A 144,179-nucleotide genomic window follows, 5' to 3' on the forward strand; every position below is an offset into this window, starting at 1 on the left:
TTTCCTCTGGAAACATGCACTTATATCTTTCCTAAATTGTGGTGGAAGGAAGGAAGGAGGGAAGGAAGGAAGGAAGGAAGGAAGGAAGGAAGGAAGGAAGGAAGGAAGGAAGGAAGGAAGGAAGGAAGGAAGGAAGGAAGGAAGGAAGGGAGGAAGGAAGGAAGGGAGGGAGGAAGGGAAGGAGGGAGGGAGGGAGGGAGGGAGGAAGGGAGGGAGGGAGGGAGGGAGGGAGGGAGGAAGAAAAGAAGGTGAGATTCTGCCCGATCCATTTCTTTTACAGATCAGGAAGCAATCCCAAAGGAGGGGAAGGGCCTTGCCTCATATAACACAGTTAGTAAATAGAAGTCAGGACTCAGTTGTAGGTTCTCTGACCCCAGATTCAGTGCTCTTTGGTCAAGTTGGTGACATATAATTTGGATTAAGAAATACTGATGTTTCCAAAGGGGTGAAGGGGAGGAAGACTAAAATCATATTTCCTATAACAGGAAGTCTTAAAATTCCCACATTCTTCACTCCTTTGTTTTAAATCATTAAAGGCCCTAGTTAAAATGCAAATATTATGGGAAGGGGTGACACCTTAAGTCATTATCAACCATTAACACTAGCTCTCATTAGTTTCTCAGATTAAGGCCTGTCACCTAGACAGACCCTGAGGGAATGGTATTTATAACAAATAACTTCTGATGAGATCAAGTCAGAAAAGGGCCAAAATAACCAGAGGAGACGGTGAGGATGTAGTGCCTCAGTCAAGAATCCTACCTACCAAAATCATAAACACAAGGCACCAAAGTGAATCCAAAATGAAATGTGGGTTGAAGAGAGAAAAACTTTGCTTACTTCAAAATTCTGCCTCAGATTGTCCCAGAATAAGAACCAGGACACGTATTTATTCTGTGAAGCTCTCAGCAAACAGGGGTATTCCAGCTTTGTTCTGCAACAGCAGGGGTATATTAAATAATCAGGACCTCAATGCTATCGAACAAATTAGTGTCTTGTATAAGGGAATAGTATACAGCAAAAGCACCCTCTAGTGGGGAGAACAACTCATCTACTTCAAGCCAATTAAGAGAGACTGCTCTCCATTAACCATTGGTAAATAATCTGTGGATTAAGTACAGAGAACCATATATGCTCAGATCAGTCTCTTCTCTCCATCAACCAAGACACCCCTCAGCTGCTTTCCCCAAGCTGCCCCAAGTAAAGACATATTTGAGGAATAGCAAAACCCTGCCATTAGCCCAAGGCAAATGTAGCTAGAAAGAAAACTCTGAGCAAGAAAACCTGCTATGCTAGTGAAATCAAATACAAATAATAGAAATAATAGTTACCCTAATGACAGTTGGAATTTATAGAGATTTAGGTTTATGAAGTGTCTTATACACATTATCTTCTTGGATTCAGAGGTCATGGGTTTGAATCCTGACTCTATTACTTATATAACCTGTATGATCTTGGGTCCCCTCCTAGATTATTGCCTTGTCATAGCAAAGGGGCTTGCATAGCTCAATGAAACTGTGAGCTACACCATGCAGGGTTACCAAAGACAGACATGTCATAGTGGAGAGTTCTGATAAAAGGTGATCCACTGGAGAAGGAAATGGCAAACCATTCTGATATCTTTCCCAAGAAAGTCCCATGCACAGTATTAAAATGATAAAAGATATGACAATAGAAGATGAGCACTTCAGGTGGGAAGCTGTCCAACACACCACGAGGGAAGAGCAGAGGACAACGACAAGTAGCTCCAGTACTAATGAAACAACTGGACCAAAACCTAAAGGAAGCTCAGCTGCAGATGCATCTGGTGACAAATGGAAAGTCTGAATTCTGTAAAGACCAATATTGCCTAGGAACCCGGAAGGTAAGATCTATGAACCAAGATAAGATAAATGTGGTCAAACAGGAGATGGAAAGATTAAATATGAACATCTTGGGTGTCAGTGAACACAAAAGGATGGGAATGGGTGAATTTAATTCAGATGATCACTACATACACCACTGTGCGTTAAAACCCCTCAGAAGAAATGGAGAAGTCCTCATAGTCAATAAAAAGGTGAGAAACCAGTACTGGGCTATAGTCTCAAAAATGACAGAATTATATATATTTGAGTCCAAGGCAAATCATTCACTCACAGTAATACAAGTCTATGCTCCAATCACTGATATCAAAGAGGCCAAAATTGATAAAGTCCTACAATATTTTCTGGACATAACACCAAAAAGATGTCACATTCATCATAAGGGATTAAAATGCTAAAATGGGAAATCAAAAGATAACTGGAGTAACAAGCAAGTTTGGCCTTGGAGTACAAAAATGAAACAAGGCAGAGACTAATAGAGTTTTGTCAAGATAACTCACTCTTTTTCAACAACCTAAAAGGTGACTCTACAGATGGACATCACCAGATGGTCAATATCAAAATCAGATTGATTATATACTTTGCAGCCAGGTGGAGAAGCTCTATACAGTCAGTTGAAACAAGACCTGAAGCTTTCTGTAGCTCCAACCCTGAACTTTTTATTGAAAAATTCTGATTAAAATTGAAGAAAGTAAGGAAAACCATCAGACCATATAGGTAAAACCTAAATAACCTCCCTTATGAATATGAAGTGGAAATGATGAATAGATTTAAGGGATTAGATCTAGTAGATAGAGTGCCTGGAAAACTATGGACAGAGCTATGCAACATTGTACGGGAGGCATCAACAAAAAAGCATTCCAAAGAAAAAGAAGAGCAGGAAAATAAAATGGCTTTACAGATACCTGAGGAAAGAAGGAAAGTGAAAGATAAAGGAAAAAGAAAAAGATACACCCAAATGAATGTAGAATTCTAGAGATTAGGAAGGAAAGATAAGGTATTCTTCAATGAGCAATGCAAAGAAATAGAAGAAAACAATAGAATGGGAAAGAGGAGGGGTCTCTTCAAGAAAATTAGAGATATCAAAGGAATTTTTCATGCAAAAACAGTAGGGACTTAATAGAAGTAGAAAAGATTTAGAAGAGGTGGCAAGAATACACAGAAGGACTATACAAGAAGGATCTAAACATCACCAATAACGATGACAGTGTGGTTACTGATCTAAAGTCAGACATCCTGAAGAATGAGGTCAAATGGGCCTTAGGAAGCATTGCTAACAAACAGTAAGGCTAATGGAGGTGACAAAATGCCAGCTGAGCTATTGAAAACCCTAAAAGATGACGCTGTTAAAGTGTTGCATTCACTATGCCAGCAAATTTGGAAAACACAACAGTGGCCACTGGATTGGAAAAAAAAAAAAAAGCAGTTTATGTCTCAGTCCTAAAGAAGGGCCAAGCCAAGGAATATTCAAATCACTGAACAATTGCACTTATGTCGCATGCCAACAAGGTTATGCTTCAGATTCTGCAAGCTAGGCTTCAGCACTATGTGGGCTGAGAATTACCAGAATAACATGTTGGTTTTTGAAGAGGCAGAGGAGCTAGACACCAAATTGCCAACATTCCGTGGATTGTGGAGAAAGCTAGTGAGTTCCAGAAAAATGTCTACTTCTGCTTCATTGACTACACTGAAGCCTTTGATCGTCTTGGGTTTTGATGGCTCAGAGTGAGTGTAAATAATTATTTCTGTTCTGACCAGAAACTCTGAGGGTCTTCCCCTTCCAGATTGATTCTTTTATGATTCTTTTGCCTCAATTCTTACTAGTCATTAATTATTGAATGGGCAGTGCTTCAAACAAACTGAGGCCTGGAAGAGACCTTAAGTTTAAAAAGGACAAGGTCTCCCCCTGTATCCAGGGCCACTGCCGATGGCCCTGATCTCTGTCTTGCCACTGGACTCCACTGACTCTGGAAGAGAGTAAGGCTGATGACTTTGCACAGCTCTACCTCACTTAAATCCCTTAGGGTTGTTCTAAGGAAAGCATTTTGTAAACCCTTTGCAAGACTCTATGCAAATGCCAGGTCCCTTAGTCTATCTCAGTAAAAATGACCCAAAGACAAGGTCTTTAAGAGATTACCCAGAAAAGCCCCCCAATGTAGTGGACAGCAGTTGACACTGCCATCTGATGGGGATTCTACCCACATCCACTGTTTTTGGTGCCACAAGTGGTAACTTGTGGTTACCACTGATGTGAAACATCTGGACCTATGGCAAAGTCACTCTTAGGAAATGCTTATTCATAACTCCTCATCAACGACTTTCTATCCCACTATTTGAACTCCCCCCAAAGTCACATCTCTTCCAAGAAGTTTTCTTGTGTTCATTGGATGAGCCAGATGAGTTTCGTTGATTCCCTTCAGTACCTCCTCAAGTCCATCCTGTCTAAATCTGAACCCTTCCTCCTGAAGGATGCACTCACCAGGTGTTATTTGTTCTTTCATTTTTTAAAAGGACCGATGATATCATAGGTGATGTCCTAACTCATTGGGTGAATTGGATTTAAGTGAGACAGGGTTTCACAAAGTCATCAGTCTCACTCTCTTCCAAAAGTTATCCAAGTCCAGTGGCAGGACAAAAGTCAAGATGACTGGCGATGGCCCGGGATGCAGTGGATGACCTTGCGTCTTCAGTGTCTGACCAAGCTCTAAGTGCTCCACAGTGCCTGCTTCAGCTGCCTTCGTGGCCACTGGAAGAAATTGTTCTCATCTACTCATTCCACCAGAGAAAGTCTTCACATGCTTGGGGTAGACATCTTCCTAACTCACCAACAGGTTTAAGGCCTGTCAGTTACCCTCAACCTAGTTTAGCCTGTCTGCTGAGACAATTTTACCAAGGTATGGTCACTAAGTACACTACAGCTCCTCAGAACCACAGGCAAACACCAAAGATGGATGAGCAGCCCTGAAAAGGGCTTGGTAATCACTTCCACCAGAGGTACTAATCCTCCTGGAATACCCTATACATCCCACTCACCAATATGATGCTGACCTTGGAGTCAAGGGACCTGAAATCAAATCCCAGCTCTGCCTTTTACTACCTCAGTGCTATCTGAGCCTCTGTTCCCTCATCCATAGACTGAGGAAGATGTCTGATGGATTGGAGGATCTCCAAGGACCTTCCTATGTTAGATATATGATGCTACAACCCACAGGCCAAAAATGTTTTCAGCCCTTAAATGAATTTATTCTTAATTCTCTACTTAAATCTATTAGGTGTATCCATCTGACACTTTCACTTGCTTATATGCACGTCCCATATGTATCTTTCTATAGTATGGCATAGGGAAAAGCATGCTAGCTATAGCAATAAGAGAAGAAAAAAATTGAAGCAATTAGATGAGGCAATGGGGAAACAAAAGTATTACTCTCTGCAGATGATATGATGATATACTTGGAGAATTCTAGAGAATTAATTTAAAAACTAGTTGAATTTTTTTTTTAAGTATAAGGAAAAACCACTGGATTTATAGTCAAGAGATCCAGATTTACATTCTGGCTTTTACTATCTGGATATCCTCTGGCAGGTCATTTAGTAATTGTGATAACACATCACATTTTTATAAGGCTTTCAAGTTTATAAAGCACTTTTCTCACAGTAACCCTGTATAGCATAGGTTCCTCATTTTATAGATGTGGAAATGGAGTCTCAGAAAAGTTAAATGAATTACAGCAAAGTGTTAGATTCATCACTCCAACCTACATCTGCTCGCAAGTCTAGTATTCTCCATTACACCATGCTGCCTTGCAAACCGAAATACTAAGTAATAGTTTACATTTAAGAGAAATATCACACAGAGAATGACTTTGCTGTTTGGACTTCTGGGCTATGAGTCCGGTATCTTATACTATCTTGCTCTTCCCTCTCTCTATTATCTAATAGATAAGCTATTAATTGTAAACTCTACAAAGGTAGGGACCCTCATTCAAATAAGGTAACATTTGTAAAGCACTGAGTACAGTGCCTCACACATAGTGGGTGCTTAATAAATACTCGTTCTCAATCCTTTCCCCTTCCCCTCATTCATCTTTTTTTTTTCATTTTCCCTAATACCTAGTACAAGGTCATGCATGTAATAGTCATATTTTAATTGATTTGAAATTAAATTGAATTCTTACCCTTCCTACTGAGGTTCAACATCACCTTCTTGGTGAAGGCTTCTTACAGTATTTCTGTCTCAGAATAATCTTTCTCCTTACTTCAAATTTCCTTTGAACTTAAATGTACAATAAATGCTACAGTAGAATACATTTGCCAGTGCCTCCATTAGATTTCAGCAAAGTTGAAGATTCCAAGAGGCCAAGATGGATATAAAGACATGTAAAGGTGAAGTCCTTTCCAGTATAAAGGAAGCATTTCCACACCTTACAAGGCACTCTGAGGCTTCGAATAACTAAGTTCATATGAAGAGGCTAGCAGTCAGTGAACTTGTCCTCTGGTCACAAATTGTTTCACTGTCTTTTTACCCCAGCTACTCATTGGCATAAATCCAACTAAAATCTAAGAAACACGCTGACTTAGTCATCATAAGTTAGGGTAGGGTCCTTTGCTGAGTGAACCAAGTTCTGAACCAAGAATCATTGAACAGGAGACCCAAAACCATCTCCCTCTTCAGAGCCATAGCCCTAAGAGAGCAAAACTGGAGAGGCTTCTACCAATCCAAAAGATAACTAGGGGGGCACAGTGGATAGAGCACTGGGCTTCAGGTCAGGAAGACCAGAGTTCAAATTCAGCCTAAGGCACTTGCTAGCCGTGTGACCCTGGGCAAATCACTTAATCTCTATTTGTTTCTGTTTCCTTAGCTCTAAAATGGGATGATAACAGTACCTACCTCACAGAATTGCTATGAATATCAAATGAAATAATATTTGTAAAGCACTTAGTACAGGGACCGGTATGTAGCAGTTGTTATAAAAGTGCTTATTCCCTTTCCCTACCAATTCTAGGTTAAGGGTCTCTTGCCTTTCTGAAAGGGCAAAATAGCCCTCCAAATGAAAAGAACATTTTACAACCCATTCAGGCATAAGACTGAAGGTGGTGGAAACTACATACATAACCCATCAGAGAGCTATCCCAGTGGGCTGACCCATGCAGAATAGATACTACACCCAATAAGGAGCCACTCCATGACTGAGCAACCTGCCCAGCCCAGGTTAGCAGCCGGGCTCCGTAAAGAATCACCAAATAACCTGCCCAGCCCAATACCTCTACTAGGGAAACCATGCTCTGTGAGGAGCCAGCCGGACATCCAATTGATCTTCCTGGCCCAGCTAGTGGCAAACAAACGAATGAATGAATGAATGAATGAATGAATGAATGAATGAATGAATATGAGTCGGTCTCTTCAGCAGTATCATCATGACCTGGGAAGAGCAAGCCTGCAAGAGCAGCAGAGCGACTTATCATCACCAACAACAACACTCTTTCCTAGAATAAATGTCATGAGGACTCCCCAAAGATTGTAAGGACGTGGTTGCCCTTCATTTCCTGGAGCTGTGATTTGCCTTGGCCACTTATACCTACACACATGCCTCACTACAGTTGTCCTTTAAGTCTGCATCCACTCTCCCTATCCCCAGACTCCATGTCTTGTGTGTAGACTGTGTTTTTAAGGGAAACGCTATACAATCCCTCTTCTTGCCACGCCATTTGAGTGAACGGCTTTTCTGAGGTCTTACTGAGTTACCGGTGGGTTGTCAATGTGGGAAGCGCACTGACGGATGTTCATGAGATAGTGTCAGGAGTACTTATCGACAACGTTCCGCCTAGAACTGGGTGTGTCGGGTAACCCTGAGGGTACTGAGCCTAAGAGGGATACTGCACGTGTAATTATTGCATTCTCAACTAAACTAGACACTATAGACAAGGAATATAAAGTCACCTGGATTTGGAGTCTTTAGAGATCTGGATAAAAATTTGACTTTGAACACCTATTAGCTGTGTGGGCAAACCACTTTCTGAGCTTCAGGTTTTTCAGCTATTTAAAAAAAACAGGGCCAATTGTATCTGTCTCACTAAGTTGTTGAAAGAATCAAATGAAATAATATACAGGAAAGTACCTGGTAAAACTTGAAGCGTTATGTAAATATCAGGTGTCAAGAGAACAGCTATGTATTCAGGAGACTAGCAGGCAGGGTAAGTTACCTCAATACACACCCAAGGCAAATGGCCAGTTGAGTTCCTAGGCACTTACTTACTGATGTGGTATTCCATCAGAGGTGGAGAGGGTGGAAGCATTGCCAACCTCTCTGTCTACTGACAGGGGATTTGGTTAACATAGCTCACTCATACCACCCTGTCACATTGGCCACTGAGTTCTTAGGTCCTACCACACCCCAGCAGGAGCCTGCAAAGGAGACTGTCTGGTATACTGTTACATAAGGCAGACATGGGAGACAATCTCAACCTTGTAAAATGATTGGGTTAGAGGAACTTGGCCAAACTTAAGGAAGATAAAGGAATTGGTCAAAATGGTATAGAATCAAAGAATCACAGGATTTTAGAACTGGAAGGGACTTCAGAGATCTTCGACTTCAACTATCTTGTCATAAAGATGAGGGGCCTGAAACCCAGATGGGTCATAAAATTATAGATGTAGAGCTAGAAGAAATCTTTGAGGCCATTGACACTTTTGTTACCGGTCAGTCGTTTTCAATTGTGTCCAACTCTTTACAACCCATTTGGGATTCTCTTGACAAAGATACTAGAGTGGTTTGCTATTTCCTTCTCCAGCTCATTTTATAGATGTGGAAACTGAGGCAAATGTGGTTAAAGTAAGTTGCCCAGGGTCACACAGCTAGTAAGTGTCTGAGGCCAGATTTGAACTGGAAGATGAGTCTTCCTGATTCCAAGCCTGGTACTCTTATCTGCTGCACCACCTGGCCCCTTCATTTACAGATGAGAAAACTGAGGCTCAAAAATGTTAAGTGATTTGCCTAGAGTATCTCTGTTTCCTCATCTGTAAAATGGGGGTAACAATAGCACCTAACTCACAGGGTGGTTGTGAGGATCAAATGAGTTAATATTTTCAAAGTGCTTAGCACAGTACCTGATACATAGTAAGGGTTATGTACAGTATCCGAGATGCAACTTGAATCCAGATCATCCTCAATCCAAGTCCAGAACTATATGCATTATAGTATGACATACTCAGAGAGTTGAAACAGCTATAGATTTAGAATAAGAGGTCCTGGGTCCTCACTCTCATCTCTTAGAAACTCTCATTTCTTTCAAGGCTCAGCTCAGATTCCATCCTTGACTTGAATCTTTCCTGGTCCCCCAGCTGCTAATACTTTTCTCACCCAATCACCATGTTCCTATGTTGTATATACAAGTGGTTCTGCTATAACTCGACATGTGTTCCTAAAAATCACTGAGCTAAACAAAATAGCAATAAAATCCACAGGGCTTGTGGGAAAAATGAAATTACAGGGGCAAACTCAGTCCTAAGGTAAGCCACAACATGGGCAGCTCCCAACAAGGGATCCCAGCTGTGAGGGGGATTAGTGGGATTGCCTGGCGACTAGTAACAGGACATTTCTGGTGCATTCTGATCCCCTACGCAGGGTCCATTTCCACAGAGGCAGCTAAAGGTGAAGTTACAGGGGGCTGGCTCACCATAGGTCTATTATGGGGGGTGGGGAGGCACGTTGAGAATCTCTCCATGTTCCCTTCCATCCTATGTCTCCAGCCCCTCCACAATTCCCCATCCCACCCTCACAGTGTTATAACCCCACCTCTAAGTAGCACTTACCACAGCCTAGGTGGCAAAAAGTGACCACCATCACAGTCCTTTCCCCTAATTAGAGGCAAACGTCTTTTTTTCCCACAAGCCCCACCATAAGTTGGTGGTACCTCCCTTGGGCCACTCCCCTGATTTAAGCCTCTCCACTATGGTGCAGTTTTCCTAAATGACAAAATCCCATATAGGCAAATGTTAAATTCATGTTATAGTCAAGCTGTTCCCTAATGTATTAATTGCATTAGAACAAATTCACAATTTCAAAACAAGTGTTATAACAGAACTGCTTCTACCTAAATCTATATGTACATACATGTTTGTTGTTATTCAGTCATTTTTCAGTCCTGTCCAATTTATCATGACCCCATTTAGGGTTTTCTTGACAAAGATGCTGGAGTGGTTTTCCATTTCCTTCTCCAGCTCATTTTACAGATGATGAAACTCAGGCAAACAGGGCTAAGTGACTTTTCCAGGGCCACACAGCTAGTAAGTATCTATTGCCAGATCTGAACTCAGGAAGTTGAGTCTTCCTGACTCCAGGCCCAGCACTCTGTGCACTATGGCACCACTTAGTGGCCTCCTCCAAAACCCCCAGTTCACTGCAATATACTGACACTAGCCTCCTTGCCGTTCCTAAAACTAGACTCCGTCTCCTGACTCCAAGCATTTTCACTGGCTGTCCTCTCTGCCTGGAAATCTCTTCCTCCTCATCTCTACCTCCTGGCTTCCCCGGCTTCCTTCAAGTCTCAGCTAAAATCTCACTTCATGGAAGGAGCCTTTCCTGATTCTCCTTAATGCCAGTGTCGTCCTTCTGTTAGATATCCTCAATACAATACAATACATACATACATATACACATATCTACATACACATATATGTGTGTAAATAGATATAGATCTGAGTGTGTGTGTGTGTGTGTGTGTGTGTGTGTGTGTTTGTACATTGTCTCCCCAGATAGACTGTGAGTTCCTTAAGGGCAGGGACTGTCTTTTACCTAGACAGGCACTCAACAAATGCTCATTGACTGACTGACTGACCTTGGACAATTCATTTCCCTTATCTAAACCTCAGCTTCCTCCCCTATAAAATGAGGGGGTTGGACTAAGTAACTTAAGTTTTCAGGAAAGCAGGTTTTACTTTTGCTACTGCTTTAAAGGGGATACACATGGGAGAAAGGCAGTAGGTTGGTGTTCAAGGGATGGGTAAGATTTACCCACATAGGCCAAAAGGAGATTGCTAACTTTTGAGCCTCACTTCAGGGCCTCTCCACCAGGGGCCCACACACATTCACACTTTTGCTATTTTCAAAGACCCTGAAGTCGTGACTTCTGAACCTCTTCGAAATGAGTTTAGGAAGCTGATTCTCATGTGCCCAATCTGTATACTCCTACACCATTGATGAGGAAGATAGGAGTGTTTGAGACAGATGGAGCAAACAGGATGCAGGATGTGAGACATGAGGTAAAATGCAGGATGTGACCAGCCAAAGTACTCAAGAAGACTGACTGCATTGATGTACCCATCTCAGACTTAACTGTATGTATTTATAAAGCACCCCCAACTACCTGACATTCCAGAACAGCTCTTCTTCTCCACTTTCCTGTTCCCCTTGCTTATCTGTACGCATACAAAGACACTCCACATTATCTGATATTCCAGGCATTCTAGAGCTGAGTTTCCCCCACCTTTTCTCCTGCTCCCCCTCCCTTTCCCCTATCCTGTCAATCTGTATACAGACCAGATGCCTAACCTGGCTAAGTGCTCTGTCTCCCATGGGGAGCAGGGCCCAACTGGGATCTCTGGCTTCCTATAAGGAACAGAGTCCATTGTGTGTGTCACCAACAATAAACACCTTTATTTAACTTGGAGGTGGTCTAAGTAAATTCATTCAAGACACCATGACACATGCATCTATTCCTTGTCATTCTGCACTCCAACATTTTGGGGTGCCCCTGAACCTCAACACCATAGAAATCCTGAATATAAGTAAGGCCAGAGTTCCTGAGTGAGATATGAGGTTTAAGTTCAAGAGTGGTATTGAATAGTGTGGGTTTAAGAGAAGAGGAATGAGTGGAGAGACAGACAGACAGACAAAGAAGAGAGACACAGTCAGAGACATACACAGAGAGACAAAGACAGAGATATGCAGAGAGACACAGACAGAGAGATTGCTTAGGGGAGGGGGAGCTGAAAGGCAACGATTTGAGTTCCATGGAAGAGTTCTAATTCCTCTAGACCATCTGAAGGGTCCACATATCTGTATCCAGATGTGCCCCCTCTGTGTGACCTTTATGTTTCTACCGTTCTAATTCTTCTAGACCATCTGAAGGGTCCACACATCTGTATCCAGATGTGCCCCCTCTGTGTGACCTTTATGTTTCTACTGTTTGTAATTAATGACCAAGTTCATGTCTTGGAGTCAGTCTGTTTCCTTCAGTGGAGCAGCTCTTAATTTCTTTCAGATACATGGAAAACAATGAAATTGGTTTTAATAACTGGGGTAACTTTCTCATCCTCCAGGAGCCCTACAGCTTTTTCCAAGAAACAGAACAGTGAAAAGTTATTATACAAAAATTTTCAGTGCCCATGGAAGATGATCTGACAGGAACCAGGTGGGGAATATGAGTTCACCCAGGGCCCCAGACATTAGGACAACCCCAATCCCATCCCAAGGACTCAGGCAGGCCCCAGCTTTTCCAGCCTAGATGGTGACTCCCCTGGAGTAACCCAGGAGCAGGAACTTTCCACTGGGACAAGGCCTGACTCAACCTCTCCCAAGCAAACCAGACACCAGCAACCAAATTGCCAGCACAAGATTTTCCATAATGAGAAGCTTCCAGGAAAGCCCCATAAACCATTTACTGTAAATTTAATAAAAATGGGTTTTAAAACATGGTAGACAGGTTAGAGAATCCTGGAGTGAGAAGCACAGCCCATAGCCACTGCTAGATACATACACACACACACACACACACACACACACACACACACACACACACACACACACACACACCCAACACGCACATTCTCAAAACCAAGGCCTACACAGAGACCCATCTCTACTGTCCCCCAGAACAGGGGATCCCTAGGTATAAATCTTTTTATTGCCTGAGATCATCTGACATCCACACCAACCCATGACCTGCCTCTGAGGGTGAGTTTCAGGCCTCTGCCCATTCATGGAGACAGAAAGGAGTCAGACAAGCCCAGCTACCTGATCAGACTCATTCCTATACAATCTGTGATAAGCCAATAGCAATAGTTTATTGAGACATGCAGAGAGCAGAGGAGAGGGGGAGAATAATCTGTGATTCCTAGAACTCCCAAGAAGGAAATTCCCTCCACCAATACAGATCTGCAACTCTTCTGCATCTTTATAGCTTTAGAGACATGACCAAACCTGTGTTTTCACAAAACAAATCCCCTTAATAAAAGGATTTGTTCTGTAAAACTTGGACTCAATCAAAAGGTTGCACTCAAGAACCTAGAAGGCCACATGTGGCCTCAAGGCCACAGTTTCCCCCGCCTCTGGACTAGAAGAAAGAAAGAAATGATGGGTGGGGGGTGGAGTTAAGGGACTCTGAGATGAGGAGTTGTCAAATGGGGGCAAAGGGAGGGGTTTCTTAATAACAGCTTCATTTTTTTAATGAGGCAAGGACCTTAACTGAAAAGGCTGGGGAGGGGTTATTGCTGGAGGCTTGAAGAAAGAAGAAAAGATTTAGAACAGGCTCTATGGGGAGTGGGATAGAAAATTAGCCAGAAATAGAAGAATCATCTTGCTACAGTAAGGTCCCAATTGAGAGTTGATAATGTCAGTTTGTAGTGGACCCAATCAGCACAATTGCATGAATTTCTCCATCTCCATTCAGCAGCACTCAAACAGGATCGAAGAGGCAGATGGTCAAAGTCATTCAAAATTGGGATTTGGCAAGGCATTAACAACAGTTGGACAAAGGAGCAAGGGAATTGAGAGTAGAAGACAAAGCAAAGTTGAATTAATTCATGAAAGGGATGGTATCAGGAGGGGAAGAAAATGTAACCAGAGCAGAGGTGATGGTCTGGCAAAATACAGAGCTGAAGAGAAATCACTGGTCACTGTGGCCCTTACCCAGACATAAGCTATTAGACTGGGAGGGGAACCTAAAAGATCACCTCGTCCCATTCTTTAATTTTGTTGAAAACCAAAGTCCAGAGGGGAAAAAAAGTGATTTGCAGTATCTTGCAGACAGTAAGAAGGAGAGTCTAGGTCTTCCAACTCTAATACACCATTTCCACTATATCACACTGTCTCCTATCATACAGTTAATTCTCCTTCCCTCTCTCCCACAATCCTCTTACGCAGACCCTTTTTATTCTCAAAATACAACTTCCTATCTTCTAATTTTGCCACAGACCCTCCAATCCTACCCCACCCCACTCTAGACCAGAATTCTCCCTTTCTCTTCCCCTTTTCTCCCCATATAGAGCCCAGAGTTGGGCACTATGGGCACATATAGAGCAAGAATGGCAATCCTGTATACGATTGTAATAGAATACTATTAGATTGTAAGCTCCTTGAGGGCAAGGATTGTCTTTTGACTCTTTTTGTATCCCCAGTGTTTAGTACATATGCTGTAAGAAATGATGAGGATAAAACTCAGAAAAAACCTGGAAAGATTTGCATGAACTGATGCATAATAAAGTGAGCAGAACCAGGAGCACATTATACGCAGTAACAGCAATATTGTATGATGATCAACTGTGAATGACTTAGCTGTTCTTAGCAATGTAATGATCCAAGACAATCCCAAAGGACTTGTAATAAAAAATGTTTTCTGCCTCCACAAAAAGAACTGAGACCAAAACATACTATTTTTCACTTTCCTTCTTTCTTTACTCTTTTTTCTTTTGGTTCAAGTTTCCTTCCACTAAATGACTAATACGGAAATATGTTTTACATGATTGCACATACATAACCTAGATCAGACTGCTTACTGTCTCAGGGAGGGGGAGGGAGGAGGAGGGAGGGGAGGAGGAAGAGAATTTGGAACTCAAAAAATTTTTAAATAAATGCTAAAAAATTATTTTTACCAGTAATTGAGGGGGAAATAAAATATTATTTTTAATGTTAAAAAATGGCCACCTTCACTGCCCTCACTTTATAATGCTGGAGCTGACTCCATTAGATCTCAAAAGTCAATTGTTAAATTTTCAATGTGAGTGTTCACACCTCAGAAATCAGTAAATGCTATACCTCATGGCTTACTTCGTTGTTTTGTTGATTGTCTAGACTTAAGAAGGTGATAGAGAAAGTGCTGATGATACAGATTAAACTTAAAAGTGTGTTAAGTATACTTTTTTTTAAGAGAACCTAAAATTTTTTTAAAAGAGTCAAATATTTACCAGCACACCCTTCTATCTAGTCATAATTCTTGACTGGGAAAAAGTAATATATGCAGGCATGCAGAGAGAAATGAAAAGGGAAATGGAAACATTAGTCTTATTGTCTCAGTCTGCACTAGGGAAACCTAGTGAAATTAAAGGAGGAGGCTTACTTATTCATATGGATGTCATGTGGATGAGTGCTAGTTTTCAAATTTGTAGTTCTCAGCTAAGTGGTGCAATGGATAGAATGCCCAGCCTGCAGTCAGAAAAACTCATCTTCCTGAATTCAAATGTGGCCTCAGACACTTACTAGCTGTGTGACCCTGGGCAAGTCACTTAACCCTATTTGACTCAGTTCCACATCTCTAAAAATCAGCTAGAGAAGGAAATGGCAAACCACCCCAGTATCTTCACCAAGAAAATCCCAAATGGGGTCATGAAGAGTTGGACACAACTGAAAAATGACTGAACAACAAGAAGTTCTCAGAACGAGAACATGTTTGTAAAGCACTTACCACAGTGCCTGGCACAGAGTAGTGCTATATGAATGCTTATTTCCTTCCTTTCTCCTTCATAGTGCCTAACTTAAATAGAAAATGCTTGAAGTAAAATGAAGTGAAGTGAAGTAAAACAACTAATTGAGGTCAGACTAAGGCATCCAATATAATCTAGAATCATGGAACTTTGAAGTTGGAAAGCAGCATCTGGGTCAGCTCTCACATTTGATAGATAAGAAATCTGAAGCCTTGGGAGGTGAAGTGAGTTAACCAGGTAAATTCCAATCATTCATTCAGGGGAAGACCTAGTAGGTACTGGGTACTGATAAAGAAGACAGTTCCTACCTTCAATGAATATGCAGTATTATAAGGTAAAGGAGACATATATATAAATTACAAATAATACAAAACAATAATCGTGCAATCATACTAATACAAAATACCAGTAATTCAAATTGATTCCTTTTACTAGCACCTTAGGACATAAGGAATACAAATATTACTTCTGTTTTCTAGAGAAGGGATCTGAGTCTCAGAGAGGGGAAATGTCATAGATAACTAGTTTCATCAAACCTAGGGACACCAGTCTTCAGAGCTGTATCTTGGTATTTTTTTCCAACAGCTATATTGTCACTCTTGACTTCAAAAAGGTAAGTACCTAAAACGATCAAGCAATAAATATTTATTAAGTGCCTTCTGTGTGCCTAGTGTGGATAGCTAGGTGGCACAGTGGATAGAGGGCTGGACCTGAAATCAGGAAGACTTGTCTTCCTGAGTTCAAATTTGGCCTCAGACATTTGCTAGCTGTGTGACCCTGTGTCACCCTGTTTGCCTTGGTTCATTGTCCGTAAAATGGGCTGCAGAAGGAAACGGCAAACCACTCCAGCACCTTTGCCAAAAAAAAAAAAAAACCAAATAGGATCATGAAGAGTCAAACACAACTGAAATGACTGAATAGTAACAACTGCATGTGCCTGTCACTGTACTAAGCCTTGAGGATACAAAAAGAGTCAAAGACAATCATTGTCCTCAAGGATCTAATGAAGGAGTTTGTAACCTGATGGATAGACAGAAAGTTTTCAGAACTCAGAGGAAGGGGATCTTTCTTCTGAAGAGGACTATCAGGGAAGGGTTCCATGAATGAAATGACTCTTAGTCTGAACTTTGAAGAATACAGCAAGTTGTTCAACAGGTTTTTGTGTTGGGATGGGTGGTATGTTTCAAGCCCTGGGCAATGACAACAGATATTGGAAAGGATAGGTTACGTGGCTATCAGAATAGCTGAGCCTGGAAGCCAGATTTCCTGACTCCTAGGCCAGGGTTCTTTTCACTGTAGAATTTCTCAGAATCACACAGAAACTCAGAGCTGGAAGGAGCTTCAGAGGGCAGGTAGTCCAACTCATACCTGAACAATTAGCATTTATACAGTGTTTTAAGGTTTGAAAAGTATATTAAAAGTTTTATCATTTGAACAGGAATATATAACATATACAACAGTTCATTTGAAGACATACAGAAAAAGAGATCCTACTGCCTCCAGAGGCAGCCCATTCCACTTCAGAATAGGTTGTTTTTAGGGAGTGTTTCCTGACATCAAGCCTAGATCTGTCTCTCTGCAACTTCTGTCCTCTGTTCCTTGTTCTGCCCTTAAGAGATCAAACAGAAGAAATCTGATCCTTCTTCAATGTGATAATTCTTCAAATACCTGAGAACAGTTAGCATTACCCCCCACTCCCTACCAAGACTCTTTTCTCCAAGCTTAACATCCCCAGTTCCTTCCTCCTTTGGTATGTACATAGGGTTCTCTTCTATCATGGTTGCCCTGCTCTTAATACTCTCCAGTTTATCAATATCCTTCCCAAAATGTGACATCTAGGACTGACACAACATTCAGACCTGGGCAGAACATATCAGTATTACCACTTCCCTCATTCTGATCTCTATGCCCCTCAACGCAGGCTAGGGTCAAATTGACTTTTGGGGCTGCCACATCATACTGTTGACTCATAAGTGACCTTGCAATAGTCCAAAATCTCAGATCTTTCCCAGACCAGCTGTTGTCTATCTAGCCATACTTTCCCCGTCTTTGGCTTGTAAAAGTGGGTTTGGAACCATCATACTGCCTTCCATATGACAGATATGATGATGATGACGATGATGATGATGATGATGATGCTTGCTGCCATCATCATCATCGTCATCATCATCACCACCACCACCAATTATATGCAAACAGCATAACTATGTAATTAGAGACCTCTACGGGCATAGTAGATAGAGTGTGAGCTGTGGAGTCAGAAAGACAAGTTTCCTGAGTTCAAATCTGGCCCCAGATATTTACTAGCTATGTGACCCTGGGCAAATCACTTGCGTTTTGTTTTCCCCAGTTTCCTCATCTGTAAAATGGGGATAATAATAGCACCTACCTCACAGGGTCTTTGAGAGGATCAAATGAGGTAATAATTATAAAGCACTTAGCATAGTATCTGGTACATAGTAAGTGTTATATCAATATTAGCTATTATTAATGTAACTATTTTAATAGTGTAATGATGTATGTGGTGTTATTAATACAACTATATTAATGGTGTGACTATAAAAATAATACAGTTAATATATTAATGCTATAATGCTATAAAATAATTCACATTGATTTGTAACCCTTAAGACACTTTACATTATCTTATTTGATACTCAGAACTCTGTAAGGTAAGCACTTAACTTATTCTTAGCCATGTTTTATAGGTAAGAAAACTGAAGCCAAGAGAGGTTAAACTCAATTAATATTTTGTTGTTGTTGTTCAGTCATTTCAGTTGTATCTGACTCTTCATGACCCCATTTGGGGTTTTCTTGGCAGAAATATTGGAGTGATTTACTATTTCATTCTCCAGCTCATTCTACAGATAAGGAAATTGAGGCAAACAGGGTTAAGTGACCTGCCCAAGGTCACATAGCTAGTAAGTGTCTGTGGCCAGATTTGAACTCAGAAGGAGGAGTCTTCCTGATTCCAAGTCCAGTGCTCTATCTGCTGTGCCACCTGGGTACCCTTCAATTAATATACCTATATTAAATTAGAATTATGTAAAATAATTCCTATTCCTATCATACAAGGTCTATAATACTTTATCTCATTTGATATAGACAAAGGCACTGGTAGTAAATATCAAAGGCGGATTTTGAACTCGAGTCTTCTTGGCAAGAAATCCAGTACTATTTTTCCATTAAGGTTCCACTAGAGGGTCTGAGAAGCTGATTGCTTTGTGTAGCAGAGCCAAAGCCACATCATTTATCAGAGAAGTATCTCTTCCTAGGGGTAGGAGGCTAGGGTATCCACTCACTAACCTCATAGAAAAAGGACAAATCATTCAGATATCTGCCTAAAAAATCTAGTGGACAGACAGGAAGTCATGGACAAACCTTATATATACATAAATCATGTATGTGTATAATTATTTGCACGCTGTCTCACCTACACCCATGTGAGCTCCTTAACTGGAAGGACAGTTCTTGCACTTCCGATTATTAGCTGTGTGATTCTGGCCAAGTCACAGTCTCAGATTCTGTAGCTGTGAAACAAGGATAATAATAGCAACCTCCTTCCCAAGGTTGTCCTGAGGATCAAATGATGAAACATATGTAAACTTGGCAAACTTTTAAGTGTCATATAGATGTTGTTGTTGTTATCATTGTTGTTGTTGTTGTTTCTGCATAACACCTCTGTGGGCTTCACTTGTAAAATGAAAAGAGGGATTGAAGGTAGGCTAAGTGATCTGTAGTATCTCTTTTAGGACTAAAACTCCATCATTCGATGGATTCTACTAAGGGTCTTAGGGAGCTGGCTAAATACCCTGACTCACCCATTAGCTGAACCACTGGCATCTGAAACAGCCTCTTGGGAAACCAGGATTTTCCAGCATGTTACAGATCCCCAGGGCCTCCAAAACTGGGATGGAAAGTGAAAAAGCACATTACTCCACCAAGTGATTGAGTTTCACATTCCATGCTGGCTTTGTTGCAGGGCCTCAGAATCTGTGGCTGGAGGTCCATCTGAGAGAACGTCCCACCCCAACTCAGGGCAGATGCTTCGAAGTTATACTTTCTACCTTTTTTTTTTTATCCTTCTCTCTCATTGTCTTTTTAGAGACTGTTTTATTCTCATCCTGAATTACGTCAAACATTTCAGCTTCTATAAGGAGTGAATTCCCTGAGTCTGCCCCACTCCTCCAAGGAAGATTCAGACCCTTGCCTCCAAAGCTTTCAAGGCACCCATACTTTCTGTAATTTTCCAGGACAGAAAGAAATAGCATCTGCCTACTACCCTGGGAACCATGCCCACTGGCCTGGCATCCGGAGGATTTTCCCAGTCAGCTTTGAATAGGTCATTTCCAATCCAATCCAGCTGGGGGAGAGGAAGGGGGAGAATCTAGAGGAGATTTGACCATTACAGCAGCCTTGCTCAAAAAAAAGAAAAATACATACTCTAGGTTTCCCTAAACACAGATTCCTAAATTTGACGGAGCTGCTTTCTGGGACACAGCCATAATAATTTGTCCCAAGACTGTGGCAAAGTCTGGCTCTGAGTTCTCTTCTGGAATTTACATTCCACCTCTAGCCTCACTTAAACCTTCCTTTTCCAACAGGATCATGGAGTCAAGAAGAACCTCAGTGATCACATCCAACCCTTCCATTTTACAGATGAAGAAACTGAAACAAAGAAAGATTTTTTCAAAGGCTTCCCCCAAAGTTATGTGGATAGTAAATAACAAAACTGAAATTCAAACCTAAGTCCTCTAACTCCCAATCTAATATACTTTGAAACACACCCATTTTATACTTGAGAAAACTGAGTCCAGAAAGCAGAAATGATTTACTCAAGGACTTTCCCCCAATTAGTGCCACAGGTGGGACCTGGATCTTCTAAGTATTCTTTTCCCTAAAATATTCTAGACATCATCTATCTTCCTCTTCTTGCCCTATAGGCAGCTGTGTTATAGTGAGAAAGAAAAAAAAAAAACACTGGTCTTGGAGTTAGGAGACATGCCAAACTGATCTTTCTAAAGCCCAGGTCTACCCAAGTCATTTCTCTGTTCAATGAAGTCCAGGGTCTCCTTATTACTTCTAAGATTAAATATAGACTCCTCTGTTTGGTATTTAAAGCCCTTCACAACCTGGCTAGCACTCTAATGGCTTATATTAAATAATTCCTTGCTGATTGATTTATTGGTTGATTAGGTAGGTCATTTCACCTTGGTGGATCTCAGACAACTTAAGTCATAAAAAGTGTGAGATCTGCATTGGTGGAAGGAGTTTCCACATCACTTGTTATGGAATTTATTTTCAAAATAAATTTGCATTAATATTTTTTTTTATTTTTCACATCATCAGAATTTTCCCCAGTATCACTTTCCCATCCCTTAGCAGAGAGGCATCCTCTGTAACAAATAATATTTATAAAGGACAAAAGAGGAAGAAGGGGAAGATAAGCAAAACTAATAAATACATCAAAAATACATCAAAAAAGCCTGAAAATCCAAGCAGTGTTCCACACTCATGGGCCCCCCATCTCTGCCAAGAAGTGGGATGTGAGGGTCTTCTCCCAACTTCTTTGGGGTCACACTTGTTCTTGTTGATTTTATGACATTCACTTTTTAACTTTTTTTGATGGCTGTTCTTTCCACTTACATTGTGATCATCATTGGCGCACCAGGAATTTTTTAATACTGCCAAAATCATAGACACTTTGTTGATCATGGAAGCTTCTCCTGGACTTCTATTTAAGGAAAGTCCAGGCATGCTTCATTCATTTCCCTCCCTCTTCTCCAACCACTTTACTTCACAGCCTCCTCTCCCACTGCCTCTAATTACGGAAACTGAGAGCCATGGTCAAATCAACTCTGCCGCTTTTCCTGGATGGGATACATCAATCTGCTCCCTTATAGCCCATTCCTATAATTTTCCAGAGGAGAATGCCCTCGTCTGGCTTCCATTCCCCTTTGTTTGTATCTACTCACCCTTGAGGGCAGGGATTATCTGGTGATTTCGTATCTGAGAGCTTAACACAATGCTTGCCACATAGTAAATTAATAAATGCTTTTTCATTCATTCATTCATTCTTATTATTATCTGAGGGACCTCTTTCCTAAGAGAAAAAAAGTGAAGCAGCAATTGTAATTCAGCAAAGTACCAGTAGGTGACTACAGTGGAAACTCTTCGGAGAGTAGCTCAGAAGAAAAAGGAGAAGATATATAACAGGGGGATGAGATTCTTACTCTCGTTTCCTTATGCCACTATGAAAGAGAAGACTTGTGTATGCCTGTTTCTGTAGACTTTCATCCTTTTCTCCTGGACCTTTTTCCCTTGTGGAAAGGGGCAACTCGATAAACATTTGTTAAGTGTCTATTATGTGTAAAGTGGGGCAGCTAGGTGGTAACAGTGAATAGAGTACCAGCAAGAAGACCTGAGCTCAAATCTGGCCTCAGGCACTTACTAATTGTGTGACTGGGCAAGTCATTTAACACTGTTTCCTCATCTGTAAAATGAAGTGGAGAAGGAAATGGCAAACCACTCCAACATCTTTACCAAGAAAACCCCAAATGGGGTGATGAAGAGTCAGACACAACTAATCAACTACACAACAACAACATGTGTGAGGTGTGCTATGCACCGGGAGAGAGAGACAAACCAAACCAATTCTTGCCTTAAGGAGCTTATATTCTACTGGGGGTGGGGGTGGGTTATACAATACATACATAAGTTAGCAAATATAAACAAAATATTGAGTGAAAGACCTACTTCCCATTATGAAACCATTAGGCCATATCCTTGTAAATACTTTAGTATTTCAGGGAATCTAACATCTTAATCTGCAATATCACAACTCATCTATACCAGCTTATCCTGTGAGAAGCTTGTCCAAGTCTCTATGGAAACCCTCCTCTCTGAAGAACTTTGGAATGGATTGCCTGTCATGGGAGACACTGGCACAGGACCACCCAACATGGCATGCTCCCATTAAAAATGTCCCTGTGCTCAATGAGCAAAGCAGAATGGCAATAGTTCAAAAGAAATGTAAGATGCACACATTTAGAGACATTTCCACTACAAACGTTCTTGTGCACTATTTGTGCCTGACCTGTGGTAGAGCCCTCAAAGCTCATATTGGTCTGATCAGCCACAGTTGGACACATTGTGCCTTGACTCCAAACCAATCTACCAATCAAGATCAGCAAATTTCTGAAACACAGTCTTAAGAAAGTTTCCTGGAGCAGTGACTTACCCAGAATCATATATGTGTCATCAGTAGAACTTGAACTTGAGCCTTCTTGACTCCATGGCTAGTCTTCTACCCATTATACCCTGCACCTTTACTCTATAGCTAGTCTTCTATCTATTGCTCCACGCTCAAGTAGTAGACATTTTAAAAATTCTTAAGAAAATCATGAACTAATGAACATATTTGATAATATCTTCTGTGCAAATTCTCATATGTGAACAATATGCTATAGCCCACCTACATCCACTATGAACCTCTCCATTTCCCTTTGGATCTCCTGAAATATTTATAATTCTTCTAAAACTATTTTGTTCTTTGATTCACAACTATATAGAATCACTGAGAGAATTGTGGTAATAAAAAATGGGTTTTGGTAGCAACCAGCAGCTTAGAATCACTGAAAAGTGCTTTGATATTTCCCATGGTGTTGAAATAAATTAAAAAATCCTAATTGAAAATTCATCATTTCACTGACCACAGAAAGATCTCTGCAAGTATACTATTGTGCCCCAAAGCATCACTAAACCCCACTAAAAAAAAAAATAAAAGATAACTACCCCAGCCCCTAGGCTAAAGCTTCTCTCTCTTTCATTCAGCGTTCTCACCCCTATCCCCTCTGGCAGTGTAATGAGAGATATCCATTAATCATTCATTCCAAGCAGAGCTGTCAGAAGACAAGAGGTAGGGGGAGAAGTAGAAAGTACCCAGGGGGATTATGAGTTAGAAATAAAAACTGGCAGGACCATCCTTCCCCCCATCGGGGAGAATTTGAGCAAGTCCCAACAGAGGAGATGCAAAGGGACATTGGGGAGCTAAAATGCAGAATGAATAAAAATAATAATTACTGAGAGGCTTCAGAGGGAAGAACTGATCAAAGAGAATTAGCGAGGCTTCCCAGAGGAAGTGGAGATCCTGAAAAACAGTACACATACTCCTCAGCCCTACCTAGCTTGGAGTCAGAGTTGTCAGTGTTTCTTCTCATCATTGGAAAGAATTATAAGGAGCTTGGCGATCATAGGACGATACATCTAGACAGCTCTTTTTTTAAAAAAAAAAAAGCAATTGGGGTTAAGTGACTTGCCCAGGGTCACACAGCTAGTAAGTGTCAAGTGTTTGGTCTGAGGCCTGATTTGAACTCAGATACTCCTGACTTCAGGGCCAGTGCTCTCTCCACTGCATCACCTAGCTGCCCCGACACCTCTTCATAACAGGTGGGTTGACAACCAATATGGGGTTGCATAACTGAATGTGGAGGTCAATAAAAATTTGGCAGTAGTAAAAGGTTTCTGAATGCACAAGGACCAAAAATTAATTAAAAATCAAACACATAATGAATCCGAGGTTTCTGGCAGGGCATGAGCACCTTCTACTGCGCACGCTCTCAGGCCAGGCAACAGGAGCTAATGCTGCCCTGGAAAAAGTTTAAGAAGCCCTGATCTAGAATACAGATGCTTAACATTTCTGTGCCATAGATCCTTTTGGCAATATGGTGAAGTCCTTGGACCTCATCTCAGAATCATGGTTTGGGGATTTTTTTAATTATTATTCTTAATTGAAGAAAATGCTAAATTTCAGATAGAAGTGAGTGAAAATGAAGAGATGATTTTCTACCTCATCCAAGTTCACTTACCCTCATAATCTATCCATAGACCAAGAATGCTTGAGAAGGAGAAGAGACCTCAGGGACCATCTAATCCCACCCCTTCATTTAGATGGGAGCAAACTGAAGCCTAGAAAATCTGAAGAATTTGTCACTTTACTCAAATCAACTACAAAGGACCTAAGAAGGAAGATGCTACCCACATCCAGAGAAAGAACTCATAAATAGAAATATGTATAGTATGTTCTTACATATATATCATACGTTCTACATATACATATGCATTATATATATTATTACATATTACATTATATATTTTACATTATTACATGTGTGTGTATCTAAGGTGGCATGAGAAGGGAGGGAGGGAGGAAAAAAACAAAAAGTGCACAGCAGAGAACAAAAGAAAACGGAGAAGGAAGCACAGAAAAGCAGGGTAGCTTTGACAATGATACATAGCGTTTATCACATATGTTTTATTTTTAAATAAACCGAAATGGAAATTCATGGTTTTATATTGAATCCTATTTTTATGTTGTGCTGTGTACATGGAAATGTTCTTTTTTTTTTGTCTTATCATATTTAAGTTCAAATTGAATTTTAAAAATTTTTTTAAAAAAGAATTTGCATGGTCACACAAGGAGTAAGCCCAAGGGTAGGTTGCAATTATAGAGCCAGTACTCTGTCCATTGTACTGCACTGTCTCCATCCCACTGCCTCCTGGTCAAAGGAATATCCTTCTTTCAGAAGACTGAAACCAAAGGCCCGGATCTGCCCTGGTTCCTTCAACTGAGTGATCCAGGAGAGAAAAGACTAGGGGGCATAAGAGGTGGTGTTTTTAGCCCTGGGTTATAGAGGCAGAGCTGAGAGCATGACACTGTCACTCTCTGCTAACTGAAGCTTCCTGAGGTCTTCACCAGTTTTACAAGCCTAAGAGAAACTTCATTTTTTTTCCTTTATGAGGAAGAAGGGAAATTTCAAAACCTAAACACCAAAAGAAGCAGGCCATCCATCTTCAGGAGGATTAGCAGGGTGTCTCCGGTACCCTGCAGGGTATCTCAGTCGCCCAACATCCCTCAGACTTAATGGTTCACTAACTTATTTGAAGTGCTTAGACTTTGCCTCCAGTGAATATTTGGCTTTGACACTTCTGTCAGGTCTGGTAAAGACAGAAGCAATAATCAGTCACAGCCACGCTGAGCTTTAGCAAGCTTTAGCAAACCTTCTCCATCCCTATGCCCCTCCCCTTTAAATATTTTCATATTCCAAAACAAGCCAGGAAAATCTTCAGGCTGCCAGGCCACTAGGTAAAGCATTCAGGATCTAAGGCCACTATTGTTTCTCTCTCTCTCTCTCTCTCTCTGTCTCTCTCTCTCTCCCATTAAACTTTGATATCAGGGCTATGTTCTATCTAAACTCTTTAGCTCAGCCAAAGGTTAGCGCGGGGCTCTGTATCCAGTGGCCACTTGACAAATAAAATCTAGTGGCAAGAAGGGGGAATAAAAAGAAGGAAGAGAGGTGGGGAGGAAAGAAGAGATAACTAAGTATCTCACCCAGAGCCAAGCACAGTGCTTTTTCATATGATACATTTCAAGCAATAAGCATTTAATATATGCATGTTGCTTGAATTGATGAATTAATGAATGAACTAGATAACTCACACAGAGCTTGACATAGTAAGTACTTTATAGATATTTGTTGCTTATTTTATGCGAGAAATATCTCCTCTCTGAGTTCATGTGGAAAGTAAGGGGTGTCAATATATTTGCCACAATATAAAAATTATAGAGTTAAAAACCTAAGTTTTTTTTTATCATTATGTTCAAACATATTTTGGGGCCTCAGAGAAAACCTGAACCCCTATTAAGAATCTCACAAGCCCTCTTATAAGCAAAATTATGTCAAAGTGACAGAAAAATAACTCATTTATGTATTACAAAGAGAAGATAGATCCATAATCCCAAGATTCCTTCAATGTCATCAAATTTGAACAAACTTAATTAAACAGAGTCATAATCTCATACATCCCCTAAGGAAACAAAGCTGGCCAAACAAACTATAGGTAAACTATGTCAGGTTACAAATTAAACACTTTCCGAGAATTGACAAATAGGCTGATTGAGGAGGAGGATTTACATGTCACCCAAGAGTCAGGGAAAGTTGAGATTCTTCCTCTGGCTGCTTATCTAAGGAATGTTTAAGGCTGTAAGTAACTTTTCACATCCCATGGGCCAGGTTTTAGTCAGGTGAAGTCAATATTAACCAAAAGTTGCAGGTATAATTAAAGAAATTCGAAATTCAAAAATTCCCATTACATTTGAATTGAATTGAATTCACACACACACACACACACACACACACACACACACACACACACACACACACTGGCGATCCCACTTTGTTATCTGAATGTGTTTGACTGAATTACTGCACAGTTTTCCCTAATGTGCTCGTTCACAAAACTGTTTTCCTTTCGTTTTGGCTACTACCTTATTTGATCACCACCCTTGCAGAGCTGCTTCTGCTAGATGAGATCCTCTTGGGCTCTTGAGGAAGCCAGGCTTGACCCAAGTCCAATGGGAAAAACAATCTGAGCCCAAGGAACTCAGGTCTCATGATAGGACATAGAAGTGAGACACAAATCTAAGAAGACTTATGTGGCAATAGAGTAGGAAACACAGATGTGCCAAATGGGAAGGAAGGAAGGAGGGAAGGAAGAAGGAAGAAAAGGAAGGAAGAAGGAAGAAAAGGAAGGAAGGAAAAGAAGGAGGGAAGAAGAAGGGAGGAAAGAAAGGAAGGAAGGAGGGAAAGAAGGAAAAAAAGAAGGAAGGCTTTATTAAGTACCTATTATGTGCCAAGCATTGTGCTAAGTTCTTTATAACATTATCTTATGTGATCTTCACAGCAACCCATGGGAGGTAGGTACTATTATTATCCCCATTTTACATTTGAGGAAACTGAGATAGAGGGAGGTTAAGTCACTTGCCCAAAGGACACAGCTAGTAAATGTCTTGGAGATGGATTTGAACTGGTCTTCCTAACAGGCCCTGTGCTCTATCCACTGTGCCACCTAGCTGCCAGAGCAAGGTAGTGACTCTCCCTCCAAAATCTCCTTGTATTTTGTATTTACTTCTTTGTGTATATATTGTCTTCAGGCAGAACGTAAGCTTCTGGGTGACTTGTTTTTCAATCCCCAGCACCTAGCACATACCTAGCACTTAGGAATGCAGGTAGAGCCTGAACCTGGGGTTTAGAACTCCAAGATGAGTCAACTCCCTCTCTCAATGAAGGCCCAAATTTTCTCTGTACCCTCTAATCTTAGATATTTACCTAAATAGTTCTTAGGCTGTAAAAAAATGAGGAAACAGATTATTTCAAATAGATATGGAAAGATATGAACTGACAAGAAATGAAGTGAACAGAATCAGAAAAACAATTTGTACTCTAACCTTGATATTATTTTTAAATGAATAATTTTGAAGATTTTTATAAACTGATGAAGGATGAAAATAGCAAAACCAGAATAATTTATGTAATGATGACAATACTGTAAAAGATAAACAACTTTGAAATCTGTAAGGACAACTGTGATCCATGATTTCAGAGGAACAATGCTGACACATGTTCTTTACCACCTGAAAGAGAAGTAAGGGATTCTGTACTTGGGTACAGAATGAGACTTCCTTTTTTCAACTTAACCAGGGAGGGAATTAGTTTTTCTTAACTGTGCATATCAGGTACAAAGAACTTGTTTGTTTGGGTTTTTTTTCAATGCATTGAGCAGTTCAGTGACTGGCCTAGAGTCAGACAGTCAGTATGTGTCAAAGGCAGGATTCTGAACCCAGGTCTTCTGGGCTTTCAGGCTAGCTCTATCCATTATTCAACATTGACTCTCACACTGGGCAAGAGTCAGAGGACAAGTTGATCGCTTGACTGTAGTTCTCATACATTTAAATGCCTTTTCCCTAGGACATCTCTAAAAGGAAGGAAAAGCATTTTATAGTTATGGATACAGGTTAAAGTTACCATCAGAAGTAGCAGGGTTAATCCTGGTATCTGAAAAGCTGCTCTAGAAAAAGGATAAGATCACCTGCTCTAATTCCCCATCACAGATTGTGGCTGACTGGGCTACTGCTCTTGCCTGAGTGACAGGGAGCCTGGGGAAGGAGGAGGGTCAGAGGCTCATGGAGCTGTTAGCCTCTGGAACCTGGGCAAGAGCAGATGCAGCAGCCCTGCTAGGCCCTGCAGGGAGGAAGAGCCAAGATATGAGGGATCTGGAGATGCTGGCCCAGGGGCCAGTGAGCATTTGAAAAATTAAGAGTGATTAGCAAACAATCTTTGCTGCCAGGAAACAAACCTCAGTGAGGCTGTCTTGGTAGGGATGCTTGGAACTTAGGGATCTGAAAACAGGGGAAGAAGAAAAACAGGAAATCAGTGAAAGGGAACACAAAGACGCAGGCCTGAAGTTCCATGCTCCTCATGAAACAGGAAGTAGGGCCTAGAGGAGATGGGCTCCAGGTAGGAGACTATGCTAAGCAAACGCCTCTGATGCCAAGAGATCAGGTCACAGGATGGGGCTGCCCTTGCCTCTCCCTGGTCCTCAGCCAGCTCCCCACCGCCATGAAGATGGACAAAAGCTCCAGGTTAGCCCCACAAGCGAAGAGGCATTTCAAAGACACGCTACCAGAAAGAGGGCTGGATTTGTGGGCAAAAGACCCAGAGACTGTATTCAAAAATCAGATTTGCATTTTCAAGTTGTGTTGGTATACTCCCCTTTGGGATTAAGTTCTCTTTTGAATTTTTCCCTGTAGGTGTTTTTTTCTATGTGTGAGGACAAATCATTGAGAGCAGCTTGGAGGCTGAACATTCTTCGGTGTTTTTTTCAGAAGAAGGCAGTTCAAGAAAGGAGGGGATCCCTCACCTCCAAAGGTAAGAGAGATTCCAATGGCAACCACAGGTGGTAGTGCCACCTGCACAGAATGACCCACAGGGTCATTCTCTCCCCTCCTTCCTCTTCCCCTTCTCTTGAGCCCTCAGCCACATATCCAGCCAGGTCTCTGGGCAAACAGAATTAGGGACCAAAGTCCCGGCCTCTGTTGTCCTACAACTTTCTAGATGGAGTGAATCTGGGACAAAGCTCCTAGGACTCAGTTTAGCACATGCCCTGACTTTCCCATTGGGGCAGCTATGGATAGAGTTCTGGGCCTGGAGTCAGGAAGATCTAAGTTCAAATCTGGCTTCAGACACTTGCTATTGATATTCGGTATTAAGTGAATTTGGCAGGGGGGGCACTAGGTAACACAGTGGATGCAGTGCCAGGTCTGGGGTAGGAAAGACTCATCTTCCTGAATTCAAATCTGGCCTCAGACACTTGCTAATCAAATCCAGCCTCAGACATTTACTAGCTGTGTGACCCTGGACAAGTCACTTCACCCCAATTGCCTCAGTTTCCTCATCTATAAAATGAGCTGGAGAAGGAAATGACAAACCATTCCAGTATCTTTGCCAAGAAAACCCCAAATAGGGTTATAAAGTGTAGGACACAAGTGAAAACAACTGAATGATTGGCCTTCCCAATAGTAGTAATGGTGCTCTCATAGGCAAAACAGTCACCTTTAGAGGCAGAGAGAGCAATGGAATTGGAATCACAGGACCTCAATTTGAATGCATCAGTCAACATTAACCAGACTGTTCCCAGCATTAACCAGACTCCTAAGAGGCATTTACTGGTACTACACTTAGAAATTCATTTCAAACACTTATTAAGTGTCTACTATGTACAAGGCACCTTGCTAGGCACTAGGGGAGATACAAAGATTTTTAAATGGCATAGGTTCTGTCCTTGAGAAATTTAACTATTCTGTTGTTCAGTTGTGTCTGACTCTTCCTGACCCCATTTGGAGTTTTCTTGGCAAAGATACTAAAGTAATTTGCCATTTCTTTCTCCAGCTCATTTTACAGATGAGGAAACTGAGGCAAACAGAGTTGAGTGATTTGCCCAGGGTCACACAGCTAGTAAGGATCTTAGTTCAGATTTGAACTCAAGAAGATGAGTCTTCCTGACTCTAGGCCCAGCGCTCTATGCACTGTGCCACCTAGCTACCTAACCATTCTACCAGAACTATTTAAATTGTGGTTGAAATTAAGAGGCAGATTTAGCCTGAATGTAAGAGAAGAAAAACAGCTTCCTAACAATTAGTAAAGTACTAGCGTTAGAAACAGAGGACGTGGATTGGAATCCCTGCTTTGCCCCTTATTAGTATGTTGGTAAATGTTTTACCACCTCCTCTCCAGGGACATACTTTTCAATTTAATCTGTATTCTTAACATTTCCACAATCACTTTCTGAATTCTAGACAACCAATAAAACAACAAATAAAGCCCTGGTTTGTAACCTTTGCTGATTTCAGAGGTGTAAATGCTCACATTGAAAATTTTGCGGGGCAGCTAGGTGCAGTAACTAGAGCTCTAGCCCTGAAGTCAGGAGAACCTGAGTTCAAATCCGGATTCAGACGATTGACACTCCCTAGCTGTGTGACCCCAGGCAAGTCACTTAACCCCAATTGCCTCACACACACAAAGAAAAGAAAAGAAAATTTTACAATAGGCTAACCCCCATGCCAGCTGGCTTCAGCTCCCCACTCTCTGGGCCTCAGGCTCCCAAGTTGTTGGAAGAGGGGACTGCCCCATAAGACACCCTATCTCCTGTCCCACTCTAAATGTATGACACTAGACTCTTTGGGATGTGTATGCCTAAGAGCTCCATGTGAAGGGAAAGGTAAAACTCAGCCATCAACCACTCAGTTGAAAACATGCTCCAACTCCCCAGTAGGTGGGGTTAAGGCACCAGGGATGGATTAAGTTCTGTAAAAACAAGGAATATAACTCTGCTCAGATCCAAGTCAGCCTGGAGTACATCAAACCACAGGCAAGAACTGTCCTGGGAAAGAAAAGCTAGACAGCCCAGAGGATTCTGGGGGACAGGCTGTGAGCCCCAGTAAAACTGCTTTCCAACATCAGGGGGCACCAAGGTCCCAGAAAACCATGCCAACCAGAGGAAAATTCTAAGTATTTAATAGAAAGTACCCTAAGGAAAAAAATATTTTTTTAATTTTATGAACTAAGCCCAGAGAGGGAGTGGCAGGCACTGGTCCCTGATGACAATAGGCTGCCGAGGGACTCGAGTCTGTTTATTTACCAGCCATACGTGTCAAACATTATAAAAGATGCCATACCCAGATGTCTTGGGAAAAAGAAAAAGTCCCAACCTGCTGCAATCTGGGCTAGGATGGACTCCACCTAGGAGTAATGAGGCATTTACCTATCCTATAACCTGAATATTTTGTACTTTCCCAAAGGGTAAGGAAGAATCCAGAGTTCATTTACCTACCCTGCTTAAGGAAGGTTAGACCACATCCTGTTCATCCCTCTGTCTTCCATCTAAATCAAGTCAGGTGTGTTTTATGGAATACCAAGAGAGTCCCCTTGATCTTAATACTCAGCAATTCAACTCAAATATTGAAATGCTTCTGCAGGCAGGGCTGTGTGATGTAGGGCCTGGGGAGCCAGCCTGAAGGTCAAGAAGACACGGGTTCAAGTCCAGGTGCCTGGAACAAAGCACTTAAACTCTCAGAGTGGCCCAGGTAAACTCTCTCTGCCCCATGTTGACTGCAGTCATCAGAAGGGGCTACCTTCACTTCACTGACCTCGAGTTAGGAGCAGGTCTTGTGATGTCTCTGGAAACTAGATGCACCTGGAGCTGGACCCCTTCTATAACGTCCCAGCCTTTGGCCATCTTGCAGAACAGCTTCATCCCTTGAGGTTGCTTTCCCTCCAAGCACTGCTCAGAGTTGAAAAGTATTCAAACCCTGCCTCTCTTGCCTCTTGTGGGTACTCTTGCTGTCCAGAATTACAGTTTCCTTGCCTCAATTAAAGTCTTTGTTATTGCTGCTTTGACAGTCTTCTTTATTTCAGGTTGATACACATAGAAACATGCTAATAATACTAGCATGCATAGAGTCCTTTAAGGTTTGCAATGAACTTTACATATGTTATCTCCTCTGATACGCATAACAACCTTGAGAAGTAGGTGCTGTTACTATAATCCCCATTTTACAGATGAGGAAACTGAGGCTGAGGGCCATTAAGTGACACATTCAGGATCACCCAGCTAGTAAGTTTCTGAGGCTAAACTGGAACTGGGATCTCCCTGAATCCAAGCCCAGCCCTCTGTCCTCTGTACCACCTAGCTGCACTGGTAAAGCAAATTCCTCCATGGGAAGTTGCCCCACCAATGAAATCCTGGATTGGAACAAGAACAAATTGTGGGGCATTGTGCTAGGTAATAGGGGAGATCTGAAGATGAAAAATGAAGAAGTGCCAATCCTAGAAGGTCTTTCTACCCTTCCACTGGAAAAGCTAATATTGTAAGCACTTGAAGTTACAGAAAGCAAGATTTTCTTTGGATATAAGAAAACATCCTATTGAAAATGATAAATGTTGGAGAAGATGTGGGAAAATTGGAACACTGATGTGTTGTTGATGGAGTTGTGAAATGATCCAACCACTTTGGAGAGCAATTTGGAACTATACCCAAAGGGCTATAAAACTGTGCATACCCTTTGATCCAGCAATTCCACTACTAGGTCTGTATCCCAAAGAGATCATCAGAAAGGGAAAAGGACCCACGTGTACAAAAATATTTATAGCAGCTCTTTTTGCGGTGGCAAAGAATTGGAAATTGAGAGGATGCCCATCGATTGGGGAATGGCTGAGCAAGTTGTGGTATATGAATGTAATGGAATACTATTGTGCTATAAGAAATGACAAGCAGGATGCTTTCAGAAAAACCTGGAAAGATTTGCATGAAATGATGCTGAGTGAAGTGAGCAGAATCAGGAAAACATTGTACACAGTAACAGCAACATTGTGTGACGATGAGCTTTGATAGACTTGGCTTTTCTCAGCAGTACAATGATCTAAGACAATTCCAAAAGACTCATGATGGAAAATGTTATCTCCATCCAGAGAAGGAACTATGGAGTCTGAACACAGATTAAAGCATACTATTTTCTTTTTTTGTTTGTTTTTTTCTTTCTCATGGTTTTTCCCTTTCGTTCTGATCCTTCTTTTACAACATGACTAATGTGGAAACATGTAAAATATGATTGTATGTGTATAACCTATATCAGATTGCTTGCTCTCTTGGGAAGGGGGGAAGAAAAAATTTGGAACTCAAAATGTTATAAAAGTGAATGCTGAGAACTATCTTTACATGTAATTGGAAAAATAAAATACTATTAAGTGAGGGGGAGAGAAAATATCCTATTAATAAAGCAATGCTTTGGAATCTGGGAATCTGGGCTGGCTGGCAGGCATCCCATGTCTGCCATTTGCAATTCATATGTCCTTGGGTAAATCAGTTCCTATCTTTGAGCCTCATTTGCCTCAGTAGTGAAATGAGGGAGGATTGTACCTGATGACCTCTAAGATCCCTTCTAGCCCTCAATCTATGATGCTATAATTTTGAAACACATGACTCAATGAGAACCACCCAAAAGTGGTTCAGGATGCCATGGGAGGTAGTGAGCTTCCTGTCACTGGAGATCTTTAAGCTAAGGTTTAAAGACAACTTTCTGGGAATGCTGTAGGGGAGTTTAGTTGGGTAAGATAACCTCTGAAGTACATCTCCAATGCTGTGATTCTGGTTTTCCACAAGGGCTATCCAACCTTTCCCCTATCTTCTTAGGCCCAGAGCCCAACTCCTTGTCAGCAGATGACCTCAGTTCCTATTTTACAAAGAAAATTAAGACTATTAATTCAAACTTCCACAACTTCATGTATTAAAACTTCTTTCGCCTTTTTGGTTATGTGCAGTGTGTGTGAGGCAAGTACTGTAGTACAAGGTTGATGCTCCATTCCTTTATTTCCTATACTTGCATTCTATGGCCCAGTGAATGGATGACCCAAGTTCAAATCCAGCCTCAGATACTCTCTGAGTGACTGGGGGCAAGTCACTTAACTTCTGTTGGCCTCAGTTTCCTAAACTATAAAATGAGGATAATAATTGCACCTATCTCCCAGGGTTGTTGTGAGAATTAAATGAAACTGTATTTGCAAAGAATTTGGCATAGCTTCTTTTCAGCGATAAAGATGAAGAACTCTGAAGGCCACACTGGGGGAGCTTCTCTACTTCCCTTCCTTCTCTTTGAGTAAGTCCTCTCCAGGCCAAAGCTAACTCCCGGGCTTCCACTTGGTTACGTCTAAAACCAAGTTCATTATCTTATCCACAAAATTAAGTCCTTCTAATTTTCTGTTAATGGCACCACTTTCCTACCAAGTCACTCGTTTAAAATTTCAGAGTCTTCATAGACTTCTTCCCCCCATATCCAATCACTAATCAAAATGGTTGAATTTTTCTTCTTAAGGTCTCACAGACATGTCTCTTCTTTCCTGCACCCAGAAGCAACACCCTGAATCAGGTTTTTATTACCTCTCACCACAGCTATTGCAATAACCATCTAAATGGTCTCTTCACTTCCAGTTTCTTCCTTCAACAGTCCATTCCAGGCACCATAATAGTAATCTTTCTCATGTACAGCTTTGACTGAGTGATTGCTCTTAAAGATCCCATCAAATTAAAAAAAAAAACTTCAAGTGTGAAAGCATGAAAGTGATAGGCTATATGTCAGTCATAGGATTTAGAAGTGGAAATGACCTTGGAGAAACTTCTTTAGTGCTTATTCCTTCTAGAGGATTATGAAGTATCTAAAAAGGTAGGTGGGAGCCACATTGTAGAGGACTACAAGCTAAAGATGTTGTATTTTATTTTACAGACAATAGAGAACCATTGAAAAAATATGAATAGAAGAGTGACCTGATCAGACTTGTACCTTAGTGATATTAATTTGGTGGTTATGCAAATGTTGAATTGGAGAGGAGAGAGACAGGAACCAAGGGAATCAATTGGAAGTCTTTTTCAGTAGTCTGGGTAAAAGGTCATTTGGGCCTAAACTAGGGTAGAGACTGTGTGAGCTGAGAGAAGGGGACCAAGGGAATAAATGTCACGAAGGTAAAATCAGTAAGACTTGGTAACTGATTGCAAATGGAGGGTGAGGAAGAGGAGAGAGAGTCAAGAATGACTTGCTGTGAAATCTCAGAAAATGGTCATCCCCTTGTCAAAAATAAGGAAATTTCAAGGATTAAAGAGAAGTATCAGAGTGTAGGACCATGTTAAGGATGCAATTCACTTGGCTAGAAACACAGATGAAGTAGAAGATGGTATGGGGAATGGGGAGAGGGGCCGTAGTTACCAGCTAGTTAATTAAAGTTAAGTCAGACATAAGACAATCCTTCCCCTACCCCCACATGCCTTGGTCCCTTCTCTGATTCATCTGTACCTTTTAAAGAGATAAGTCAGCTACAGAAAACAGCTACAGAGGAGTAACAGAACTGTGAGAGATAAATGAGGGTTGATGAGGACATTTTTTATTCTTCTGTAAACATTTTAAAGTTCTTGTTCAAGAACAGGAGACAACTGAAGTGGTCTCCTCTCTCTGATTCTCTAAAATCTTCTTGCTGATGAACTTTTAAAGACAATACAAGGAATATAAGGAAGAAGAAAAAGAATATCTGTTGTGATGTGAATTGGAAGAAGGGAGAAAAGTGTCAAGGAAAATTATTCTTTTCTGGATGAGAGGATAGGAGGAGCTGGAACACTGGACTTAGAGTCAGAATTCAATTTAACAATTCAGTTCAAGGGAAAAGGCATTTATCAATGGAAGTTCCTTGAAGGGAACAGATGTTTCATTTTTGCCTTTGCATCAATCAGTCAATACACATTTATTAAGCACCTCCTACGTTCCAGGCATTATGGGATGCAAAGAAAGTTAAAAAAAAAAAGTCCTCGCACTCAAGGAGCTCACAATCTAATGACGGGGAATGACGTGTAAAAAGAAACTGAAAGGGGATGAGGGGTGAGGGGTGGCTTGGGGATGATGAAGCTTTGCAGGCTGATGGGAAATGATGATTGGGATGCTCTGAGAGCCTTCCTTAAATCAAGGATCTAGGAGGAGCTCTCTAGTGTTCTTTCTCCATCTTCTCCAGAGGTAGGGAGGGGCCCCAGAGACAAGCGGTACTGAAGAGATGTGAGTTTCAGAGGGAATTCGATCTTGCAGGATGGAGATATTTCCAAATAATCAGTCAACATTTATTAATTGCCTACTATATGCCAGGTACTGTGCTAAGTACTGGGCATACAAATGCAATTATTGTAACAATTGCTACTCAGAAGAAGCTTATACACCCTGGCTAGCAACCTAATCAGCCTTGACTCTTCCTACTCTCTCTCTCTCTCTCTCTCTCTCTCTCTCTCTCTCTCTCTCTCTCTCTCTCTCTCTCTCTGTCTCTCTCTCTCTCTCTCTCTCTCTCTCTCTCTCTCTCTCTCTCTCTCTCTCTCTCTCTCTCTCTCTGTCTCTCTCTCTCTCTCACTCTCGCTCTCTCTCACCCCCTCACATCTGATTAGGGGTCAAATGGTGTCTTTTCTACATCACAACTCTCAAATTTACCTTCTCTCTTCTGATATTGCAACCACACAAGTGCAGGCCCTCATCCCCTCATCCCTTCATTGCTGGACCGTTACAATGGCTCGCTGGTTGCTGTCCCTAACTTGTCTCTCCTCATTCTAATCAATCCTCAACTCAGCTGTCAAATGGATCATCCTAAAATGAAGCTCTAACCCTATCACTCCTCTATTCAATAAACCTCAGGGGTGCCCAATTACCTCCAGAATCAAATATCAACTCCTGTTTTGCTTTTAAAGTTTATCATAACATCACCCTTCCTAGCTTTCCAGTTTTCTTATACCTTACTCCCCTTCACTTTACTCTCTCCCCAAAGGGTCCCTTTCTGCTCTGAGCCTGGGAATAAGGCTAAGAAATAAAGATCAAACAGCTTAGTAAGTGTCAGAGGCAAGATCTGAACTCAGATCTTCAGAACTTCAAGTGGGGCTATTTATCTCTCCACATCCCTCTTGGTTATTGCTTTGGGGGGAGTAGGTTGGGATTAGATTTAGGATTTCTCTGGTATTAGAAACTCCCAGGTGAGGAAATCCTACCAAGGCAGATCTGGATGGGCTCTGCAATTTATCTCAGAAAGACACTTGGGGGCACTCAGAAGTTAAATTACTTGCCCAGGGTCACACAGCCAGTAAGGGTTAGACCTGAGGCTAAGTCTTCCTGTATTTTCCATCTCTGCTTCCTCTCCTCCCTTCCTTATAAAAGGAGAGAGAGAGAGAGACAGACACAGATACAGAGAGAGACAGACAGAGAGAGACAGAGAAAGAAGGGCTCTGGAAAAAACTCAATTTCCCTATGGTCTCAACACTCTTCTATTTCCAGCAGAGACCTAAATTGCCTCTTCCTCTTACTTCATTCACTTCTTGGACCCTCCCTCTCCTCCTTCCACCACTGAACATCAGAAGTTACCCAGCTAAGGAAGGAAATGCTGCTGCTGCTGCCATCACTGTCACTGCTGCTGCTGCTGCTGCTGCAAACAGAATCAGAGATGGTCTAAGGAAACCTGTGACCATGGAGACGTTGGGCAGTCATGAATCAGAGGCCCCAACTTTCTTCCCCTTCCTGCCTTCCCAGGCATTCAGGAGATGGTTTACTAAGAAGCCCAGAAGCCCACAGATATTTTCCATCAACAGCTTCTTAGTAGCACCATCAACACACCGCAAACTCAGCAGGCAGGGAAATAGCTCCCAGTCCTGCCAATGGAAGCCCCAGCTGTGCTAATGGTGACCGCCAAGGAACAGTTCAGAGAGAAAGCACATTTGGGCTGGGCTGCTCTGAGAAGAGTCCCAGGGAGACAGACACCATGCATGCAGCAGGACCCGAGCAGACAGCTAGCTGCCAGCTATAAAGAAATCCCCAGCCAGTGTTTAACAAAACACCAGAGGAATAAAAGCAGAGATGGTTCACTTGGTACAAGGTCCTATACTTAGTGCTGGAGAGATGTACTAAGAAAGGAGACTTCCTATCAAGGATACCTGAGACAGTGTGTGCTGAAGGGGGTGAAGGAGGAAGTAAAAGCAGGTGTCAAACAGCATAAAAATGAGGATAAAATAACAACAATACATTCATACTGTTCTTTAGGCTTTAAAAAGTACTGTCATAATCACACAGTATGAGTAGGGGAAAGTGATATTAGTTATTGCATATAAAGACGGGAAGGTCAGAGTTCAAATTGTTATTGTTAGTAGCTAAGTAGTACAGTGCTGGTCCTTGACTGGATTTCGATGACTGGAGGAGAGAGTGAGGCTGATTACTTTTTGCAGCTCTGCCTCACTTAAATCCAATTCACTCAAAAGTCAAGACATCCCTCTTCTGATATCATTTGTCCTCTTCTAGAAGGAGACCTAAGTTCAAACCCAGCCTCAGACACTGACTAGCTGAAAGACCCTGGAAAAGTCCCTTAACCCCAGTGTCCTCATAAAAGGGGATAACAATGGCACATTCTTCCAGGGCTGTCATGCGGATCAACTAAAATAGTATTTGAGAAGTGTTTTGCAAATTGTAAAGGTCTATATAAATGCTAACTTATTATTACTACTTGTGTGTCTCACACTGCCATGTTCTAGCCAAACTACACTATTCTCTTTTCCCCTGACATTTTCTATGTTTTCCTTTCTACGGAAAGTGTGCTGGATTTGGAGCTAAAGTACATGAGTTTAAATCCTGGATCCCCCATTTACTAACTGGTTGACCTTGGTGAAGATCAAGCTGCAAAATGCAACAGGAAATATCATTTCATGGAACAAACTGGCCGCCTCATATTGAATAGCTCATGATGAATGTTTGCAAAAAATGACTACCATGAAAAAATTACATCTATTGCAGAAGAATTAAAGGAAAAGGTATTCTGCAAAGGCCTTGCTTGATAAGACCCTCCAAATCAATCAATATCTACTTAGGTACGCCGTGACTCTGATGAGAAGGTGGAAGTAATGGAGGATAGTGAGAAATATATTGGAAAATACAGATCAAGAGGAAGGTACAAGAGGCCAAAGGCATTTAGACAAGGCTCACGCCTGTATATCACGAACCCTTAGAGAAAAGAACTGAAAATCGTTGGACGTGGGAAAGAGCAAATAACATCACACACAAAAAGATGAAATTGATTATATTTTAACAGGCAGGAAATGATTCATTACCAAAGTGAGAGGTATCCCTGAATCTGGGTACAGTCAGAACACCAGCTTGTTAGAGCAAAGGCCAAAATTCACACAAAGCTTGGAGAAGTTTAAAATGGCAAAAAAAAAAAAAGGTATGGTATACAATAAAAACAACTCCAACTGGACTGTTTAAGCAAGTTATTATGAAAACGTTGGATATGGAAGGAAGCACATAGACAAAGACTATAATAACTTCATCTGGTTGTTGGTGTTCTTGAGTTATGTTTGACTCTTTGTGACGCCATCTGGGGTTTTCTTGGCAAAGGCACTGGAGTGGTTTGCCATTTCCTTCCTCAGTTCATTTTATAGATGAACTAAGGCAAACAGGGTCACACAGCTAGTAAGTGTCTGAGGCCAGATTTGAACTGAAAGGTGAGTCTTCCTGATTCCAAGCCTGATATTCTATCTACTTCACCACCTAGCTGCCTCCATATTATATATATATATGTATGTATATATATATGTGTGTGTGTGTGTGTGTGTATACGTATATATATGTATATATGTATATGTATGTGTGTGTGCTGTATGTATGATGTACATATATGTGTGTATGCATATATATGCATATATACACACATACATATATGTATCTCTCTATAGACATATATATATATGTATCTATATCTACATATAGATAGGAATTGCTAAAAAGAGACAAAATGAACCTTGAAAAGATCTTAGCAAATGCCTGAATTAATGGCCCAAATAGTGGATGTAGACCAAGTGTACAAAGAGGAAATCCATGCTTAAAGCAACAAAATTGTAAGGGCATTGAGGGTTCCGTTCATGGGGCATCAGAAAGAGAAGATACCAGAGGGGCATAAAAAGAACAATCTCAGACCTTATTCATTCCCAAAAAGTAGACAGAGAGCATCAATAATTATTTGCCTCATATGCCTACTTTCCAACTGCATAACATCCTTGACAAGGACATTAGTAAGGAATAGGCTGGCTTCCTCAAATGATAGTGTATAATGCAACATATCTTTACCATCACATAGTTGACTGGAAGAAGTAGCGAATACAAGATCCGACTGCCTATTGTTTACTGATTGTAAAATAAATTTGATCCAGTAGAACTGGAGGGAATATAGAGGAATGTTGGCGGAAGGTCTTCTTCGAACAAGATGTCCCCATCCACACAGCAAAATGACTTGATTATTTGAAATGTACAACCTGCCCCAGCTTCCCTTACTCAGGGATCTTTAAGCAGCCACTGTGGGCATCCGTCTGAGCCTGGTGGGGGGTTAAAGAACTAACTCCAAAATAGCCCACTCAGTGCAGTTAGACCAAACTCTCTGAGTTGTAATGAAACTCTACCACAGTCTCCACAGAGCTCTTGATGCAAAGAGTACCATTACTTCAGCAAAAAGGAGGATCTGGCATATATAAAGAATCCCTATTCAACCAGGACTCTGTCCTGGATCTCTTCCATGATGATGGCAAGCATCTTCGGTGAAACATATGTTTCTCTTCCTGTTTTTTACGTCTTACCTAATATATATGATGGAGAATGCAAAACGAGACTTACATTCTCAGACACCACCAATGTGTTTGTTTTACTTGACTACACATGTTTATGAGAGGGAGACCTTTATTTGAAGTAAAGGGTTTAGTTAAAGGATATGTACAGTTTAATGACTTTGGGGCTATAATTCCAAATTGTTTCCAGAATGGATGTCAATTGAAATTCCACTAACGGTTCCTTAGTCAGCCTCTTTGCCCACAAGTCTTCTGCTGCCACATAAAGAGCCTGGGTTTGGAGGCAGAGAGCCTGGGTTTGAATCCTGGCTAAATGGGAGAATAATTGTAAATCTTAGCACAGTGCCTGGTGCACAGTACACATTATATAAATATTTATTATTATTGTTGTTGCTGTTGTCGTCTTTTTGGCAATCTGACAGGTATGAGGTAGAAGCACAGAGTTGTTTGAATTTGTATTTCTCCCATAAATAGTGATCTGGAACATTTTTGGCAACTCTCTAAGACTGTCAATTGCAGAGAAGGGGTCAGTTTGCACCCAACATGGGAACAGAGTATTCTTCACTGGGAGCACATAGCACCAATGAAATGGCATGTCCAATCTGAGCCCGATATACTACCCAGTATCTTATACTGTATATTAAAATGTAAAAGCAATATATATAAATGACATAAAATAGATTGCTTTTACATTTTAATATATATACTACATGATGTATTACTTTTACATTTTAATGTTATGCATATTACTCTTACATTCTAATTACTACACATTATACATAATACAATATATGTATATTTAAATATATTATATATAATGTAATGCTTATTAATTTGCTTATCATGTTATGTGATTAATATTTATATGAATCCTTATTTCAGTTTAATATTATATAACATAATAGAATTTATTTTACATATTAATGTTATACATAATAAAATATATTTATATGTCATATGTTTCAAAATTTAACATCATACATTATATATAATAGATATTTATTTTATATTTCAATGTATTATATGTAATAAACATACTTATTTTACATTTTAATATCTATCATACATATTTCTTTTAGATTTTAATATATTATATATAAAGATATTTATTTTACATTTTAACATACTTTCAAAGTATTCAACACAAGATCCGTTTCTTACACAAGCCTCTTTCTTTTCTTCTTTGTATATTGATATTGTTTGTTGGTGACAATTTTCACAATTCAAACGAAAGTTTAAAAACGAGAGAGAGAGCTGTAACAACAGAGATAGAACCTAGCGCGCTAACCCTCCGATCACAGGGAGCCAGCCAAGGCTCCCCCTCCTCCTCCCTACACCTCCCCTAGGCAGAGCTAAGTGGCACGGGCTCCGCCTCCTCTCTCCTCTCTCCTCTCCTCCCCCCCTCCCTTTTCCCTCCCTCTTCCCGTAGGCTGCGCTGTAGCCCAGGCTCCGCCCCGCCCCCTCCCCGCAGTTTGAGCCGGGCTGGCCCCACCCTCTTCACCGCCACGCCGGGAAGGCGCCGAATCTGCGCATGCGCGGTAGCCGCGGAGCCGTCCGGGCCGGAAGCGCGGCACGCCGCATCCGCCATGGCCGTCGCGGCGGTGCACCTGGACTCGGACGCGTTCCTGGTGTGCCTGAACCATGCCCTGAGCACGGAGAAGGAGGAGGTGATGGGGCTGTGCATCGGCGAGGTGGACGCCAGCAAGATCGTGCACATCCACTCGGTGATCATCCTGCGGCGCTCGGACAAGCGCAAGGACCGCGTGGAGATCTCGCCCGAGCAGCTGTCGGCCGCGTCCACCGAGGCCGAGCGGCTGGCCGAGCTGACGGGCCGGCCCGTGCGTGTGGTGGGCTGGTACCACTCGCACCCGCACATCACCGTGTGGCCGTCGCATGTGGACGTGCGCACGCAGGCCATGTACCAGATGATGGACCAGGGCTTCGTGGGCCTCATCTTCTCGTGCTTCATCGAGGACAAGAACACCAAGACGGGCCGCCTGCTGTACACGTGCTTCCAGTCGGTGCAGGCGCAGAAGAGCGCCGAGTACGAGCGCATCGAGATCCCCATCCACGTGGTGCCGCACGACACCATCGGCAAGGTGTGCCTCGAGTCGGCCATCGAGCTGCCCAAGATCCTGTGCCAGGAGGAGCAGGACGCGTACCGGCGCATCCACAGCCTCCCGCACCTCGACTCGGTGACCATGATCCACAACGGCTCCGTCTTCACCAAGAACCTATGCAGCCAGATGTCGGCCATCAGCGGGCCGCTGCTGCAGTGGCTGGAGGACAGGCTGGAGCAGAACCAGCAGCGGGTTCGGGAGCTGCAGCGGGAGAAGGAGCGGCTGCAGCAGGAGCTCGCTGCACTGGACTGAGGCCCCCCCTGCGGGGAGGGGGAGGGGCGGGGGGCCTTCCTGGGATTTTGTGGTTTGCTTCCCCTCTGCAGGCGGCCGCATCTAGGTGGCACACTTGTACAGACATCCCCCGGGGGCCATGATGGACAAACCTGGTTTTTATATAAAGTATTTTGGTAAAAATTCCAGCAGGATTGTCTGTGCATTTAATCCTGCACACAGGAAAAGAGAAGTGTGCGTGAACAAAGGGGCAGAGCCGTCTCTGTGCCATGCGCTGTGCTGGGTGCTGGGCATACAAAGACAGGGGCCTTCCGGAGCCTGTGGGAGGCAGCGTGCCCCTATATGTAGATATGTGCCAAATAAAAAAGCTTGTAAGTGGCTCAATGCATAGAATACTGAACTTAGAGTCAGGATGACCAAGTTCAGATCCTACAGACTCTAGCAGTGCGGGCCACTTTTCTGGCCTGTAAAACAGGATTAATAATACCACCTATGGCTCAAGGTTGTTGTGAGGAACAAATGAGATAGATATGTAAAGCATTTTGCAAACCTTAAAGTACTATATAAATGCTAGCTATTAGGTACAAGGTGGTATGGTGGGAGTGGAGAACAGAGACAGAATAGGAAAAGACTTTACACAGAGATGGCTTTTATGGCCCAAATATAATTAGATGCTGTAGAGTACCTTCATGAGTATTAATTAACCAGTATGTACACACACGTTAGTATGTGTGTATGTAATATACATATGTACACACAAGTACACAGATATACATACAAACATATATGTATACATAGGGAAATTTAACCAGCATGTGTATGTGTATGTGTATGTACACACACACACATCAACACAAATACACATACAAACAGATATGTATACATACAAAAGACTTCAAGTAGATACGGCTTTTATTGCCCAGAAGCAAAGTACATTCGTGAGTATTAATTAACATACATATACACCTATATTTACACACCCACCCATACACCAGTGTACATACGTGTTGTATACATACAAACATGAATGGTATATATTTCTATATACATGCATACACTTATCTTAGATAAATGATTGATAGGCCCAGAATTTGATAACCCTGAACTTTTTCTAGAAACACAGGCCCATTTTTTAACATCAACATTTTACCAATGTTGTATAATGGGCTAGTTATAGAACACTCTAGTCATCAAATAATTTAAAATGATATTACTCAGAGGGCAGTGAAAAGGAGCTGTGTGGGTATAAGCAGACTGAAACAACAAATAAGCAGGTGAAGAAATGGAGTAAGGGATGTCGTCAAGGAAAAAAAATTTACATATGGGCTTACTAAATGCTTGCTAATTGTTTAGTTACAAGGGGAGAGAAGGGATAACTGATGGATAGCCTGTGGTATCTCCAACCATGGGGTAGATCATCTGGCAGGCTATGGACAAGATTCATAGAGAGTGGTCAGGCACGGATGAATTGTAATCTACATCAATGGAGGGAACATTCACCTTGATGAAATGACAGATTTGAGTATACAAATCAGTCTGGGAGAAATGACAATTTTACTGGAAATGAAAAGATCTTGACAAACTGAAAGAATGACCCAAAACCCAAACTGAGTCCCAACAAAGTCAAATGATTTGCCTAAGATCCCACAGGTAGTTAAGTCACAGAACTGGAACTCAAACCCAAGCCTAGGGTTCTTTTCATTCAATACACACTGTGCTTCCTCTCCAGCAAAACTCCACTGTCATCTCACTTAACAGCCAAACAATGCCCAAATCCCTTCCTCAGCACCCTCTGTAGGTGATTACCTAGCCTCTAATGAACACCAGGAAGGAAAATGTTTGTAAGGTCTCCTGACTTTAATGTTTTGTGATTACCAGATGCTGTGATAAAGTCAGCTCAGTGGTGAAGTAGGTAGAGTGCTGAGCCTGATGTCAGAAAAACCTGAGTTCAAATTCAGCCTCAGACCCTTACTAGCTGGGTGATCCTGGACAAGTCAGTAGATCCTGCCTGGATCAGGCCTGGAGTCAGAAAGACTCATCTTCCTGAGTTCAAATCTGGCCTCAGACACTTACTAGCTGTGGGCAAGTTACTTTAACCCTATTTGCCTCAGTTTCCTTATCTGTAAAATGAGCTGGAGAAGAAAATGGTAAACCATTCCAGTATCTTTGCTAAAAAAAAAAAACCTCCAGTAGGGTCAACAAAGAGTCTGAAATGACTGAACAACAAAAACTGAGGGTAATAACAGCACCTACCTCGCAGGGTTCTTGTGAGGAGCAAATGAGATAATATTTGTGAAGTGCTTAGCACAGTGCCTGGCACATAGAAGGTGCTCCATAAATACTTATTCCCTTCCTGCTGTAACAATACAGAAATAGGTGGAAGGCTGCCTATCAATGCCATCTGACTGAAACAGACAATTATACATTGTGGCAATTATTCAAAGAAAAGTTTCCAAGGTAACCCTGGAGCTGGTTCCTGAAGGATGGGAAGAATTTCAATAAATGGGGGAGGTGGGAAGGGAATTTTAACTGAATAGAATGCTATGGCCAAAGGTGTCAAGGCAGCAAAGTTCAAAATATGTTTGGGGATCTGCAGGTAGGCTAGTTGGAGTAGAATGGAGAGTTCAGAAGCGTCAGTAGTAGGGAAATGGAATGGGAGCTGATTGGTGCCATTTTGTGGCGAGCCTTAAATGACAAGCTAAGAAGTTTTCATTTTGTTAATTAAGCATTGCAAGCTATTGAAGGTTTTTGAGCAGAGGATCAATTTGACTCAATTTAACAATCATGTATTAACTGCCTACTATATGTAGGGTACTGGGCAGAACATTGGAGAGAGCACTGGGTCAGAAGTCGGGAAGATCTGACAGAATTCAAATCTAACCTCAGACACTTTCTAGCTGTGTGACCCTAGGCAAGTCACTTAACCCTTTTTGCCTCAGTGCCTCATCTGTAAAATGAGCTGGAAAAAGAAATGGCAAACTACTCCAGTGTCTTTGCCAGGAAAACCCCAAATGGGGTCATGAAGAGTCAGACACAACTGAAACGAGTCAACGACAAAAATAGGGTCCTGTGCTAAGCATTAGGAATATGAAGAGAAAAAATGAAATCCCTGCCATCTTCTGGAAGGAACAGTGTGTGTGTGTGTGTGTGAACTGACATCTACACTTAAACTTGGAGACAGAATTTTCTAACCTCTTTAAAAATTTTCCAAAGACTTTCAGTCAGTTTGAATCTATTTGTTACAAATATAAAAGTGCTACACCATCCAGTTAGTTTCCAAGACTATCAGAGAAAATGGAAATTTACTGGCAAATTTTCAACAAAAACATTTTCCTTCCTGGTGGGTAGGATTTAAAAATTAGTACTGAGATTTAGTAAGCATTGCCAACGATGCATTTCCATTCAGATCTACATAACATTTTTCACCAGTCATAGCCAATAAAATGGAAATAAACTGAACTTAAAACTTGTGAATCATTATCACAACATATAATATAGTCCAGATTTTCAAAAATGATAAAGTATATTCAATCACATTGTTCTCAGTCTATCTTCTAGTAATGTCAATGAGAACAGGAAGATTTATCATGATGTTAATAAAATACTCTTAAACAGTTTATTTCATCTTTTGTACCTACCTCCCAGGTTTGATGTGAGGATCAAATAAGATAACAAGCTAAAGCTTTCCAATCCCCAAAATGCCGTCTGAATGGTACTATCTATCTACACTAAAGCTGTCATCTTTATCTTGTTCTTTTGAAGCTTCTATCTGTCTATGGTTTATAATGGACATAATACATCAGCACAGAAATACATACAGATTATTTCTACTGTGAGGCTCAAAAAAACTTGAAAAGAATATAGGATCAGAAACTTGGAGACCACTTCTCTAAAGTGATCTACAGATTTCAAGAGGCAAAAGCAAAGAGGGAGAGCCCTGCAGCCTGTGATGGACACCTTTTCAAATTCCTACTAGACATCTGCTTTCTTTACACTTGAATCTCCAAAAATCAGAGCTCAAGAACAATCCTAGTAAATTCCAGGTGGGTTTTGACTGAGGTTTTATCATACTGTATATAGAATAAACTGTATTGCTTGTTTGCAAGTTTCTTCAATTGTAAGAAGTGATTTGTTTAATTTTATTTGTTCAATTCAATAGCCACTGATTGTCTACTGTTTGCCAGGCACTACAGTAGGCATGAAAGGGGTAGGGATGGAGAATGCAAAATATAAGTAAGATATTGACTATATCATCATGGAATAAGTATGTTTATACTTATTCATTGGCTGTCATGATACAAACTGATGACTTTTTTTCTATACATTTCATAACAAAGGAATCCATGTTATTCTTACTCATAAGATTCAGAGACTGATGACTTAAAGAAAAAATATTTCATTTAGGCTTCCCAGAGAAAGATAGCTCCTTAGGAATTGCCTGTTTAACTGGTAATCTAGTGCAGTGGTGCCATATTCAAATAGAAATGGGGACCACTAATCTGTACATATTAAAAATGTTATGTTATTATGTTTTATTTATCTCATTAAATATTTCCCAATTGTATTTTAATTTAGTTCTGCCCCATTCCAGAGTGTTGTGGGCAATATTTGGGGCCACCTGTGTTTGACATCTCTGTTCTCATACATATTCTTCCTCCCAGCCAGACCCCTTTCCAATGTAAATTCAATAGACTGACATAACTGTGCCCTGGTGGGGAAGGCTTAGAGTAGGGGTGGGAGGCAGGGGAAAGCAACTGCAAAGAAACCTATGAAATGATCAGTGTAAAAGTTCACTTGTACTACCTTTAATTGTTATATAGCTTTTCCTGTTTTTCTGTCTGGTATTACTACCATCACTCCCCCTGCTCCAGCCCCAAATCCCCTGTAGTATGTAATCTCTTTGGAAGACAGAAATTAAGCTTGGTGTCTGGAAACACTTCCTAACAATTAGAGTAACCCAAAATTGGAATGGGCTGCTTTAGACAATAATGGGTTCCCACCTTGTGCAGTGAAGGGATTAATTCTTCAGTTACTGTTTAGATTAGATTGCCCCTGAGGTCCCTTCCAGTGATTCCACTTGTCTCTGGTTGTCTGCACACTAATCAACACACTGTCTTTGACATTACAGGTACTCAGTAAACTCACTGATAGACTGAAGTCAGAGGATCTAGTCAGAGGTGGGGAACTTGAGGCCACACGTGGCCCTCTAGGTCCTCAAATGCAGCCCCAAGGCCGAAGGTTCCCCACCCCTGATCTAGGTTCGGGTCCTGACTCTGATATTTTCTTATGTGTGTGACTTTGGAAAAGTCACTTAATCTTCACTTTCTTAATTTGAAAAATGAAGAGGATGGATTAGATGGTGTCTAAGGGCCTTTCTAGCTCAATCGTTTCACAACTAGTTATCAGAATGCCCTATTGAAGAAGCTTCAGCCTTTTTTGTTCAGATCTTTATAAGGCCGTTAAGGTCCTGATGATTTGAATTCTTTTGTCAAATCCTCCCCATCAGTAGACTTTAGCAGGAGTTCAGACCTGGTGTCAGCCCTCCCACTCTACAAACTTAGCTGGCAAGCTGAGCTAGTGTGGTGACCGCAGCTGGGATCCTCCTGGCAGCTGTCTCCCTGCTGCCTCTGGACTTCATGCCTATTAAGGTAAGGATTCTTCTTTGGAAAAAAAAAAAAGGAGGGTAAGGATGGGAGGGGGGAATCCTGCTCCTCCCAGCACATTCTCCCTAGAGAAATTGTTCTTTGTGGGATGAGACATGAGTCTCTCTTCTTGAAGGAGGAGGGGAAGGGAAAGTGAACTACCAGCACGTTATGCCCCATGGAAACTACTGAGTGTCTTGGCATCCTGGAGCTATTCCCAGCCTGCTTTAGAGAGCTTTCTTTAGAGTGCCAGAACTAGGGCTGCTTCTTGAACTGGGCACTCCATATCATCTTTTCATAAATTGTCTCCTGTGCCTGGAATGCACTCCCTCCTCACCCCCATCTCCCAGAATCCCTAGCTCCCTTCAAGGCTCAGCTCCTCTGCTCTCTCCTACAGAAAAACTTTCATGATCCTCCTTCATTGTTGATGTACCCTCTCACCTTTCTCAAATTATCACATATGTGAGACAGCTGGGTGTTGAAGTGGAAAGAGTGCTAGAACCACAATCAGGAAAACATGAATTCAGAAGCTTACTGCTGTGTGACCCTGGAAAAGTCATTTTACCTCTGCTTCAATTTCCTCATCTGTAGTGGGGACAGTAATACACCTACCTCTCAGTAGTTGTGAGGATAAAATGAGATCATATTTGTAAAGTGATTGGCAAACCTTCAAGCTCTATATAAATGCTAAATATATATATATATATATGTGTGTGTATATATATATATATATATGTATGTGTGTATATATATATATATATATATATATATATATACATGCATATATATGCTTACAGTATTCACCCAATAGAATATAAGTTCCCTGAGGTCAGGGATGTTTTTTCATTTTTACCCCAGCCTCGAGCACACTGCCATACCCAACTCCACCAGTTCCTGGGACGTCCTCCCCAAAATCACATTGTACTTTCTTTGTATGAATGTCTTACGTATGCAGTTTGGCCTCAAAACCCTGAAGATGGTTCAGATCCCAGCTTTGACACAATACTTGCTTTCTGACCCCTAGGCAAGGATCTGAACCTCTCATTCTTCCTGAAACTTTCTGTAAGACTAAGCTGCAGATAAAGTACTGACCTGCCTTCATAGAGGAAATTTCTTCACCTAGGATTGCCATACACCAATGAAATCATAGGTCTTGTCCATAGATATGGACATAGATATTCATTTTGTGTGTATACGTGGTATTTACTTCCAAAAGAATGTAAGCTCTTTGAAGGAAGGGGATTTCATTTTTGACTTTGTATCCCCAGTACCTGGCCTAGAGCAGGTACCTAATAAATGCTTGTTAAATCGACTATCCTCTTCTACCTGAAACCACCTTCCCCCGGGTATTGTCAAGCCCTGCGGATGTGGTCAATTTCTCATACAGATTAATGAGGCTAACAGTTCTAGATCAAAAGAGTGCCCCTGGAGGCTTTTTCTTACCAAAAGCTCCTTTTATCATTGACGGGGTGTCCAAGGAAGCACTTTATACAGCGCGGGTATGGAAAGAGATAGTCCCTCACTACAAACACGGAGGGAGCGTAACACTTGCTAATTCTGGCCCCCAAACCATTCCTAGAGCTCTCCTCTCTCCATCACTCTCCTACGCCCTCTTGTTCCCGCTCCTCTCTCTCCAAACCCCTCTCCCATTCCCCCCTCCGACCTCTCCTTTCCCTCCCTCTACATGCACAGCGCCCCCTTCCCCATCCCTCGCCTCCCCGACGCCCCGCCCTCCCGTGGCCCCGCCCCCTCCCCGCAGGGCTCCAGCTGAGCTCGGAGCCCGGCCTGGGGACTCGGGATCCCGCTGCTGCCGGGGCCGCAGGATGGGGCGCGTCCTCGGGGGCCTGCGCTGCATCAAGTACATGCTGCTTGCCTTCAACCTGCTTTTCTGGGTAAGCCCCAAGCGCGGAGCGGGGTGGGCGCTCCCAGGTCAAAAGGAGCAGGACGAATGAGGGGGGCTCCCCAGGGAGGAAGGGAGCAAAGGAGGGACTGCAGTTGCTGAGTCCGGGTCCGGGCGGGCTTGGGACCGAGAGTGACAGTGAGAGGGGGGCGGAGGTGGGGGGGAAGGGGCGTGTGCATGTATATGTGTGTGCATGTATGTATGTGTGTGCATGTATGTGTGTATGCGCGAACCTAAAGGGGAAATGAGACAGAGACACAAAGAGAAGACGGAGAGAACCAGAGGGAAAGGGATGGAGAGGCATAAAGGAAAAAACAAACGGGGTAGGCAGAAACGTTGGGGAACGGAGGGAGAGTAATTTTAAACTGAGGTTTCATTCTGGGGCAGGGATTCCTTCCAACCTCTATCTAAACGCTTCCCTATCCCTCCTCAGTCCTCCAGGCAGTTCTGGCTGAATGGGGCACCACCTGCTTCTCTTCACCTGGTGTGGGTTTTCTACCTTCACCAGCCCCGCCTCCCCTCCCACCCTCTAATCAGCTTGTCCGTCTGTTTCTTCTTGCCAGCCTTCCCTCCCCTCAGGAGCCAGGGTCTGATCAAGAGGCCAGGAGGGTCCTGGCAGGTGCAGAGTGCCCCTTTAAGGGACAACATAAAAACAGAGCCAAATCTGGAGAGAAATTTCTTGGGGGTTTTTTTTGGTGGGGGGGGCGGGGTGCAGTGCAGGGGGATATTGGTTTACCGGAGACCCGGGTCCAAAGGAGGGAGGAGGAAGTGCTGGCTGGGGACCAGCGGTTTGTGTAAGGGGGTTTTCCCAAGGTAAACAGTCTTGTCCCAGCAGCCAACCAGGTCTCAAAATCCTCCAATGTACCCAGCACCTTTTGATTCTCAGAGATGATCTCATCCAACTCTGAAGGAGTTTATTGCATTGACGATAGAAGGAACGAGAACCAAATATGGTTCCCACTTCATAGGTGGAGGCACTGGGTCTCTGGCAGAGGGTCATGATGCCTTGGGTATTTCGGATTCTTGTAGGCATGACCCTTCCTAGGTCTCTCGTTGCCCCATCCTATGTCTACCTCTTGAAGGAATCAAAATAGGGTCTAAATGTTTTCTCTCTGTCTCTTAGCAAATCTTTTTAGGGTTATCACAAGATGTAAACTTCCGTTGGGTAGGGGGACTACTCCAAAAAATGACAGGCTGTCTAGTGGGGGTGAGGGCTATTTTTGTTTTGTTTTTCTGAGAGGCAGCAATGATATAGAAAAAAGAATTATGGGTCCAGAATTAGGAGGTTGGGGTTTGGATTCTGGTTCTGATACTTCCTAGCTATGTGTAATGCTGACATTTTAAGCCTCAGTTTCCTCACATATAAAATGGAGATAATAATATCTGTCCGACGTCCTTGACAAGATTGTTGGAAAGAAAGTGTCTTATAAACACTAAAGTACTAAATAATTTAAGATATTCTTCTGAGATAGGAATGGGGTAGCTGTGACCTGAGCCATGAAACTGCCCAGTCTTCCAGGAAGGTATGGAGGAAAAGTATTCTTTCTGGTTTGAGGAAGCTTTTTAGTTTTAGAAAGAACTTCTTCCAATTGTGACATTACTAAACCGGCCCCTGGCAGTGGGGCAGTCTTCACTTGCATCTTCTGCCAATGCAGAGTAATTCCCAGAAGACCACATTGTCTCTCGGCTCAAACTGCCCTCAGCAGGAGTCTCCAGCAGCAGCAGAGGCTTGGGAGGAGAAGCATATAACCTGGCTGAAAAGTCCTAAAATGTCAAACCCATGATTTCTGCCAGCTGAGGTGTTTTCACTGAGTTTATCTTAGGAATAAATGCTTCTCAGGACACAAAATTCCAGATTTTTAAAATTTCCTTGTGAAATGTGTTGTCATTTAATTATCCACATGCAAATTATCCACTCTAGATTGCCTGCTATACGTTTTTAATCCCAATTGCAAACCTTTTCTGGACTATCTTTCCCCTTCTTTTCATAGAGACAAATTAATTTTAAAATCTGCCTGAAGAGAGTATAATTAGGAAGGTAAATCTGCTGCAAAAAGATTTATTAATTTGTATTTACAGGGTACAAATTATATGTCTAGAACTGGTCTTCAATCTAGCAGGGGCATTTGGTTTTTTCGTCCTGACCTATGATTCAATCACTGTGGAGAACAGCTGTGCTCTGATGTAGAAATAAAGAAGTAAATAAAGTCTCTTTAAGTGAGACTTAGACAGTTATATGGGAGCACTGATAGCTTAGGTGATTTGCCCATTGTCACACAGTTTATATGTCTGAGGCCTGACTTGAACCTAAGGCTAGGAACTTCCAGGCCTGTCCTATAGTTACCCCACCAGAATACCTCAAAGGCATGTAAGAGAAGAATAAAAAGACAGTTCTTGCCTTTAAGGATTTTGTGATTCTTTTGTTAAAAAAAAAAAAGATCATGTGACAAAAACATCAAAACTAATAACATCACATAGTTTATTAATCAATAGAAAATTGTGTGGTATTGATTTACCTGTTAAGGATTAGACAAGGAGAGGTCTTGCACCGTCAGAATGTAGACTCATAGCATGTTGGATTTAAAAGTGTTCTGGAGGCAGTGTATTGGGATAGAAATGGAGTCCCAGGATCTGAGTTCAAATTCCGAACTCTCTCCTTCCTTTCTGGGCAAGGTACTTTATCTATCTGGGTCTGTCTCCTCCAGCATGGTTAGAGGTTGGACTAAGGTGCCATCCAATTCCAGATCTGCATCCTATGATCCTCCTTCAAATTTCTAGACTTTGGTTTGAATCTTGACTCTGGCCTGATCCTACTTTCACTATGTTTATTACTTGTCTAAATACATGTCTTATCCCCACCTATTGAATGAGAAGCTTCTTGAGGATTGGGACTATTGTTTTTCATCTCTGAATCCCCAACAGTGCTTTGCACATTTGGGGAGAGGGTCAAATTTGTAATTTTATACATGTAGAGAATTCCAAAGTGCAAAAATTCCCTCTAAAAATGAAGATCAAAAACTCTTCATTTATCTTGTAGAGTTGTGCTGGGTATGGAGAAGTTAAATGGTACCTGTGGTCCCATAGCTAGAATGTGCCTGAGGCAATAAATCAACATTTATTAAGCACCCACTATGTGTTAGATACTGTGCTAAGCAGTAGGGATACAAAAAGAGGCAAAAGATAGTCCCTCCCCTCAAGGAGCTCACAATCTAACAGAGGAGATAACAAGCAAATATTTACAAACAAGCTATGTACAAGATGGCATGTCTGACTCTTCATGATCCCATTTGGGGTTTTCTTGGCAAAGATATTGGGGTCGTTTGCCATTTCCTTCTCTAGCTCATTTGCTGAGGAACTGAGGTTAAGGGTTAAGTGACTTGCCCAGGGTCACACAGCTTGTAAGTATCTGAAACTGAATTTGAACTCATGAACAAGAGCCTTCCAGATTCTGAGCCTAATGCTCTAGCTGCTGCCCCACCCAGCTGCCCATGTAAGATAAGTAGGAAATAATTAACTGAGAGAAGGCACTAGAATTAAGAGGGGTTGGGAAAGAGTTTCTGGAGATGATTGGATTTTAGTTGAGACTGAAAGGAAGCCAGGGAATTCAGTAGGTGGAAATGAGGAAGGAGAACATTCCAGGAATGGGAGACAGCCAGCGAAAATGTCTGGAGCTGAGAGATGGAGTGTCTTGTTCATGGCACACAGAGGAGGCCAGTGCCATGGAACAGAAGAATACGTAGTAGGGAGTCCGCTGTGGCATGCTGTCTTATACATAGCATGGGCCTAATCAATGTTTGTTGGATTGTTGAATCTAGGCCAATCTCCTAACTTGACATGAAAAAAAGAAAGCCCAGAAGGGGGAAAGAAGTGACTTTTCAAAGATAAGAACAGTTAGTGAGTGAGGTTTCCTGACTTCCCTTTCAATGTGTTTTCAAAGTAGTCAGAAAAGGTTTCATGGAAGAATTTTTATTGTTAATAATAATAATTCAAAAAATAGCATTTATATACCATTTTAAGGTTCACAAAATGCTTTACAAATATTTTATCCTTGGAATAACCCTGGAAGGTAAGTGCTATTATCATCCCCATTTTACAGATGAGGAAACCAAGGTAAACAGAGGCCCAGGATCAGTGTCTGAGACTGGATTTGAATGCAGGTCTTCCTGACTCCAAGTCCAATATGTGGCCCTTTGAAAGATCAGTAGGAACTGGATAAAGGACAGCAAAGGACATTGCCAGGTGGGAGGGGAGAAAGAGAAGAGAACATGATAGAGCAAAACCACAAAAGGGAGAATAAATGTAGCATGCCTTTTGACAGGAAGACTGGTTAATGATGTGAATTAACTGCATCTTGGGAAAAAATCTGTACTCTGCCCCTTAGCTAGTGAACCTGACTTGGTCTGCCTTGTTCTACATACAGTATTTTAATGGCTCTGTGATCTCAATATGGAAACTCCCTCCAAAAGTGCAGATCTCAATCCATTCAAGATTCTCTTTGTCCTTTATCCCTCTGTCTTACTGTCTTTATATTCTGCTTTTTGCCTCTTGGTTCATTTTTAATTTTCAGATATTCAATTCAATTTAGCAAGTACTTATTAGGTGCCTTTATTAAAATTTATTACATAGTTTGATCCTAGAAGAGAAATCAGGGTCCCTGTTCCCCGCCAGCCTGGCCCAGACTAGCAAAATAACACATTCTGGTAAAGAGGACAGATGATTTGGCAAGGAGCTCTTACTTGGGACAAATTACCTAAATAATTGCTTCCATTTTGTGTGGGAGACCAAAATCCAGAGAAATCCTGACCTACTTCGTCTAGTGGCTGTTTCCTGAATGATGGGATTGGGGGGATAGGATGCTGTTGGGAGAAGGGCCGAAGAACTGTTTTCCTGAAAACTGAGAAGGTGGCTGTCCTTCACCATCTTTTATTTCCATCTCTACTTAGGTGCCCCTGAGCTCTCCGGGCTCTCCAGGGTAGCACTTCCTCTTCCTTTTTAGGTTCTCCCCATACTTCAGCGGCATGGCTGGCCCTGAGCCTCTGGAAGGTGTAGTTTTTAATCCACAACTTGATAAATCATTTTGTATCCTGCTGGCAGTTTGGTTTGACTTTCCCAAGGTTCTGATCCTGGCTTTGTAAACACTGAACTCTATCAAACCCACTCTAACAGCATACTCCCTTCCCTGAGCGCCTCTAAATAGATTCACTATGGAATTTCAAGAGGGGAAAAAAAAACCAACAACCCGCAATCACCAGCCTGGAATTACTTTCTGATACTGTGGCTGATGTCTGACATGAAAGCCCTCCCTCCAGCATGTCTCAGTTCAGACACCACAATCTGATAGAACAAAGTATTCCTGGGGCCGTTGGTGAAATCACCTTTATTTTTTTTCCCCTGTTGCATAGCAATATGAATAACACGCCACCACCCACCCTGTCCACTTACGGTGATTTACAGACAAACCTAGGAGCTGTTTATTCCTTTGGTATATTGTTGTGAGCTCAGCGTTTTCCTCACATTGTACTGTGTACCCCGGGCTCTTGGGGCGATACTGACCCCACAGGAAACACAACTACTCAGATGATGAAAGTCAGATGCCATATATGGCAAACAGAGCCGTTCCACTTCGCTTTTGACCCCTGCTAGTGGGGTAATGGGGAATAGAGAGCCTGGTGTTATCAACCTCCTTGGGGTGGAGAAGAGAAAATGGTAACACCACCACCACCACCACCAACACTACCAACATTACTAACACTACTGACATTTCTATGGCACATTAAGTGTTACAAAGCACAATTCATTTGGATCTCACCACAGCCTTGTGAGAGGGGTAGGTACTGCATGTATTAACCTCGTTTTACAGTTAAGGAAACTGAGTCTCAGAGAGGAAATTTCTTAACTTGCCCAGGCTCACACAGCGAAGAAGTGTCAGAAATGAGATTCAAACCCAAGGATCTCCTGCCTCCCAAATCCACGCTCTTTCCAGGACTCCAAGCAAGCTCTGTTAATTAATTTTAATATTTCACATTGGAGTCACTAAAGTCATTGTATTAGAAACGGAAGATTTTTTAAAAAATTTCCTAGTCATTTCAGCTCACGTCCTACCTTGTCCCTCACATAATCCAGCTACGATATAGCGTCAGGAGATTTTATCTGTGGCCTTATAACTTGATTTCTAAGAGATCTGGGACTAAAAAATACCTGGAATACACTATAGCAAACCTATATTATTAAGCTTCTGCTGTGTGCTAAACCCTGTACTAGGGACTGGGTGGGGGCTGGGAGAGAAGGGGGTTGAATATCAAAGTGTAGATATACCACAGTTCTTCCCCTCAAAGTGTTTACACCCTAACTGGAGAGTAAGATACTAAAGCAGATAGCTTCAATACCAAAAATTTCGTGATGCTAGGTAGTTACACTAGAAAGTTGTGAAATAAGAACATTATGTGAAATCTGATGGGGAAAGCCATGACCACTGGGTAGGAACCACATGAAGGAAGTAGCATTTGAATTGGCCTTTAAGGGAGGGGTAAGAACTGGACAGGAGAAGAGGACAAGGTGAGGGCAGGGCACTCCAGACCTGGAATATCCAAAAGCCAGAGCAGAGATACCAAAACAGGAAAGTCTAGTATGTGTCCCTGGAGCCAAGAGTTGTCCAGTTTGGCAGGAACACAATATAATATGTGAGGGAAGTAACATGGTATAAGGGTAGGAAGATTGTGAAATACCAGATTGCGAAGGGCCTGGAATACCAAGCAAAAAGCATTCGGATTTCGCCTGGTAGATAATAGGGAGTCACTGAGGGTGTTTGAGCAGAGGAGTGACATGATTTATACATAAGGAAAGGTTTTCTGGTATTGTTATGAGGGATGGATTGGAGGATAGGAGACTGATTAGGAAGGCCTTGCACTGATATAGGATTGGGACCCTTGATGGTAATGAACCATCCCTCCAAAAGCTTCAAGGCATTTTGGTAGGCTCATCTTCACTTTTGTACCTTTTCAGGATGGGAAGGAAGCAGAATTATCTAGATATCTTAGAAGTATTGTCCAGTGGCCTGGCAGCAACTGAATTTTCTCATTGTTCAAATCACGGTATAGGTAACGTCTCAGGCCTGCAGAGGACAGGCTTGGCTAAATTAGAGGGATTGAGGGGATCCAGGCAGTCAAGGATTTAAGGTAGAAGGCAGAAGCATCCAAGGAGGAGGAAGATTCTGAAGAGAGTCCAGGAGTGCCTAAAGTCCCCTTCTAGAGGAGATCCAGCCCTAGTCTGTCACCTGAGCTCCAGGGCTCTACCTCCATTGTCTGGTTGGACATTTCAAATTAGCTATGCCAGAGGCATCTCAAACAAAACTATGTTCAAAGCAGAATTCATTCTCTTTTCCCTAGAACTCATATGTCTTTCAAATGTCCATATCTCCATTCAGAGCCCCATCACCCAAGTTCACAACCTCAGTGATCCTCTGACCTCCTCACTCGATTTATCTCCCATATCCAATCACTTTCCACTTCTGTCTCTACAACATCTCTTGCATCCATCCTCCCCTACAGCTTTTACCTCTGCTCAGGTCCTCATCACTTTCCACCCAGATGATAACAATGGCCTCCTAACTGGTCTCCCCATCTCAAATCTCAGAACCCTCCATCCTATCCTCTATTATAGCTGCTAAAGTGATTTTCCTAACACACAGATCTGACCACATCTTCCCCCTACTTGATGAATTCCAGTGTCTCCCTTTTGCCTTTAGTATTAAATAGAAAATCCCCTATTTGGCTTTTAAGGCCCTTCACAACTTGACCCCACTTTACCTTTCCAACCTTGTTATTCATTACTCTCTTTCCTTTACTTGGCAGTTCAATAAGATTGCCTTGATTTTCCTCAAGTATGATGCACTGGTCTAGGCACTAGGGCAGGGGTGGGGAACCTCAAGGCCACATCTGGCCCTCTAGGTCCTCAAGTGGGGCCCTGTGACTAAATCCAAACTTTAAAGAACAAATCCCCTTAATAAAAAGATTTGTTCTGTAGAACTTGGACTTGGTCAAAAGGCAGCACCCAAAGACCTAGAAGGCCACATGTGGCCTCAAGGTCACAAGTTCCCCACCCTTGCACTAGGGAGATACAGACTAATGGAAAACTATGCCTTCCCTCATTGAGCTTACATTCTACTAGAACAAAGAAAGAGTTATAGGAAAGTTATTGTAACAGCAATATTTTTGGAATGATCTAAAGGGAAAAGCACAAATGCTTAATGTGTGAATTCTGGGCTATCTCTCATAAAGGCACCATTTTCCATCTTTTCCCTTATTCTTGAAAAACTAAAACTAAAGAGAATTTTTTTTAAAAGCCCAAAACTTTGTGGCCTGACATTTCAAGTACAGAAATCTTGGAAAACTACAGGAAATGCCTGTCACCCAAACAAGCAGTAGAGAGCTTAAAAAACAAAAAAACAACCAAATAATGACAAGTCAAGCTATTGATGTCTGGGAAGTAATATTCTTCCTGTCTTGTGTAACATTAAATTTCACCCTTTAGTATAGAGCATTAGTATTTCTGTTACTGAAATCATAGAGATGGTAAGATAATCTCAGAATTACAGGCCTAGAAGAGACCTGGTCCAGCTCCATTCCATCACGCCTCAGGGGGGATCTGAGGGATAGAGGGTTAAGTTGTTGTTGTTGTCTAGTTGTTTCAGTTGTTTCCAACTTTCCATGACCCCATTTGGGGTTTTCTTGGCAGAGATACCAGAGTGGTTTGCCATTTCCTTTTCTAGCTCATTTGACAGATGAGGAAACTGAGGCAAATGGGGTTAAGTGACTTGCCTAGAGTCACACAGCTAGTAAATGTCTGAGGCCGGATTAGAACTCAGGTCTTCCTGACTCTATCCACTGAGCCACCCAGCTGCCCTAAAGGGTTAAGAGGCTGGCCTAAAATTTCACAAGTAGTGCTCAGGGTAGATCTGACTGTCATGCCAGTATTTCTTCTTCCACTGGAAGGTCACAATCATGAAAGTAGGGACCATTTCTCCTTTTTATTTTTGTATCCCCAGTACCCGAAAGGCAGCTGGCCTTGGAGTCAGGAAGACTTGGTTAAGTCCCATCTCTGACATAGACTAGCTGTGCAACTCTGAGCAATCAGCAAGTATTAGTTACAGACCAGTTACATCTGCATCAGTGGAGGGTGTCTCCACACCTGGAGTTCCCTACACATAAACTCATAAGTCAGGGCCAGAAAAAAAATCGTTCTATATGTAGCACACAATCAACACATACTTATTAAGTCCCTACTCTGAGCTGAGCACTGAGGATACAAAGAAAGGCACTGTGTAGAAACCAGCTCTAGGCAGGATAAATTGGAGAGAATCAACAGAGGAGACAGCATTAGCGTCAAGGAAGATCAGGAAAGGCTTCTTGTAGGAGGTGGGATTTTAGCTGAGACTTAAAAGAACACAGGGAAGCCAGGAGGCAGCGATGAGGAGGAAGAGCATTCTAGGCATGGGGGATCACCAGGGAAAGTGCCCAGAGTCTGGAGATAGTGTCTTGTTCAAGGAATAGCAAAGAGGTCAGTGTCACTGGATGGCACGAAAGATAGGAGTACGTGTGGTGTGAGAAGCCTGGAAAGATACAAAAGGGCCAGGTTGTAAAAGCCTTGGAACTCCATTTTAAAATTTTGTTTTATAAAAAGAATAAATCTAATATAATGTAAATTTAATTTTATAAATAGAATAAATATAATATAAATTTTGTAACTTTCTAAATATAATAGAACTTAATTTAATAATTTTATCAATAGAATAAACACATTTAATCCTGGAGGTGATAGGGAGCCAATGAAGTTTACTGAATGGGGAAGAGGTGCAGGTAATGTAGTCAGACTTGTGGTTTAGGAAGATCAGTTTGACAGCTGGGTGGTGGAGGGACTAGAGGGGGGAGTGGGAATTGAACAGACTCATTTAGTCCAGGGTTCCCAAAGAGACAGTATGTTCCAATACAAGAGTTGTCAAGCTTTCAGAAGTGGGTGTTTCTCCTTGCTGTTACCTGGCTTCATTGTAGTAGGGAGAAACAGATTGGCAAAGAGGATGGTTATCAGTGGAGACTCCTAAGAGCCAGGTCAGGGGACAGATCGGGGCAGCAGGAGTGCTCCTGCGTGGGGAGCAGGGGAGCTTTGGCAGCCTCATTGGCTCACGTGGGCATCCTGCCCAGAGGAGCCAACTGGCAGAAACACGGCCAGGAACACCAGACAGACCACAGCTCTGAGCCTCTGCCTCTTGGTGGAGAGCTCAAGGGGACAGGTGTGCCCTGGGTTTCTGACCCCTTCTCTAGTAACAGGAACTCCAGAAGGGGAGGCAGAAGGTCTGGGGGCTAAGCAAACTTGGCCATTGACCTGTCTACCTTGAGGCATGCCATTTAAACTGAACTTCTCCCTGTCTGTCGAAGAGTCAATACCACTTGGCTGGCTTACTTTACTGAGCTCATAAGGATGTGGTGAGGCAGAATGAGTCACTGTGAAAATGCTATAGAGGAAAAGGACTATGAGAACCCAAGCTATAAGCCAATGTTTCCTAATGAACACTGTCCAAGCTAGCTTTTTCATAGCATATATTTTGCCTAGATAATGCTAACTGAGCTGACCACAGAGATCTGTTGCCATCAACAATCCTGCTCATAGCAAAAAAAAAAAAATCAGGGCAGCTAGGGGGTGCAGTGGATAGAGCACTGGCCCAGGATTCAGGAGGCCCTGAGTTCAAATGTGACCTCAGACACTTGACACTTACTAGCTGTGTGACCCTGGGCAAGTCGCTTAACCCCATTGCCTAGCAAAAAAACCCAAAACAAAACAAAAAACAAAAAACCAAACAAACAGTCCTACTCATGTCTAAACCAATACTTTCCCAAAACAATTTTTCTTTACATGCTTTCACTCCTGGCATGGCTAAAAATGGTGAAAACACTCATGAATTGCAAAAATGTGGGCATTCTAGACAACAAGAAACTATATCTATCTTTCTTTATTATTGTTGTGCAGTTGTTTTCAGTAGTGTCCAACTCCTCATGACCCCATTTGGAGTTTTCTTGGCAAAGATGTTGGAATGGTTTGCCATTTCCTTCTCCGACTCATTTTACAGCTCAGAAAACTGAGGCAAACAGAGTTAAGTGACTTGCACAGGGTCATATAACTAGGAAGTATCTGGGATTAGATTTGAACTCAGGTCTTCCTGACTCTAGCACCAGCATTTTATGCACTGTGCCACCTAGCTGCCTATGTGTGTGTATGTGTGCATGTACATACATGCATACATACACACACAGATACACACCTATACTATTTAATGCCCTGTTCTTGCTAATGTGAGAAAAGCTGATGGGGAGGGGGGGACATATCAATTCCAGAGAGAATGGGTCTTCACTGTCCATTTTGATGGCTCACATCTTCATCTGTGACCCCTGACATTCAAGGTGCTGTGCCAGAGGCTATGGGGGCCAGAGTGCTATAGAAGGAAAATAAAAAGATGTGGTCTCCTCCTCCATCCTGACAGTGTAGAGAATGGAAAGAATTTGACTCCCTTCTGACGGGGATAGGTTTGTTGCTGTTGTTCTGTAAGTTGGTTTGTTTTTCTGATATCTCATTGATTCTAGGCTTTATTTCCTCACTGATGGCATTCTCTGGGAATATGGGGTGTGTCCTTATTGCAGGTTAAAGAACCTCTAACAACCAGAATCCCCTTTCCCCATTCTTGCTAGCTCTTCCCCTATTCCCCTTCAAGAAAGGTGCTGTGTCAATCTCATAAATAAATACAACCAGTTCACAATTATCTGAGTGTGAATTATCCAATTTGTGGATTGGTCAAAGCTAACTTTTTAGTTTTTTGTTTCCTTCTTCCCCTACCATCAGACACACCACTGTCATTTCCATTCTATTGTCAAATGATGCATATTCAAGGACTGCAAATTGAATTAACGTAATTTTAATGGTCTAGGTCAGGTATTCTTAACCTGGGGTCTATGAATTTGATTATACATACCTGTGTATTTAAAACTGTATTTCAATATAATTAGTTTCCTTTTTGATCCTGTGTATTCTATTTTATGCATTTAAAAAGCATTATTCTGAGAAGGGGTCCACAGAATTCACCAGACTGTCAAAGGGGCCACACACACACACACACACACACCCCTGCCAAAGTTAGGAGTGACTGGTCGATATCAAACAGAAGGAGGTAAATTTGTCAACAGGACAATAAAATAGTCATATCCTGCACCCCAAGGCCCTATAGCAACGATTTGGACTTTGTGTTTGCACCCCTGCTGCCTTCCCAGTACAGAGAAGCAAGTAGTAACTATATGTAAATATCACCTTACCTGACGGGCGTATTCCAGGAACTTCACAAAAAGTCTTATGCAGAGCATGAGGAGGAGGATAAGTTAGCAGCTCAGGGAACATTTAGCGTTTGGTATTTCCAGACCAACCAACCACTAGTATCTTGCCTGATTCTGCCTCACCTGTACTTGCTGGTAAAAATTCAGCTGAGTGGCCCCTTGGATTTTTTTTCCAAGTGAAATCAATATGACATTTGTTTCTAGGTTGTTTTTTTTTAAATTACCTTACTTCTGCCAAATCCCCCACCTCCATACCCCGCTCCTGCCATCTCCCTGATTTTGATACTGCATAATAATAGGATGAAAACCTACTTTTTCTTCTTCCCTGAAAAAATGCCACATCAGGTCCTAGAGCAAATGGGCTTCTGATTTGTAGCTCCTAATGCTTCTTGTGACCAGAATTGAGTAGGGTGCTCTGTGATGCAACTCCCATCTGTGATGCAGCTCCCATCTGTGATCTGATTTCCCAACAAGAGCAATTATCAGCTTAAAAGCTTATAATGAAGACAGCTCTAGGCCTGAGATGATGTTTGGGCTTTTGTTTGAATCCACAGTAGACTAAGTTGTATATAAAATGATAGCGCGCGATGGAAAGAACATTGGTCTGTTAGCTGGCAGAGACTTGGCTCCCATCCCACCTCTTAATATCTACCAGCTGTGTGACCACGGGCAAATCACTTAAACCCTCCGCACCTCAGTTTTCTCACCTGTAAAAGGACAATAGTAATATCTGTAGTAAGCTGCCATTTGAGGTGTAGTAGAAAAAGAGCTAAAAACCTGGGTTCAAATCCTTCCCCTGATTCCTACTGGCTTAGTGATTCTGGGCAAATCACTTAGCATCTCAGGGCCCCAAGGTAACTCTATGACTATTGAATTTTGAAAGATCTGTTATCCTGCTTTGGTGGAAGGAGTTTCTTTACCCCTATGCCAAAATGATGGGTTCAGAATTTTTTTTTTAAATGCCTACTTCACAGAATCATAGGATTACAAATTAAGAGCTATAAGGGACCCATATTGTCATAGTTTGGGGGGGGGGAAATTTGGTTGATTATATATTTGACTGAGGATTTCTAAAGTGCTCCCAGAGGTATTTGTGCTGGGCAACCTTGAATCCTCAAACCCAGTGTTTCCTATCGGTATCCTCTTGATTCCAGGGCATCTGATAGTTCTCTGTTACTACTGATGACCTACAAGTTAAAAGAATCCTAGGATTTTGAGCTGGAAGGAACCTTACAGATTATTGAATCCAATGTGCCTATTTTACAGATGAGGAAGCTGAGGTCCAGAAATAGTCATTTTTAGAATCTCAGAGCTGGAAAGGACCTCAGGGACCATCTAGTTCAATCCATACCCAAGAAAGGATCCCCTCTATTTCTTAGCTAAGATCACAGGAAGTAGCAGGATCAGAAATAGGACTCAGGTTCTCCACCTCTCCAGCCTCTCATAAAGACGCTCAGATGAGTTGGCCAAATGTGGGCGCAGGAAATGCTGTCACCTCTGCTTAAGAACTTTCTGCGAGCATCGCGGAGAAATGTTGGTGCTGCACTGGCAATGTGAATGGTGTCTTCAAGGCCCTGCTAGCTGTTGGATTGGAGTAGGCCTCATGAGTGAAGCTGATCAGCCACTCTAGAAGAGGATGACTGAATTACTACGTTAAGCCAGGAGGCAGAGTTTCTGTTCCCACAAATCCATTTGCTATACTCTGTATCCTCAAAGAGCCCAAAGTCCAAGCGACCACACCGGTTGTTGTTCAAAGAGTGTCAGGGCTAGCAGGGCCCACAGAGATCATCTGCTCCACCTTTGTCATTTTGTAGCAAAAATCACCGAGCCTGACAAAGGATAAGTGACTTCCCTGATATAGCACAAATGGGCAATGCCCCTTTAAGACAATATAATAACAACAATCACAATAACTGGCGTGTATATGGCACCTCGAGGTGTGCAGAGAATCTCCTCCCAGAAACCCTGGGAGGTAGGTGCTTTATTTTTCTCATTTTACAGATGAGGAAACTGAGGCAAACAGGTGTGGTGACTTGCCCAGGGTTACACAGTATCTGAGGTTGATTTTGAACTCAGATCTTCCTGACTCCCAACCCAGCCTACCACTAGTTGTCTGGGTTCACAATCCAGCCATGCTTGGGAATCATAAAGCATTCTTGGATTTCCTTCACTTTGATCTAATTCAGCAGCAACACACAATATGCTGGGCTAGATTTAGGAACACTCAAATGGATCTGTGATCTCATCCATTTGGAAGTTCCCCCAGGGGTGCAGATCCCAGCCCATTTGTGCCTGTCCATCCTGTGACTCTTGTCCGTGTTGTCCCATACGTTTGCCTTAGGGGGTCAACCTAACATACTTGAGGCCTTCCTCATTTTCTTCCGACATCACTGGGATACCAGTGGAACATTCTGGTCAGCCACCTGTCATCCCTCACCCTTGCTACATGACCAGCCCATCTTCTCTTCCTATTACACATTTCTCTAATGGCCTCTTTCACTTCTGTTCTTCTTGAAACTTCTTCATTGCTTCTGCTTATCCCCACCCTGATCCTCCTCTACTGCCTTCTCTATGGTAACCATTTTAATAAAAATAGAGATACAATGATGAAATAAGAATACAGTCCTTTCCCTCAAAGAGCTTCTTTAAATGGGAAGTAATATCCACAAATAACTATAACACAAATTAGAATATGATAATTATATAGTCAAGGTACTTAATGTTAGAGCTCATGGAATGTAGAAGTCACTTTCAGATGAGGAAAATCACAAAAGGCATCAACAAGGGAAGTGCCATCTGAGTTTGCCGTTTTTAAGAAGGGAAATATTTCAAAAGGTGGAGGTGACAAAGGGGAATCCATTGTGGATGTGTCTTATTTCTCTCTTCCCAATTATATTATAAGCCCCTTGAGGACAGGAGATGGTAGAAGAAAGAAGTTGGAAGAAAGCAGGAGGAGAAGGGAGGGGGTGGCAATCCAGTCTCAACAGGAACACAGAGGGGAAGGTTGGGGCCAGATTATGAGAGGCTATAATGCCAGGCCAACTAAGCAGTTTATACTCTATTTGCTAGGCAGTGGGGAACCTCTGAAGATTTTTGAGTGATGAGTTCAGAGCTGTGTTTTGCTCAGCCAGTGATGATGAAGGAGGAGGACTAGGTACAGAGATGCCGGAAGAACCAGAGGAGTTGTGAGTCTATTACAGGTCTAGCCTGACATGATAAGGGCCTGCCTGAATGAGGTTGGTGGCCATGTGATTGGGAAGAAGGAAACTTATTCAAGAAATGCTGAAGAGGTTAATTGGCCATTGATATGAAACACACTCAAAAAAGTCACTTCATCAAGAAACCTCAGGAATGGGGGAAATTGAATTGAAATCCATTAAGGAATTCTTATTCATTCTAATTGACATGGTTTGGGCAGATGGCCACACCTAAAGGAAATATTTTTGTTTATCCACTTTGCCTAAATGCTTTCTAATCCCTTCTGGGATTCTTCTATTCTGATTTTTTTTAAAAAAAACTTTTTGAAGAGGCGGTTCATGTTCAGAAGACATATGCTTGCAATTTGTAATTTCATATTCCAAAAATTCTCTGGAATATGGTTAGCTACTGAAATTCTTGAGATCCAGCTTCTTCTTATAAATTGCACATGAAAACATACAATCCTCTCTTGGTTTAGAGGGCACTGGCAAGTTCTTCCACTGATATCTTTCCATTAGTATTTTCCACCTTCTGCTTTTCCTTGCGTAAACAGTGAACATAATTTTCCCAACCACTTACAGTTGTCTCATTTTCAAATGCTGGTGGTTTTGGGAGCATTGGTTGTTTATAAGTAAGGATCCTTTGGGCCCAAATAATGATGTCAAAGCCCATTTCATGTGTCCAATAGCCTGGCTCTTTGACATGCTGGAATCACAGAGGTCCCTGCAAAAGTAGCAATGTTTCTACCATAAATTTTCCCTAAGGTATTCAATTCAACAAGCATTTATTAAGCACCTATTATGTGCCACACACTGATCTAGGTTCTAGAAATATGGAATAGGACTAGGGCCCAGACTTGCAATTTAACCGGTATTGGGAACTCCCAGATAAAGAAAGTCCCTCCACCAATGCAGGTCCACACCTCTGTCATTTACAGTCTTAGGGAGTTGTCCTGAGAACTAAGAGGCTAAGTGACAAAGCTAGTATAAGTAAAGGCAGGTCCTGAACCTAGGTCTTCTCATTCTGAGCCTAAAAATGTTAGTTGACCCACTGAGGCCAGCTCTCCATCTATTCCGCTATGATGCCTCTCTAGGCACTGGTAACACAAACGTGGCTCCTTATCTTGAAGGTCTCATCACTGCTGGTAAGAAAAAACATATGCACAGATAAGAAACTACAATCATTAAACATTTATTACTGGAGAAGGAAATGGCAAACCACTCCAGTATCTTTGCCAAGAAAACCCCAAATAGAGGCACAAAGAGTGGGACCCAACTGCAAAAACATTGATTAAGCACCTACTATGTGCCAGGCACTGTGCTGAATTATGAGTATACAAAAAGACGCAAAAGGATAGTCCCTGCCCTCAAGGAGCTCACAATCTAATGCAAAATATGAAATTCTTGGGTGGGAAGGAGCACTGGAGATTAGACGGCTCAGCAAAGACATTGAGAAGGAGGCGAGGGGCTCAATGAGTCCAGAAAGGAGGAAAAGCATTCCAGGCAAAGAAACATGGATGAGTGTAAGCATGGGAGCAGGAGCAGGACCAGAGGCAAGAGCGCTGAGCAGCGTGACCTTGGCAAGTCAATTCCATTCAACATGAACTTATTATATCCCTATGCTATATACAAGGCATGGTGCTGAACAAATCACTCATCCTTTCTGGGCCTTAGTGGCCCTATCTGTAAGATGAGGTAGATGGACCAGATGTCTTCTGTGGTGCTTTCCAATTCTAACATCCTTTCCCAGTCCCCTTTAATGCTAGTGCCTTCCCTCTGTGGATTATCTCCAATTTATCCTGTATGTATCTTATTTGTACATAGTTGTTTGCATCCTGTCTCGTATCCATTATATTGTGGGCTCCTTGAAGGCAGGGATATTTTGCCTTTCTTTTGTATCCCCAGCACTTAGCACAATGCCTGACATATAGGAGGGACTTAATGAATGTTTGCTGTGAGTCTGTGAGGCCTTCTTCTTAAAGTAGTCATCTGGAGCCTCCACGCTGCTGCCAGGGGAACCTCCCCTTAAATGTCCCACCCCAGGTTACCTCCCCTGCTCACAGCTTCAAGCTCTTCACTTTTCCCAACAACACTCTTCAGTGTCGCATTCCCTCAAGGTGCCTGCCATCTGCTTTCCAAGGTGATAGCTAGTGTATCCAGTAGATGCTCATGTTAATGTGTTCGTGGGAGTGGGTTACCCCTTCTCTGGCCCTCCAGGCTTCCTAGGTAACCTATTCATTTTATTATTGGCCTTCTGGGAAATAACAACCCTCTCCCAAACGGAAGAATGCTAAAGGGAGGCATTGGAATCAGATCGCAGAAGGCTATAGGGTGGTTAGGTCCTTCCTTCAACCCTCTTCCTAACAATAACAATCCACATGTATTTGTTACTTAAATTTTTACAAAACACTCCCTTCACCCTGTGAAGTACTGGATAGTATAAGCATTATTCACCCCATTTTACTGATGAGAGAACTGAGACTCAGAGAGGTTAGATTATTTATCCACAGCTAGTAAGTGGCAGAACTGGGACTTAAACCCAGGTCTTTTGATTCCAGATCCAATGTTCTTTCATCCATATGATGTTTGCATCTCAAATAATCTACTAAACTTGCCCTGATTGGGAGTGGTGAGGGGGTTGATTGGTACCAAACACAGATTGTTTCTGACCGAATTGGAATCTTTGTGAACTTTTCTAAGAATTCACTTGGCTTGTTGGTGGATTTCTTTTTTTTATAAGTGGCAGCATGAAGCATTATTTGTAATGGGGATAAGCTAAAAGCCTTTCCATTTAAGATCAGGGGTGAAGCAAGGATGCCCATTATCACCACTATTATTCAGTATTGTTTTAGAAATGCTAGCTGTAGCATTAAGAGAAGACGAAGAGGGCGGAGAGGTAGCGCAATAGACAGAGCTTCAGCTGTGGAGTCAGAAGGACATGAAATAAAATCCAGCCTCAGACACTTGACACTTACTAGCTGCATGACCTTGGGCAAGTCACTGAAACCTGATTGCCTTACCAAAAAAAGAAAAAAGAGAGAGAGAGAGAGAGAGAGAGAGAGAGAGAGAGAGAGAGAGAGAGAGAGAGAGAGAGAGAGAGAGAGACAAAGAAATTGAATCAGAATAGGCAATAAGGAAACAAAACTATCACTCTTTGCAGGAGATATGATGATATACTTAGACAATCAACTAAAAAACTAGTTGAAATGATTAACTTCAGCAAAGTTATAGGATATAAAATAAATCCACATAAGTCATCAGCATTTCTATATATTACCACCAAAGTGCAGCGGAAGAGATAGAAAAAAGAACTCCCATTTAAAATAATTGCATACTATGAAATACTCAGAAGTATACCTGCTAAGACAAACCCGGCAACTGTATGAACACAGTTATTATCTGCAGCACGGCTCAGTAGATGGAGTATTAAGCCTTGAAATTAGAAACATCTAGAGCAGCTGTGTGACACAGTAGTTAGAGTGCTTGGCTTAGAGTCAGGAAGACTAGCTGTGTGACTTGGGACGAGTCACTGAACTTTTGTCTGCCTCAGTTTCCCTTCATCTATAAAATAAAAGTATTGGGCTTCAATTTCTTTGTCTTCTTTTAATGCTATAGCTAGCACTTCTAGAACAATAATGAATAATAGTGTTGATAATGGGCATCCTTGCCTCAGTTTCCCCTCATCTATAAAATGAGTGTTGGGCTTGATGGCCCCAAGGTCCCTTCCTGCTCTGAATGTGTTTTCCCGTGAAAATCTCACCTCTGATACTAGCTGTGTGACCCCAAATAAGTCACAACTTTAGTTCATTTCCAGATACTCCCAAGGACTTCTTATTAGCAGGGAGCTGGAGGCAGGCTCATTGTTACATTTTCAGGGGGAGTATTTCAGAAATCGGCATTGCTACAAGTCAGAGCTGGATTTATTGTTTCATTGATTGTCTAGACTTAAGAAAGTGTTAATAATGAGATTACATTTAAAAGTGTTTTGCACGCACATATCCCCTCCCAAGACCCCAGCTGGGTTATTAAACATTTACCAGGATGCTCCTTTCTAGGTTCTGTGAGTCCTGCTTGAGCTGAGCAGTTTAGCAGAAGGAATGGAGTCATTACTAGGCTGGAGGCCTGGCAACCGGAAGCTAGTAAGAATAATAACAACAATAACAATAACTGGCATTTATATGGTGCCTTAAGGTTTGCAAAGCTCTTTACAACCATTATCTCATTTGGGTCTCAAAATGTTCTTGTTTATTACTGAGCCAAAGACAGATTTTGGTCTGCATTGATGGAGGAAGCTCCCATAAAAGGAATTCTCCATGCCAGTGAAATCACAGGCTCTTCCCCTATTGTGGTTGTGGATTTATTGACGTTAACTGCACCAGAACCATGTCTGGTTCTATTCTTCATACAGCGTCCATCCAACATTCGGTTGATGCTCAGGACATGTTTAAAAGATATTTTTTCATTTAAAAGTATAATAATAATAATAGCTAGCATTTAGATAGTGCTTTAAGGTTTACAAAGTGCTTTACAAACATTATTTCATTTGATCCTTGCAAGAATCTTGGATATAGGGTTCCTCGTTTTACAGATGAGGAAACTGAGGAAGATAAAAGTTAAGTGACTTATCCAGAGTGTCTGAGGCAGGATTTGAACTCAGATTTTCCTGGGCCCACTGTGCCACTTAGCTGCCTCTATAAGAATATATAAAAAATATTCAGAAGCCAAGTTATCAGAATGATTTTGTTGTTCAGTCATGTCTGACTCTTCATGACCCCATTTGGGATGCTCTTGGCAGAGATGCTGGAGTGGTTTGCCATTTCCTTCTCCAGCTCATTTTACATATGAGGAAACTGAGGCAAATAGGATTAAGTGGCTTGCCCGGGGTCACATAGCTAGGAAGTGTCTGAGGCCGGATTTGAACCCATGTCTTCCTAACTCCAAGGCTGGTGCTCAAAATATCTACATGACTATAAAACAGAACTGGTCAAAGGAACATCAGCCCTGTCCCTCGCCACAAGTTTAAAAGGGCCTGATCAGAACAGCCCAAGGTATCCATGTGCGCTCTGGCGAACAGTCACGCCAATAAGCCAGTTCCTTCTGTCATACAGTGATGAAATTCATTCCAGCCACCATTGCCTTGACCCTGGAGGATATCCTTGTGGTTTCAGGGGGTGGGTAAGGGAGGGCAGAGCTCTCGTCATGGCCCGGTGGCTTTAAACGGCAACCCCTCTTCTGATTTTCCACTCTGCATCAAACACATCAGTGCCAGAGTGGACAAATGTGTTCCGTCTGGGTGGAATCATCCCAGACAGCTATAAATTAGAGTTTGTATACAGAGATTCCAAAAATGTGGCCCGCGATGGGATCTCCCTGCACTCGTCACTTCCTCCCCCTCCTCCTCCTCCTCTTCAGGGTTCTCCGCGGTTGCAGGTTTGGACTTGGTACTCTATCAATAGCAGCTCTGCGTTGTATTTTTGAAACTTTGTCATTCCTTAAAATAATCCCACAGGCTAAAATATGTTGGTTTTGGCCATGAGGTTTTTCCCTCATAGCGTCCATAGAAGTCGCCTGCTGTCCTGGCCAGGGAGGGTACAAATCTTGGGGATAAGCCCTCTGTTTACATGGGGAAAACCCACAATACCATTACTGCCTCCTTCCAAACCCAGCTCTCTCCGGCTCAGTTCTTTCCTCTCTTTTCACGGACTGAACATGAAGACGCCATGCCATGCTTTAAATCAAATTCTATCAAGCACAAAAATCACATTACAAAGCAAGGCAGGCTGTGCTCCTTCAGCTATGCATCACATTCATTATCCAGTTAGCCTTTTGCTCAGTGCTGAAGAGTCCAGTGGCTGGAGCTGTCCTCCTGATCTGGCCTTTCTCACTTTTCTTCTCCTTGCTATAGCAGCATTACTTTTCTTTTCTTAGGCCACCTTCTTAGATCTGAGGTTGGCCTTGGGGGAGGGAAATAGGGAGGAGAAAGAAAAAGAGGAGGAGGAGGGTGCCGACATGGAAGAAATCCTCAAAGATCACAGAATTCCAGAGTTGGAAAAAACATCAGAGGAAATGGAGTCAAAGCAGGCAGGAAGGTCCTCTGCAACACCCTTGACAGTGGATATCCATCCAGCCTTTGCCTGAGGGCCTCTGGTGAGGGGGAACCCATTACTTCCTGAGAAGGCTTATTTCATTTGGGACAGCTCGTTATTACGGTTATAGAAAAGTTTCCCCCCATCCCCCTTTACATTGAACTGAAATCTACTTCTACTTCTATTCAATGTAGGCCAGGCACTTCCTGAATCTGTATAAATAGCCTTATATTTCAGAAAGATCAGAGAGGCAGAGAGAGGAGGGAGGGAGGGATGAGAGGAGAGAAAGAAAGAGAGATAGGATGGAGGGAGGAGAGAGGAAGAGAGAGAAGGAAGGAGAGGGAAAGAGGGAGGGAGGAGGAGGGAGGGGACAGGAGAGGAGAGGGAGAGTATATGTATGTATGTGTTCATATATGTTTGAGAGACAGAAAGTATATGTGTTGACTAATGTGGAAATATTAACAATCAAGTTTAACATGATTGTACATGTATAACCTATATCAGATTGCTTGCTGTCTTGGGAAGAGACAGGAGGGAGGGAGAAAAATTTGGAACTCAAAATTTTACAAAAATGAATGTTGAAAACTATCTTTACATGTAATTGGGAAAAACACTATTAAAGAAAGTATATGTGTTCATGTATGTTTGAGAGAACAAGATTTTGCAAATAGTTCACCTTACGTGAGTGTGACTGCAAGGTTTAAATTCTGACCTTAGGGGGAGGTAGCCTTTTATTCATCTGGGAAGCTTTTCCACTGCATCTTGCACACAGTAGGTACCCAATAAATTTCTGTTAATTGATGGGTACATTGAAATTCAAGCAGGCTGTTGGAGGCCTGGGCATGCCTTCTAGCAGCCGTGAGGCCACTGGCCCGGTCTTAAGATCTTGGAGTCCTGGAGAGGCAAGCCCTAAGGGGGCAAGAAGACTTCCAGCTTTAGCTTCTCAAACTTAGCCTCACAGAAGGCTTCAGACTGGTGAAAGAAAGGAAGCAAAGTGATTACTCTACCAGCTGCACAGTCGGCCCAGGTTTTGCTTGGGACAGCAATTCAGACTCTACTTCAGGCCACACGGCATACAGACGAGGCCTTTTTTTTTTTTTTCAGAAAATTATTTTTTCCTTTCTCACTTTCCATGGAAACTCAAAATAGCAACCAAAAAAAATAAGCCTGGGCCATCTCCCTGCCTGCAACATCACCACTAGTTAGTGTAGTAGGCAGTAGTAGCTAGGGGCAAAGAAGGTGTGGGGGATGAAAGGGGAATGGGAAATCTGAGGAAATTTTCAAATTGGGGACTACAGACTCAGAAGGTGTGGGGTGACTATTTTATGGATTTGTTTTCTTCTAGTTTAGAAATGTGAGTCTTTTTCCCCCCTTCCCACCTCCACACCCCAGGATTTGGGGGATGATTTCTCTCAATGCGACCCTATGGCTCTGAAAGTGTCTGCTGACATTTCTTACTGCACAAGTGGGTCCACATGACAAATGACTCAAGTCTATTTGAGAAGGCTCCTGCCACGTTCTAGGTGCCAGCAATGTAGTAGACTTGAGAAAAAGAGGAAAATAGTTCCTGTTGTTGTTCAGTCCCATCTGACTCTTCCTGACCCCATTTGGAATTTTCTTGGCAAAGATATTGGAATGGTTTGCCATTTCCTTCTCTAGCTCATTTCATAGATGTGGAAACTGAGGCAAACAGGGTGAAGTGACTTGGTCAGGGTCACGCAGCTAGTAAGCATTTGAGGCCAGGTCTGAACTCATAAAGATGAGTCTTCCTGACTCCAGGCCTCGTGCTCTATCCACCGTGTCACCTAGCAGCCCTACATAATTTCTAATGAAAAACAAAAAAAAAGATTTCACATTCTGTGTGCAATATGGTTTAATGGAGCAACTGGATTTGGATTCAAGAGAGCTGGGTTTGGAGGCTTCAAGCAAGTTGTTTGCTGAGTTTATAAAATGGTTATGATAATAACACCTGCACTGTGTACCTTGAAAGGCTGTTGTGTAGAAGGCACTTTGTCAATCTTTAAAGCACTCTCTAATAACGTGAGCTGTTATCATCCTACAACCTGAGTTTAAATCTGGCCTCAGTTACTTACTAGCTGTGTGACCCTGGGTAAGTCACTTGACTTCTGTTTGTCCCCGTTTCCTCTTCTGCAAAATCGGGATAAAAATAGCACCTCTCCCCTGAGGTTGTTATGAAGATCAAATGAGATAATGTATGGAAAGCGCTTCATAAACGTTAAAGCCCGATGGTGAACGTCGGTCAGTGTTATGGATTTTGGTGGTGATGATGTTCTTGGCCTTCCCATCCATTTCTGGATGTTCCATGCCACAGGCAGCACCGTTAGCTGCCTTCACAGACCTGCTGGAGCAGATGCTAACGGTCTTGTTTATCTTTCAGCTGGCAGGATCTGCTGTCATTGCTTTTGGCCTGTGGCTTCGGTTTGGAGGCATAGTAAAGGATTTATCTTCAGAGGGTAAAACCCCTGAGTATTTCTACATGGGTAAGTGAATTCAGATTCCCTAAACCAGCTCAGTGTAGACAATGGTGGGGGAGGGGAGGGGGAATGGGGAAGGTGGGAAGATTAATAATAACAAAAATGAATTCATGGAGCTCTTCCCTCACACCAACCCTGCCAGGTAGGCAGTGGGAAAGTATCATTATTCCCATTTTAAAGATTAAGAAATGGAGGATCAGAGAAGTTGCAGAACATGCTTATCCATGGTCAGTGTTAGAGTCAGGGTGCGTGAACCTGTCTGCTGCCTGCCAATCTGGTACTGTTTCCATTCCACCACTTGCAATTCTTGTGCTTTTCTAGGAGGGGAAAGGGAAAATGAATAAATGAGCATTTATTAAGCACTGGCTGTGTGTAAAGCATTGGGGATACAAATGTCTGCTCATGAGAAGTTCCCATTCTAACAGAGGAGATAGTACATATAGGAGGTGTCAGCCCCCAAGTCAGATGGAAAGCCACCCCCCCAGTCCCTAACCTCACCAAGCCCCCTACTCCTTAGGGTGCAGTGGCAAAGCCAACGGGAATGATGCCTCTTCTCTGAAATAATTTCCATGTTAATTTCTGAGGAAGAGGACAGGAAGAGGGGTGAAGAGCCAGCAGTGATCCGAGCCCTCAGAAACTGCCCACTGGCCTGACATCCTGGGGATATATTTGCCCAGGCTGCTTTTCAAAAGTCAGGGAGTCATATGGGCTTAGAAGCAGCAAAAACCTTACAGAACATCTCTTTGAATTCCCTTCTTTTATAAGCCAGGAATCTGAGATCTAGAGAGCCTAAGCAACTTGTTCAGGGCCCCAGTAGCATCATCAATAATTCCCTCAACTTAGTCAATCTAAATTATGACAAGATATGGTCAAAGGTAAAGTCTGGTCTTTGTAATACTAATAACTCACATTTATATGGGGCCTGCAATGTGTCAGGCACTTTGCAAATATTATCTCACTTGAGTCCCACAACCCTAGGAGTTAGGTGCTGTTATTATCCCCATTTTACAGTTGAGGAAACTGAAGCAAAAAGTTAAGAGGCTTGCCCAAAGTCACACAGCTAGTGAGTGTCTGAGGTAGGATTTGAACTCAGATCTTCCTAACTCCAGACCCAGTGTTCTGTGTACTATGGCAATATTTAGCTGCCTCTCTGTCACATTCTACCAACCTAAGGGGGAAATTTTTTTTCATCCAAGGAAGTGAATCAAAGAATCATCTTGACGTGAGAAAAACCCTTTCTGCTGCCAGGCTTGAGAGGGAAAGCTATTTTGTTAAGTTAACCAAGTTACTAGTCAGTCCGCCTGAGGCTGGTACAGTCAAGACTTTGTATGATGGAGCAGAGTGGAGAGAAACTGGATTCAAAGTCAGGAGATGCTGGGTTCAAATTCTGCATCACACTGCTAACTAGGTCATAATAGGCAAGTAAGGTGTTCAAAACCTCACTTTTTCCATCTGTAAAATGGAGATAAATACTACCTCAGGCAGAAAGCATTGTATAGACATGAAAATGCTATATAAATGTAAATTACCATTAGCATACTCTTTTAAAATATTTTGGCTAGTCCTTTGCTTATCTGGGCCTTAGCTTACTACTCTGTAAAATGGGAATTTTACAGCAGATTATTTTTCAGAGGACGTCTGGCCCCCTGGATAAAAGGTTGCAGTGTATAATGGAAAGAGCATTGGCTTCTAAATCAGAGGACTTGGGTTCAAGTCCTACCTGTGACTTTGGGCAATCCTGGGCCTCAGTTTCCTTATCTGAAAAATGAGGGAGTAGGACTAGAGGACTTCTTAGGTCCTTTCTATCTTTTTAGGAAGCTTGAGGATACCATAGTGCACAGAGGAGACTGTGTACTCAGACACTTATTAGCTGTGTGACCCTGGGCAAGTCACTTGACCTCTATTTCCGTCAGTTTCCTCATCTGTAAAATGGGAGTAATAATAGCACCTACCTCCCAGGGCTATTGCAAGAATCAAATGAGATAATAATTGTAAAGTACTAAGCACATAGCAAGCACTATATAAATATATAAAAGCATCACTAGCACATGGTATTACTGTATGTAAATGCTACCTATTCTTAAAAAGTATTATAATAATCTGTGATTTTCTGAGCCCTGATGTCTCTTCTAGTTCCTGATCTATGATCTTATGACTTTGTAAGTCATTTAACCTCTATGGCCTCAGTTTCTCCATCTATGAAAAGGAAGAGTTGAATCAGAAGACCTGTGAATCCCCTTCCAACTTCAAATCTTTGATCCTGTGACTTAGGGCAGGATCTGATGGCTGAGTATGAAATAGGAGGGATTAGACTTGGTCTCCTTAGCTACAATCAGACAACATGCCTTTAAGGAGTGCTGGGCTAGATGCTGAGGATACGAGTCCAAAGAATGAAACAATCCCAACTGGGAAAGAGCTTACATTCTAAGGGGGAGAGAGTAGAATTAGGGGCAATGGAAGAAAGTGATAGCTCCTAACAATTACAGCCATCCCAGGCTGGATTGAGTTGCCTTGGGAGGTAGCAAGTTCCTTCTCACTGGTGGTCTTCAAGCAAAAGCCGGATGACCGCTTTCTATGTAGAGTGGATTCTTGTTCAGCTGTGTTTTGAGGTAGTCCTGTCTGTGATCCTTTCCAGCTCTAAATCTTATACTTCACAGATCAGGAAACTGAGGCTCAAACAGTGACAGCCTCAGGATCCCTCAGCTAATAAATGCCAGAGCTAGGATTCAAACCCAGGTTCCCCTGCCTCCCAAGTTCAATGTGCTCTTCCTTCTATCCCATTGCTGCTCTGGGGAAGGTGGGACTGGTGGGGCTGTGGCCATAACCATTCTCCTGCAGGCGTCATTAATAGTCAGATAGATATTCATTAGTAAGTGACTGACCATATTTTTAAATTATTTTCTGAATGCTGCCTCCTCTACCAAAATGTCATTTGGCTCTTGTCTATAGGATGGACTTCGCACATGTTCTCATCTGGCTTTCTAAAGAGCTCTTCATTAAGAGCAGTCCAGCTGGGGGTTAGAAAATAGTTTTTCTCTTGCCGTCATTTTGGGTGCCACACTCCATCTGCATAGTTATTTTAAATCAAGGGTGTAGGAGAGCATCCAGTTGCTTGGCAGTGACCAGTGAGGGAGCTTTCTGAAGACAGAGGGCAAGGGAGGTGGCCACCCGAGGGAGCGGACCAAATGACTCACTGGCGGAACTCTGCCCTACAGTGAGCTGCAAGATGGTGCCCTGGGACCTCACCAAGCTCCAGCCATCCTCACCAAGGCACCTCAGGGGAGACTTTTCTTCAAGTACTCTGCCAAAAGAGCTCTCTCTTATGAGGCTGGCCCTCAGCATTGTCTGGGTCTCACTGCCACATACTCAGCTGGTTTCCTTGGGGCTTAAGAGAGACTTTTGTCTGATGTTTCTTTGGTGAGGGACTTCTGGATAGTGCTAGCAGGCACCAGGGATGCTTTCCTGATGCCTCTCTCCAGTTGGATTCAATGTCATTCAACATTCCCATGGCAGTAAGGCAAAGCCATGCAGGTCCCCCTGCCGCAACCTGGGTAAGGCTTCGTCTGGAGCCTTCGTGGTTAAGCAGGTTCTGTGGGGCTGATGGACTGAAGTTCCTCAGTTTTGAGAGAATGGGTTGGATTAGTGGGGGGAGAGAGATAGGGAGGGAGTTGCCTGCCTTGTTAGGGGGCAGTATCTCAGTGGGAACAGGACAGGATCAAGAGCCGTGACTAGTTTTGGAGCCTAAAGGGCCAGAGATGGGAGCCATGACCTGAAGCAGATGCACCGAAATCACAAGGTCTGAGAAGACCAGTGAGAGACAAGGCTTGGGGTTCAGATTGTGATGCAGTCATAGAGTCACAGCTGTAAAGTTGGAAGGGACTTTAACACCATCTGGTCCAAGCCCCTCACTTTGCAGATAAGGAAACTGAGGCCAGAGAGGTTAAGAGAGCTGCCCACAGTAGCATAAATAGTAAATGTCAGAGCCAGTATTTGGACCCAGGTCCTCTGCCGTCAGAAATAGTGCTTTTACATCTGGTTCATCCTGCATCCCCTCATTTGGTACCAGTGCAAATAACAGGGCATTGGGTCTTTGAGTTAGACAAAGAATTGTCTCAATTTGCTGCACTTGATTGTGAGGACATCTGCATGTTTATATAATAGCTAACATTTATGCAGCAGTTACCAACGTACTAGGCACTGTGCTAAGAGCTTACAAATTGTTATCTCATTAGATCCTCACTACAACGCTGGAAGGCAGGTGCTGTTATTATCCCCATTTTATGGTTGAGGACACTGAGGCAAACAGAGGTTAAGTGACTTACCTAGGGTCACACAGCTAGTAAGTGTATGAGGCCAGATTTGAACTCAGCTTCTTCTTCAGACAGTAACCTAGCTGCCCACATGTCCAGCCCTATGACAGTAGCTGCTTCAGTGTGGTAGAGTGGGAAGAGCCCTAGAGCTGGAGTCAGGAGATAACTAGGCTCCAAACTTGCCTGTGACATTTAGTTATTGTGTTTCCATTGGCAAGTCACTGTCTCTTGGAGTTTCAGTTCCCTCATCTGTAAAATGGAAATCTCAAGGCAGTGTGGCACAATAGATAGAAAGATGGCCTCAGAATCAGGAAGAACTGTGCTTACCCTTATTTCTAATGCATACAAACTATGGGACCCTGGGTATTTCACTTTTCCAAGTGAGACTCTCCAAGACTATTACAAATTGCTGAACGATCAATCACTAAACATTTATTAAGCACCTACTATGTGCCAGGCACTGTGCTAAGTGTCAGGGATACAAAAAGAGGAAAAAGACAGTCCCTGCCCCCAAGGATCTTACTGATGGGGGGGGGGGTATCCTTACTGTGAGATCCCCAAACTATGAAATTACAGGCCTGGTCAAAAGACAAGTGGGGATAAGGCATCTCTCTCCCCCCCTCCCCCCCAGGTTGTTAGGAACATAAATCATGGGATCATTAGATCTGTATCTGGAATGGACCTTAGAGGCTGTCTCATCCAACCCCTTTGTGTTACAAATGAGGAAACTGAGGCCTAAAGTTCCTTGCCAAAGGTCACACAGAGAATAGGTATCAGGGCCTGCTTTGAACCCCAGTCTGCTGGTTCCAGAGACATTGCTGTTTCCACAGCATCAAAGATCAAGATAAATATATTAATCAATAAGCATTTTATTAAACATCTATGATGTATGGGACACTTTGTTAAATGCTGGAGACACAAGTAAAATACAACAACCTACCACACCAGACAGTCCCAAGGGAAACTCTCTCCCCCTCCACTCAGCCCTGCCCTGGCCCTTAGCCCTTCAAGTTTCCAGAGAAATTTGAAACGGAAGGAAGGAGATAGGTGGCCCTCTAGATTTCTAGTTTCTCTTTCTCCCTGGGGCTGCCATAAACTTCTGGGAACAGTCTTGAGGCTGTGGAAGGGACAGCCCAGTGTGCCATGACGACTGACACAGAGGTGCATGCAAGGGCAGCTTCCCTGCACCCAGACTGTCTGGTGGGAACGGATGCTGCTTTGGAGCAAGAAAGGACGAGATAAGAGAAGTCCGAATGAGTGCTCTAAAGATTGTAGAGTCTCTGTAAAGTTCTAACTTAAGTTTTTATAATCTAAATGTTGCCTGCCTGGCAGCACAGCTAGCAGCAGAACAAGTAGTTCTCTGCTTTCTTAGGGAATGAGGGGTCCCCTTTAATGTGGTTCCCATAGACTCAGTCCCAGAATCCCAGAGTGGGATTGGACCTCGGCAGCCACGTAGCAGTCCAAGCAGACCCAAAGAGGAACCCTGCTCTCACCACCTGAGAAGGGGTCAGCTCCTGAAGTCCTCCACTGTGGGAGGCCCCATTTCCTCACACTTCTGAATCACTCTCATTGTTAGTTTCTCCTTGAATCCAGCCTAAATCTTGCCTCAATACAGCTTCTTGTCATTGTTCCTGTTTCCACCTTCTGGTGACAAACAATGAGAAAAGGGTACTAGAGTACAATGGAGAAAGAAAGCACTGGCTCTAGAGTCTGGAGATCTAGGTTCAAATTCTGGAACCACTTTGATGACCTGAGACAAGTCACCTAAGCCCCTACCCTCTGTTTCCTCATCTGTAAAATATGAAGGTGGGCCTAGATGGTCTTTGAGGTTCCTTCCAGCTCTGAATCCTGTGATCCCAAGCCTAATGACTCTCCCCATGGAAGCCTTGGAAGTACTTAACAACCGTTATCTTCTACCTCTGTCCACAGAGAGTATCATACTCTTGCCTGCCAGTACTCTGCCCAAAGGAATGTAAATTTTGATCTCCGAAACTTTTTTTATTAAGGACCATGCCTTAAACCCAAATCACTCTGGCTGTCATTGATTGGTCAACAGTAGGTCCCAGATCCAGTCCCACCTAGTCATTGTTTAGGCCCTGATTGGCTCAGAGTGAATGTAAATAGCAGTTGTTTCTATTTTGGTCAGAAACCTGAGGGTCTTTGCCTCTCAGATTGATTTTTATTTTTCTTTGCTTTATATACATATATATGTATATATTCATATGAATATATGTGTTAATTTTTTTTTACCAGGCAAAGAGGCCAGTCTCTGCCTCATTCTTACCTAGCCTTAATCACTGAATGGGCATTGCCTCAGTCAAACTGAGGCTGGTTAAAGACCTTAGCTTCAAAAGGCCAAGGTTCCCCACTGCATCTGGGGCCATCTGTAGTCATCCTGATCTATATGCTGCCACTGGACCCAGATGGCTCCAGAGGAGAGGGTGAGGCTGGTGACTTTGCACAGCCCTCCCTCATTTAAATCCAATTCACTTGCTAGTCATGGCATCACCTCCCTGATGTCATGGTCCTCTTCAAGAAGGAAAGTCAAACAGCAATCATTCAGCTATCCTCTAAATATCCCCAGTGTTTTATTGGGAGTCGTTATTATAGAGCCAAAGGGCCCAGGCAGTTTGGAGGAGCAGGAGAAGGTTGTGACCTTAGAGTAAATACTCTAAAAGCCCCATAGCAGAAGTAGGATTGTGCCTGGGCCATGAAGGATGAGCAGGGCTTGAGGAGGTACAGGGAGTACTAGTCCAGACAGGGAGGTAGGGTACCTGATGTCACATAAGCAACCCAATCGCTAACCTTCCGTCTATCCCGAACCAGAAAGCAAGAAGGTTCTTTGTGTCTGTCAGGGCAAAGCAACATGGAGCTATGGACTTGGTTTGTTCCTGCAAAGTCCCAGAGCATGCTGTTCCTGAGTGTTCCGTCTGTCTGGCCCTCAGCATGGGGCTGAGGGAGCAGTGTTTATCCAGGGTGTGCCCAGGAATCACATTGGCCTATTCTTCTGTTCCAGACGTGCTGGCCCCTCAACTCTGACTGCCAGGATTTTCCAGCCCTGAGCCTTGAGGCGAAATGCTTGGAAAGTACAATTGTGCCCGGAGGCAGGGGGTCCACCCTAGGGTAGGACTTCAGGAAGGAAAAAAGAGATTGTTTGGTTCTCATAGAAAAGCATAAGATGGTCATTATATTCAGAAGTTTGCTTGGTAAAGTCTGCCTACCTCCTGTACTTTCTCCTACAATATTGAGGAGAACATGAAGTTCTAAAAAAATACTTTTCTATGAGCCCTACAGAAAAATTGCCCAAGAATATTAAAGAAAACTCTATTTTAAAAGTTGGGTCATATGTGGGATATGTAAGAGGCACAGGCTACACCCATGTGCCACTAACCATCTGGATTTTGGGAAATATCCAGGGAGCTGGCAGAGTCTTTTGGGTTTTCTTCTAGATATTTGGCATTATTAACCCATACTCTAATTTTAGAAAATAATAACACAGCAGTGAATCAATGAAGTATTTATTGAGGATCTAATTTGTAAAGTACTGGTCTAGGCACTGTGGGAAAATAAAATAAAAAAAATAGAAAGTATCAACCCTGTCTTCAAGAGGTCAAATTTAATTAGGGAATATAAAATCTAATTAAGATGAATTCAAATCTAGTGAGCCAAAATTTGAAAGGATTTAAATTTAACTAAATTTAACCAAATTTAAATGTTAGTTAAATTCAACTCGATCATCATTTATCTTTAAATAAACACTTTATTTTTTCCCAATTACATGTAAAGACAATTTTTAACATTCATTTTTTTAAAATTTTGAGTTCCCAATTTTCTCTTTCCCTCATTTCCCCCTTCCCTAATATGGTAAGAAATTTGATATAAGTTATGTGTGCAATCTCAATAAACACTTATTAAGCATCTATGTAAGTCACAAGCTAAGTAGTCACTGTGCTCAGGACGCAAAAAAAATAGCAACAATGATAATAATAATAATAATAATAATAATAATAGCTGGTATTGAATGCTTTACACTTTGCATATACTATCTCATTTGATTCTCACAACTTTTGCCATTATACTTCTATTATCCCCATCTTACAGATGGGGAACCTGAGGCACAGATATGTTAAGAGAAGTCACACATCCATTCAGTGTCTGAGGCAGGAGCCAAACTTGGGTGTCCTTGTATCTAAGGCCAGAACTTTATCTATCTACCATACTACTTCAATGTGAAATCTTACACTAGGGTTGAAAATCAACTAAGTGTGGCTCAATAGTCAAACAAACATTTATTAAATTCCTGCTATATAGGAGTTCATGTGAAAAAGATTCAGGGGTTTCGTAAACTCTAGGTTCCAGATGAGCCACTAGCTTTATACAATAGCTAATGCAACTATAGTCCACGTGAAAAGGAGGAAGAGTGTCCAAGGCTGTCAAGGTTGTACTTTATCCCCGTAAGGCCACATTTGGAATATTGGGTGGACCCCATGCTTTAGAAAGGACATTGATAAACTGTAAGGTATAAAGAGGAGAATGACCACAATGGTGAGGAGACTTGAGAGTGTGTTGACCCACACTGGGATCCAGGAATTGGAGATACGTCTAAGTGCAGAGAAGAGACAATTTGGTGGGGAGACATGGTTATGATTTCCAAGTATTTGAAGGATTGTCAATGCAAGAAAGATTATGCTTGATCTGTTTTAGCCCCAGAGGGAAGAACTGGGAGAACTAGATGGAAGGTGTAAAGAGACAGATTTATGATCTTATGGTTAAGAAAAACTGGAATAATGAGTGCTTTCCTGAAATGGAATGGCTTACCTTTGGAAGACTGTGAGTATTCCTAGAGCAAAGTTTGGATAACTTTGTTATGGAAGATGGCACAGGACCACATTGTGCTGGGCCTTGAATTCCAGGTGACAGAGAGTTTGTTTGGAACTTTTGTCACCAGTGGAAGCCAGTAAAGGATTTTGAACTGGGGAATAAATGACAAAACAAGTAGTTTAAGAATTCAACTATGTTCAAGGCACTGAGGCTACAAAAATGAAGAATGATGCAGAAACTCAGAACCCATTAGAAGGGATTAAACCTATGTAAGCATTATATAGAGACTGAGGCAGGTACTTGGGAAAAGTCGAGCTGACCTGTGAGATTCAGGGAGGGAGGAATTTCTTCTATCTGAAGAATCAGGGAAGGCCTGGTAAAGGAAATGACCCCTGGACCATGCATTGAAGGAAGAGAAGGATTTCACTAAGGGGTAATCATAAACCCAACCTCCTCTTTTTATAGGTGAGGAAATTAGTCCCAGTGAGGTTAAGTGATTTGTTCATGGTTGCACAGGCAGTAATCATTATAAGTAGGATTTGAACCCAGGTCCTTTGAATCCAGAGTCAGTGTTCTGTCCCTTGTATTGCACTGCCTCCCATCATGACTTGCCCAAGGTCACGCAGATAGTAAGTGCAAAGGAAGACATGATGGATGGTGTGTACAAAAATAATAGGAACAGATCAGATAGGGTGAGATCAGAGAACAGTTAGTAGTCCAGCTTGGCTGGAATATAGACTCCATGAAGGAGAGCATTGTGAAAGCAGGCTAGAAAGAAAGATGGATCTGGCTGGAGCTGTATGAGATGGATCAGAGCTGGAGGCAGGGTGGCCAGCCAGTTGGAGGCTAATGCCTGAGTCAAGCTTGGGTGGAAAAACTAAGACAAATACAAGAGAAGTCACAAGTGAATATTCAACAGGAATTCATTGAATGACTGGATAGGACAGTTAAGGGTCAAGGATGGTTTGAGGCTGACTAACTGGCTAAAGTGACAGGTATAGGACAGTTTGGAAGTTCTAATCTATCCTTTATAGAAGAGAAACTGAGGCACAGTGATGAACTGAACTCTGGTCACTTACCTGGTGAATCAGCCCTGTGGAGTTAAGAAATGAATGCAGGTCTCAGGGAATAGACTTATGTGTTGCTCCAAAAGGCCATGAAGATCTACTAGAGAAATGTTATAAGTCAAATCAACATGCATTTATTAAGTGCATACTATGTGCCAGGCACAATGCTAAGTGCTGGGAATACAAGACAGACAAAAACAATCTCTTCCCTCTGGAGCTCACAATCTAATGGAGACTGAGAGGAAACATCTACACCAAACAAAAAGAATAACTTTCTAAAAATGGAAGTTGCTCCAGATCAAATCCACTGCCCTAAGAGATGGTAATTAGTGACACTGAACACTTTAAGGTTTGCAAAGTGCCTAATAGATATTATCTCATTTAATCTTTACAACCAACCTGAGAGATACATGCTTTTATTTTCCCTATTTGAGAAAGGATAAAACTGAGGCTTAAGGAGAATGAGTGATTTACCCAGGGTCACACACAGCCCAGGAACCCCATCAGTGAATATATTTAAGGATCTGGATCTCTGTCTGCTAGAGATACTGTAAAAGATATCCCTGAATTGGGTCATCAGATTTAGAGCCGAGATGAAGCTTAGAAACCATCAAGCTGGCTCTGTCATTTTATGGATGAAAAAGCTAAGTCTCTGAGAATTTAAGTGACTTACACAAAAGCTAGCGGCTAATTGGCAGAAGGGCCATGATTGGAACAGAAGTCTTCTAACTCCAAATTCTCCAAATCATTTCTGAGGTTGATTCCAATAGGAAAATCTTATGAATCTTCCAATCCAAGCCAAAATCATGAGTGATCAGTTATCTGGATATAATGGATAAGGTATGGTGCTATTGCACCACTTCTTTGGAGAGCCTATATCCATCTTGTCTCTTTTTAGTGACCACAGACACCCGGGGTGGTACTTTTTGTTTTCCCATTTATCCTCCATTTGTCCTTCCTTGCCTATTCTTTCCTTTCCAAAGTAGTGCCTAACTAGGCTGCTAAAGGTGATTCAGGTCTTTCTTTGTTCAGGAAATTGGGTGTCTATAGAATCGCAGAATATCAGACTGAAAAAGACCTTGAAGATTGTCTGGTCCAACTTCCTTCCATTTCAATTTTTTAGATGTGGAAACTGAGGTCCAGGAAGTTTGAGTTGTCCAGGGCCTCCCATGATCACCCAGTGGGTTAATGATAAACCTGAGACTGGAAAGTCCAGATCTTCTGACACTTAGACCAATACCTCCTCTTGCTGACGCTTGTGGCCAGAGGCCCCATTCCAGGACTGAGGTCAAGGGCAATCTATTGTCCAAACAGTTCCAGTTCCCTTTTCCTCCCATTTCTTTATGTAAACTATATGTAAATATACACTATATGTAACCAAAAAACCATATCCCCTGAAAACCAATTTTCTTTTAAAATAATGATAATATTTAAAATAGGAGATGTAATTATTTTTAGCAACAAAATGAAAAGTGCTTTGAGATGCCACTTAAGGACTCTGAAGTAAAATGGGGCTTTAAAATATCAGGGCTAGATATTGAAAAATCACCAAGTGCTATGCGAACAGGAGATTGCTGGTCCATCCAACTGAAGCATTTTTCAGAACCCCATTCCAAAGCAATGAAGTCAGTCCATTAAAATCTCATTGCCACGTAGTGAAAATAGTTGAGCTTGGTTGGGTTCAAATAGCTGTTGTAGGAAATACAGCTTCTTGGAATCAACTGTTGAGATGAACATCAAGAGATTGTTTGGCTTTCTCTCTGCCTTCTAGTAAGTGAATCTCACTTGATGTGGTTTTTCTCCATCCCTTTCATCCATTCCTCAAAATTTCTCAGTATCTGGTTGACAATTCTGACTTTCCCTTCTATTCTAGGCTTAGGGATAATCATCTTACCTGTCCCCTTAGGCCCACTACTTCCTACTTCCTCCAGGACTTTGATCCAGATGTCCCCCCCTACATCTTCAGTGTTTCTCTCTCTCTCTCTGTCTCCCTCTCTCTCTCTCTCTCTCTCTCCTCCTCTCCCCCCCCTCTTTCTCTTTCTCTCTTTTGCTCTCTCCCTCTCTCTCCTCTCCTCTCTCCTCTCTCTCTCCTGTCCCCATCCCTTCTTCTCTCACTCCTTCCACCTCTCTCTCTTTCTCCCCATCTCTTTCTCCTTTTTGTCTCTCTCTGTCTCCCTCTCTGTTCCCCACTCTTTTTCTCTCTTCCTTCTTTCCCCCTCCCTCTTTCTCTTTCTTTCTCTCTCCCTCCACTGTCTGCTTCCCATTTGCCTGAAGTATGTTCAAGTGTCCCTTATCCTTAAAAAAAAGGCCTTCCATAGACTCTTCTATCTTTTCCAATTACCAGGCTATCTTTCTCTTCCTCTTCACTACTGTAATTGAAAAAATAAAAAGTCATCTTTACTTTATATGTTCAGAAGGATGCCTTACTTAAATGTTGTCCCTCACACAGCACTGTGCTTATAGTAGGTATTTAATAAGCATTCATTGAATGAATGAATGAGGATATATCTATCCCTAGCAGTCAGTGATGTTTCTCCAGGATCACTCATTACTTCTTTTTAATCTGTATCATTCAACCAACTCTTTAGTGTTCCTTTCCTAAGATACCAAGATGCCAAATAGGCATTCAGCTTCAGTTGTCCAGTGGAGGATTGAAGGATTAGAGGTTTCTAAGGAACCACTGTGAAAGAAGATTCAACAGGGAACATACCGTAATGAAAAACAAGATTGGCAAAATTGAGCAGTGACTGGTGGAAGGTGGCTCCTGCTAAATCAGATCTCCTCTTCAGGGTCCCACATTCTCTGTGTGTCTCTGTTATGTCCCAAAGGCAGCATTTTGGATCTCCAGAGGGTGCTTGAACCAGGTTGGAGGAAAATTACATTATTTTGATACAACTGGTTTCCTTTATAATACTGTATATTTTCTCTTAGACATTTGAAAACATTATTCTTAGAAGCAGTCCGTAGATTTCACCAGACTGCCAAAGGGATCCATGCCCCTCCCCCTCAAAAAAAACCCAGCTAAGAGTTTTTTGGGGCTAGTTGCTAACCTAGGAAGGAGAGCTTCTGGTAGCTTGGGAGCAGGGGCAGGTTGGAGGGCTGGCAGCAGGGATGAATCAGGCCATTTTTTACTTCCCTATTTTTTTCTCCCTTCAGTGGACTTAGTGGTTTCTCAAAGAAAGTTGTCTAAACTCCTTCTAACTTCTTTGGGGCTACTCTTGTCCTAAGGGTCCTAGAGTAAGTGCAGAATGGCAGTGTGACCCCATCAGCCCTCAAGAAGCTGTAAAGAAAGATCACATGCTCTAGGAGATGAAGTCATGTCTGCACCTGGAGGATATTAGCAGTATTTCTCCGTGAAGAAGTTGCCCACACAAACAAGAACAACTCGGCAGGCCCAGAGCACAAGACCCAAAGCTGACACTCTTTGGGTTGAATCTAGAAAGCTACAGCCAGCCTTTGATGGTCACTGGGAGTGTTTAAAGAGAGCTTCCTGGTGGTGTACCCCAAAGAGGGGGAAAGTGGTTGCTCATTCTTCTAAAGGCCCCGACTCATTCTGGCCACTTCTTTGCAAAGCTAAAATATCATTATAATGATGCTTAGTAACACAGGAATACATTCTCCAGCATTATTAGGAAATGATCTGTTCCACATAAGTGAATTTCCCAGATTAAGGAAGTTTATGTCTTTAGCTAAGTGGTGCATTGGCTAGAGTGCTGAGCCTAGTGTCATCTTCTTGAGGTCAAATCTAGCCTTAGACATTTATTACTAGCTTATGACCCTGGGCAAGTCACTTAATCCTGTTTGCCTCAGTCTCCTCATCTGCAAAATGAGCTGGAAAAGGAAATTGCCAACTACTCCAGTATCTTTGCCAAGAAAACCCCAAGTGGCACCACAACGAGTCAGACACAACTGAAAAATTACTGAAAACACACGTGCACACACACACATGCATACATACAGACACACATACATGCATGCACCCTCACATACTTTACATTTCAGACAGAATAGCCTGCTTGGGTTTCTATCTTTGTTCCTGTCCTTCCACAAGCTGTCCTCCTACAAGTTCTTCTTCCTCATCTCTGCCTCTTAGAATCATTCCTCGCTTTCAAGGCTTAGTTCAAGAATTACCTTTCCTGATTCTCCCAATAGGTGGTTTTTCTTCCACCCCCCAAAATTACTTTGTACCCATTTTGTATGTAATTTGTATTTATTCATGTGTGCACATGAGGCAGTTAGGTAGCACAGTGAATAGAGCTCTGGACCTGGAGTCAGGAAGACCTGAGTTCAAATTCAGCCTCAGATACTTCCTAGCTATCAGACCCTGGGCAAATCATTTAACTTCTCCCAGCCTCAGTGTCTTCACCTGTAACATGGAGGTTAGCACCTGCCTCCCAGGATTGTGAGTATGAAAGGAAATAATACTTGTAAAGTACTTTTCGAACCTTAAAGTGCTATATTAATGCTAGCTATCATCATCACATCATCATCAATATTATTGGTTGTTCTTCCCCAGTAGGGTGACAGCTGGATGGGGTCACAGTGGATCAAGTGCTAGGTTTAGAGTCAGGAAGACCTGAGTTCAAATCTAGCCTCCAACACTCACTAGTTGTGTGACTCTGGGCAAGTCATTTAACCCTGTTTGCCTCAGTTTCCTCATCTGTAAAATGAGCTGGAGTAGGAAATGGCAAACCCTTCCAAGATCTTTTTCAAGAATCGTCCAAGAAAAGGGTTCACAAAGAGTCAGAAATGACTTAAAAAAATTGCCTAAACAACAAATAAAAACCTCGTGAAGTGCTAATTGAAGAATGTATCATTTTAAGAATGGTTTCTGAACATTGAAGAAGGAAGAGTGCTCCCTAAGAGCCAGCATGGGTTTATCATGGATGGATCATACTAGACAAACTCTGTTCGATTTATTTTGACAAGGTTACTAAACTGGTAGGTGAAGGGGAATGCTGTAAATATCATTTGCCTAGTTATTTTGGAAAGCATTTGACAAAATCATGCTATTCTTATGGTCTGTGTTCTAGGTGGAAGGGATGGGGGCTGGCTAATAGTACACCTAAGTGACTTCACAGCTAAATATCTGAACCCAAAGAGTAATATTGGTGTTAGCCATGCCACACCCTAGAGATCTGTACTATTTAACATTTTTCTAAATGACTTAGATAGAGAGTAGATGGCATGCTTATCAAACCTGTAAATGACTCAAAGTTGGAAGAGATTGCCAGCATATTGGATGGCAGAGTCTGGCTATGAAAAATATATTGGGCTGATTCTAATATAATAGAATTTATTTGAAAATTTATCATAAATTTAATGTAAAGTCCAATGCTTAGATTTAAAAATTCCTGTCATCCAACCAAACCATTGTTCTGCAGTTTCTGTCGGTCTCGTTTTGCATTAGAGAAAAAACACATTTGTTTGTTTGTTTTGACACTAGGTCTCCCTATATCACTAGGGCTGGACATGTACTCACAACTGATCCCAATATTGGGCCAGTTTGCACCTTTTCAGGCAGCCTAGTGGCCCTCTGCTCCTTGGGGGCTCACCAGACTATTTTAGTATTGGACTTCTCCCAAGCTCAAGGCTTTGGTAAGAAGACCTTTATTTGCCCGTGGATGTATTTGAGAGGGGCTGTATAACTACATGCCAGGGACACTACACAAGGGAGTTGGAAGAGATGAGGTCCCTCCCAGCTTTACAATTCTTCATCTCCAAGATTTAAATCAGGCTTTAGCTATCAGCAAATCCCAGGCAGGAGTTATTAAGAACTAGGCTCTTGACATGCCAGCTTAGCTGAAGGCAGCAAAATTCTGCAAGGAAAGAGACTGACATCTTAAAGTTGCCATCCAGCTTTTGTGTTTTTGTGCTGGTTAGAAAAAACCTTGGGATTTACGTGACCTCTGAATTTCTAGCAGTTAAGTTAACCTTTGTGGGCCTCAGCTTTCCCACCTATAAAATGGACATACTCCCTGCCCTGTCTCAGCATTATCATGAGGCCCCAAAGAAACAAATAAATGTCAGAGTGGTCCATCTCTCAGCTCCATGAATTCTCTCTGGCTGTTCCATTCCTGGAATGTTCTCCCGCTTCCATTCTGACTACTGACCTCGCTGGCTTCTTTTAAGTCCCAACTAAAGTCCTACCTTCTGCAGGAAGTCTTCCCCAACTCCTCTTAACTCTAGTACCTTCCCCCATTAGTTACCTCCTATTTATCCTGTATATAGCTTACTTTGCATATACTGGAGCCTCAGTTTCTCCATCCACAAAAAGAGAGCCAGTTGGACTAGCTGGTCTCAAAGGTCCTTGCCAGTTTTTCTTAAATATTCTTTTAAATTTATTATTTCTTTATTTTGAACATTATTTTCCTTTTAAATTTTAAATTCCAAATTCTCTCCCTCCTTCCCACCCCTCCCCAACCCACTGAGAAGGCAAGCAATATCATATCAATTACACATGTGAATTCATGCAAAACACATTTCCGTATTAGCCGTGTAATTTTTAAAAAGCAAGAAAAATAAAGTGAAAAAATTATATTTCAATTTGTACTCAGAGTTCATCGGTTCTCCTTCTGGAATAAATAGCATTTTTTCTTCATGAGTTCTTTGGAATTGTCTTGGATCATTGCATTGATCAGAGCAGCCAAGTCTTTCGCAGCTGATTACAACATTGCTGTTACTGTGTATGATGATCTCCTGGGTCTTCTCATGTCACTTTGCATCCATTCATATAGGTCTTGCCATGTTTTTCTGAAACCACCCCCCTCATCATTTCCCACAGCAGAATACTACTCCATCACAGACATATGCCACAACTTGTTCAGCTAGTCCCCAACTGATGAGCATCCCCTCGATTTCCAATTCTTTGCCACCATAAAAAGAGCTGCTATAAATATTTTTGTACCTATAGGTATTACTGAGTCAAAGGGTATACCTAGTTTTATAGCCCTATAGGTCTAGTTCCAAATTATTCTCCAGAATGGATGGGCAGTTCTCTACTCTACCAAGAATTCATTAGCATACCTGTTCTTCCCATAACCATTCCAGCATTTGCCATTTCTGATAGGTGTGAGGTAGTGCCTCAGAGTTGTTTTAATTTGCTTTTCTCTAATCAATAATGAGTTAGAACATTTTTTCATATGACTATAGATAACTTGAGGTAGCCAGGCGGCTCAGTGGATAGAGCACTGGGCTTGGAATCAGGAAGACCTGAGTTCAAATCCAGTCTCAGACACTTACTAGCTCTGTAATCCTGGGCAAGTCACCTGACCTCTGTTTGCCTTAATCCACTGGAGGAAATGGCAAACCACTCCAGTATCTTTGCCAAGAAAAGCTCGTGGACAGCATTGGCATGCTATGGTCCATGGGGTCATGAAAAGTTAGACACAACTGAACCACATAGATAGCTTTGATTTCTTTTTCTGAAAACTGCTTATTTATAATCCTTTGACTTTTTATCAATTGGGGAATGGCTCTTATTTTTATAAATCAGACTCAGTTCTATCCTTGCCATTTCTAAATCCCATAATCCTATGATCCCATCTCCTACGCTTACAGCCAGGTTCCTGCTATACCCGGATACTTGGAAAAGAGGCTGTGGTGGCTTCAGGGTGACTCATGCAATTGAAATGTACAGACTTAAGAGGAAACCTAAGTCATGACGGGAATTCTGAGAAGCGGGCGGAGGGCTATTCCACCCCCACACTGGGTTATTACATCTAAGCATCAGCAAGGGAAATAACAAGTTTGATCTCACCACTATCCCAACGGAGAGCTCTGCTTGCTACACTAGGCCAGAGATTTCTTTGTTTTCCTTCTCCATGGCAGCACCTCATTACTGAGCAGCCACTGTGTGCCTAGCTGTGTGCTGTGGGGAGCCCAGCATAATATAAGGTAGAGTTGAGAGCTAATAATATCATTAAAGAGACTAGAACACGATCACGGTACAGCAATAAAAGCATTGAACTGAGTCTGTCAAATGTATAGCACCAGCCATGTGACCTAGGGCAAATTATTTAACTTTTGTGTATCTTTTTTTTTCCATCTATAAAAAGCATTGTATCTCCAGTCTCCATGCTTTTTATACACTCCTGGAGTGGGACCCTCCTTGTCTCTGCTTCTGAGAATCCTGAGCTCCTTTCAAAGTTCATCTCTGGGGCCACCTCCTACATTCTCCTTTTCTGCTCCACACTCCCTCTGCCCTCAAAATTACTTTGGGTATTTACTTTCTGTATAGAAGATGTCCGAAAAATATAAGATGCAAAGTTTCCCAAAAGTCTGAATGAGACTTCGACAGCTGAAAAATAAGCCATTAACATTTACAGCTGCACTCAGACTTTTGGGACACCGGGCATCTCCTATTTACTTATACATGTACTTCATAGTTTTTTCCCAGAAGAATCTAAAATTTAGGGCAGGGACTGAGATTCATCTTTGTCCTTTTTTCTCCAGTGCCTACCACCATGCCTGGCACATAAGTAGTCATTTAATGAATATTTATTGATTGACGGATTACCCACCTCACAGAGCAGTGAGAATCAATGGAGATGGTAGAAACAAAAATGCCATAAGCATAACTAGCATTTATATGCTATATAAAAATATTTACCTAGCACCTACTGTGTGCTAGGCACTGTGCTAAGTGCTTTACAAATATTATCTCAATTGATCCTCATAACAACTCTATGAGGTAAATGCTATTATTATCCTCATTTTATAGTTGAGGAAACTGAGGCAAACAGAGGTTAAGTGACTTGCCCAAGACCACAAGCTAATAAATGTCTGAGGCCATATTTGAGCTCAGATATTCCTGACTCCATCCAAGCCTAGCACTGTACCCATGGTATGACCCACTTGTCTCGTATAAAATAATCCATCGCATTTGAAAGTAAGGATTTGGGTGGATTTCATAGGACTACAATAAGCAACAAAATAGGATTTGGGAGCAGGACTACTTTCCTGACTGGATTGAGGGCAACAATCCTGGTGACAGTAACTTCCTTTTGGTAGCCTTGTCTTCCTGATCTATAAAATGAGAGAGAGCCTTGTACTGGATGACCTTTAAAGTCTTTTCCAGCTCCAACGTTCTGTGGTCCCGTGACCACTTGCTGTTCTTACTTTCCTCTTTTTACCTCTAAGCCCACTTCTAAACAGCTGAGTGGTGCAGTGGAGAAAGTGCTGGGCCTGGAGTGAGAAAGACTTCGGTTCAAATCCAACCTCAGATATTTCCTAGCTGAATGACCCTGGACAAGTCATTCAACCTCTGTCTGCCTCATATTTTCTCAACTATAAAAGAAGGGTAATGATAGCACCTACGTCACCGTGTTGTTAGAATTGTTGTGAAGATCAAATGAAATAGTATTTATAAAGTGCTTAGCACACTGCCTCACACATATATGTAATAAGTGCTTATACACAATAAATGCCAGTCTCCTTCCTTCATCCTTCCCTCTCTCTCTTTCTTCCTTCCGCCTTACTCTCTCTGTTTTTCCTGGACTTCACTCTACCAACTGTTCTTAATACCCTGCTGCTTTTCCTTCATGTCATCTCCAAAGATGGAAACAACATAGTACCATGGTTGAAATAGTGAAATCACTGCCTTTGGAGTCAAAGGACCTGGGTTCAAATCCAGGCTTGATGCCTTCTTATCTATGTAACATTAGGCTAATCACTTAATCTCGCTTATCTCCTTTCCCTATCCCTAATCTCCCTTCTTCATGGGTAAAATGTGGGGTTTGGGCTGGATGGATTCTTAGGACTCCTTTAAGACCTAGGTCCACGAGCCCCTGATCCATGGCCCTCTCCAACTCCTAAGTGCTATGGGATTTTTCAAGTCTGGCTGGGCAAAGTGGTACACACCTATAGTCCCTGCTGTTGGGGAGGCTAAAACCTGAGTTGCAGGAGGACAGAAAATCAATTGAATATCCTCCACAAGTCCAGTCTTGATGTGGTAAGCCCTCCAGGAGCAGGAGGTCACCAGACTGACTAAGGAGCAGCAAACCTGTGCAGGTCATAAATGGAGCAGGTCAAAGCTTCCACGCCCATTGGCAGTGGGATCAGGCCCACAACTAGTGAGGTAGGGAGACGCACTCTCAAAACACCCATGTGCACATACACACACAAACACACACACACACACGCATACATACACATACACACTGAACCAAATTAGCTGAAAAAACAATGCTGATAACCAGTAATCTACAGTACTGAGAGTTTCCAAGAATCAGACCCTTTTTTTCTTCCATTATACTGAAAATCACTCTGGCCTTCTTTCACTGAAGCCTCTACTTTCATTCCTCCGGTAGGCCTATATGTGCTGGTTGGAGCAGGTGCCCTGATGATGACTGTGGGATTCTTTGGCTGCTGTGGAGCTGTGCGAGAGTCCCAGTGTCTGCTCGGATCAGTAAGTGCAGGGATCCTGCCCTAGCTCTACCATGGGTTAACTGCTTGGCCTGGGGAGGTCATGCATACTCTCTGGAGCTCAAATTCTTCCCTTATAGCTGTGTTTTCTCACCTCATAAGGATGATATGAGAGTAAATGAGATAATATGGCCAGGTATAGTAGCACAAGCCTGTAATCCCTGCTACTAAGGAAGGCTGAGACGGGTGAATTGCTTGAGTTCAAGAGTTCTGAGTTCAACTAGGACTACAGCTGATTCGATGTTTGCACTAATTGTGGTACTGGTGTGCTTAGCCTTTGGGCCACCAAACTACCTAAGGAAGGACAACCTGACCCAGGTTGGAAAAATGGAGCAGGAAAACTGTTCTGCATTGATCAGTACTGGGGTCCATGAGTAGCCACCATACTACTAGGCTGGGCAAGACAGGGAGACTATGTCTCAATCAATTAATCAAATCATTGATTTGAAAGTAGGAGGAAGAATCCCCACAAAATCTATGCAATTATAATTGTTGTTCCTTAAGGGCAGTATTTCATGGTGTATGAGATATTCCATAAATAACAGCCAGAGCACAATTATTATTTACAAGACAATGAGTGTATAAAATCACCAGCTTGGCCAGATGTCCGTCCCTCTTGAGGTCTCTTTTTAGTGAGCAGCCTCCTTTTTAAACTAACATCAAATGATTTCAGGGAATGTGCAGCAGGATTCAGAACTGCCTGTGACAGGGGAGGGAGAAAGTATTGCTCCATGGGGAGTGAGAGGCAGTAGTCATTATTGGAAAATAGCATGCTGCTGATGGAGTCTTTTGGGTTTTTAGCTGTTCTTTCTTCTTCAAATCTCTGGTTGTCAGAAATGACTGATTCACAGTCCCCATTCTTCTTTCTCTCCCACATCCTATTTAACAATGACAGCAGTTCTACCCAGTCCTAGTGGGGTAAATCTGTGCTGGTATCTGATGAATAAAAGAGATCAATCACTCAACAATTATGAAGAACCTACTATGTGGCAGGCACTGTGCCTGGGTGCTAGAGGGTACAAGACAAAAATGAAATGGTCTCTGACCCTCAAAGAGCTTACTACTAGGAGTTTGCAGTATGTTCACAGATAAGTACATACAGGATATATTAATACCCCCCCCAATATATGGTGGTGGGGCAGACACCAAGAATTAAAAGAATCAAAAATGGTCTGAATAGGAATTCATTCATTATTAAGTACATATTATGTACCATATGCACAGGGCTAGCTATTAGGGAAAATAGAGATAAAAAATCATGGTTTCTACCATCAAGAAGTTTTCTATCAAAAATGTTATCTGTACAGGGCGAGTAGAAGCATTATAAGACATGTACACAGATAGCTATGACAAAATAGAATACAATAAGTTCCTAAGATGAGCATGAAGGACTGAAAACTCAGAGGAGAGGAAAATCACTTTCATCTGGGAATCAGGGAAGGTTTCACAGAGCAAGTAGTATGTGTAGGGTGGGGGTGAGTATCAACAGGTAAAAGTGAGGGTAGGGAGGATTCCAGACACAGGGAATAGCATCTGGGGGAAAGTGATGATATGGAAACTTGGGAGCTGTCCAAAGGATGCTATGTAATCTAAGTTGGCAGAAGCATACAACCTGAGCTGAAAGAGACAATCAAACATTTCTCTTTCCAAGTTTGTGTTGGGGAAAACCAAGAGGGCCCAAACAAAAATCTATCCAGATGACCTTATAGCCTACTCCCCCAGAATTCAGAGAAAGAAGCCCTAATGTCTATGAAGAGAAACTCATCTTGCAAGTGCTTTCTGATGAATCAGTCCCAACCCTTGTCGACTTTGCAAAGTGTTTTAGGAATGGAGTTTGAGTAAAAGAAGAAGTTAACCAAACTAATGAGATCAATATTTCCTCTCTGCAGTTTTTCACCTGCCTACTGGTGATCTTTGCTGCAGAGGTAACCACTGGAGTATTTGCATTTATAGGCAAAGGAATGGTAAGTGCCAATAGCTTACAGTATCTGCTTGTTAGCATTTAAAGAATTCTTCCCAGAAGCATATGAGTAACATTAGCAACCTTCAAAATGAAGTGGAAAAACCAAGGAACAATCAAACCTAGAAATAAGCAATAGTCAGAGGCATCCTCACTCTGAACATGAAGGAGGGATTGGAATTATGGGGAAAGGAGAGAAGCATGTGCTCTGATCTCTTGTTTAATGGTCCTTGTTCCTCAAGGGCAAGAATGAGAAGGGGCCTTCCTGGATTCTCATAGAGAAAAATGGTCTGATTTTTGTCAGGGATATAGATTTTAAGTTCACCCTAAGCATTATGGGTACTGAAACATATCAGGCAAGGTGTTGTGGAGACTCCAAAGAGGAACTGTGAGGGTAGGAAAGGGGAGAAGGAAGAAAAGAGAGTCAGAGTGACTCTGAGTTTCATAAAAAGTTGGGAGATTGAGCAGCATTCAGTTCAATTCAACAAGTATTTATTAAGCAATGACTCCATACCAGATACTTGTGCTTGTATCCTGGGTACTGGGGATACAAAAAATAAAGCCATCCTCATCTCCAAGAAGGTGACCTTCTTCTGAGGGATCGAGTGTGTACAAAGATAAATGAATACAGGATAGTCTGAGCTATGAGGGAAGAGGAAGCAGTTCTTGATCTGAGCCTTAGAAGGATCTAGGGATTCAAAGAGGCTAGTGTAAAGAGGGAGAACATTCCAGGCAAGAGAGAGCCCAGCTTAGCAAGTGAGAGGTGAATAATGATCCAGCAAAGGTCATTAAGAAACAGTAGCCATGACGGGGCAGAGGAGAACCGAAAGACAATAGGGTCACAGAATCAAAGGAGGAAAGAGTATCTAGAAGGATAGCATGACCAATAGTGCCAAAAGCTTCAGAGAGGTCAAGTAGCATGTTGTTGTTCAGTCATTTTCAGTTGTGTCTAATGCTTTGTGGTCCCATTTGGGGTTTTCTTGGCAAAAAATACTGCAGTAGTTTGCCATTTCCTTCTCCAGCTCATTTTACAGATAAGGAAACTGAGGCAAACAGGGTTAAGTGATTTACCCAGGGTCACACAGTTAGTAAGTGTCTGAGTAAGTGTCTCAGGTCGGATGACAAACCAAGAAAAAGGCCATTGGATTTAGCAGTTAAGAGATCATTGGTAACTTGGAAGAGAACAGTGTCAGTTGAGGAGGGGGGTTAGAAGCCAGATTGCAAGGTATGTTGAGAAGTGAATGGGAAGGATCATGGACTTACAGATTTAAAACTAGAAGGGACCTGTGAGGTCATCTAGTCCCCCTTTCATTTTACAGTCAAGGAAACTGAGGTTTAGAGAGATTAAGTGACTTACCCAAGGTCATACAAGATAGGTAAGTAGCACAGCCTGGATTTGAACCTCTAACTTCAAATTTAGCAATTTCCTACTACACTGCTGCCTCCTGAAGGAAGGTGGTGGCTGTTGATGACTCCTTCTAGGACTTCAGCTGTGAAAGGGAGAAGAGCTATAAGACAGTAGCCTGAGGGGATGGAAACCCTCATTTGACCTTTCCACCTCCCTCCAAGGATGAAAGAGACTTAGGCATAGTTGTCAGCAGCAGCAGAGAAAGGAGGGAAAAGGGAGAGAGACAAATAAATAGAGACAGACAGAAAAAGAAAGGAAGAGAAAAAGAGAGAGAAGGGAGAGGAAAAGAGAATGAAGGATCAAGTTCCCAAAAGAAATATAACAAGATGGGATCAAGGACACAGGTTGGGTTGGCCTTGGTAAGGAGAAAAGCCACCTCTTCCTCAGACACTAGAACAAATGAGAGGAAAATAATCAGTGATGTAAAGGTAGTTGAGAAGCAAAGCCCTCTGCTGATAGCGGGACTTGAAAAGAGAAGGCAAAATTTGGAATAGACGTGGAGAATATAGCAGTTATAGAAGAAAGGAATTTTGTACATCATTGAGGACCTAATTGAGATCATGTAACAACAATTTGTAGTAGACCAAATCAGCATAATGACCTTTGACTTTCTCTGGCAGTATTCAGAAGCATATGAGGAGGAGCAGAGGAGACAAATGGTGGGGAAATCTCAGAATGTGTTTGACGAGGTTCAAGCAGTGGTGATGTGGGGACAAGAAGAAAAGGGATTTCAGTGTAAAAGATACATACTATATTGTTGAACTGGTCAACCATAAAGTCAAGACTGCAAAGCAAGGAATAGGAGTCCAGAAATGAGGCTAGACTAGAAAACAGGGTGGGATAGAAGGACTGGAGGTCATAATAAGGTTGAAGAATAGAATTAGCAGTGAGACAGAATGAGAGAAGAAAAATGATGAAAAGAATTATAAAAACATAGACTATGCTAAATATCTTGTATGCAGTAATTTTTAAAAAGTAGACGTGTTTCTAACCTGGCTTAAGTATAGAGCCCTGGGTGGGGGTGGGATAGTCATCAGGAGACATTTTGAGGTTTCTGCAAGTTTGAGGATCAAGCCTTACATAGAAGGGGAAAATGTTTTCAAGGAAACAAGTTTTGTACTATATTCATGAGTGCAAACATCTTTTTCCTTTATTGAGGAACCCCCTTACAAGCTATTAGAAAGGAGAGGAGCCTGTTAGGATGTTTCGCTAATCCAGGAAAGCTATTTTTGATTGTTGTAAAGTAGAGGCATCTATCACAAGCTCCCTCTTCTCCCCAGGCCCCATACTTTAAAACTCTCATACCCTTTACCTCTCCTCTGCTCCTTTGCTCCTTTCTCTGAGGAAGAGTTGGCCATGACCTCGCCAAGTCCAACTCCTTTTGTTGTGCTTTCCATCATCTCCTCTCCCATCTCCTCCAGAAACTTGCCACATCAATGATTCCTTCATACTCATCTTCATCTTCTGCTTACCCATTGGCTCTTTCCCCATTGCCTTCAAATATGCTCAGATTTTGCCCATCCTTTAAAAAAAATACTTCATTCAGTCTTGCCATCCTCCCAAGCTGCTGTCCTGTATCTCTTCTTCCTGAAATAACACATGCCTTAAAGCAGTACATAAGTACTAGCTATTACTATTGCATTATTTCATTGACAATCTTCAGAAGAATCATCTATACCCACTTCTGCTGCTTCCTCACCACCTATTCACTTCTCAGTCTTTTACTCTCTGGCTTGCCCAAATTACCAAAATTCTCTTTACTGCTAAACCGAATGGCCATTCCCAGGTTTTATTACATTTGACATTTTGATGCTGCTGACCATCCCATTCCTCCTTGGACACTCTTCCCTTCGCTTCTGTGATGTTGATGTCTCCTGGTCCTCTTCCCTCCTGCCTGATCATTCCTCAGTTTCCTTTTCTGGAACGTCAGCCATCTCTTGCTACCTTAGTGAAGGTGTCCCCTAGGGTTCTATTCTGAAGCCTCTACTCTGCTCTCTACACCTGCTTTCTTGGAGATCTCATCACCTCCCAAAGGTTGGATTATCATCTCTGTGTAGGCAGCTCCTGCATCTGTATTTCTAGCTCTAGTCTCTCTCTTGACTCAAGTTCCAAATTGACAACCATTTTCTGAACATAACCACCCAGATGTGCCATCAGCACCCCAGACTCAATATGTTAGAAATGGGCCTTATTATATCTCACCTCTAATGTGCCCCAAATTTCCTGTTTCTGGTAAGGGCACCATCATTTCCCCAGTCAACTAGGTTCAGAACCTCAGAGTTAGCCTTATCTCTTCTCTCTCTCTCATGCCCTCCCTCCACACATTCAGTCCCTTGCCATGTCTTATTGATTCTACCTCCACAACATCTCTCACATCTATCCCTTTCTCTCCACTCACACAATCACCACCTTAACTCAGTTCCTCATCACCTCTCAGTGTCATAATGACCTTCCAATTATCTTTATATACTCCAAGTTTTCCATAGTACTAGCCATTCCCCAAACTCGATACTCCATGTCCCACTCTGTGCATTTGCACAAACTAGTCCTCATTCCCCAAATGTACTCCTGCTTCACCTCTGTTTCTCCTTGTCTTCTTTTAAGGTTTAGCTAGGGTAGTGCCTCTTCCTGGAAGCCTTTCCTGATGCCTCCCATTGTGGTCTCTCCCACCTCCATTTTCCTCTTACACTTGTACCCTTTCAGTACTCTACTTGTGTGCAGGGTCTGTTTTTTTCTTTCTTTCTTTTTACATCCCCAGCACCCGACTCAGGGCTTGTTTATTTCTTTCCTTTCTTTCTTCTTCCTTTCTTTTCTTTCTTTCTTTCTTTCTTTCTTTCTTTCTTTCTTTCTTTCTTTCTTTCTTTCTGTCTGTCTGTCTGTCTGTCTTTCTTCCTTTCTTTCTCTCTTTCTTTCTTTTTCTCTTTCTTTCTTTCTCTTTCTTTTTTCTTTTTCTTTATGTCCCCAGCACCCAACTTAGATTTTGCCACTTAGTAGCACTTAATAAATACTTGTTGAATCAAAATAACTTTCAGTTGCCCTGTCAACAACTTCAGAAGCTGTATTCTGTCCCTCTTAAAACAAAATCTAGTTGACCATATAGAATAGCAGGGTAAAAAAATCATAGGCCTTTTCTTTTTTTGGGGGGGGGGGAAGCTGGGAATTGCCGTTGACGGCAAGGAAACAATCAGAAATTTGCCTCTCAAGGTCTGCTATCTCTGACTATTTTCTGTAGGCTATTCGAGAAGTTCAGACCATGTATGAAGAAGCATATAATGGTTACCTTAAAAATAAAATGAACAAGACTCTAATCACTTTCCACTCATCAGTAAGTAGTTACATTTATTTTTTTCCATCTTAACTGACCTCATTTCAGAAGATTGTCCCTGAACTAGGTCTTCCAAAATCAACCTGACTTGTGAATGGAGGGGGAAAAAAATAGCAGGTCAGCAAATAAACTTTGCCATTAATTGAGCGCCCTCTATGTGCAGAATCTTGTCCTATGCACTGGGGAAAAAGAGAGCAAGAAACCTAGTCAGTCTGTCACTGCCCTCAGTCTAATGAGGATCTAAGAAAATGCACTCTAGAAAGATCTCAGACTACAAGTGAGACCTCTACAGCAGTACAAATTATAAGAGCCCAGAGATTCCCAAGCTATGTTCTTGTGGAAGCCTGGTGTTACACAGGAATGGAACAGGGTTCCAAGAGAAAATTTCTACTCTAGCAATATCCATCCTCCCAATTTTTAAAATTATTAAATCATGTATTAATTATTAACATAATTACTCCTAGCATATAATTTAATCTGTTAATATAATTTCTATTATACATTTACATATAATAATTATACAACAGTCTATTATGTTATATTATGATTAATTTATATATTAATATAACTTAACATGTTAATTAATATAATTAATACTAGCAGATAATTTAATCTGTTAAATCATTTATGATTTAATCTATTTAATTTATTTAGTTATTTAATCTGCTAAATGATATGTTGGTATTAATTATATTTATACATTAGTATATTTAGATGTTATACATATATAGTCTTGTGTAGTCATTATATAAATATACTAATGTATGAATATAATTAATAGCAGCATATCATTTAACAGATTAAATTATATGTCGAAAGGTACTCATGTGGTCATTTCATCATGAAAATAGACTTAATTTCCTCTATTTTGCTTCCAAATTTTCCCATCCTTGTTTTATCCTCTAGATCAGCATGAGTATTCCATCAATATATTTTGAACTCCCAAATGACGTGATTGATTTGGGATATGCTGATGTGGACATATGAAAACTGAAAGCACTTGGGGCTACAAATTGTAAACTATAGGTTGTAGTCTCAGCTCCACTGCGGCCTTTTGTGACTCAAACAACTCACTTCATCTCTCTTTTTTCCTCAGCAAAATGAGAGGATTCACCAAGCTGATATTTAAGGCCCCTTCTAATTCTGAAATCCTTTAAAAATTTGCTCCTGAGAAAGTCAAATCGAGAGAAAACAATAGTCACTGGCATTAGACAGGGAAGGTTTTAGAGGAGAAATGGATTCCTATTTCTCCATCCAGACTTCAATTTCTTGGCCAGCTGGATATATAGCTCTAGTTATAAATTCTCTGGAATGATAAGGCGAAATGCCCACTGCCCTCCATCAGTATAGAAGCCCCTCTGCTTGAATGTGCCAAACAGACCCTCTCCATTCTGCCAATAGCCCTTCATTCTTCCCTTTGTCTCCCAATGATGAAACCCAGCACCTGTCTGTGATCAGAGCATCAAGCCCCAAGTGTCTAATACCAAGAGTTTGCTGCCGTCATTCCAAGTCCTGGCCAATGAAGGCTTTGCTGACACTCAAGCATGCTGCAGGAACCAATCATCCTGCCTAAAAGGAGTGGGAGGAATAAACTGCCAATAGCTAAAAGGAGCAGTTTTCACATAAAGCAAGACTTCATTTCCTAGACTCCTTGGCTTCCTCATACTACTTACGAACATCCAGTTCCACGATTACTTCTGAAAATCCTTTTTTTCTCTTTAATGCAGTGAAATGGAGGCTTTTGCTTTTCCCATGGGGTCGGGACAACCAGAATTCCAGTAGGTTTTTTATTTGATCCTAATTTTCCTCCTCTTTTCAGACATAATTATTTGAACAGTAGTTCCTGTGTTTGAGTAAGCTCTCTGGTTATTCTTAAAAATGCCCACACTTCTCTTCTTTGCTCCTCTCTGTCTTATCTTAAACTCTCTTTTCTGAACCCTTCTAGTTTCTATGCTGTGGAAAAGAAAGCCCTGATCAGGTCCAATCGACATGCCCAAGGGAGCTCCTCGAACACAAAGTAAGGTTTTCTTTGTCTTTCCATCTACTGTTGATGTAAAGGAGGAGGAGAGTGTACATTCAGACAGAGAAAAGAAGGGTTCAGAGCTTAGCTCTGTGGCTCTGGGAAATCACCCACACCCTCACTTGTTTGATGAATAAAAGAAATATTATCATCCTGGAGAGTGATGAAGGCACATGTTTCCAGTAATGTTGAGAAGCTATCTGGTGTAGGGGGCAAAGTCCTAAACCTAGAATTACAAGGACTGGCTTCAAATCCTGCCTCAAACACTTGCTGGTTGTGCGACCTGTAAGGATGCTTCTAGTGACTGTACTGTCCCGGAGGAGTGGGTTGAAGGGTGAACAAAAGTTCCTGGTGAATTGAGGTATGGGGGATAGCTAGGCAGAGCTTTACTGCTTATTATCTGATGTTCTGTGGAAAGGAAAAGAAAATAAGTCAGACTAATGAATCAATCAGAAGACACCTTGAGAAAAAAGAATCCACTGTAATAACCATCTTCTTTCAAAACAGAACTGTATAGATGAGATTGAGAACGTGATCAGTGCTAAACTCCAGCTCATTGGGATCGTCGGGATTGGAATAGCTGGCGTCACGGTGAGAAAAACGTTCTAGTCGCCCATCTCGTGTTTCTTGAGGAGTGATCCAAGCTCCTTCTGCCCCAGATCATTTAGCCCATGTAGTATTCAGTTGGGTTATGACTGTGTCCTGGGAGAGCTTTCCAAGCAAGGGATTAGTGATGAGTCCAGGATAATTTGTCATGGCTCTTGTTCCCTGGGCTTTTTAAAGAACAAGGCAGATTTGATGTGCCAATCCACAGTCCTGTGGTACTCACCTCAAACTAGGCAGCTACAGCACAGCTACATACAGTACAGTGGAGATTTGGAGTCAGGAAGATCTGAGTTCAAATTCTGCTTCAAATAATTACTAACTCTGTGAACCTGGGCAAGTTCCTTAACCTCTCTGTGTCTCAGTTTCCTCCTCTATACAATAGGGGTAATAATAGCATATTTATAATAACTATTATAAAAATAGTAATAATTGCCTTCCAGGATTGTTATGAGGTTCAAATGAGATAACACATGTAAAATGCTTTGCAAACCTTAAAGTGCTATATAAATGCTAGCTATTATCATCATTAATGTTATTAGTAATTAATAACCATAGCCCAGTCTTGCATAAGCACATCCACCATCTCTATAGCTACTCGTTCTAGAAATCCAGCACCAGAAAACTGACCATGTGCCTTCCAACTCTGTGCCTCTTTTGACTGTCAAGGCAACATAGTATCAGACTAATCCTTCCCACCTGTAATTAAAGCTAAGCACACTCCAAGTTTTTAATCTTGATAAAAGCTGTAATTCTTTACCCAGCTCCCGGTAGCCTTCCTTGGTGAGTCAGTAAATCTCTGCCTCATAGGATAGAGAGTGTAAAGCAGTGGGACCTGTAGGTCAAGCTCCCCTCTGGCAGGATGAGACCCTCTCCCAGTCCCCCAGCCTAGGCTGTTCATTCTGTAGATTTCCAAGAGGTATGGGATTGTTTGTTCCATTCCATTCCCATTTAGTTATCTAATGGTGCTTCCCATCAATCCCATAGATCTCAGGGGTGGGGAAGCCCTTAACCCATGCCTCTACCCACCACTCCTTTGGCAGTAATAGGCTGGAGAGGGTGTCTTGATCCTACATTTTAAGGAGTTCTTAGAGTTTCCCAAGAATTAGGTTATAGTCAGGGGCCGGCTGGGGCAGCAAATTACCCAATGTCTCCTAGCTGAGGTGGATGCCAAGGAGGTCAAGCCTTCAATCTCTTAAATAGCCTCTATTTCCCAGGGTTGTTGTGAGGATCAAATGAGATAATAATTGTAATGTGTTTAGCACAGCGCCCAGTGCATACTTAACATCATATAAATATTAGTTATTGTAGTTGTTATTATTATTATTATTATTATTATTATTATTATTATTATTAAATGTATAGTTGGACATCTCGGGCAGCTAGGTGGCTCAGTGGATACAGTGAGGGGTCTGGAGTCAGGAGGACCTGAGTTCAAATGTAGCCTCAGACACTTACTAGCTGTGTGATCCTGGGCAAGTCACTTAACCCTGTGTGCCTCAGTTTTCTCATCTGTAAAATGAGCTGGACAAGGACATGGAAAACCACTGCAGTATCTTTGCCAAGAAAAACCAAATGGGGTCATGGAGAATTGGACGCAACTGAAACGACTCAGCAACAACCAGCTGGAAATGTATGTGGTGAGCGAGGCAGTCGACAGATGTCTCCCCAGCCATGCAGTTGCATAGAAGGAGAGCCCGAGGTCCAGCTGGCCGTGAGCCTTGCAATTGTTCTCATGCCATCACTCCCTTCCTCCAACTTCTGTTCTCAAATAATAATGTAACCACTCAAATTTATGTGGCCATTCCAGGTTTACAAAGCACTTTCCTCACAGCAGCCTAGGAAATTGCCCCAGTGTTATTAGCCCCCTTTTACAAATGAAAGGAAACCGAAATCCAAACTGGTTAAACCCAGGCTGACACACAGAAGAGGGATCCTATGGGATCATATGTCCAGAGCTGGAAGGGATCAGGCCCATTTTACAGATGAGGAAACTGAGGCTAAAGCAGGCGAAGTGATTTGCCCAGGATTACCTAGCTAATAGGTGTCTAAGCCAGGATTAAACTCAGATTTCCAGGCTTCAGTGCCAACATGCTCTGGGCTGTGCCCTCTGGCTGCTTTGGCACCCAGCTCTTCATTCCAGGGCTCTTCTCTTATACCGCTACATTGTCTCAAAGAACATGACATGGAATGTCTAGCCTGTTCTGGACTCAGTAGTTTGTGGATCCTGACCAGAACCAGGCGTGGGCTGAAGGGAATGGGTTAGGAGGACCAGAGAGTTGAAGTCATTGCTCTTCCCCCACCCGGAGTTAGGGATAAAGGAAGCAGTTGGTGTAACTCCTACAGCCTAATAGCCACAGGTAGGAAAGCTCTGCAGAAATGAACCAAGAAGATATATACTTCTTCCTTTCCCAATTACCTCTAATGCCCCTACACCTGCCCCAGGCCCATACCATTATCTAAGACCTAAATCCCTCAAATTACTCCCTAGCCACCTAGAACTTACTAATGCTCTATTTCTTATGCCAGAAATGGACCATTTTTTCTCTCATCCCAGTCTGAGCAAGTCACATGACCTCATTAGGCATCAGTTTGATTTAGACAACCTCGCAGGTCCCTTCTGGGTCTAACCATCTTTGATCCTGATCCATCCTTGTAGAGCTAAACTCTTTGTCCCTTTATGAGGCAAAAGGTAAAACCAGGATACTTTGCCAGTTAAAGAAGGGTAGAGAGGGAACTCAACCCTACCAGAGCGCTCTCTTTTCTAGGCATTTTCTTAAGTAGCTTTTGGAGACTCTAGCCTTCCCTTTGTGGTCTGACCCAAAGCATTATTTCCAATGAGAGGAGTTTCTGACTGAGTAAGACGCTAGGCTGGCCCCCTTGGTACACAGCTAGTAAAAGTTTGAGGATGGATTTGAACGCAGGTCTCCTTGATTCCAAATCCAGCACCATATCCATTCAACCACCTAGGAAGTGTCCTATTCTGACTATGTATCCTCAGAAAATAAAGAGGTAAGAATATCATATCACAAGAATTCAGTAAATTTCATTGGGAAATTATAAGGCAACCACTGTACTTAGCAATAGCTTAGAAATAGAGAAACAAGATTCTTCTTACTGTTGCCCTTAGTACTGCAAATATCTGACCCTCCTCTAGCAAGACATACTTAGAGGGCAATAGATATTTATACAAAAAAAAGTGGTCATGAGCACACAGTATTGTCATTTTCATTTTTGTTATTTTTAAGTTAAAATAAAAATATGGTGCTTGAGTTGGGATCAGCTTCTAAAACACTGTTGAAAAAGTGATGGCCCCTCCTATTTTCAGGACCTCCAGCAATAGCCCCAAATTGGGGTAGCATGGTGCAGGAGTATAAAAGATCTGAGTTCAAATCCCACAGCAGACTTTTACTTTCTGTGTGACACTGGGCAAGTCATTTAATGCTTTTAAACCTCAGTTTCCCCATCTGTAAAAGGGGTTTGATCATGCTTGTACTACTTACTTCACTCTGATGTTCTGAGGATTCAGTGTGTTAACAGGTTTTACTGAGCCAATCTCTGAGAATAGCAAAACAGCAGGCCAGAGACAAAGTGCCTGTAATCAGGTAGCCATTTAATTAATTAGTTTCATTATGAGGAACAGATTTGCAAATTGGGAATTCTCCTGATCAGAATCCCACCTAGCTGAAGTGAAGACAGAGTTTATATACATAAATCACAATGGGAAGAGACAATCGTTTCCAGGGCCAGAGTGGTTTCCCATGACAGACCCACAAATGGAAGAGAATATAACAATTCTGGAGTCCTGTGGGAGCAATACTGCTCAAGTCCTTAGGGGTCATTACTTGCTGGGTCATAAGACCAGAGTTCTGTGATGGGAACAGGTTCTAGAGTCTTTGATTCGCTTCGTTTCAGGTATGCAGGTACAAGGATGACAGTGATTGAGAGCTTGTCAGAGTTCGATTGATCATTTTAAGCTGCATTGTGAACTTTCTCCAAAGAGAGGAGATTCTGAAAAATCTACCCTATTCATTACACATATAATATCGATTATTATAAAAATGATAATTCCTTTCACAAATGAAAGGAAACATGTGAAAAGTGATTTGAAAACCTTAATGTGCTATATGAATGTCATTTATCATCAACATCATCATTAGTCTTTTCAAAAACGAATAAACAAAATCTTTTTCTTTTAGCACACTTGTTCCCACTTTTTGCGTTGCTTTGTTTTGTTATGGTGGTTTTTGGGGGAGGGAGTCTTGGAACTATGGTTTTACCAGTGTAGAGAACTCTTAATGTGTGAAATTCTTTTATCAATACAGAGCAGCTGTTCATCAGTAATTTACAACTTCAGAGAGCTTTGAGGCTGAGGAGTTGACTTAGTCAGAGTTACACAGCTAGTATGGATCAGAACCAAGGGAGTGCTGATAAATATTTAACAATCAGCTCCCTGAAAAACAAAAATATGTGTATGGCACACTTTTAAGTTTAATCTGCATTATTAATATTTTTCTCCATCAGTTTCTTAAGGCTAGATAATCAACAAAACAATGCCCTGACTTTTAGTGTTTGCCCATTTCCAAGGTGTAAATGCTCATACTGAAAATTTAACAATCAGTTCTCAAGGACCAGTATGAATTAGTTCCAACACACCCTCGATGACCCATCTCTCTGACTCCACTACATCAAATATGATACAGTGAGATGTTATGAATTGGATTCAGAAAACCTGAATTTGAGACCTACCTCCCCCACTGGGTGTTCTTGTGAATGTCACACTTTTCAAAGGCTCAGTTTCTTCAACTGTAAAATGGGAACAATTCCTATGTTACTGGCTTCATTCAGCTGCTGTGAGAGTCCTATGAAATGTGTGTATACATGTATGTGAACGTGCTTTGAAAAGTTCAAAGTATTTTACGAACATAAGCTATTAACCTTATGTTACAAAAGAGGAAGTTGAGGCTCAAAGAGAATGTGTTTCCCACAGAGTCACATGCCTAGTAATGAGGAGGAGGAGGGAAAGAGGGAAGAGGAGGAAGGGAGGGAAAAGAGAAGAAGGTAGAGATGGGAGTAGGGAGAAAAGAAAGGGAGGAGGAGGGGGAGGAGGGAAAGAGAGAAGAGGAGGAAGAGAGGGAAAAGAGAAGGAGGTAAAGTAGGGAGTAGGGAGGAAAGGGGAAGAGGAGGGGAAAGAGGGAAGAGGAGGAAGAGAGGGAAAAGAGAAGGAGGTAGAGATGGGAGTAGGGAGAAAAGAAGGGGAGGAGGAGGAGGAGGAAGAGAGGGAAAAGAGGAGGTAGAGATGGGAGTAGAGAGCAGAGGAGAGGGAGGAGAAGAATCTTCTGACTCCTGCTTTATAGAACCTCTTCGTATTATTATTGCCAATTATTTATGAGGAGGAGGAGGAGGAGAATGGCTGCCAGAAACAACAAACTTTAATCTCAATGCCCGTATCAGCCCAGAATAAAAGTTCTTAACCTGAAGTCTGTGAACTTGATTTTTGAAAATGTGTATATTTTTATAGGGCAGCTAGATGGGGCAGTGGCTAGAGTGCTGGTCCCAGAGTCAGGAGGATGTGAATTCAAATCCAGCCTCAGACATTTACTAGTTACTTGACCCTGGGCAAGTCACTTAACCCTGTTTGCCTCAGTTTCCTATCTGTAAAATGAGCTGGAGAAGGAAATGGCAAACCACTCCAGTATCTTTGCCAAGAAAACCCCAAATGGAGTCACGGAGAATCTGAAATGACTCAACAACGATATATTTTTATGACTATATTTCTACATGATTGGTTTCCTTTGTCTTTCATTTACTGCATGATTCTGAGATGGGGTCCATAGGCTTCCCCAAGCTGCCCAGAAAAGGTTAAGACCCCCTGTCCTAGAATAGATGAAAGGACCAGTCCCTGCACTCACCAGCTAGTCGCAGGTGGGCCAGACCTCATTCTTCACTTTGCCTATAAGTTCAGGCAGTTTGGGGCCATTGTTTTGTCCATTAACACACTGTTCCTTCTGTTTCAGATCTTTGGCATGATATTCAGCATGGTCCTCTGCTGCGTGATCCGTAATTCAAGAGATGTAATATAAAACTCCACCTGCATGATATTGAAAATCTAGGACTTTCTCACTAAATGTCACAAGAGGTATCATCTTACTCAGCTGTTAAAGTGGAAAGGCATTAAGATCTCAAATGATTTGGTTTCCAGTGTACGTTTGCACATGTATGTGAGTGTGGTACATAGCCTTCCTGTCCTCGTGTTGTCAGACCCATGTGCAGCCACACAGCAGCTGGTATGTGCAGGGTGTGCTGAAAGCCCTGCGCTGGGGATTCCTGTTTCTCTCTGTGAACACATGGGGCAGGGGGGGTAATAGCCAGCTTTAAAAAAAAACAAACCACCAAAAAGCTCTGATTCACTTTTAGAAGGTAATGTTCAAGACAGGGAAAGCAAATGAGCTTCTAAAAATCAAACACCAGCAGTAAGAGCCCAGAGATTCCTGGGGAGAGGAGACAGAACTCTGGTGACAATGAGGCCCTTGCAGTTTGTGGGAATTAATTGGTGCTGTGTTTGTGTAATCTCATATATGGTCCCAGGAGGTCATAGATGAGAATCTTGGAGCCCAACGTGGTGGCAAAACTAAAATGAACAAAGACAGCTTAATTTGAATGTTGTTCTGTCTTAAAGTGTATGCGTATATTCACACGCATGCATATATACAGTCGTACAGATACAATGTGTATATACATTGTATGTATGTGCATGTAATGCACATGTCCAATGTGTGTGTATACAATGTAGCTATTCAATATATTCTATGCCGTGTGTGTACAAAATATAGATATGTGTATAGACATATGTGTATATATAGACACATATGTATATGCAAGGTACATATACACAATGTGTATATATACTCTCTCTCTCTCTCTCTCTCTCTATATATATATATATACATATACATATATACACAATGTGTATAGATGTGTGTATGTGTCTGTATATATAGCATATATACACATGACCCACCTTTTGAAAACAAATCCCTGCCTCACAGACAATCCTGTGCCCCTATAATGCTAAATGTTCTTTGGATTCCAAGATACTTCCCTAGCTCTTTAAGCAAAGATTTTTCGAACATATGTCAGTAGCACTTTTCAACCTCCTCTTTTTCTGCCTCCTGTTTGAGCTACTGCAGCTGCCACGCCTTTGAACGGGCTTTTCTCCCGAGCCCTCCTGTGTGTTTGGGGATGTAGTAAGAACAGGAAGTTAAAGTCAGTTCATCTGCCCATTGCATGTTGTGGGTAAGAGATTTGGTGTTTTATCGGCACTGTACCTTTGAAATACCTCAGGACTTGAGTTTACATATTTTTTCCTAATTATTTTTGTATTCTTTTCTTATTTATTCACTTAGTAAACTCTTCTTCGTAGGTCAAGAAATGCAAAAGATTTCCCCCATAATTAAAATAAATAAAAATGAAAGATTACAAACTCACATTCTCTCATGAGCTTCCTTGTGCTAGAAATTAGCACTTTCTCCTAGCATAGGTGTTTAGAACAGGAACCTGGAGAACAGAGCCACAAAAACTCTCTGTGCACAGCTCCCCTGGACCAGTTTGTTCATTGCCGTTTGAACCCGAAGGCACAATCAAAACTGCCTGCTTTTTTGGCTGAGAACATTCACTACGTGTGGATTGAATGAACCAATGATATTTTTAAAACCCTACAAAAATGGCAGGATAGGAGACATCTGCCGGCTGGCATGTGCCCGTTCAAGCTCATCAGTCTTGTGCTGAGGAGGCAGAGTCCTGGACTCTTTGACATACTTGCCTGATGAGATTTGCCTCCTTGGAATCCTCTCACATCCTATCACAGCCTAGTCACCCTCTTCCATACATGTCTCTACAACGGACATCAGTGGATTCCACCCATAAACTGACCCAGGGTGTGAAAGTTCATGAAGGCCTAGACTGGCATGGTTGACTCACTGTGTCTAAAAGCCAAAGACAAACATCTTCATTTCAATAAAATACATTTGTTTGGTAACTGTCTTTGTTCCAAGTGTTGTGGAGTGAAAAACCCATTAGAAAAGTCTGGATAACTGTTTCTTCTTGGTTTTTGAATTCTCTGTGTGCCCAGAGTCAGGAGGGTCTGAGCCACAGAACCAATCCATCCGGGGGCTCCTCCAGCTGTATAATCCTGTGAGTGTAGTTTTTGCTTTGTATGTGAAATTTCAGCCTTAAAGGAAGTGAGTGTTGTTCGGAGTGTGATAACGGTTCATCAGATTAGAGAGGTGCCTGTTTGGGTGTGTTCTAGGATGAGTGCCCTGTACCAGGGTGCTTGGGTCATTTAAAACATTTTTTAACATTTTTCTTCACTGAAGCTAATCTAAACTCAGCCTCAGAGACTCTCTCAAGTCCTTGGTGTAGAAACACAAAACCCATCCTTCCTGATGATGGCCAAATATTTTGTAAGTTATTTCTTAATATATTTTCTATAGACTTTAATGGCATATTGACTTAAAAAAAGACTCCTATTTGATTTCCTATGCAACTTTACACTCCTTGGGACAGTTAATGTAAGTATCTACCCACAAGCCCATAATCAGAATCAACTATGAAATGGAAATACTCTTTTATAATAATATTGAAGGTATAAGGATTAACTCCCCCCGATAGGCTGTTTTGTTAGTCTTAGGAGATATCTAGCTATAGGTATAAATATGTGCACATACATACACACATATATACATATGTGTATGTATGTAAATATCTGTTTATATGCATATACACATGTGTGTTAGTACACAAAGTCAGGGATGTACCAGCTTGCAAGAGCTGCTTATTCAGTTTTCACTGTAAGCATTTACCCCTTGGAAATCAGTAAATGTGACCAATCAGAGCTTGACTTATTGTTTTGTTGATTGCCTATCAGAAGTGGCTAACCTGTAGCCTCGAGGCAAGAGGTTTGGATTCAGTCAAAAGGCTGCACTAGAGGGCTACGCGTGGCCTCAGGCTCCACACCCCAGCCCAATCCCATAACGCCAAATTACAATTATAGAATTTCAGAGATGGAATTCTGTCTTTGACAAGGGCCACACTTGAGGACCTAGAGGTCCATGTGTGGCCTCGAGGCCACAGGCTCCCCACACCTGGTCTAGGTGGTCTCTGAGGTTCTTTCCACTTCTAATTGTTAGTGGTCCTAATCAGAGACCAAAGGTTCTTAAAGGGCATATGCCTCAAGTTACATGGAATTTATGTTTCCAATAACATGCATGCATGAGTCTCCTGACCTTTCCATAGCGTGACATGATTCCTCATGCAAAGAATAATAATGTGCCATGAGCAAGAAATACTGATATTTATCTACAGAATGATGGAGACAAGGCAAGAGAGCCTTTATCTCTTCCTTAAAGCTCTCACTCTGCCTTCCAGAGACTCTGCTCAAAGGTATTTGAAATTATTTTCTTCTTTATTTAATTGCTTTGTTAGTATGCCAAGACACTACCACTATCTTTTCCCTCTGTCTCATTCCACACACACATACCCATTCAATCAGTTACTGAAAGCTGTGGATTCTGTCTCTGTAATCTCTCTCAGATCCAGCCTTTCTACCCTATTCCCATTTTCATGACTCTCATATAAGCCTCATTACCATCCAGTTGTAATAACACTGAAATAGCCTTGGATCTGGCCATGGCACTCTTCTGCTCAAAAATCTTCAGTGGCTCCCTGTTACTTATAGAGTGAATTTCAAACTCCTTATCCTGCTCTTCACACTCTGATACCACTGTCCCTATCTGGCTTTATATGATATTACTCCCCTCTGTATACTTTACTTGGACAATTCTCTGCCTCTCAAATACATGCTATGCTCTCATGCCCTTTCTCCCCTCACCTAGTATATTGTGCATGTACCAGAAAAGTCAGATTTTAGTTCAATTCCTAGCCCTGCCTATTGTGTCTTTGAGTAAATAACGGTACCTCTCTTGACTTCATTTTCCTTGTCTGTAAAATCAGGAAGTTGAACCTTTTGGGAGGAGAGAAGGGGGATGGGTAGGAGGTCCCTGTTCAGAAGACATACCAAAGCCGACCTGGGTTCTAGGGGCAGAAGGCTTAGCTTAGTAACAGTGTCTTCCTCCCAGGAACCATCAATGGCTACCGTGGGGCAGAAACACATGAAAGTTCCATGTGCCTATTCACAGTATCTTTATGCTCATCTGGAGAAAAGAGTTCCTGATGGTGGACTTGCCTAGCCCAAGAAATGACAGCAACCAGAGCAGTGGTGGAGTATCAAGAGTGGAATGCACAGCACAGGCAGACATCCCTCTGCCCCACCAGCCCCCTTCTTTCATCAACGAGTTCCTCCATTTTGAAGATAGACTCAGGTTGGCCATACTCCATTTCCCTCCCAGGCCTGATTCTGACACTCTAGAATTCACCTCTACATCTTAGCTGTCTTCTCACTCTGGAACTCCCCTCAGTGTCTGGGGCTTTCTTGCCCTGAAATAACTCTCTGTTCCTCTAGCCCCCTTCTCCCATTGGTGAGGTCCTCCAAAGGCTTCCATTTTGAGGAAGAACCCGCCTTTCATCCCCATCCTGGCTCTGCTTTTGATCCTCAGGGCTTCACCTTCGTACTCACCTTCCCCTTGCTTTTCAGCTCCTTTTTTTGCGTGTTTTCTTCCCCCATTAGAATGTAACCTCCATAAGCTCAATCCAATTCAATAAATATTTATTATGTATCTACTACATGCCAGGCACTGGATTAAGCACTTGAGGCCAAGGACCACCTTTCTTTTTGCTTGCATTCATATCCACATCATTTAGCACGGTCCTTGGCACATATTAAGCACTTAATAAATGCTTCTTGCCTCCCTGCTATGTGTTTACAGCTCAAGAGGAGAATTCATGGATCATGCTCTTAAATCCAATCTCTTATATAAAGAAAGGGAGATCTTCATTTCCCAGGTAGCACAATCCTACAGTCTAGCTGTTGATCAGAGAAGAAAGATTCAGGGAGCAGCGTCAACCTTGGAGGTAGCATCAAGAATAACCCAGGTTCCAGAAGATGTGGAAGGGACTTTGTAGGGTGAGCAGATTTTCTGTGTGTCATCTTTCTCAGAGAACAAAGAAGATAGCCCACATGGCCCCTGTAACTGGAGAATGATGAAGGACCAGGGTTATGAGGTGGGAAAGCAGAAGACCTATACTTTGCAGCTCCTTGGTATTACTGAGAATGATTTGGATAGCACTGGTTTAAAGAGAAGGGAATTGTCCATCCAGCAGCCCAAGACATGTTTGCCTTCTGGGAAGAGTCCAAACCACAGGGGGCACTCCCAGGAACTGTGTGGCAGAGCTGAGGACTTGCTGGGATTTTGGAGTGGCTGACCTGCTACTGACTCAAGTTCATTTCTTCCATAGGGAACACCTGTTGGTTCTTTGAATAGTTTGTGTGATTTTTATATCTGTTCATGGGCATAATCTGTATGCTTTTGTGTGTGTGTATGTGTGTGTGTGTGTGTGTGTGTGTGTGTGTGAGAGAGAGAGAGGGGGGGGGGAGAGAGAGAGAGAGAGAGAGAGAGAGAGAGAGAGAGAGAGAGAGAGAGAGAGAGAGGAGAGAGAGAAAGGCTGTCCTATTTAAAAATAGATTGGATAGAAAATGAGAAGGTTGGATTAAATGAGCACTGAATTCAGCACCAACACACTATTGTGTTGAATTGGAGGAGTCTTCCCATTGGTGTGGGTGTTCACAGCCATTGCCTGACGGTCCTTCTTGAGCTCTACCCAGTAAAGTGGTAACTTCTAAGCTTAAGTGTCCTCTTCATCTTAATGATTCAACTTAAGCAACCCCATATTGGGAAATCATTCAAAACAAACTAGCTGCTACTGGTATGCGTGGATTATACTCAATAAAAGAAAATGCAGCGTTTAAAATATTTGTTATATACTTATTATTGCAAAGTAGGGGGAACATGGCAGTGACCCATGAGGTCCATCTGTAGCATTTTTTTCCTTGTAGGGACCACTCAACATGGTGCTTAAACAAGAGAAATTGACAAGCTTCCTTATATTCCACAGTGGCATACATATATATGTATATGTACATATATATGCACATATATACATACACATATATAAACATATATATACATAAATATATATGTGTGTGTGTGTGTGTTTAAAGTCCTTTAAAGTACTTTTCAGTTCTCGTGATCAGCACCAGTTCAGTTCAAACATCACGTCTTTCAACATTGGCCAAGGTCTGTCTATATTTGACAGCCAGTGGCAAGGGAGGGCAAGATGCCATCCAACAATTTTACTATTCCACTCCAGAATGTTCAATGAGAACACTCAAGTTCTTAAGGTTCATGACTTTTGAAAACCTTGTTAATTAATATAAACTTTAATGTGTCAATATATCATTAATTATAAACACACTGTAAATGGGTTAATCCATTGTGTCAATAGAGACAGCATGGCATAATCAATAAGAAGACCTTAGATGCAAGTCCTGCCTGGAATACTTACTAGCTGTGAGACCCTGGGCAAATCATTTAAATGCTATGTGCCTCAGTTTCCTCATCTGTAAAACGGGAATGGCAATGAGTACCTATTTCATAAAGATGTTGTGAAGATCAGAAAAGATAATGTGTGTAAAGCATTTGGTCCCTAAGACTCATGTACTAAGTTGTAGCTGGGCCATGTCCATGTCGGTGGCAGGAGTTTGAAAGTAACAGGAAATCATACACTGCAGCCCTAGTAGTAATAGCAGATATAGGAGGTAGCTAGGTGGTGCCATAGTGCATAGCGCTGTGCCTGGAGTCAGCAAGACCTGAGTTCAAATTTGGCCTCTCACGCTTATTAGATATGTGCCCCCAAGCAAGTCACTTAACCTCTGTTTACCTCAGTCTCCTCATCTGTAAAATGAGCTGGGGAAGGAAATGGCAAACCATTCTAGTATCTTTGCCAAGAAAACCCCACGCAGGGTCATGAAGAGCTGGACAGGACTGAATGATTGAACAAAATGATGTCAATGTGAACTCACCATCAGTAGGACATAGACCTTGAGTCATTTTCCCAGGAGCGTTGAAGGATTACTCTTGAGCCCCTTTGAAACCTACTGGCACACACTGGCACCGTAGGAAAGAACAAGGCCAACTGGCTCATGTGGGGTTGGACCACATCTACCTCAAGCTCGATGGAAGAATTTTCACCTTCAACCACAGACAACGAAAATGATGATTGAATGTAAAAGCATTTAAAGGTATTTCAATAACCTCAAAGAGATCCCCCACCAGAATCAGCAAGGACCTGGGAAGCTTATTTGGAGGAGCCTTCCCACTGGTACTGGTGTTCACAGCCATTGCCTAAAGAAGATTTCAAAATCACATTTTCCCAGTACACAGGTTAATGCAGTCACTCTAACAATTAAAATGCTTCTACAGTGATAGGTCCTGAGGTGCATGCCTCCTCTTCACATAACAGTCCAGGCCTAGAACTCATGAAAATTAAGCCAAAGAGCCTAGACTCTACGTTCATGAAGAGAACTGAGTACTGAATCCTGCCCACTGGCACATGTTCATGACATTTGAAAACCATGTTAATCAACATAAATTTGAAGGTAAATGACATTGTGTCATTGATAGAGGCAGTATGGTTTAATCAACAGGGTGCTGGGATTGGAGACCCGGAAAGCTCTCCTATCCTTCCTGCTGCTTCTAAGATTCCTTGTCTTCTGTCAAAGTCCAGCTCAGGGGCCACGTCCTATATGGTGCATTTCTTGATCTCAACTTCTCCCCACACCCAATCAATCCATGCTTAGGCTCACAGGATGATAGACTTAGAGCGGGAAGGGACTTTAGAAGCAGTCTAGCATTCTGGACGTAAAATCAGGAAGATGGAGTTCAAATCCTGCCTCACACACTTACTAGCTACATGTCTGCCTCAGTTTCCCCATCTGTAAAATGGGTCTAATAATAGCCCCTACCTCCCGGGCTTGTTGTAAGGATCAGATGAGATTGTATTTGTGAAATATCTTGCAAACCTTAAATTATTATAAAAATGCTAGCTATTATTATCATTATTAATATCATTATTGTTATTACTGTGTGTCCTTGGGCCTCAGGGTCTTCACCTGTAATGATAATTAATAATGATAATAATAATTAGCATTTTATAGCAATTTAAGATTTGAAAATTATTTCACAAATAGAATCTCATCTGATCCTTACAACAACCTCAGGAGGTAGGTACTATTATTTTACTATAAGTGTAAGAACTAGGTCCACTGACCCTAAATGCATCACTTTCTCCAGCGCACTACCCTGTCTACACGTGGCATTTACTTACCTATGTACTTGTTTTCCCCCTAGTAGACTATGAGGTCAAGGACTGGTTTTGTCTTTGTCTTTTTCATCTCAGCATTTTAGCTGGCATACAGTAAGTGCTTAATAAATGCATGTTGAATGAATACACAATTTTATCAAAGCTGGAAACACAGAAGTTGAGGCACCGCAACACCTATCCCTACATCTAATTCATTCCATGCATGCACAGATACATTCATTCATTCATTCATTCAGCAATAACATGTATATAGTGCTTTAAGGTTTACAAAGTGCTTTTATTATAATATCTCATTTGATTTGAACAAGCATTTGTTAAGCACCTATCAGTATTGCAAAGACTATGCTAGGTCTTGAGGGTAAAAAGATAAGTCCAGTAAAAGTAAAAAAATAAATAAAAATAAAAAAGGAGTGCACAATCATCATGATGTATTCAAACAGTAGATACAAGTACCAAGTAAAGATCTTTCACTATTGAGAGCAGTTCAGATTGTAATTCAGGGCTATGCCACTTTGCTGTTCCCACTAAGCATTTTCCCTAAAATTCTATCTCAGTAACATGAGTTTTTCATGACACCAGCAGTGAAAAGAGGACAAGATGCATTTAATATAAATGCTGGAGGGGGAGGGAATCTCCTATTACCCAAGGACTATAAAGGATTTAAACTTTCACGTGTAAAATGATCATGGCATCTTTACCTAGCTTTGTAAATTGAGCTTTTGGGGTATAACTTTCATAGGCCAGTTGGCCCACCAAAGGAATTAAATTAGAGAGAATGGTTTATAGATTGTTTACTGGTCTTGGGTGAAGTTTTAGCCTGCCAGGAAGTAGGGTAATGGATTACTTCTTCTGCCTGTGCCCTACTTCCTCACGCATCATTGTCACATCCCTAGCCCTAACACTGTGGCAGCCTTCTTCTCCCCTCGCTTCCTTCAGGGCTGTGACCTTCTTGCCCATGCCCACAGCACTTCTGTCCCTGGGATTATGCAGTGGGTTCAACCTGCACCCCCCTCCACATAAAATAAAAATCCTAATTCACCACTACAACTCCCTTCCCAGGGCTGATCTGATGAACAGATATCTTGTCTCTTAGGGCCTCATATTATTTTACCTTTTTTTTTCCCCTCAGGATATAACTCCTTTGAGGTTGCCAAAGCTCTTTTTCACCTAGCTGAAGCAGAAAGGTGATGCAGTGGATACAGTGCTAGGCCTGGAGTCAGGAAGATGAGCTCAAATCCAGCCTTAGATACTAGCTGTGTGACCCTGGGCAAGTCACATAACTTCTTGCCTGCCTTAGTTTCCTCAAATGGGTGATAAGGATAGTAATAGCACCTACCTCCCAGCATTGGTAGGAAGATTATTTGTAACAGACTTAGCAAAGTGCCTGGCTTTAGACAGGTACTTAATAAATGCTCAATCCATCCCCTCCCCTTCAAGAACCTTTGATGTTCTTTCTTGTTTCTGCATGCTTGGGGGTGAGGGGAACGGGGCTGAAATAGAAAGCCATACACAATTGTTATGAAATACAGTAACTTTTTAATCACTGGGTGTTCTAAGTTGGGTCGACATAAGTGAAGTAGAGTTGATATTTAACCATGGCCAGCAGATCGCACAGCTCTCTTATATAGGAAATCCCACCAGATAGGGTTTCTGTGGCTTTGTACAATAGTTTGTCTTGACACTCTCATGTATGCAATCACTGTAGTCTGTGTTACATTTACCACACTTGCAGTTCACAGCCACGGGGTACGAGAAATAGGGGATGACATGGCGAGGGCAGCCTGGCATCACCACCGTCCTGTAGATGATGTCTTTGTATGTGCACACATCCTGGGAGAGAGCACTTTTGGGGAGAAACAGCTTCCCATTGCTGTCCTGGGGAGAGAAGAGAAAGGCGATCATCACTTGACAGCAATTTTACAAATTGAGCATACATGGTGGTAGCATATTGAAAGTGATATATTAATAATAATAACAATAGCTAGCTTTATGTAGCATCTATTATATGCCAGCACTTTACAAGTATTGTCTCATTGGAGCCTCACAACAACCCTGGGAAGGATGTGTTGTTATTATCATCGTTTTACAGATGAGGAAACTGAGGCAGACAGTAAGTATCTGAAGCTAGATTAGAACTATTATCTTCCTGACTCAAGCGGCTAATATGACACAAGAGAAACATGTTGGATGTTGGAGGGGATATGGGAAAACTGGGACACTGATGGTGGTTGGTGGCATTGTGAACGGATCCAACCATTCTGGAGAGTGATTTGGAACTATGCCCAAATGGCTATAAAACTATGCAATGCGTAGTTTTGATCCAGCGATACCACTGCTAGGTCTATATCCCAAAGATCCAAAAGAAAAGGTAAAAGGACCTATTTGTACAAAAATATTTAAAGCAGTTCTTTTTGTGGTGGCTAAGAATCGGACATCAGAGGGATGGCCATCAGTTGGGGAATGGCTAAACGAGCTGTGGTCTATGATTGTGATGGAATATTACTGTGCCAAAAGAAATGATAAGCAGGATGATTTCAGAAAAACTCGAAAAGACACGAACTGATATGGAGTGAAGTGAACAGAACTGAGGCTTTTAGGACCTAATTAACACAGTTATTCAACTTCCTCATGGGATAGATTGGAGAGATTACTGCACTAGGAGTGAGAAGACCTGGGTTCGATTCTACAATTCACTTCAACAAATATTTATGTTCCTACTATGATGAGCGCCATGCCAGACGTAGAGGCAGGCAGCAAGGGCAGGGGATGGAAAAACAAAAATGAAACCTTACTTGTCCTCTATGACAAGCGGTCAGCGGTGGAATGGCTTACAAAATGCACACCAACAAATGTGACATAGTACAAGGTCATTTGAGGAGGTAGCGAGCACTGGAAACTGGGTGTCAGGATCATGTAGCTCTGCAACGTGTTGAAAAATCACTTTACTTTTGAGAAGATTCGTTTCCTTCTCTGTAAAGTGAGAATGATCACATATACCCAGCCTACTTCACAAGGGATCCAATGAGAAAATGCACGTCAAAGGCTTTTGTGTGTGAAGATATGCTATTGTTTCTTCTTTTGTCTTGGCTGTGGGGGAAAGAAAGGGGTCTTCTTGGACCTGTGCTCTCAATGATGCGGGGGAACTCTCACTGTGGAGATCCCCTCTCTAATACAAAATGTTAACTTCTCTGTAACCTCCAGCCTTAGAGAATTACCCAGGGTTACTGGGCAATTACTGAAGGATTAAGTGACTTGACCAATGTCACCCAGCTAGTCTGTATCAGAGGCATGCCTCAAACCCGGGTTTTTGTAATTCCAAGGTTTCTTCTCCATCCACTGCTCCAGGCTGTCCATCATCACCACCATTACCACCACCGCCACCACTGCCACCATCATCATCATCAATCAGACAGTATCAAGTGCATTAATCATATAGTAAGAATGAAGGTTAACAGCTAGGTAGGCCACCCACGCAAGGTTAAAAAATCCAGAGAAGATCCCAACATGGGGTAACTCTGCAGAATATTAAGGGGGAACAAGGATAAGAGCTGTAGAGGAGGAGGAGACTTGGAGATACATGCATCAATGAGATCATGGATCTATTTATAGGTAGACCGGGGCCTCGTTTATGGCAATATCCACATTCGACACATCCTTCTCAAGGTTATAAGAAAGTCTACTCAATTTGGAGTAAGAGAACCTGATTTTGAATCCTGGCTCTGCCACTTACTATTTATTCTCTGGATCTTCGTTTTCTCATCAGTAAAATGGAGGGGATTAAGTGAGGTAATCTCTCTAAAATCCTTTCTAGTCCTAAGTGCTATACATTTCATTTAAAGAGTAAAAATAAATGGAATTCTAGAACCTTAACGGAACTGGAAGGGTTCTTGAGAGTTCCCAATTTAACTCAATTTTACATTTGAGGAAACTGAGGCTCAGATTAGTGAATTCATTTACCCAAGTTACACAGAGTTAACAATTAATCAATAGTGATACCAATAGGCAGGTAACACATAATATAAAATGAACAATGTATGTGCTCGTTACTGTACTGAACGACGACCATGGACAATCATATGTAAATTTACTATTGGTTGGTTGTCGTCCTTGGTTCTCAAAGAGGACTAAAATGACATCACTGTGCTGCAGTCCAGTCCTAGCGTGTCCAGCTGTCGCTGATCAGACCAGTACGTGTGCCTAGTAGGTGCCTACTGGGAGCAGTACAGTTGTCATTTTTCCTAAGCCTCCTTCCAAACCAGAATAAATACTTAAAATCCATTGGCTTCTAAAATAGAACATGGATAAATATGATAATATGAAAAATAGCATTGGTTTCTTTTTTTTTTGTCTATATTATTCCTTAAAAGTAGTCAGCTATGCTCTAGTATACCCGAGTCATGCAGTATCCAGCACAGATGGTGGTGTTGATTGTTAGGCAGTATGCACACTCTCTTCTTTCAACGTGCATGGTGTATTCGGTTGGAACACAATAAGACATCGTTTGTCCAAATGCAAGGCCAAAAAGTAGAGACATCAGGAAAGGAGCAGTCATGCTAAAGGCCAAGACAAAAATGTCAAAATGAACCTATTACATAGACTATAGCTAAATGCAGACACCAATTAGAAGCTCACTATGTTGACAAAAAGGTCATTACTAATGGTTAGGAATTTACTATTAGATGTAGCTACCATCTCTGCCAGTCCCAGCTCAGCAAAGTCCTAACCACAGAGCAGATTGAGTTCTGGGAAATGGAATCCCAAGCCATAAAAGATGAACTGCAGGAAGGCTTCATGAAGTTATGTGAGTGATCAGATCAATGGTAGGTCAGTGTAAGTCAAAGGTTCTTTATCTAAGATCCAAAGACTCCCTTTGGGGAGGACAATTTTAAGGGCATCTGTGAACTTGAATGGGAGAAAAATGATTACTTTATTTTCACTCATTTCTAACTTGAAATTTGGCATTTCTTCTAATCATTTTAAGACGTTATTCTGAGAAGGGGTAACTAGGCTTCACCAGAAAGCAAAAAGGGTCTGTGACCCCACCCACACTCCCCAAAAGTAAGAACCCCTCACTTAAGTTGATTTAAATGTAAAGCAATTAATTTAGGAGAAAATAATCCAAATTGTATGACTCTGTGCTGTCATAAGATGGTGGCTCATTAGTGAACAGGTTATCAGCTTATTGGACTGCATTGAGAGTCCTGACTCTACCTCTTGCTGGCTGTGAGATCATGGGCAAATTACTTAAATCCTCTGAACCCCAGTTTCTTCATGTGTAAAATGGGAATAATGATACCAATAAGGCCTTAAAAGGTTGTTATGATGCTAAAGTATATACAGCATTTTGCAAACTTTAAATGAATATATTGTCAATCATTTTTCTTTTTAGGCAATGCCAATTTATTCCTTTTTCACAGATGAGGAAACTGAGACACCAAGAGATAAAGTGACTTGCCCAAGTACGCTAGGCAGGAGCTGAAACTCGAATTTAGGCCTTTTGACTCCAAGTCCAGGGCTGTTTTCCAAGTCAATGTGTTCAATAAACTCCAGTGGCTCCCTATTACCTTTGAGGATCAGTTTTAAGTCCCTCTGTTTGCCATTTAAAGTTCTTCAATAACCTTTCCCCACCCCCACCTTTTCAGCCTACTCACACATGGCTCTCCTTCGTATACTTTATTGACTAGCCATATGGGTCTTCTCTCTGTTCCTTATGGGGAGCCCTCCATCTGCCACCTCCATTCCTTTAGCCTTGCAGGTCCCCATGTCTGAAGTGATCTCCTTTCTCACTGCTGCCTCTTAGAGTCCCCCATTTCCTTCAAGTACCACCTTTGTCATGGGACCTTTTCTGACCACCAACCCCCCCCAGTTGCTAGTGCTTTTCCCAGTAAGGTTACCTTATCCTTGTTTTCTGTGTGTTTGGTATATCTTTATACATAAATGCACGTTGTCTTCCCCATTAAAATGTAAACTAGCCAAAGTAATGGCAGAATGAGGGACTGTTTCGTTTTGTCTCTCTTCCCAGAGTTTGGCACAGTACACTGTTACTGATTATTGATTATTAGATTGATCCCCCAAGAGATCATTCACACAGGTTAAAAATGTAAATAGGTTCTAGAAATTTTAGATAAATTGGTGGATTCCACAATCATGATTAGAGGTTGGATAAGATGGCTGTGGATTATCCTGAAGATTTTGATATGACACATGGAGGGTGACCCATTCTCTACCACCTACATGTCCCCACCTTTACTCAAAAATGGTAAATCGATGGAAAACAAGATGATTTCAAGGATTTCATGAAAAAAATAATTTATAGACTATGCCTGGGGCCAGTACACACCCAGCCATATAGCCTACACCTTCTACGTTATAACCTTGGATTTGGAGTAAGAAGACCTGACCTTATGAAATGACTTCAGCACTTTACTAGCCATCATGCTATGGGTAAGTCACATAATTTCTGTGAGCCTCAGTTTCCGCATCTATAAAGTGGGAATAACAATAATTACACTACCCACCTGACAAAGTTGTTATGCAGAAATTACTTTGTAAACTATAAAAGTGTTAGATAAATGTGATGTAGGAATCATTCTTTAAAAAAATAAAAAGCAAAACATAATTAAAATTCGGAATGATTGCCTGAGGCACTACAAGGTCCCCAATCATCAGTGAAAGATTCAGTTCTAGTCATTACTATCCTTATTTAAGCCAGAAAGTGAACCAATCCATTTTATGAAGCTTTTCCAGTAAGAGCCGTCAGTCAACAAAAGGGGTTTTCCAGTCATCTCTCAGCTAGCCAGAAAATTAATTTCACCAAAATACCTTAAGTCCCAAGCTATTCATTAACTGAGGTGTCAGTCTGTTCAAATTAGATAGCAAGTCTTTTCTCTCCAGGAATCATCCATAATGCTTCACAAATATCACTTCCCTCTATAATGCTGTGAGAAGAATAAAGAGCATGTACAGACCAGTTGGATGTATCTAGCTGTGAAATCATCCAGTAGAATGGAAACTCCTAAGGGCAAGGACTATTTCCCTTTTTGTCTTCGTATCCTCAGTGCCCAGCCCAGTGCCTGGCACGTGGTTGGTGCTTAATAAAGGCTGGCTAACTTATTGATTGATAGGCCAGAAGGGACCTTTGAACACATTCTGGAGCAAACTCCACCCCAGTTTTTGATAGGGCTGCTTCATTATGATGTAGGGGAAAGAGAAGTGAACGGGGAGTTGGGAAACCAGTGACATTTAGTAGTCACGTGGCCTTGGGCAAGTCCCTCAATTTAGCTGGGATTCAGTGTTCTCATCCGTAAAATGAGGAGATTGAACTAGGTAATCTCTAAAGACACTTGTAATCCTTGTTGCAGCGAACATGTGGTGGACTTAGAAGCAGAAGGCCTAGGTTTGGATACCAGCTCTGATACTTGCTAATTATGTGTCTACCATCAATAACGTAAACTCTGAGCTTCGGTTTCCGCATCCATAACATGGGGATAGTAATATTTTACACCATAGAATGTAGTAGGAAAAGCACTTGAAAGCACAATACAAGCGTGAACTATCATTATTTTTCTCTCTATCAATAAGAGGTGATGTGATATAGTGGAAAGAGGGCCAGTTTCACAGTCAGGAAGACCTGGGTTAAAATTTTACCTCTGACACATGCCCCCTGTGTGACCTTAGGGGAAGCTAGGTGGCACAGACCTTGCGATAAGAAGGCCATTAAAAAAAAAATTTCCTGGCTCTAAAAGTTCTCTGAATTGAAGAAATTGGTCATTTCTTTTTGAATGATACCCTACCATCTCCTGTTCTCCCTTAAATTCTATTGCCTATCTTGTATTGACATCTTTCTCCAATCTGTATCTCACCTTCACTATTTGACATGTTTGCTAATATCTTTCTCCATTTTGCCCAGCCATTTGCATATGGATGGCACTCAATAAATGTGAATTAACATTTATATCACTAAATCTCATAAAGGTTTAGGTGTATGAATGCCTAAGCCAACATTATAATTCCTATTTTTACCAAAGGTAACCCCAAATCATGGAACCCTGACAAAGTTATTCTTGTCACACCTCAGATTTCATTTCATTAAAAAAAACCAAAACCAATAAAAATGGAAATGAGGAAAGAAAGCTGTCACCATCACCATCCAATGTCACCTGTCATTTCATAGACCAGCTGACCACTGTCCCAAATGAATCAGGAGGATCTTCTTGTCCCAATGATAGGTCCCACCTTGCTGGGCCACTGAACACATAAGATTATGGTCACTTGAGTTTTTAAGCCTGCAAACCCACATTTCCACCTTCTTCCCCCATGCTAGTAGATTTCAGTTACAAAAAGACTAAGAATTATAATTGAACCCAATGTACCCTCAAAGCAAGTAAGAGGAGGAGAGCTATATTTCAGAAGAACCCCTTTCTGCATGCATACATACCTGACTGCAATGAAGAGCAGGCACAGCAACGAACCCCACAGAATGCTCTTGGCTTATTTTATACCCTTCAGGATAATTCCCTACTGATTTCCTGTTTATATAACTGCATTAAGTTACCGCTTCCTTATCTGAGATGCATCTATTACACATTCATGCTGAACCCTAAAGAAAGTGTGTTTAGTCAACCAAGATGATATCTTCCTCTGGAAATGGTGACGTTATTTCAGGATGCGTTTGCCTCTCTTCCTTTTGAAAACAAAGTGCAGATTTTAAGCATTAGCACGTATTAATTTTTCCAAGTACGGAACAACCAAGACAATAAAGAAATTAAAACTGAAGTCAGTATTGGAGAGAAGGACTAATTTGGGGACTTGGGTACCAAAAATTTGATCTAGCTGCTTATTTAGAGACACGACTAGCCCTGAGTCTCACCTACTGAGCAAAATCAAACACTATATGGAAATGACATCGAGTTTATATCTCTTTCTGAGGGGAGAGGCAGTGGGTAGGGATCTAACTTCAATGCTGTATGGAAGTTCCAGTGAGGATATTCTTCTATCAATTTAGACTGGCATCTATACAACCTAAAGTCTTCATGATTTGCCTGGGTCACTATGGAGCTCAGTAACTGGCTCAGTCACTTTGTGTCAGAGATAGGACTTGACCTGAGATCTTCCTCACTCCAAGTTTAGTTCCATCCACTATTCTCCACTGCTTCTCCTTCTTCCCCATAGCTCAATAAGATATGCAATAAACACACACAGTTCCAGTCATAATTGTTCAAAGCAAATATGTTACCTTTTGTGTTTAGGAGACAGTGAAGCAAAAAAAATCACACACACAGCAAATGCTTCACATGCCATCCTAGATGTGGCACATGTGGGGAGGGAACTGAGTTCCCTTGAGATACTTCTGATGGATCATGTGTGCTGACTCAATACCAAGGGACTTGGTGTTCTGAAGTGATGAAGTAATCTCCGTTATTGGTTGCTTGGCCCAAATACCAGAGGCAAGGGGTGTATATGTCAAAGAGGATTAGCCACTGAGCCAGCAAAGGTGACTTCTCAGTAGACTTTGAAGGGGGAGACAACCGCTAAGCTGCTTGGTTTGAACTCTGCCAGCATCCTGCTTTCCCCACAAAATAAGCTCATCACCAGAAAATTCCCCCTAATGGAGAGTGTGTCAGATTTGGCCTCAGCACCTTCAGTTGCCTCTAACCCTCTGACTGTATGGCTAGAAAGCAAAGCAAAAAACTCCTCCCAAAACCTCCATTTATAGGGGGCTCAGAATTCCCAGCCATCTCTTCATTTTCCACCAGATTTTAATTTGGTTTTGACTCCACTAACATCATGCCCCTTCCCCAATACCCTCTGGTGGGCCCCCCCCCCAGGTTTCTTTTGTATTTTCTTCACTTATTAGATTATAAGCTCCTTGAGGACAGGGGCTATCTTTTTCTTATTTAAATCCCTAGTATATAGCAAAGAGCCTGGCACAAGTGAATGTTTATTGTCTTGTTTTATCTTGCATTGCATTGCATTGTAGACTACTTCTGCTCTTGCTTTCTTCTTTCTTTTTTCCAGGGCCTGTATTATCATTCCTCCTCTCCCCTTCCCTCTCCTCCCCTCTGCCCCCTCTGCCCCCTCTTTCTGTCTGTCTCCCTCTTCCCTCCCTTTCTCTCTCTCCTTCCGCTCTCTCCTCCTTCCCTCCTTTTTCCTTCTCCCTCTCCCCCTCTTTGTTTTCCTCTCCCTCTCCCGTCCTCCCTTTCTCTTTTTCCCCTCTCCCTCTCTGTCTACCTCTCCATCTCCTAAAAAACAGGAGTTTCTCACTGTCCCTCTCTCCTCCTCCCCCTCCACCCCTCCTTCTCCTTCCTCCTCTCGCTCTCTGTCTCTGTCTCTCTGTCTCTCTCTCTTCCCCTCTCCCCACTAGGGGGCTTGGGGGTGGAAGAAAGGCTTCTCTCTCCTCTCTCTTCTCTGATGCATACTACCTAGGCAAGCCCAAGACTGGGCCTCATGACCTTTGCTACTTCTGCTTTTATTCTTTACCTGAGCATAGGTGACTGAACAGAGATTCTGAGATGGATGTTTCCAACCTTGGAGTAACTTCATTGGTCTGAGAGGTTGGAAGCCCCTAGACCAGGGATGGAAACCTGCAGCCTTGAGGCCACATGTGACCCTCTAGATGCCCAAGTGTGGCCCTTTGACTGAATCCAAACTTCACAGAACAGATCCCCTTAATAAAAGGATTTGCTCTGTAAAACTTGGACTCAGTCAAAAGGCTGCATCCAAGGATCTAGAAGACCACCCATGGCCTTGAGGCTGCAGGTTCCCCACCCCTGCCCTAGACCCTTTGGTGAGGTCTGACTAGGAGCCCGAGGAAGTCTCAGTACTTGGACACTTCTCAGAAAAGATGAAGAAAATGTGAAGGAATTATGAACCCAATCCCTAACCTAACTGGCCAGAAGACAAGAGTTGCCCAGACAGGCCAGAGATGAGACAAAAATGAGATATCTCGTCAATAGTCCCACTAAAAATGTTTTAATGGTTTAAGTATCAACCTCCTGGGAGAATATAATAGGAATTACGGTTACTATAGCATGTTTGAAGTCTTTAACAACGCACACTTAACGAATTTTTTATGTATTAAGCTTTTCTTTTGTGTGAGAAAAATAAATCCTATCCCACTGAGTACTTTTCTACTCCCTCTGAGGATATCCTAGATGTAAGCCACATTTAAGCTTTAGGTGATTTTCCATGGTGATTGCTTAAAGCGCCAAAGACAATGAGAAAGACGAGGCCCTGTGGAGGCCTGCCTAGCCAGGACTCCACCTGCTGTATCCATAAGTCAGAGCCTGGAACCCCTTGGTGGGGTAGGGTGAGCACCCCAGACTGCTTGAGCCCAGCAGTGTATGTTGCTTCACAAATATGACCAAGCATTAACCAACTGCGTCGAGTATGGTAACCTCAGAGGGTTATTAGTGATAATTTGCCGTTATGCAGTACTTCAAGGCTTACAAAATGCATTCCTCCCAACAAGCCTATGAAGGAATTGGGTGCTATTATCACCATCTTAGATGTAAGGAATGGATAGAGATATAAACAGACGGACAGGGCATTTATTAAAGGCTTCCCATGTTCCAGTCACCGTGCTAAGTGCTGGGGATATAAATACAAGCTTTGTACTCTTGGGAAAGTGTGTCATAGACTTTGGGGGAAATATTGTGTACCAATCATTCTTATTGTACCAAATTAGCAGCTGTTACTTTTCTTAAAGCTACTTAAGACTGACTGACTGAAAGATCCTTACCTGATAAGGTAAGCCCAGTAAGGGCTCAAATCAACGGCATCAGAGAATTAGCTTTGAGCCCTCATAGTTACCTCTAGCACCCTGAACTAGCCAAGTTCTGGGGAAGTTCTTACTCATCAGTGAGAGTGGGAATTGGCATCAGGATGTTTGAGAGCTTACAAGGGCTATACTTCTATATGCTAAGCACCGTGCTAGACTTTAAGGAGACATGTCAATCAGTCAGACTCCAGGAGACAGTTTCAATCTATGGGGTGAATAGACACATGTTCAAATAACTACAGGACATCATAAATACACAAAAGAGGTCCAAAGAAATTATATAATTGTTGTTGTTATTGTATTACTACTATTATCCGTTTCCTGTGTTTGAGGCAAGATCAGAAACCTTTCACTCATTTGAATATTCTCTACCCCACCCCCGGTGATTTTGAATAGTAATCTAAAGATCATTTTTCCTTTCTATTAGTCTTCCTCCCCTTCCCTCATTGCCAACAGCTGTAATAATGAAGCCTTGAAACAACTAGTAATTATTTAACATCAAGACAGGTATTAGCACTTACACCTACTAATTCTAGCAATGTTTACCCATAAATGTTCTTACTGGGTTGTCATTCATTATTTCCTTTGGTCATGTAAAAATTGTCTCTGGGCTTTGCACACCGTGATGATGCCTACTCTCTTGTAGAGCCAGAGGCAGGGTAACTCAGTAGAAAAAAACACCGACTTTGGCATCTGAGAATTTTGGTTTGAATAGCAGTTCTGTTCTTTACTCTCTGAATAACCTTGGGGGACCATCACCCGTCATCTTGACTTGTGTCTTGCCACTGGACGCCAATGATTCTGGAGGAGAGAGTGAGGCTGATGACTTTGTGCAGCTCTGCCTTTCTTGAATCCAATTCACCTGCAAGTCAAGACACCCCCCTCATGATGTCATTGGTACTCTGCCAGAAGGGAGGAAGAACGACAACGAATAACCTTGACCTTGGGCCTTGATCTTATGAAGTTAGAGTTGGCAGACTCTTGGAAAACAAGAGTCTTCTGGGGGCACAAGGTTATATTTCTTCTCATTTAAGTTGATATTCGTGTCCATTCTGTGATTTATTTTTCTCTGTGTGAAAGGGGGGAGGGGCAACTAGGTGGTACAATGGATAGTATTTGGACCTGGAGTCAGGAAGACCTGGGTTCTAATTCAGTGTCAGACACTTACTAGCTGTGTGATCCTGGGCAAGTCACTTAACCCTGACTGTTTGCCTCAATTTCCTAATCTGTAAAATGAGCTGGAGAAAAAAGTGGCAAACCATCTTTGCCAAGAAAACGCTAAGAGGGAGTCACAAAGAGTCTGACACAATTGAAAACAACAAAACAACAACAACGGAGAAGGAGGGAAGGTGAGACCAGCAGAGGCCCTGAAATAGTTACTTGTGTTCTAGTTGCTCCATGGAAGGATTTTTTTTTTCAGGATCACAGGATTATAGAGTGGGAAGGAACTATGAAGTCTTCCAGTCCAAGCCCCTCATTTCATTTCACAGAAAGTAGACCTGAGGCCCTGAAACATTAAATGCTTGCCCAGGGTCCCACAGACAGTAAGTGGTGGAGGGTGGATTTGAATCCATGTCCTCTAATTCCAAATACAGTCCTCTCTCCACCGCACCAGGCATCTGTTCCTTTTCTTTAAAAAAGGTACATGCCCAACAGGAACATTGGCTTTGCACTGGAGTAGAGTTTTGTGGAAAAACTCTATAGGTTGCCATATCTGGATCAGCCACCAGATGGTGCACCAAGCCCTCAGCCACTAACTAAAATCACTTAAATGTGCAGGAGTGAGCAGGACCTGGCCGTTGTAAACCCTAAATTCCTTTGCACATACATGGATGGGATCTCTGGGAAGCCTCTGGATCCCACCTTTTCCTTTTAGTGTCTTAGCTCCTTTTCCATCTAGGGATACGAATAATAATGACTCGGGATTTGACCCCCATCCCATGGAGATTCTGTTTTTTCCTAATTTAACATGATATTTTCCAGGCAGACTTGAATGTCCCTTTAAGGAACCAGTCTCGAAGTTTTCAGAATGTCATTAGGAAAGGAAGGAATATTTTTCCTGCATTTCTGCATCTGTTTCTCTGCCTGGTTTCAACTCCTTAGAACAAGATGTGTCTCCTAGGTTAAGCTTTAATCTCATCACCATGCAGCTGACTCCACTGCCACCACTTCCCTCAGCTTCTCATTCCCATTGATTGGAGGGCTGGCACGTGGAATACCAAACTTTCTAATGCCATGCTTTATAGAGGGCAGAAACTGGACTTTTGAACTCACTCCATTCTGTATCTGCTGCTCTTCCTGGTTTCAACTCCATGGAACAAGATGCCTCTGGGGCTGGGTACCCCTTGGTGTCTTCCCCCCTCTCCTGCTTCCTTTTGTTGTCTCTCCCCATTAGATTGTAAGCTCCTTGAGGGCAGTGACTGTCTTTCTTTCTATTAATTGTTTCCCCAGCCCTTAGCACAGTGCCTGCCACATTATTGTTTGGATTGGATTGGATATTATTCCCAGCTTGAATAGAGGGGGAAATAATTAGGTTTGATGCTTTAGCAGGTTGATCACCAGGTTTGAGGTCAGATTGTCATCTCCAGCGTCTCCTCTGGTATCTCTGGCATACCCTTTCCATTATAGGATGGATTGCAGGGTCTTCAGTCAAACTGAAACATTAACCACCACTACTTCCAAGCTCAAGCTGCAAGGTCAACACCTCACCTTCCATCCTGCCCAAGCCCACAACTGTGCGTTTCTAGGATCCTCCCAGCGGGGAAAGCGCTTCTCTTTTCAGTCAGTTAATCAATTAGCATTTATTAAACACCTGCTGTGTGCCAAACTCTGTGAATACGAGGAAAGACAAAGCATAGTCCTCATTCCCAAGAAGCTCACAGTCTAATGGGGGGGAAGGGTGAGACAACATGTGAACAATATGAACAAACAAGACATATACAGTATGTATTGAGGATAATCATTCTTACCATACAGAAAAGTAGGCAGGGAAGATGATGGGAGAAGGGGGTGAGACGGAGCTGATAGAAGGGATGGCAGTTTGGGGGAGTTGAAAGTCAGAAGCAAATGGGAATGGTAAAAGGTAAAAGGAGAGCAAAAGTAAGATAAATGGGGGAGGAGAGAAAAGGATGGAGGGAAATATATGGTTGGTAATCATTACTGGGAAACAAAATTTTAGTGAGTTTCTCTCATAAAGCCTTCATTTCTCAAACAGAGAAAAGTGAGTCAAATTTATAGAAATAAGAGCCATTCCTCAACTGATAAATGGTCAAAGGATATGAACAGGCAATTTTCAGACAAAATAATCAAAGCTATCTATACTGATATTAAAAAATGCTATAAATCACTATTAATGAGAGAAATGCAAACTAAAACAACTCTGAGCCACTACCTCACACCTGTCAGATTGGCTAATATGACAGAAAAGGAAAATGACAAATGTTGGAAGGGATGTGGGAAAATTAAAACCCTAACATACTATTGATGAAGTTGTAAACTGATTTCAACCATTCTGGAGAGCAATTTGGAACTATGTTCAAAGGGCTGTAAAACCATGCATACCCTTTAACCAAGCAATACCACTACTAGATGTGCATCCCAAAGAGACAACAACCAAAAAGGAAAAGGACCTGTGTGCACAAAAATATTTATAGCAGCTCTTTTAGTGATGGCAAAGAATTGGAAATTGAGGGCATGTCAATCAATTGGGGATGGCTAAATAAGTTGTATATGATTGTGATGGAATACTATTGTGCTTTAAGAAATAACGAGCAGGATGCTCTCAGAAAAACATGGAAAGACTTACGTGAACTGATGCAAAGTGAAATGAGCAGAACCAGGAGAATATTGTACACAGTAACAGCAATATTGTATGATGATATACTATGAATAACTTAGTTGTTCTCATCAATACGATTATCCAAGACAATTCTGTAGGTCTTATGATGAAAGGTGCTGTCCATCTCCAGAGAAAGAACTGTCAGAGCCTGAGTGGAGGTCAAAGATACTTTTTCTTTACTTTCTTCATTTTTCTTACGGTTTTTTTTTTGTCTGTTTTCTTTTACAGAATGACTCACATGGAAACGCATTTTACATGACTATACATGTATAACCCATATCAAATTGCTTGTCTTCTCAACAAGGGGAGAGATGGAGAGGGAGAGAGAGAATTTGGAACTCAAAAACTGAAAAAATAATGTGAAAATTGTTTTTACATGTAATTGAAAAAAATAAAATATTTTTAAATTTTTTTTTAAATTAAAAAACCAATCTCCTTCAGAGATTTATTTGTTTAACTTATCCAGATATATATTACCAATTGGGATTTAGTGCACATATTCAAACAATCAACCAACTAGTATTTAGTACATTTCTAGTATGTGCCAGACTCTGCACAGGAGATACAAAGACAAAAGCAAAACAGTTCCCGACCTCAAGGAGTTTACAGTCTAGCTAGGTGAGGCAACATGGGCATATGTAGTTATGTACAAAATAGATACACGGGAAATTTGAAGGGAAAGTATTGGCAGCTGAGGGGATCAGGAAAGGCTTCACAAAGAAGATGACATGTGAGCTGAGCTTTGTAGGAAACTAGAGATTCTAAGAGGAGGAGGAACGGAGGGCAGCTAATGCAAAAGGCAGAGAGATGGGAAATGGAATGTTACTTGTAAGTGTCATGAAGGAAAGCCAGTTTGGCTGGATTTTAGAATATATGAAGGAGAGTAATGTGTAATAATGCTAGAAATGTAGGTTAGGGCCACATTGTAAAGAGCTTTAAATGCCAAGCACAGGAGTTTATATTTCATTTTTGATAGATAACCGCTGGAGTGTATTGAGCATAGGAGTGATATCTTTTGGTGTTAGGAGAACCCTTTGGTATATAAATGCTCTACACTTATAGAGTCTATTGTATTTGAAAATAATTCAAAATTCTAAGCTAATTTCGTTATCCAGGAGTTTAGTATGCCAATGAAATCACGGATCCATCCATTATTCCTTTAATAAAAAATACACTACTACTTATGAAATTGGTATTTAAAATATAACATTATATTTAAAAACATATGAAAATATAATACGTATGCATACAAAATAGAAAATGTTAAAAATAGAAAAATTATTTGCCCATGCATTTTCCTTTTCTGGGTATCAAAACTTGTTCTCTCTTCTTTAATAGATCTCCCATTATGCTTATGCTACTTTATATGACCTCTCTGTTACTGGATATTACTTTTCTGGCTTAAAGGCATGAGCACAGTATTAATTGTACTCGTAGCAGCTGGTATTACCACATCTCAGCAACTAATACCCAATGTGTTTATAATCTTGTGATACATTATTAAAACCTTTCCCATCTTAATTTAGTTACAGCATAATACCTGGGTATATGTTCATAGAATTCAGTGCAATAACTAAATGAAACAGTCACCTGGCAAATGAAAATGTAGTAACTGAGGAATTATGCACTCATGATGAAGTTAACTTGTCCTCATTCTTTATTCCTACTTCATGTACTAGGCCTAAGAGATCAGGGGTTCAGAGTGGGCTTCCGGTAGCGGATTTATGCCAATCCATTCATGCTTTTCCAATCAATCCCCTTTAAGTCCTTCAATCAGTAAAAGCCTGTTAGAGAGTTGGTTAGCATAAGGTCTAATAGGAGTTGACATTCTGGACCATGTTATGATATAGGGATGAAGTAAATCTCTAGAGGGTTGTGAAGAATGTTGCAGAGATAGTTAGAGACTTAAAAGTCAGGAAAAACTTCCTAACAATTAAAATCAGGAAAAAAACCCCTTCCAAACAATTAGAACTATCCCAAAGTAAAATGGGTGGCCTCTGGAGATGGTGTGTTCCTTTTCTCTGCAGGCCTTCAAGCAGAGGTTGGACAACCACTCTGACACTGGAGAGGGATTCCTGTGCCAGCACATGGTACATGAGTTCCTTTCTGACTGAGAGTCTGTGACTCTATAAGACAACAAAAAGGGGCTTTTCTACTTATGTTGGGGACAAAAGGGAGTTCAAAGAAGGCATAGAGAAGGCAGAGCTATTCAACTCCCATTCAGCTCCCATGTTTAGAAGGATTTCTAAAGTGGGGAAGATGGGGAAAATGGCTTACAGAGAATTAACAGCCCATAGAGGCAGTAAGGTAAAGTAGATAGAGACCTAGCCTTGGTTTTTTTGTTTGTTTGATTTTTTTTTTTAATAAGCCTTTATTGAGCATCTACTATATGTCAGGTACTCTTTGCAAATTATCTCATTTAAATCTCACAACAACCTTGTTAGACTCTTAGAAAGGGATTACATGATCACTGTGTGGGACAGAGACCACTATTCAAAATCAAGACAAAGCAGAAAGGAGTTTATTGCTTTCTCATGAGAAAGGGTACTGCCCCTTGTCACCCTAATGGCACCAGCCAGGGAGTACAAGTTGGTTACAGAAATCAAGGCTTATTTAACTTGAGCTCCTCCTCCCTAACCCCCTTCCCCTTATCCCACTGGCTGGTCTTCACGGGGTGCAATCTGTTCATGGAAACCTTTCCCAGCAACAAAAAGGCAGGAAATTTTGCAAGGGTGAACAGTTAAGGTTGGGGGTAGGGCTATTCGTTCTGCTATGTGCTTTAAAAAAAATGGGGGGGTGTTGACAAGGTCAGAAGGGAGTGTGTTTCAACAACACAACTAAATTCCTTGAGAAGGCCATCTACAACAGGTGCCTCCAATTTCTCTCCTCTCACTCTTTTCTTAACCTCTTACTATCTGGCTCCTGACCTTATCATTTAACTAAGACAGCTCTCTCCAATAGACCAGTGATCTCCTAATTGCTGCCCTTTGTGAGAACTATTAACAAGAACCATTAACCCTTTGAGGAGGCTTCGCTTCTGAGAGATCATTTCTCACAACTATGAACCAACCTGGGTTCATTCTGCACAAATCATGCATGCCAGATTAATTTAATTTCCTTTCTGATAATTGACATCAGGTGAATGCTATAGAAATTGAATTTGAAATTCCTGATGTTTGTCAAGGAATTTGACAGAGTATCCCATAATATGCTGTTAATAATACGGAGGGATATATAATGAATGATAGGATAACTAGTTACTTTGACTCTGAGCTGTTTGAATGACCAAACCCAAGGAATGGACTGAAGTCACACACTTTTCCTCCACCCCATCTCAAGAGAGAAGTATCTATCTCGTCTAAAGAAGAGCCTTTTTAAAATCTCCCAACAAAAAGATATCTTTAGAAATGCCTTGACTGAAAGAACTGTAGAGATGGAACCACTTTATTCCGAAGTACATGACCTGGGATAGGGCAGCCATTCACTGATGGTTGTATTGTTGGTGGATCAAGATAATGGAGAGAGGTGCCTTTAGATGTAGAGAAGAAGAGCCTAGTAAGCTCTTCAAACAAAGGCAAAGTAACCACTTGATGGGATATAGTATTGAGAATCCTTATTCAAGTATAGGTTGGACTAGATGGCCTCTAGTGAATAATAAACGGCCTGTAAAATCCCAAGATCTGAGGATGGCTGAAAGTTGGTCATCCACGCTGTACTGGAAGCACTCCAGTGATGATGAATTTACAATCTTCCAAGGTAGTTTATTTCATTTTTTGATAGCTCTCAATGCTCTAAGTACTAGAGAGTTTTTCCTTATATTAAGCTAAAATCAGCCTCTTGGAAACTTCAACTCATTCCCACTTTTCCCTTCTGGGGACAAGCAGAACAAGACTAATCCTTTCTCTCCATGACAGTCCTAACATGAGGTGAACTCTAGGTATGGAACTTACCTCCACTGGTGTAGATTGGCAACTCATTGGTAACTGATGATTTCTTACTTGTGTCACCTTGGCCAAGCCACTTAATTTCTGTGGGCATCAGTTTCACAGACTTATAAAACCTTGGAGCATTAAAGCTTACTTGGGAACTTTGAGTGACTTGCCTATGGTAACAGAGTCAGAATAGGTACTTAATAATGTTTTATTAAATTGAATTAAAGAAGAGATCTCAGAGTTCAGAGTTCATCTATCCCAACCACTTCGTTTTCCAGACAAAAAAACTGAAGCAGAAGTGTGTGGTGATTAAAAAGTTTTGAGAGACATAATTTCTGGGTAATTTAATCATTTTACTAATAAGGCCATCAGGTTATTAATAAAAAAAAAAAAAGATGGTCATTTGGCCAAAGACCATCATGGTAGCAGGGCTCATGGTTTATATATCCTTCATAAGAGTAGGTGTTCATTGAGGTGCTGCTAGTGACATCATGTCACTAGTGGACAGAGAAATTATTTCAGACCACCTCTAGCTTTAGGCTATCTGGACAAAAGGATCTGTCTCCACCAAAGCTTGAGTAGAACACAATGGGCTTCTCCACCTTAGATTAAATTCCTTGTAAGATTTTGTGGGATGTAACCAAGATGAAGAGAGTTAAAGCAATCTCATCAATAATGTCCTTCAAAAGACTGAATGTTTTAAAATCAGGAATTTAGAAGAAGGGGAGAACCTCTGAATATCCCCAAGATATTGATTACTAATAATCATTTCTCTCAAGAGGTTAAGTGCAGGGATGGAATTAGAACCTAGATCCTTGGATTCTGAATCCACCACAGGTACCTCAAGATATCTCCATCCGCCAATGCCAATCGTGGCCTTCGTGGTGTCTACCCTTCTGTTGAAAAGTCCCTCTCCATTAGACAGGCTGGTTCTGGGAGGACAGACATCCATTCCATACCCAGTCTGGTCCTTGAACTCTTTTTAGCTGGAAAGAACTTGCCAGGATTTGGGATCAGATAGCAAGTGTCCTCCAGGCTCCCCTCCCTCCAAGCTGACATGGGACATTAAAGGAGGATATTCTTCGTATTTTATGTCACTTTGGCAAGGATCTTCAAACTGCAAAGATTTGGTTTTCAATTTCTTTGTCTAAGTCATTAATCAATTAAGTTACACAGAACCTAAATGATTGAAAGATTTTTTTTAAAATCATACCCTCGACAAAGGCTTTGTATCCTAATATTTTGGAAAACCTAAATTTGATGACACAGAGCCTTGGTGCTATTGTACTAAGTGATAGGGGTTTTTTTCCTCTTTTTGTCTATTTTTTTTTTACCCTCAACATTACCTGTTAGGTTGACAATTTATATTTCATATAAATATAAAAATTTCATTTACATACATAGATATACACACATACATATATGTATGTATGTGTGTACACACACACCCCCTGTTCTAAGGCTTTTATCCATACTATTAACTATGTAGCACTAATAAAATATAATAAAATAACTGACTTCATGCAGATGTAAACGAATGATGTCAAAGAGCAAGTTGCTTTGGTTAATATAAAGGTTAGAAATATATTATTCATAATTCAGGTAACATCACTTCAATATAATTAAGAGTTCTGAGACTGTAGGACATTAAGAACTCAGCCAGCAGGTCATCTGTCGGTCAGAATATGGAAATGAAGAGCAAGAGAGAGAACAGGAGAGAGAGAAGAGCTGGGCATAACTGGAGTCTTACAGAGAGAAAGGCTTTTGAAAAGAAATTTGTGAAACCTAATAGCATCCTATCGTTAATAGGGTATTATAATTAATAGATTTTTAAAAGACCAATGAGTTGAATGGGAGAGCAGGAAACTCAAAATTAATATCTACTGGCACTTCTATCCCACTTACATCTAGCGTCCAGATGCTTTAAATAGAGGTAGAGGAAGAAGTTTATTTCTAATAATAAATGTCTAACAAGCTAAATTCTGCTTTCTTCTTTGTATCAAGAACCAGCTTTTCCACCCTTTTTTCTTCCAGGGATAGATTCAAATAATCCTAACACAATCTACAGTTGGGAAGAGGAAAGGCAAAGGGTAAAATCACTCCCTTTTAGCCATCCATTTACACTTTATATATGTTTATTCAGAGAAGAGTAGTACCTCTGGCCTAAGGGCTTGCTGAGCCCTTTTCAGGACTGCTCATCCACTTTTGGTGTCCACCTTTCACCCAACTCTCACCTGTGGCTCCAAGAAGTGATAACGTGTGCAGCAGCCACACCCTGAAAAATTCTTCTGGGTGGATGGGCTAAACCAGGCTGAGGGTAACCGAGGAGTCTCAGGCTGGTCAATGAGTTTAAGAGGATGTCCACCCCAAGCACGTGAAGACTTCCCTGGTGGAATAATGAGGGAGAACAACTTGTCCCAACAGCCATAAGGAGCTTAGTCACACATCAAAGACCCCAAGGTCATCCACTACATTACAAGCCATGGCCAATTGTCCTGGCTTTCATCTTGTCACTGGATTCTGATCACTCTGGAAGAAAGAATGAGGTTGGTGACTTCATGCAGCCCTGCCTCACTTAAATCCAATTTATGTTTGAGTCAAAAGCATTATGCATACCCTTTTTACCTTCCTCAAAGTCCTGCGGCAACAGGCAAGTGATGAAGCAGCAGTTGCAGATATACTGGGAGCTATAGTCACAACTCTGCACCCAAGCAGCCCAGGCCATAGGGTCATCTTCACACTGAACTGAAGCAGCAGTGGGGTTTTGCAGCCCCCTGGGTGTCTGAGAAGCTTTTTTTAAGGACCACACTTCTCATTTCCTGGTATAAGGAATAGGCTAGAAAAAGGTGCCCTAAAAATTGTCCGAAATTATCTAATTTAATCCTGGCCTGCTTACTGGGGCAGGTACAAACACTTTCGTGAAGATGATTTCACTCACCACTGCTACATGGAAGTTCACACTTCTGCACAATACAAAATCCAGTAGACCTGAAAGACAAACAACTCTTGTTAGGAGAGAACTCGGTAGGTGGCACAACCAAAAAGCAGCCCCGAGTGAAACAAGGCTGGCAAATGAAGGCCAGCTGACCAAAGTCTGAACTGGATACCCGTTTTTCTGAAGTGGCTGCAGTGATGAGAAACACTGCGAAGCTGGCATAGGTTTCTCAATCAAATCTAATCTAATCCACGCATTTGTGTGCCTCCCAAAGGAGTGAATGACAGGCTCTTGACAGCACAATTGCCACCTGCAGGAAAGTGCCACGCCGTCATTATCAGGGCATATGCTCCAACCACTACGAGCCCCGATGAGGTCAAAGAAAAATTTTATGAAGACTTGGAGACTCTTATCATCAGTATGCCGAAAGAGGACAAGCTTATAATTCTAGGCGACTTTAATGTAAGAGTAAGGACAGACTATCAGACAGGGCAGGGAGTCCTTGGGAGGAATGGAATTGGAAAGAGCAGCAGTATTGGTCACTTACTACTGGAGACTTGTGCACCTCATGGGCTTCTCATCACCAACGCTGTCTTCCATTTACCTAAATGCACTAAAACTTCATGGGTGCACCCTTGCAGCAAACATTGGTATGTTAACAGACTATGTCATCGTAAGGAGAAAAGACAGATGGGGCATGAGAGTGATGAAGGCATATATGGCACAGAGTGTTGGATTGAACATGGACTGATCCTCTCTAGGCTAAATTCAGTAAATCAGCAGCCTCAGGGCAAGATGACTACCAGAAGAATTAATGTCAACAGTCTAGAGTGCTTCTCTGTGAGTAAACAGTTTGTTGCTTACTTGGGGGGGAAAACTGAGCCAACTCATGGTTGGCAACGGTGGAGCAGAAAATAAGTAGCCAGCTTTCAGAGATTTGTTATGCAACACTGCATTTACTCATCTGAGCCAGAACACTCACAAACATCAGGATTCATTTGATAAAAATGATGGGGAAATTCAAAAGCTGAAAAATGAGAACCCCACAGGGTTTACCAGCAGGATACTTTGTCTGTCTCTGAGAAGGAAGCATTTAACGCCATCAAAAGTAAAGTGCAAGAGAAATTTAAAGAGATTCAGGATTCCTGGCTCAGTAAAAAAAGCAGATGAAATTCAGTTTCATGCTGATAGTAACAGTTCAAAGAGCTTTTATGATGCCTTGAAGGCTATGTATGGGCCACAGACCTATGGTGTATCTCAGTTACTCAGTGCTGATGGAGCCACATTGATTAGTGTGGATAAGGACTTGATCCTGGAGAGATGGGCTGAACACTTGCATAGCATAATAGACCATCAGAAGTCAATGCTGAAACCATTGACCATACACCTCAGGTTGAAGGCAGTCTCTCTCTAGCTGAACTTCCTACTGAACACCATTAGACTCCTCTCAATGGCAAAGCACCTGGTGTTGATTCTATTCCAGCTGAGATTTACAAGGCAAGGGGTCCACTGGTCACACAAAAGCTGACTGAAATCTTCCAGGTTATATGGCAAGAGGAGGTTATCTCCTAGGAATTCAAGGATGCTTCTATTGATCTCTATAAAAGAAAAGAAAAGAGGTTGTCCTGTGACAATTCTGTCCTATGAAATTTTTATTTATTTTATTCTGAACTTAAGAAATAAAACAAGCATTTCCATAACATAACAGAATAGGGGGAAAAAAAGATGATTGTACGTGAAGCTGCAAATCTATTATGTACAACTTGCTATTACTTTTAAATATAATAAAGTTATCATGTAACTTTCTTTTCTTTTTTTTCCTTTTTTTCTTCCCTACCACCATCCTCATCCTGGATATGGCTACCATTAGACACAAATATGTATGTGTATATATATGTGTATATATATATATATATATATATATATATATATATATATATATATATATATATATATATATATATATACGTAAAATCATTCTATATGTACTTCTATTCTTCAGTTCTTTCTCTGGATATAGATATTGTCTTCATATGTCTTTCACAGTTAATTTGGGTATTTATAATAGTCAAAATGACTTAGTCACTCAAAGTTGTTCTTAAAACAATAGTTTTGTTATTATATACAATCTTCTCTTGGTTCTGCTCATTTTGTTCTTCATTATTTCATGCAAATCTATCCATGTTTTTCTAAAATCATGGAGCTCATTATTTCTTATAGCACCATAGTATTCTATCACTATCATATACCACAAATTGTGCAGCT

The 144,179-nt window shown here is 41.8% G+C and overlaps 3 protein-coding genes across 4 annotated transcripts; 2 read left to right on the plus strand and 1 right to left on the minus strand.

Moving 5' to 3' along the window:
- Window positions 1–42,642: 42,642 nt before the first annotated feature.
- Window positions 42,643–43,651, plus strand: LOC110216833 (lys-63-specific deubiquitinase BRCC36). The gene has a single exon (XM_020998837.2). It carries the CDS (start codon window positions 42,699–42,701, stop codon window positions 43,482–43,484), a length of 786 nt encoding a protein of 261 aa, XP_020854496.1. The 5' UTR covers window positions 42,643–42,698; the 3' UTR covers window positions 43,485–43,651.
- A 7,199-nt stretch (window positions 43,652–50,850) lies between these two features.
- Window positions 50,851–112,580, plus strand: TSPAN2 (tetraspanin 2). 2 transcript variants are annotated; one of them, XM_021002496.2, is made up of 8 exons: window positions 50,851–50,997; window positions 75,058–75,160; window positions 95,663–95,760; window positions 97,667–97,741; window positions 102,378–102,470; window positions 104,416–104,487; window positions 104,998–105,081; window positions 109,009–109,291. In XM_021002496.2, exons 1-8 carry the CDS (start codon window positions 50,929–50,931, stop codon window positions 109,036–109,038), a joined length of 624 nt encoding a protein of 207 aa, XP_020858155.1. In that variant the 5' UTR covers window positions 50,851–50,928; the 3' UTR covers window positions 109,039–109,291. The 2 variants fall into 2 exon arrangements, with proteins under 2 accessions (XP_020858155.1, XP_020858147.1); XM_021002488.2 differs by lacking the exon at window positions 109,009–109,291 and adding an exon at window positions 111,111–112,580 and having other exon boundaries at window positions 50,854–50,997.
- An 8,324-nt stretch (window positions 112,581–120,904) lies between these two features.
- Window positions 120,905–124,055, minus strand: TSHB (thyroid stimulating hormone subunit beta). Its single transcript, XM_020998827.2, has 2 exons — window positions 123,821–124,055; window positions 120,905–121,305 (listed from the first exon to the last, which is right to left on the minus strand). The coding sequence occupies exons 1-2, from the start codon at window positions 123,980–123,982 to the stop codon at window positions 121,051–121,053; spliced, it is 417 nt and encodes a 138-aa protein (XP_020854486.1). The 5' UTR covers window positions 123,983–124,055; the 3' UTR covers window positions 120,905–121,050.
- Window positions 124,056–144,179: the final 20,124 nt, after the last annotated feature.

This window comes from Phascolarctos cinereus, unplaced genomic scaffold (genome assembly GCF_003287225.1).
Source record: "Phascolarctos cinereus isolate Bilbo 61053 unplaced genomic scaffold, phaCin_HiC Scaffold_5;HRSCAF=322, whole genome shotgun sequence".
In the NCBI taxonomy this organism is placed as follows: Eukaryota; Metazoa; Chordata; class Mammalia; order Diprotodontia; family Phascolarctidae; genus Phascolarctos; species Phascolarctos cinereus.

Excerpts from the sequence above, each read along its gene's own strand:
- TSHB (XM_020998827.2), bottom strand. The coding sequence starts at position 123,982 with ATGACTGCTCCTTTCCTGATGTCTCTACTTTTTGGCCTTGCATTTGGA. Across the intron at positions 121,306-123,820 it reads CTGGATACTGCATGACTCGG|GACAGCAATGGGAAGCTGTT; the intron begins GTATACTAGAGC and ends TTCTCTCCCCAG.
- TSPAN2 (XM_021002488.2), top strand. The coding sequence starts at position 50,929 with ATGGGGCGCGTCCTCGGGGGCCTGCGCTGCATCAAGTACATGCTGCTT. Across the intron at positions 75,161-95,662 it reads CCCTGAGTATTTCTACATGG|GCCTATATGTGCTGGTTGGA; the intron begins GTAAGTGAATTC and ends TTCCTCCGGTAG. Across the intron at positions 102,471-104,415 it reads TAATCACTTTCCACTCATCA|TTTCTATGCTGTGGAAAAGA; the intron begins GTAAGTAGTTAC and ends GAACCCTTCTAG.
- LOC110216833 (XM_020998837.2), top strand. The coding sequence starts at position 42,699 with ATGGCCGTCGCGGCGGTGCACCTGGACTCGGACGCGTTCCTGGTGTGC.